This window comes from Zosterops lateralis (genome assembly GCF_965231275.1).
Source record: "Zosterops lateralis genome assembly, chromosome: 3".
In the NCBI taxonomy this organism is placed as follows: Eukaryota; Metazoa; Chordata; class Aves; order Passeriformes; family Zosteropidae; genus Zosterops; species Zosterops lateralis.
Genome location: NC_139764.1, coordinates 41,702,698 through 41,846,876, shown reverse-complemented (window position 1 = coordinate 41,846,876; position 144,179 = coordinate 41,702,698). Strand labels below are relative to the sequence as shown.

Below are 144,179 nucleotides of genomic sequence, written 5' to 3'. Positions count from 1 at the left end.
AATATATGTATCATAAATGCACTTAGCCTCTTCTTGATGCATGTGCAACGAAGTATTTTTGTGATGCGGCTCATTGCCAGTGTTCCTGAGAAAGTCACATATGTGATTCTTCCTCTATAAACTGATAAAACAGTAAAATTAGGTTTTGAAATATTTCTAAACCTCTTTTTTGCAGTACTTAACCCTTATTTATTAAGACAATGAAAAAGCAAACACTCCCCTTATTTCCCTGAATTCCCAAACCAAGAGCTTCTCTCATCCATCACAGTAACAGTGATATGTTAACAAGAAGCAAAAACTGTGCCTCCTCCTCTAAGGGCACTCCTATGCAAAGTGATCCAAGGGTCCATGGTCAGCAAATTTCCTGACTTTGTGGTTTTAATTTCTAATTTTAATGCTATGTTAGAATAAATGTTTTACATCTATTGTTGAAGTCCCTGGATGACTTCTGACCCTACTAGATTAATTCCAACTTTGTATCCCTCGATAGCTGATTTGGATGTAGTAAATTATGTTCTGTCCATTCTGACAGCTGCTCAAGTTATTCAGTAATCCTAGATTGCTGCTAGTCGTGTCCGTCTCTCAAAGAACAAATTAAAATGTAGCTCTCTCATACATCAGTTAAGACGACCCTGCCTTGATTAACGGGATTTCCCTCCCCCTTTGGTGTGCTCACAAAGCCTACTATCAGTAAATCAAAGTCCTTTACCTACAGATCAAGCATAGGAAAGAGAGAACATTATCCTGCCCATCCATCTCTTCCCTGGAGAGGGGCAACATATGAAATTAGAATTGGACATTCTCTGTGTCTTGTTTCATCTTCCACTAAAACTGGACAAAGAACAAATAACTGGCTGTTTCAGGGTCTAAGTGTGACAGAATGAAAATCTGGTCTTAAAAAAATGACAACAAACCAGATTTCAGCAAATTCAGAGAGCGGTTAGGCAGAGTTTCAGGAAGAAATTCTAAGTGAAGATATGCAGAAAGCTGATGGCTATATTACAAGCAAAGCAGTGCAGACAAGCAATAGAATCTACAGTAAACCCTATATAGCTGCATCAGGAGTGTGTCATTACTAGAAATATATTTAAAAAAGGAGTCTGGCAAATACTAAAAAGAAGTCAAGAAAACAACAAAATGGTTCTCCTAAATGTGTGAGAAGCAGGATCGAGGCAAAGGGAATTGTAGCTCCATTACTTAATGGACACAGAGAACAAATAAAGCATGATGAAGAGGTGTTTGAAGTATTTGATGCTTTTTTTGGGTGAATCTTCATCAGAAAAGAAATTGCCATGAAGTCTCATTGAAGTGGTTGAAAAAATGTACTGACTGGTTTGCAATCATCTCTTGTCGAAATGAGAAGGCATTTCAAGTTGGATTCTGCAGAGGAATTTTTTCCTTGGGACTATTTCTGTTCACTCTCTTCATTTTCATGGTGGATGATGGAAGAGACTTCATGTGCAGCAGATACCCAGCTGGGAAGGAGCTATAATGAGATTGGAGGGCATAATAAGAAAAAGACTGATCTCAATGAGCTGGAGAAATGATCTGGACCCTGTGAGATGGAATTATTTTGAGAAAAGTTGGAAGTATTACACATTGAAATCAAATGCATAAAAACAGATTGCACAATAAATGCTGAGAAAGCAGTACAGAAGAACCAGAGCTGGGGTTTTGGCTTACTGCAAACTGAGCAAGCCAATAATATGTTGATGTTTTGAGAAAGGTGAATCTTTGGGTAGGAGGTGTTAGCAGGCAGAGAGTGTGAGAGCTACTTATGCCACTTCACCCAGTGCTGCTGAGATCCCACCTGGTGCAATGTGGCCAGATTTGGATATCATGTCAGAGACAATCTGGGCAAAGCAGCAAAAAAGGAAAAGTTTCAGAAGGCACAAGATAAGTGGGTTTGGTTTTGTCTAGAAAGTAGATAACTGAGGGGAATAACAAAGCTTTCGATACACAGAGAGCTGTTTTTTACTTTCTGGCTTGTCTCCTACAGGCAGCATGAGAAATAATTGGTGTAATATATAGAAACATACCCTAAGATTAGGTGTAATCTCCTGCAATATCCTACAGCCTGTAGGAGAGCTGTAAACCCTGAGCATAGGGAGAAGAAGGATATTGCAGAACTGCCTTTACTGAAAGCCTTCCAGAGCAGGTAGGAGAGTGTATAGAACAGAGTCAAGCACCTCTCAAGATTGCTCTGATCTCCTTCTCAACCAGGCTATGGAACGAGGGAGAGATTTTGGGAGACTATACAGTCAATTCCTCCTCCCCAAAGCACAGTTAACTGCAAAGCATTAATGTGTTTCAGGAAATAGGATAGTGGTGCTTAAAATAACCCCACAAAATAGGAACTAATACCTTTAATTTCTGCTGTACCACAGCAGAGTCCCAAGCTCTGTCTGACCTGGTGGAGGTGGCAGTGGCAGTCTTGTGCTGTGGAGGGGTCTACCCTGCTGTCTGGGTGATGGTGTTGCAGTTTATGTGCAATATGTTTTACAACTATTAGATGTTCAGTAGGTCATCCTTTTTTCCATATTACCCCCGCCAGAGGAGTTAGACCGAAGAGACGGTAGAGGAAGAATCACAATGGGATGAAACTACATCTGAGGTGAAGCTGTTTGCAGGGACAAGGTGGTGTCTTCCCTGGTGTCCCAGCCTCCCTCCCCATAAGGCTGGACACGTAGGCTCTGAGTTTGAAAAGAAGTTGGCCTTGGAATAGAAGAGGATGCAAGTGACTCATCTGCCACAAGAGACAATCCCCCTGGCCGATTGTAACACCAGGGATGATGACTTACACAGGAAAAGCCATCGTGCATTTTGTCAGAGAGGGCCAGAGTTCACTGGCTGAGAGATGTAAAATGGTGGTTCTTGGGGTTAGGGATGGTTCCCCAATCCCTACAGGCCCTGGTGCAACCAGACCTCTGTAACTGGAGCAGCCATGACACTGGACACAGGGAGGCTCAGTGGGATGGTGTGAACACCTCTCCCTGTTCAGAGGATGGGAAACTAGCCCCAGCCCTACCTCTCTGTTGCATTTTTTCCTCAGGGTCTGTGTTTATAAGAAAAATAGACATTTTCTGTGCCAAGTTACTGGAATGTTTGTCTCCCCAGAACCCAATACTCACATAGAACTGGAGCTGCAGAGCTGCTCTCATTGTTTTTTGAGCTCTGTAGGAGAAATGAGTCCCAAGGAAACTTGAGTGTGTTTTTCAATCTTGAAAAAATGAGTTTCTCAGTCCGTCCCCACCTTGCTGGAGTAATTCCCATAAAATAATCATTGCTTTTGAAGCCAGTCCTACTTTTCTCTCATGCTTGAAAAGCTGCTCCCTCCAGTTCTGTGTACAGGAACCGATTGGCTCTTCTCCAAGTAATACTCAGTGAAGAAAAGCCTGCTCGCGTACCTGATGCAACTATTTACATTTCACTCTCTTTGGCAATAAATTAGTTCCACAGAGGTCTGAGCAACAGTTGTTTTGAGCAGGGAGGGAGTTTGGATTCTGCAACTGCGTTTATACAGCCAGCCCTTATCTTCATGAATATAAGAGAGCGGGGAGCTTGTTGATGCAAACTAACACTAAGCGAACTGTGTTTGCCAGCAGAGCAGCTTCCCATGTGAAAACCCTGATTTCCTTCTTCTTGATGAGGCCGTGGCACAGCCAAGTCAAGGACAGAGCCTCTTTTTTTCCAAATCCACTGTTAATGGAATAAGTAATTCTGCAGACCTGTCTTTCACATCTCACTCACTTTATATGCAGTCTAATTAATTCTGTCGGGGAAAATAATTGGCTCGGATCAGGTCGATCCAACTGAAGTTCTAAATAAGTTTGGTTGAGTGGTATTTATATTTCAGCAACCAGTCTTGGGTGAAGCGCTCGCACGCGCAGAATACTAAGGCTGTGCTAACTTGGCACAGAAATAGCGCTGTGGTCCGTCAAGTGGCATTAAGCCCCGTCTATAAAAAGCCGTGCAGCTGCCTCTGAAGTGCGGCTATCTCGGCAGAGGGGGAGGGGAGCACTCCAGCCTGTGTCACTGCTGGACAATGGGCAGCACGGATGCACTGCCAGTCGTGGAGTGACAAGCCTCCCAGCCACAGAATAGTGACTGGAATGATGCTGTGGGGGCACAGGAGTTCCCAAGGAAAGGTTTCAAGGGTGCAGTCATGCCACGAAGGTGCAGAGGCAAGGAACAGTCAGTGTTGGGGAGGGTCCAGGGTTTTGGACAAGGCTGGAAGATCTAGAGTATGGGAGGAGACAAGAACAGAGGGGAATGGGACATCACAGGCAAAGAGAAGGCTGGTATAGCTGTAAGCTGTGGCTGTCCTCACCTGAGGGATGGGCCCAGTGAGGGAGGATGGGCCTGAGTGCTGCCAGGGAGATGTTCTGACAGCTGGACTGCCATGGTCAGTAAGTGAATACCACCCTCTCACTGTAATATAGGGTGGGGTGTTCTCATCTGTGTTTTTTTAAGGCATGAACATCTTGACTTAAGGACACAGATGGAAGGCAGGTGTTACTGTGCTGAAGGTCAGAGCTACATTTAAAAGTACCTTTAGGTTTCTTCATCCTACAGTTTCTCTGTGAACATTTGGGCCAGCACATCTCTCCCCCTCCACCCAACAAATTTTAGATCTGCAGCCAGATCCTCACTCTCCAACTCAGCCTTCATCTCCGCTTGCAACAGCATCAGCCCACTCTCTTGGATCCTAGAAAAGGAAATTCGTCTTTCCATCTGGTCCTCTTCATCTCCTCGTTCAATAGGTAGCATTTGCCTGAGATAGCTCACCCTGTAGTGGAGAACATGTTTTGTGCTGCTCTGCCTGCCACAAAAGGTCTTCTTTCCTAAGCAAATTGTGTAAACTGGCTCTCCTACTGCAAGCCTCCTCTACTAGCCTGTGCTAGCTGCTGGTCTCTCTGAGGGAAGCTTGGGTAAATGAACAAGTGTGAACCACAGCATTTCAGCCTTCTGCACTTCCTTTCTCCCCAGCGCTAAAAATAAGATCTCATTTGTAAATAAGATATCTCCTATTTTTATAGTGCTTTTGAGATGTGCTGGATTAACAAGTCAGCATCCTGACTCCCTCTTCAACCACAGTTTGTGCCCAGCCTGGGCAGTAGCTGTGCTTGCTGTGTCAAATCACAGCATGATGTTGATGTGTTTCCATCCTGCTCTGGTGGCTGCATCCTTGTGAAGGTGGGCAGTTTCCATTCCAGCTGAGTCTTTGATTTCTCCTCCAGGATTACCAACATGACACGCACACTGGCAGTTCTGATCCTGTAATGAGGACACCAATCTGCAAGACCTACCCAAGCTTGTTCACAGGTAGTAACTAAAAGGTGCAGAGCACTCAAGTATCACCATCACACTCACTCCTCTGCTTTGTTTTTAGCCAAAAGCCGCCTGCTGACTGACAGGGCTTGCCAGCACTTCAGGATAATTGCTATTGTTAAAGTCTCATCTCCTTTCCCAGCCCTACGAAGGAGCTCACCAAAGTGAATGTTTCTTTCATCTAACTCTTGTATTGACCCTGACATTAAATTCCTGCAGAAGTCGACAGCCCTGAAATGAACTGGCACACAAAAATATGGGAGTGTTGCTGTGCTTACTGTCTCCAACCCTCCTTCCTGTGTCTGGATGAGGTTGAGCTGTAGAAAATCATGGAGAAAGACTGCTTGAGCAGATAGTTTATCCTTCTCATTGCTGACCTAAAAGACCAAAAGGGGTCAAACTACTCAAGCTACTGGGCTTCAGTTGCAGCCATCACAAGGAGAATGGATCTAGTCTTGATGCAGCTAATTTGTAAACCACTAGCAATAAAATCATGGCAACTCAAAGCCCAAGATGCCGTGTAAAATTGTGCCTGGAAACTCTGTAGTGCTTACGGCAGCCTGAACCATTGCTGTTTCATCCCAAGCTGTATCTGAACCACTCCTGTCAAACCTATCCTGAAAGCATCTAAAGACACTGGTAGTTAGGCTGTCTTCAGCTGGGATGGGGTCTGTAATTTTAACAAAGAAGCAAAGGATTGAAGTTTGTCCAGGTTCCTCTCATAGGGTACTCCAAATGAGGCACTCTAAGTCTTCAGTTAGCTCCCAGTGCCTCCAAACCTAAAAAGGATTCTGGCTGTGCTGAATTCACTGCTCTCGTGATGACACAGAATGGATCCAAGCTGGTGGGACAGTACAGAAGTCTTGTAGCCTACCCCAGGATCCTCCTCATCCCACCATTCAGCTGGAGCAGAGTCTGCCTGTAATAATTTCAGCACTTTCAGACATGGTCCTAAGCAGGACCAGCTGGATGAAATCCTATGACCTGTGTTATAAATGAGATAGGCAACCTTCTGCCTTTATGTCTGCATGTCTGGGAAAATGAACCCAGCATCAAAAATAATACTCTGCCATAGGAAATTTCTATGAGAATGTTACCATTTCTCATTTTACCTTAAAGAATTTCCCCTATCCTTCCCTGCCCCCACTTAAAGATTTATTTGGTCTCCTCTCTCTCCAAGCTCAATCCAATTAAACAAAAAAATTACTTTATTCATGTGAGTGTTGGGTGAACTTTACTCAGGAAAAATGCTGAATATACCAAAAGTAAAGAACATTTTTTATGTGACTAGGCTATTCCTGGGATTTTTTTTTCTTGCTCAGCAAAGCTCTTAAGTAAAGAAATGGCTGAAACCCCACTTCAATATACAGACAAGTCAAACATCAACGAACTGACAAAAACATGGAATGCAATTTTATCTATTTTATTGGTCACTGAATTTCTTTTCCACATTGGGAGCATTTCCATACAAGAGATTAACAAAATAAGACCTTGATCCTCTGAATGTAAGAGGATTTTAAAACAGCAAAATTAAGCTCTTGGAATATAAGAATGGTTAGACTTAGGATTGTCTGGGCAATATTCATTTGATTCCCATTTTCATATGTATTATGATACCATCTTTCATCTTGTACCTACATACTTGCATACTAATTTTTGCCTGGGAACCTCTCCTACATTCACCATCCAAAATAAATTGTGATCTCATGCCATTTCATACTTTTCATCATTTCTCTTCATTATTCAGAGTGCATCTCATGCCTTATTTACAATCTGCGATTCAAACTGTGCTGTGGAGGAAATGGACAGCAATTTCCTGATTAACTTTCCTGCCTAACCTCTTGTGGTACCATCCAAGTGCTTTCCAAGTTTTTCTGAATTTGTCTAGACAGCTTCTGTGTGAGGTCTAATGGGCTGCCTGGAGGCAGGGGTGTTAGAAAAAAATCTCGAAAATGGGATCGATAAGAACAAGCATTTGTAAGGCAGCCTAATAAGGAGAAGTGAGACACAGATTAGCCATGGTGCTGTGTACAGAAGGACAACTAGGAGCCTGAGGGAGGGCAAAAGTGTCTGTGGGGGAGCAGGGACACTGGCACTGGGTGTCCTATGAGGGACTTGGCTGGCCATGGCAGCAGCTCTGTGAGTCTGTTGATGTTGTCACAGATCTCAGCAGCACCAGGTAGCCCTCCTCCCACCTTTCCTATCTCTTCTTTTCTGCTGGAAGGGAACATTTCCAGTGAGCGTTCTTTCTTTGAGTCAGACTGCTGCTAGGGGAGGGCATGCTGGACACGATGGGGTTGTGCTGGACACGATGGGGAAGTTGTATCTCAGTTGTGCTGAGGTAGGTGCCAACTAACATGAGCTGAAAACAGCCACACCAAGGTTACTGATGGGACATTGCATCAAATTCATCACCAGTCCACCACACTCCAGCTCACTGACAGTCCAGGCTAGGAGGCAAGGTCCGTGTCCAACAGAAAAAAATGTTGTCTTCTCAGACATGGGAGCATGAAAATGAGGGGCTTCTCCCCAGGACTAATCACTGGGGGGAAAACAAAGAGCAGGAGTCACTTGCCGGTGATTCCCAAAGAGTGGCTGAAAAGGACAGGTGGAGATTTTTCCCTTGCAGAACAGCAAACACATGGGTGCAGGCATCCTTCATCTCTTCTCCTAGAGTGTCCATCCTTTCTCCCTCTGAACCCATCCATTTTTTTCTGATGTATTCATAGCTGTCTACTCAAGGGCGCCTCAGCTGGGAGGTGCAAGTGTTGTTATACCAATGTGCTCAAAAACGCAGGGATTAACAGGGATTAAGTAGATCCACATTTACACTGCTCATACTGCTAGTGATTGTATTGCATGCTTTGAAACTTCCAAGGGATGTAATTCTGGGTTTGCCATTCCCCAGTGAGACTGTTTCTCAATTAAAAAGCAATCACATTTTTATAAGAGGACGGAGAAAGGCTCTACTCTAAGAAGTATTATTAGCAGAGCCACACAGGTGGATTATGGATATAAATTGAATGTAATTGAATGTTTTGTAAGGGAGGAAAGTTTTGATGTGAATTTATGGGTTAGGAGGTTTTGTTTTCATACTGGGCAAAGGAGGTTTGTATATATGTATATCTGTATTTTAGGTGTGGTATAGGTAGTTAATTCTTTGGACGATAACAGAATGTGATTATTCCTGCTTTTCTGATTTTCTGGCTTTATTACTTTACTGCCTTTCTGGACCTGAAGCTTGCAAATAGGTTAAAGGCTGAATCTTAGCCAGGAAGCTGTCAAACAACTGTATTTCAGCAAAACTTGGTGTCATGCCTGGATGGCTCTGTCCTGAAGCTATGCTCCACACCACCGAAATAGCATGGCAGAAAATAGCATATTGAACCATGCAAAGGTATGGATCAATGAAGTCATTAGCAAAGTGACCTTATGGGTAGGGGAGACAAAGCAGAATGGAAGCTCAAGAGCCCTCCTTAAGAGCAGGCTGTACAGTAATCACTGGTAATGCAGAGAGCAGCAACATATTAAGGAGGCTCTTTACAGCAACACCCCCCTTATAACTGAATTTCCAGGAACAAAAGGACTTCTCTCTTTCTTTCCTGGCAAGCTTTGTTGGATCTGTCACACTGGCAACGTTAAGAGCCTGGTTCAGCACCCTATTGCTGTCCCCGTGGGTGCTGGTCCCCTTTCACAGGCATGGTTGTCCCCTGCCCCTGCTAAGCTCAGGGTGGGCACTGGGTAAGGCCCCCTTAGGGCACAGGCAGAAAAAGACAAACAGCAACTTTCCAGAGAGGACCTGGCACTATGAAGCTGTGAGACTTTATGATTAAGCTGTAAACTGCCCCCTGTAGCATCGCTTGGCTGGCTGATATCTTGCATAATAAATGGAGTGAGCACAGAAAGATTTGAGCATTTCTGTCCCTATTATGAATTCACCAAGTGGAGTGAAGTAGGCACCAAGTCTCCATGAGGCAAAGTAAATAAAATAAAATGAAAATCTAATTTTCTCTAAATTCCTACAAGCCTTTAGGAGGACAAGAGGATTGCAATAGATATTTGTTTTCCTGTAGATTTCCACTCATTCTTTTGTTGCCTTGTATCACCTCTGCATACTCAGTGCCTGTTTATTTCTTTCCCATTCCATAAAATGAGGGAAATAAATTGGGGGAGTCTAATTACTGAAATTTAATTAAAACAATTTAAAAATTACTTAATCAATTTTCTAACAAGAGATCTTTTTGGTAGCAGCTGTAGACAGGCAATTTATTAGTTACTGAAGCCAACCTTGTTTTTTAATATAAACAGACTAATTAATCAGTGGTTAACTCTCATAATGACCAGCTCTAGCATGTAATTATTGCTGCTGTCATGAAGCATAATAGCTTATTTCCCAGGGTTATTATGCAAATTGCCAACATTGACCACTCTGTGTGAAGTTTAAAGCACTTTCCATGATTATCTCTCATTTCCACATTCTCAGGACATTTTTGGAACACATGTTTTTCCTGGTGTGAAAAGTTTTATGCAGCTTTTCAGTTCAGTAGCACATATCTGGGCATGCTGGAGAGAAACATCCCCATTCTTTCAGGTTTTAATTGCTGGAGGGGAACAGAAGAAGAAAAAATGTTTATTTCCCACATTAGAAACCTGCTCTGTGCGCACCATTTAGTATGGGCCTGTGGAAAGAAAGAACCAAGCTCTCTTACAAGCTGAAGTTGGAGGTATTTATTTTAGCATTTAACTAATTTTGTAGGTGAAGTCCTGCACGTCCACTGAGGTGAGGCAGACCCCTGTGGAGGAGAGCCAAGAGCTCTCCACAGTTCAGTAGCAGGCAGAAGTCTAAATGCAGGCACACAGGAATAAAAGCTCAATGTAAGACTAGCAGGAGAAAACATGAAACCTCGTGGAGTACCCAGAGCTCACAGACAGTGGACTAAGAGCTGCTTGGGGTTAGAAGAAGGGGAAAAGAAAATATCACAGAGGTGACCTAGTCCTGACCTTGGCATTCAAAGGCTTTGGGACAATGACCAAGATAAGGGTAATATATGGAATAAGAGCACGTAAAAGGAGGCACAGACATTGAGTAAGGCATAAAAGTCTCTGAGGTGAATATGCGTATCTGGAACATTTATCTGTAGACATGGCAAGTATGCATTGACAGGTAGGTGGAGAGATGTGTGCCAACAGCCAGCCTGCAAATCACCTCCCAGCCCCTCCTTCTGCTCACCCCATGGTAATTGCCCCCAGTACTGACCAGTGCATGCACAGGGACCCTAGGGCTGCCCATTCTGTTTCCCCATCATTACCCAGCCCTGTGCACAGTGCAGAGTTAAAGATTGTTTTTAGCAGATCTAATAAACCTGAAATTTCCAGCAACAGATGCCAAATTTTATCATCTCACTGGAGTTGGCAATAAAGAGGTTCACACAAAGACGGCAGGAAGGAAAGCAGAGTGAGCAGAGGGGCTGTCAGAGAGGAGACAAGTGTGAGGCAGTTGCAGGCAGCAGTCAGTAGGGCAGTAAAAGCTAATAAAACCTTGATGTACAAACCACACTAATCAAAGAACAGGTATTGCATTTGTAGCTCCCGTTTCCTCAGCCTTCACAGAGCAGCTGGTGGCAATAGCGTGCTTGTTTTTGTAGATAAACAGATCCCAAGTGAACTATACCTGAGCATCTCTGTCAGCCCACTGATGTGCAACAACCCTTCAAAATCCCTAAAATGAAGCCATGAACTTTCATGAATTTTCTCACTGCCAGCTCTCCCTAGCCTTGTGGTATAGAAAGGGCTCAGGGCTGGCTTTGAAGGTCTGCGTCAGCACCAGGGCAGGAAAGGAAGGGAGAAGGGAGAGAGGGCAAGAGAGGGAGAGGTGGCCTTTTTCCAGGGCCCATTTCTGGCCTGTTAGACCATCTGTATTAACTTCGGGAATGTGAAGGGACAACTGGAAGAAAGGAGTTGCTGCAGTGGACCTGGACTAGACATGGGTCTAAATTTCTGCCTGCCATGGCCACCCCTGTCCAATTCTTTGGATGAAGGCACCCAATCCCCTTTCCCCATACAAAAATCCTTCAACATCCACAGTCTGCTATGGGGTTGGATCACAACTGGGAAAAAAATGAGACTGTTCCCTTAGAGGCAGCATTACATATGATTGTCGAGGTCATGTCTAGGATTGAACCAATTTTGAAAAATTAAATTTAGCACTCTTCCACCACTGGTGAAGGCAGAATAAGCCCTGGACATTATTTTTGTCAAAGAAATAGTTTCTTTGTGGCTCATCATCCAGAGCTGGGGTCAACCCAGCTGCCACTTAATTCAAACACCAAACCCAGAAAGAAGCAGAAGTGCAGCTTTGTCTGCTGAGAGCACGCTGTGGAGGCAGTTGTTTTTGTCCTGGCTGCTCAGAGCACAGTAAGTTAAAGTATGACCTGACAGCCTGTGCGTTCACTGCCAGTGCTGCAAGATTGCATGGGCTGTAAACAGGCTGCAAACATGCCAGTAAGTGCTTTCCTTGCTGGGAAAGGACAAACAGACCTTTTGTCAGGGTATGTGTCTGCCCTCGTGCTGTCACTGGCGACAACAGGAAGGATTTGGTTGGCAAAAATCAGGAGGCAAAAGCAGGCACACCTGCTTTTACAGGGGTAAAAGCAGCCTCCTTCTGCAAGGACAGAGCCCAGGCTCCAACAGTGATGGGTCAGACACCTGAATGTTGTATGTCCCAAGCACCAGGGAATAGCTGAGATGTGTGCCCTGTGTGCCACTGTGTCTGGAGAGACGAGAAGGCAGCCTGCTTGACTGCAAGGTAGGACAGCAGGAGGTGTGCTCAGCTGGCTGAACATTGCCCTGCATGTGTATTTCTCACTTATCTCAAAGGTTTTATGACTCAGGAGTTTGTCTTCATGGGTTGCAAAAAGGGAAATTATTGCATTATTTTTTGTTTGTGTATCACAGCGTGTGTCCAGGAGCACAGATGCTCTTACAGCTCTTGATACCAACAGAGCAGAGATTAGTTTGGCCCAAACCATCACATTTTTACCAAGCATCAGGGGGTACCACCCCCCAGAGCTGGCAGAAGTGAGCAGCTTGGTAACTGATGTCACATCTCCCAAAAGAAAGTGCATGGAATTAGGGCAGCCATATATTTCCTCCAATTTGGCATTGAACTGGAGGCATAGAACAAGTGTAATTTCCACATCAAGCTGGAGATGTAATAGGAAAGCCATCTAACAGGTGAAAAATGAAATGGCCCCTGACACGGGCAGTTACTCCCTCCTGCCTGTCACAGCTTTCCCCAGTGCTCCCTGAAGTCTCTGTGCAATATGAACTGTGCTCATTTCACAAGCTCACTGCAGGCTAAACAGCTGTTAATCGCCCTTGACTGTGCTGCTGTAATCATCTGCAGGCATTCAGCTCCTGCGAGGAATATCTCCAAACTGCTGCTGGAAGGCAGCACTGGAGTACGTGTTGTACTACCCAGACTGCTGGTAGTCCAGGCTGGGCTGCAAACCCTGATGCTGCAGAAGCACAGACTTCACTGTGAGCTGTCAAAGCCTGCCAGCAGTGTGGGTACCCCCCTGTGCTTTCCTGGCCACGACCACCTCGGCTGTGTCTGAGACAGAAAACACTTGGCATTTGGAGGGGGACCAAGTTTTTGATTCACATTTTGATGACCCAGGAATTTGGTAAGGATGGAGCATCCCCCCCACCACTGCCACGGCCTGGCTTCACTGCCTGGGAGCTGATGCAGTGGGGTCCTGGCTGCAAGATGAGCCTGGGTGTGGGCAGGGTGGAGATGGGTGGTGTGTGTGCTGGATGGGGAGGCAGATGGATAACAAGCACAGGTTGCCAGAGCTTGGTAGTAAAAGCCTTGTTCAATAGGTGCATTGTCTGTCACATGCTCCTGAAAGAACAGCCACTGCTTTGCTTTTGCTGTGTCTCCCCTTTGGGGTCCAGCATTATAGGCATGACTTGATGATTCCCCAGTCCTGGGGAAGTCCTCCTCTTTCTACATTGGACCACTCTCAGATGCACCCCAACACCACCAGGGATGTCTGTCCACGGTCCTAAAACCATTTAAGTGGGTTTCATTAGCAAAAGAGAATCTGCTTTGAAAGGGATGTTTTTCTTTAACACGTTCCTCTTTGTGGTTACCCTATCTCAACACTCCAGTCTTGGTTTTGTAGTATTACACTGAAATCCAAGTGAGTTTTCCCTCCTCTTGTTTTCTCTCCCTGTATGCTATATTTCCTCCCATGGATATCAACCTGCATTGAGTGAATGCAGTCTCTTTTTTTAAAATACCTGATATCTTCAGTATTTGCTGTTTTGATTACATTAGCCCCTATCTAGCTCACTGTATACCTACTGTATAAGCAAGGGTCCAGCAACTTCGTTAATTTTCAAAACAAAACACATCTTTAGGCCTAGGCCTGTATGACTGATGAGCTACACAGTATTGTGACTGTGGCTTGATTAGACCTTAACATTTAAAATAATTGAATTTACTTTAAGTGGTGCTTACACATTTTTTTTCTGCTTACTCCTCAGTCACCATGCGGAGACATAGTGGAGCTTGATGAAAAGAAAAGGATTTCAAAATAATGTTCCTATACATGGGCACCCAAACTGAATTTGAAATGTTTAAATATGCATGTCTGCTTTGCCTTCATGCTAATCAATCACAGATGTGAACTGGCCTATTTTCTGTTAGCTAACCAATTAGGCAACACAGCTTACGTGCTCTAAGTCAAATATTGGGCAAGATAGCTGTCTGTCACATTTGAGAAATAGATTTAAGAGTTAATGGTCTGTCCCCAGAAATGTTAAGAGCAAAAAATTGGCCTAAATGTGTAGAATCAATTATTTACTGTGCACAATTCTCACGAGTTTTTCTCATTCAAAACACAAGGTAGTTAAACACATGCCATTATCTCCACTTTTCTAGATTCATAGATCTTAAGGCCAAGGGGTTAATTAAGATCATTTAGGTTGACCTGTAGCTTAATGCAGGTTAAAAACTCTGTTCTAATTATTTCTGCATGGAGACCATAATTTTTGCTTGAGCAACAGCCCATCTTTTAAAAAGACAGCTAATTATGGTTTGAAAGCATCATGTGTTACAGAATCCGGTACATCCCTTTAAGCTGTTTGGATAATTACCCTGGTTGCTAACATTTTTTTCTTGTTTCTAGTCTTTTAGCTTTCAGCCATGGAATCTTATTATGCCTTTACATCACGAGATTACAGACCCATCTGCCACCAGAAATCCCTTTCATAATGGTTTGTAAGTCAGGATCAAGTCACCTTTTGTCTTCTCTTGAATAAGCTAAAAGCACTAAGCTTTGTTCGTCTTTTACTATAAAGCCTGGTTGTCCCATCTTGGATTATTCTTGCAGCTTCCACCTGAACCTTTTCTGGTTTTAGTTTTTATTAGGCAGGCTTAGAATTTCTTTAGAATTGCCAAAACCCATAGCTGGCAATTCCCTGTCTAGAGGACAGCATTCAGCCTCATATAGCTCTGAATTAGTCATTAACACAGACAGAAGGGTGCATTGGGCACAGAGCTGAAACTTGCTTTATTCTGGAGTGCAGTGATGGTGGCTTGAGTGTCCCTACTACATTTATAGCAGCTAAAATCCAAGTCAGTAACATAGAAAAATTAGTAGTTTAAAAACCCAGTTTCTTGCTGTCAAAAATATTTAAAAGCCAAGTAATCCTATAGAAAGAACTTGCAAGACATCACAGTAGTTTTATTTCCCTACAGCTCAAAATGAGTTAAGAAGAGGTAGAAAAGTTCAGAGAAGTAGTAGAAAAGTTCAGAGCAGGACAAGAAGAATGGTCACAGATATAGTGAAAATACTTTCATTCACCTAGTGATTAAATAGACTAGACTTTGTCAGTTTGGAAAATAGTTGATTGAGGAGGGAAAGGGACAGAATGCCACTGAAAATGAGGCAGAAAAGGTGAGTGGCACTGACTGAGTGCAATAATGAGGGAGGCATTGAATGAAAAGGCAGAGTGAACAAAAAGAGGCTCTTTATCTGTCCTCTCACACACTTGGATGTTTCCTGTCATAAGGCCTGTGTGGCTGGTAAAATTATCTATGTATATTCCAGAAACAACCAGGCAAAGGAAGAGAAGAAAGATCCAGTAAAGGCCTCCAGTGGGAGGACATGTAGGGCCAGCCTGGAGGAGTTGTAGGGGAGGTACAGGAAGGTGAGACCTGTGTTTGTGCTGCTCGGTGGTTTGTACTCCAGGAAAGCTGCTGGAGGGTCACTTTGGAGGGCCTTTGATTACACTCTTTCCAGCTGTTCTCGTGGTCTTAAAATGGGAAGTGTAATTGAGAATTTTATACAGTCGCTCACTGCATGCCCCAAAGCCACGCAGCTGCCCGAGAGAAAAAAATGTTGCATTGGTGAGAAGAACCAGACTGGCTTGAAATAGGCAAATGTAGCTGAATACAAATGCACACACACACAGAGGGAAAGGAGATAGTAAAGAATATAAATTAGAAGGATGGAAAACCAGAAAAAGTCTTAATGAAGTGACAGGACACCAAGAAAAAAACCTAAGGCAAGAGGACCGCTGGCAATAAAAGAAAGGTTTGAGTGTATCTGGCAATGCAAAAAATTCCTAACAATTATTCTAGTCTATAAAAACATGTTTCTAATGTAGAAATGTCAAATAGTTTCAATATATCTTGTTGTTCCAAGCAGTTTGAAAAGTCTGCATGAAGAATTCACAGAGGGTGAAGATGAAATCTGTTACCTTCCAACAGTAACTTGGCATTATGCAGAGCTAATAAGCTGTCTGTTTTTAACCAGTAGGTCTGGATGCAGCAAGAACTTTACAGAGCTGGATGAGAAGATGTGTGGGCTATTAAAGTTGGTTAATCATGGGAATGCTAGAAAGGTTTGCCTGGAGAAAAAGAAGATTCAGATATTGGTAATTATAGACATATCAGCCTGACATAGACAGTGAGCTGGAGCAAAATAGCGCAATCTTGTTAACAACAAGGCAAAAAAAAAAAAAGAACTGCACTTAACAGTAATCAGTTCAGGCTTAAGGGAAACAAATTGTTCAACCCCATCATGGTACCACATCTATTTGTTTGGTGGCAGAGTTGTTGGGAATAATTTATTCATATTTGTCTAAGGTACTTGATATTGCAATTTTTTTAATTGACAATTATTCCAAATAACAAGTCATATTAAAAATATGGGAACATGCCAGGTCTAAAACCTGCTATTGAGTATAGGGCTATATTCAGAAGGAAACTCCTGGCTTTCTCAACCTGTGCTGTCTAACCCTTGGCTGTATGAATGTCTTAACAGCAAATCTACAAATACTATTGAAGGCTAAGGAGAGAGGATAATGCAGACACAACATTGAGCCAAATTACTTCTTACAATGGGGGCCTGCAGATACTGTGTGGTCTCGTATAGCCAAAAGTGAAGTGGTTCTTGTAGGGAGAACATGAGTAGGCTGCATTTCCAGAGAGGAGGATGCTGCTTTGAGTAACAGCAACTCCAGAAGAGACTTGACCACAGCCTTCAGAGCTACACCAAGAATGGAAATCTGATCCTGGAAGGCTCCTTATCCTACAAGATCCAACAGTTTGAGCTGCAGCTACAAAGGTCCATTTTGAGCTAAGATCCACTCTTTTAAATACCAGGACTTTCAAACCATCTATCTGCTTCCTAAGATTTCTTGCAGACTCTTTGTTGCCATAGAAGCATATAAAGCTCTTTTATACAGGAGGTCATTCCAGAAAAGCAATTTTCACTTTATTCAGTAAATGGACTTCTAAAAATTTCCATGTGTCTTTTTTTTTTTGTGCTCTTTTACAGACCTTCCAGAATTAGCCCATGGACCTCAGGAGACCAAACTGGCCCATCATCCCCTTCTGATCACAAACACATTTCCATGAGTCTCTGAAATGGGCAGAGTATTTCTGTGAGAGTTTCACTGGATTTATTCAAAGGATTCCTCTATCTCCTCAGTATTTTCTTATGTCACCCGCATAACCATACCGTTGCATAGGATGTTAAGATGTGTGTGCTCAGACTGATCATCCTCATCCTTTTCTGTGTCCTGCTGTCCAGCTTTTATACATCACTCTGTTCCTTCTTCCTGCAGACACGATCTGGCTCCTACATTATGAAATCCCTGGATTGTCATGTATAAATGAGCTGCCTCCTTTGCTACTTCATACTCCCTTCATTTTAGGCTCAGCCAGAACATTATCATTGATGATTTTAATAATTTATTTCAGGTTACAGTATTAAATGCAGCTAGCTTGCAAACTGATGGTAAGCAGAGATCTTTATTGCCCAGCCTAATTCATCACCATCTACAAAGACTCTTTGACTTTGAAGGGAGATGGATTCAGATTTGACCAAGCAAGTTATGTTAGGATTAGGAAGGTAATTTTGTACTTAGCTTGTTTTTCCTGCTTGGACTGCTAGACAACATGTCTGCCTCAGTTATTTCTATAACAGCAATAAGGGACAAAGCCAGGATTCAATTGAGTCAAAGAATGAAAGGCAGAAGAAATGTTCTTCAGTGGTGCAGGATTGTTTCTTTCTGCAGAAGCACACAAAGTGCCTGTTTGTTGTGTATGCAATTGCCAAGCTGAGAAGTTATAGACAATATTGATTTGGGCTCCCAGCTCTTTGGAAGCAGGCACTGGGTGGAAGCCAAGAAGGCTGAAGTCTAAATGCGAAGCTGTTCGGTCTCAATGAGCCATTCTTTGAGAGAGGGGACCCTTCTTTTCAGTGTTTGCACCTGTGTGTGTTGTGTGTGTGTGTGCATAAGGAGCTAACAGGAGGCAGCATTGTCCTGACACCACAGCAGGGAAACCAAGGAAAGGATACTCCCTACTAGTTCAGGGTTCCAAAACTCTCTTGCTGGGTTGGCAGACAGTCTGTGTGAACTCTTTCCTAGCCTACATTTAAGTGCTCCAAAAACGGGATAACATGATGCATAACATGTTGAGGGTGGTTGGAGAGGTCTAAATGAAAGCAAAAAATAAACAAGTACTACGTTTCATTATGAAATTTCACAAATCCTTTTCCATATCGTTTCATGACTGTGTAAACCACAAACCTTCTTTCATCAGCCATGAGATGAATCGATCCAAATTGATATGGTTTTTATTTTTTCAGGTAAGCCTTACAAAATAACACAATAATTGTTTGATGGTGACTTCACACAAGTAAGAAGAAATATAACTTTACCAGCCTCTCTGAGTGTTTGGACTAGGTGTGAAAGATGAAGTCTCCTTAACTACAGTTTTCTGCCATTTGGAATGTTTCTGTCATGTTCTCTTTCTGATGTGGGCAGCTTGGTGACAGAGAAGGCATTTCTCAATCACAAAACTGGTTGGAAAGTGTGAATTTGAATTGTATTTTCTGCTTTTATAAACAATACCATTTATATGACAACATTTACATGGCTTATGACTCGATCTGGTTTTTATGGCCTGTAAATGTGGAAAACGTGCGCCAAAGGACAAAAGCATTCCCAGAGATCGATATAATACAAACAGCCCTGCACAGCCAGCCTGCAAGAAAAATGTGATGGTTGACAAATTCTTTGCTCCCCACAGTACTCTGGGCTCTTGGCTAACCTCAAGCATACATCAGTTAAAGTCTATGTGGATGGCAAGATTTTGCTCACATTGGCATTGTCTGACCTCTCAATTTCTGCTGCATATCTGTGTCACCTCCTGATTGCTCTCTCTGTAAAATAATCCTCCTTAAATTATTTAGATACATATTCTGCCTTCCCCTTGGCTGCTGTTCTAATTCTGGTGAGTGAAATGACCTCAATTAGAAATTCTTGCTAAAACATACAACATCACTGAGAGGATTGCAGTTTGCCTTGTCCCTTCTTGCTTTTCTTAAAGGCCCATTTTGTATGTGTTTGCTTGTCTGCAACTCATTAGCTCCTGTCATTACTTTCCCTTAAAACAAAACTAACTAGAAGATAATTATTCAGTTTGCAAAAAGGAATTAAAAAATGCCATAATTAAGGTTACAGTTTTCCTTTTATATCCTTGAGGGGATACCATGTTCCCTAATTATATAATCATACAAAACCGAGCGCCATACACACATATGTGTATGTTTTATATCAGCGGGGAGTTTTTATTATTTCATTAGAAATGCTTCCAATTTGTGGCAGCAAAAGCAAGGCTGGTGTGATAGCTGTTAATTTGTATCTCAGAGCCTTTTATTGTTGCTCATGTTACTATACTAATTAAGACATACAGTATTGAATGTCTCTTAACAACTCTGTTTTAGTATCACTTCCAAATATGTTTTGCACATTATTCTTATGTCAAAATCAGTAATACCATGGTTCCAAAAGTAGCTGGTTTTTGACAGAGAGACAACTTCAATTTTTCAATTATTACAAAAAGAATTGTGTTTCACCACAGCATCCACTTACTTATGAATATTTTTTTTCCTTAGAAATGATATGGAACTTGCTCTGAAATTTAATTCTGTAGCCCACCAGAAATTTTATCACATTTTTACTTTTTAATTCACCCATCTGAAACTTCTGTTGCTTCTTCATTACCCATGAGAAAATCAGGACTGATAACATTGAACTCTGACCTCTTCATGAACCAGGGGTCTCCTTCAGGTCAGGCTTTCCAAGGTCACTCCCTGGCTGTCACATCCATGTGATCTGAAGTTTACTGAAAATATGCTTCAATTTCTTTATCTCATCTTTCCAAAGAAAGGTGCTTTGTGGTGAAAACCCACATCTGTCTGACATGATTTGCCTTTCAAAAAACTCTCCTGACTCATGATTAATAAATAATTCTCTCAGAATGTACAGTTTATGGCCCAACTGTTTGATCCCTAATCTCCAATATTAGCTGTGGATTAACTCATACTTGCCTGGTAACTTTTGTCTGTATCCTACATGAGAAGCTCTTTTGCAGTCTTTCATTAATCTCTGGCTTGGACTCAGTATCCATATACATCTCCACAGGTTTGTTGTTAACTAATTCAGTGAAATTATGGAAATTATTAGGAAAACATTCAGTTGGCTTTTTTTAATTTTCTTTTTTTTTTTTCCCTCAAGAGCTTTATTTCTTTAACTTTTTTTTTTTTCAGTTTCATTCCTCCACTATGCTGATGACATTTCCTTTCTTTAATAATGACATTTCCTTTCTATAAATATTTATACACTTTCTTCCTGGTTGCATTTTTCCTCTTTTTCTCGCCATGTTCTGATATTACTCATGTTTCTTCCTATAAACTCTGAAGATTGCTGTGCTGTTATTTTTTTTCAGTACCCACTGTTAGACCATAGTTTCTTTACTGGAATTCTGGAAGTATGGCCAAATTCCACCCTGATAGCATTTGTTGGGTTTGGCAGATGAAAACCAAACAAGCCACATCCGGCAATGGATTCATATGTAGATAGATTGCAAAATCAATCTTATATTTACTTCAAATATTTACTGACGTCAAAAGACACCTTTCCTCTTCCTCCTGCCTCTTCCCCCTCCTTTTCCCCCAACATTTTTTTCTACCATACATCACCATATGCTGTGTCCTGGACAGTGTCATGGGGCAACATCTCCTAGTCACCCTCATGCTCCTAACACCAAACAGCTCTGGCACTCATGTTGAAGGCTGCTGGATGAGCAAGGAGAATTGCTGTCTTCCCCTTGAGCCACTGGGTATGAGCAGGAAAAAGAGAGTAGACTGAACAGAGTGCAATTTTTTTCTGCATCATCTGATATCTCAATCAAAATCTTACAAATGTATAATTTAATGGGAAAAGAGGTTGGTTAAAAAAAGTGCTTGAGGTAAAATCCAGGAAAATGAAAAGTATTTGATAAAAAAAGGAGAAGAGCTTCACTTCAGACTCAGTCAAATGAACATGACTTTGCTCTATTTTGTAAAACACTATTTCTGATTTTTCATAATTTCTAGCAAATATGCAGGAAGGGTGCTGACAGGAGAAGAGATTTATCATGGCAAATTATAGTCTGTGGCCAAAGTAAGGGTAGTCTTTCTCACTGACTACAACCTTGGAAAGACATTTGATATTATATGAACCCAGCTGTCTGCAGCCTGTTGAATATAATAATCGGAGAGGTACATGGTGAGTTTTTTAATTTGTGTGATTTTATTATGTAGGTAAGCGTAGAGACTCCACACCTGGTGGCTGTGTGCACCAGTATTCAGTATTTTGCTGTCCCTGCTGCCAGTTACTGTGGTTATACTTGCTTACTGGCAACAGCACTATCATCCAGTTTTGACCAGCTGTGTGAGAGCAGAAGAGGCAAAATAACCAGGCTGCTTATACCTACTGCCACTTTTGGTTTATTTATCTTTTTATCACTTTGGTTAGCAATAGTGCTTTGATACTCTCACTGTGGACTGAAGTCCCACTGAGCTACATGCTGTGCAAAGACAAAATGAAAAGGAAGTCCTTGCCCTGAACGATTTACTTTTTCAAGATAAAAACCCACCTAGATAGCAGAATGAGATAAAGGAACAATAGTCATCATAGCAATAGTGACACACCAGGATTGTAGGCAAGGGATGTGGGTCTCTGCAGCATTATCCCTACAGAAGGATAATGATTGCTTTAGCCAAGGAAATGGATGTTGCACCAGCAGAGATATGAGATGATGAGGAACAAGGTAAGATTCTTGCTGGGCAATTGCATCATATTATGTAAAATATGTGATTCAGAAAGAAAAGACTATGGAACCAAGTGAAGAGCCTTGAAGCCCCAAAACATGAAGGAAGGGCAGAGAAGACTCCCATCAGAAGGGATAGGAAAGAAATGCAGTGGTTACCTGCACTGAGAGTGATGGACCAGCCAAGATAAAGAATGAGGAGGAATCTGGAGTCTTACAGTCTGATTTAGAACAGTCATTAAGACTTGCCTGTAAATCCCTTGCCAAATCATGTCTCTAATGATATCTGAACAGCAAAAATATATCATTTCCATGTCCTCAATTCCTATGTGTAAAGCAGAAAAGGCTATTCATAGGCAGGAAGAATAAGCAGATACACAGAGAAAGCAGCATCCCTGACTGAGAGCTGTGACTGCTCAGGAAAGAGGAAAAAGAGGGATTAGAGGCTGCTCCCACCTCAGCTGCCTAATGCAGGAAGAATGGAGCTGCAGGGAGCTCTTGTAGAAGCCAAGAGCAGTGTCCACAATTGAAAAAGGAAGCTTGGGGAGTCCAGCAATGATGCTGAGGTAGCCAAAAGCACAAAGAAGAGGAAACATGAGGAAAACAATTGAAATGTCAATAATACAATTGTCAAGAGGGTTGATGAAATCCACCAAGAGATCAAGAGCATCAAGGAGAGAGAGGAAAACAAATAAATATCAAAATCATGCCAACACATCTCTGTGTGTGTATAGACAGTAGCCCTTGTTCCTGTGCTGTGTCCAGCAATACTGCTTCACTGTCTTCTCCAAAGAGGCTGAACAAAGAAGATGGTGAACAAAGATGTTGTCCAGAAACCATGGAGCTGGTATCCAGTGAAAGGGTTGGTTCTGCTATGATCTTATTCCTCTGCACATCAACCACCTCTGCCCCAAAGTGCACACCCAAACCAGGCCATTTTCTAACCATCAGACTTTTTAAAACTCATCCTACATTTTCTGCTCATGGCTTGTGACACAGTCCTGTTTATGTTTGTATTCACTTTGGTTCGTTTCTCTGTTTCTTCATGTTTGGATTTACACCTCTGCTTTGTGGTGTGTGAGATGGGGAGAGCCTTTACATAATATATGGCAGGTGATGTTTATTAAAAAAAAAAAGGAGGGAGAAAACAGAGAAGTGAATGATTTGGTACAGCAACTCAATAAGCTAAAACATATTTTACAAAAAAACCCCACCAGCAATCCTGTAGTATAATATCACACGCTGAGCAAAATTCATGGCTACGCATAAGTTAGTGCAGTGCCTTGGCAGATAAAAAGATTAATGAAATCTTCCCTTTCTGCTCACAGAAAAAACAGTTCTCACAGACTCCCTTAAATCACTCGTCATTGCCAAACTCCCGTTTTCCATGAACTCAAAAGCCAGGGATGAAAAGGCATAGAGAAATTTTGCCAACATCCAGCTTCTTTTTTTTCTGGCATCAACATTTAATTATCTCTGCAGGCATGTGGCAGGCAAGTCTGTTGCCATACATTTTTTATACACAGAGTATGAAATTTTGTGTGGTGACTAGAAGGTGGTACCTGATGTGGGATGAGGAGATTAATTTGCTTTAAAATGATTGTCTGTGTATCAGCAAAATGTGTAGGGCACTTTACATATGAATTTAGAAAATCTATCTCATAGTGAAAACTAAACATCTCAGTCTCTAGCTCTGCATTGATTTACATAGGCACCTAGCTTAACCTGCCCATGCTGCTTCAGGGGACTTGGAAACCACTGGACTTGATCCAGTAAGCCCCATATGGATGTTTAGAGACAATTGAAGTGCCCTTGGATAATGTGCCACTGCTGCAGCTGGTGACCAGGAGTGGACCAGGGCCCCAGGCTCTGCTCCTCCTGCCCGTGTCTTAGGAACTGGAGGAACCCTCTGGCAGCACCAGAGAAAACCTGGTCCCCAGGTGGCTTTGGGAGTCTCTCTGCATTGAGCTCCTGGTGAGGTCAGAGGTTTGAGATGCCCAAGATGTTCAAGGTGCCTGGGCCAGGTGACAGCCAGCAGATACTGAGCTGGGCATTATGGTGAGAATTTTCCCTGGCACTGCTTTCCCTTCCAGGACGCTTTGTTAACACCCAGAACAGTGATGGAGAGGACTGAAAAATGAACTTAACATTCATTGGTTTCTCTCAGACAGGACTGAGATGCAGCCTGGACAGCTCTTCTGTCTGCATTCTTGCTGGTTATATTTTTCTAAGATGCTCATTATTTTAGGTGCTGAGTTGTTCAGACCCTGTCCTCCTTCACAGCTGCCCTTTTAGCAGCTCTATGGATTGCCAATTGATTTTCCTTTACTTTTTACTGTATGTGAGAATAAAAATTGGAGTGTCGAAGGGTTCATTTCCATATTTACAAGACAGATGCATGCTGGCAGAAGGAGTAGTTACACACATTATCCAGTCTTCCTTGTGGACTTTCTATCCCTCTTTCTAGACCCTGCTCATGGTCTCTTCGCTGTCATGCCTTTCACCTGCTGAAAAGGCTCCTCTTGGGGGGCTTGATGTGTCTATCCAGATGAGCTGGCTGATGAGTGAGTCTGTTACCAGCACAGAGTAACATATGTAGTTATTGTGAACGTCACACAGAGACAAATAGTGTACTTTGGCAAAAAAACAACCCTCAAAACACAAGAAGGAACTCTTTAGTATTTTTTGGTTGGTTGTTTTTTTTTTTTAGTTTTGGGTTGTGATTTTAAAAAAAATCATTCTGCTTTATTTGAATGCCCCTCCACTGCTAGTCTTTTTATTTATTTATTTTCATTCTCCCTTTGGAGGGAGTAAGTGTGAAAAAAAGATGTAAAAATGTAAAATGATGGATTTTTCCCTCATGGAACAAACCAGAGCTGAATATTTTTAACCAATTTCCCTAACTCACATGGCTCTTTGCATCAGTAAAGAGTGTAAAAACACTTAACAAGCTCTTGCCTAGAAAAACAGAGAGCAGTGAGCCCAAACTTTCCAGCTTGGTGGGTCATGATGTCATTCCAGTGTCAGGGTGGGCTGGATGTCAGACCCATTTGTCTTCTATCTGACTGGATTTCCTGCCCATGCACCATACAGTCCAGAGCTGTAAATCCCAACCCCTTGTCAGTGCACTGGACAGCACAGGTCATTGGCTGCTGCTTGGGGACAGTGAGCAGTCCTCAACCCTGGCAATCTGCAAGAGCAGATTATACAAACATCTGTCAGGAGGGCTGCAGGTTTAGTGTATAATGAGGCTTGATGGCTCACTGAGTCCCTCCAGCCATATGGTTGTGGATGCTGCTCACGATGGTCTTGTCATTCCTGGGGAGCTCCCAGGAGGTGGCCATCACCTGGGCAATACTGCTGCCTGATCTCCACCACCCTTTTTCTGAGGAATGCCTTCAGAGCAGGCAGACAGAAATGCACTGTCTGCTTTAGCTGCCCTGATGGCTGCTGGGACAACTCCAGCTCAGTCACTCCCAAGAGAAGAGGTACCAGGGGCAGGCTCTGGACCAGGTTAATAGTCCTAGTGGTCTGCATTTCCTCTATATATGAGCTGAGTTTGGTATTCCAGATGTGTATGCCTCAGGACATCTCCAGGTGACACAATAAGGTGCAAGTAAGAGCAATGCAGAAAAATATGAGTGGAAAAGACCCACAAGAGTGAGACATTTGGAGGAAGACCAAACGGAGGACCTTGAGATTTTCATGTTGTTATCCTAAGGAGCTGAAGAGGTAGTGACAAAGCTGCTCAAGAGTCTGGAGGAGACAAGACAGATGGCACCAAATTGGAGTGGGAAGCAGCATCCCAGGGTGCTTCTGGAAAAGCAGCAAGGGAATGCATTGAGGAGGAATGGGCCAGAGGTACAGGGAAAAGCAGAGCCAATGGGAGCCACAAGGAGCTTTGGGATGTGATATAGGAAAGAAAGAAAGGTGGTGCACAAGGATCAGGCCTAGAGAGGAAGGAAAGGAAAGACTGAAAAGCTGGGAAAGGAGTTTATCCATTATATGGGATTATACATATGATGGTTCAGGGAAGGATTATGGTTGCCCTGTGAAATGAGGGTGAAGTTACAGTGATAGCCCAGCAAGTGTGTGGCTCAGTAGGAAATCACAAGCTGTGTCTGGCTTTTAATCACTGAGACACATCTGGCTAGGATTGGTATGCTCATGACCAGAGCAGCTCCATTAGTTGTGCTATCAGGGTGGGTGAGCCAGTGGGCTGGCAGTGGCTGGAATGCAGGGAGATTCAGGATAGACACTGAAGCGAGTAACTTGAAGCAGGGTCCTTGCTCCAAAGCAGTTCTTTGGAGGACCTCTCTGCCCTGCATGAACCACCGGGGCAGACCACGGAGACTCACCTCCTGCCTCCAGCACCCTCTGCCAGCAACAAGTCCCTGGCAGTGGGGAGGGCAGGCAGGTGGGGTGCCCCACACCATCCCTTCCCATCCCACCTGCCTTGGTCATTGGTGCCCTTGCCCCATCAGCACAAGTGACTGAAGCCTTGGTCCTCTCACGGTTTTATTCAGGCACGTGGTTTGCAGAGAAAGGGCAACACAAGTGTCATCAGCAGGTCTGTTGACCTCAGCTTGGTCCAAGCAGTACTCAAACTTGCAGGGTGTTTGGTGAGTGCTGTGATAGCTGTTAAATGGTTCCCATATGTTATTCATGTTCATATTGTTCTGACAGGTGATACCTTTTTTCCATTGAAATGGTATCCCCTTGTTGGCAGGCTGTGTGTCAGCAAGGAGGAGACCTGGCCTGTTCCAGTTAATTCTGTAATTGCCGGCTAACTGCTGATAGAAAGCTTTTGGGAAGCTTCTTAAGCAGCCTAATGATTTTACATTGTGTATACCTAGAGAAGCACTCAGCCTTTCCAGCCTCTTTTGGTGCACTAACATGTCATGTAATGAAACTATTCAGCTGAGATTAGAGGCAAGCTGTAGGGACAGGCAGTGGCAAGTTGGCTGGTCACAACTGTGTCTTCCTGACACTTGTATTGCCAGGGTCACAGAAACGGGGAGAGTGGAGCATGAAATGAGTACATTGCTGAGAGTTTATTAACAAACCAAATTGATATTAAGCTATCTAACAGGGACAGTATGATTTTGCTCTGAAATCCAGCTGTTGCAATGTCACCCTCATATTCCTATAAAGCACTTTCCTCCCTCCAAGATCTTGAAGGATATTTTTATCTGAGCTCAATAAATTTCAGTGTAAAGAGATGGCAATTTCTATTCCACGACAGAAGCTCCCCCAAGCCTTGTTATTAATTGTTTTTAAATGTTGAAGTTAAGTAAGCAAAATTGCAATTGTTCTTCCCCATATCTTCCAGCCAAGGGAGGGATCATTTATACAGATATTGCTCAGAGTACTTGAGAAAATATTTGTTTGTGACTTTAAGTAAATTTCCAGTGGAGACCCCCTGGGTTATTTCATAGTTCTCTGCTTAGGGAACTCAGCAAGGGTAGTGAAGGACAGCCTTCTGCAACCCTCCCAACTGCTTATGGGTGGCTTATGTTCCTGTCAGTAGGTCCCAGAAGATTCAAAGGACTGTTTTGGCAAGCACAACTAAAATTGCTCATGGGTTTCAGAATTTATTCTGGAAAGCATAATAGAGAAAACTCGTCAGAGTGTGGAGTGATTTCTCAGTGCTCCAAACAGAAGAATTAGTATTTTTTTTCCTCTCCTCCATTCTGATTCCTTCATTTCCTTCCTTCTCTTTCTGCCTTCCTATTCTTCCTGGCTTGCTTTCTCTTCCCTCTCTTCCTTCTCCCTTTTCTCTAACACAGATAATTGAAAAACTCATTTTGGAATTCCTTTGTCCCTGCAGAAGGCACTGAATAGTGATTCCAAAATAGTCCAGCCTTTCTTTTAATCCATAATTCATCATCCCAAATTGTTGCTCCTCACTGCAACCCTGAACAAAATGTCAGATGCAGCATAAAGAAAAGAAATCAAGCAAATGAAAAAGGGACAAAAGGAAATGCAGCAAGCCCAGAGGGTATCTGCAAAGAGAAAGAATTTAATCCAAAAAGGCTTCTCAACTCTCATACAGGAGATCTTACTTATGCCACGTGTGCCACCCTGTATTAGGGGAAAGCAGGACTGGTCTTATCTTGAGAGGTGCTGTAGAGCGACTTTTTGGGTGGAATAAAGCAGAGACATGGAAAGACACCAGAAAATAATTTTATCTACCACCTGTACTTTCACAACTAGAACTGCAGTGAGTAGCCAGGCTTGTCTCTGTTGAGGCTTTCTCCACCCCATGTCAGACTCCCACCTGGCTGTGGTTTGCTCAGCTGACACATAGAGCTGTCACTGGCTGAGCCTGATGGCCCTGCCCTGATCCCTGTGAAATATTGTAGTAACCATGGAAAAGCTGTGAGATCCAGACAGTCAAGTGGGATGGGATCTGCTGGGGGTGGTGGTAGTATCTTCAGGTCCCTGAGATCTGTACCCAGTGCAAAACTCCTCATGCCTCTGGCCATGCAGGTTGCCTTGCAGTGATACACATGCCAACCTGATGTCACATTAATATGGAATTTCTTCAAAATGCCTTTAACTGGAAGAAATACAAAGACAGAGTTTTGTGGCATTATAACCTGTAATTGCCAGGTAGGCAACAAAGGATCAGAGGGCTGGAATAATTGGATTAATATGTACTAGTCTTCCTGCTTCTATTGAGGTCAACAGGGGCTCTTACTGAGATCTTCACAGGAAATAGGATCAGGCTCACTTTTGGGAAGAGAAGATCAAAGCTGGGGACAAATGCTTATACATGTGATTGTGTCATGATTTGAATCTTGTTTGTTTTCCTGTGTTATCCATGCCAGGATGTTGGAGAAATTAGATTTAAAAAGATTTTAAGCTCCTCCTGTCAAGAGAAAAAGAATGGAGAAAGCCATGAGGTTAGTGAATGCAATTATTAGCCATTCATTCCCCTTATCTCCTTAAGCTTGTGGCATTCCCATTAGAGTTGTCCTTTATGCACACTGATTTAAGTTAGTCTTGATACTCCTAATAATACCAGGGGAAAAAAAAAAAAGATAAACATATACGAAGCCTTATAAAAACTTGCTCTGCTGTGAAAAAGAGAGGTTGAGTCTTTGATCCAGCAAGGCGCTTTAACATATGCCTTTATTTTAAGCATGTGAGTTGTCCCATTGATTTACACTCAAGAATTCTGCTGAAGAGGGGTCTTTGGCCTGTGCCTTAACAATGCAGCTACACACATGCTTTGCTTTTGGCTTGTGCAGTCCTGTGACTTTCATGAGGAAACTCACATGCTTGGCTGGCTCAGGGCTGAGGGAGAGTCTTCAGGAGGTGGACAGCATCGCAGCACAGCCAGAGTTAGAGGAAAAAATGTCCCAGATCGGTGTCTCTGTCCCAGTCATCACCTCTCTCTCAACTATTTTACTCTGCTCAACTGTTTGTAGCTCTGGGACAAACCATAGTAGTGAGAGAGTTTCTCAGGAAAAAAAAAAAAACCCAAACTTCTACTCAACATTTTGGCCTTTGCAGTTCTGTTCTTTGCCAGACATGGAAAAGAAAAGATGTAGCCAAAATTTTGGAGTGTGGAAGAAGAGGATACTATAAGTTTGGTTTTAATCAGGGAGAGGAGTTTTGGAAGGCAGAGAGGAAACAACAGTTTGGGTCTAATTCTGCTCCTTCTGGCAAAATACCTCACCCCTCTGCATGAGATCATTAGTGTGGCTTTTCTCCAAGCTGATAGCAGAAGTGCCTGGCTCGTGTGCCTTGCTCACATGCTCAGATAAACCTCTTGCCAGTTTTGGGGCTAAAACGGATTTTTCTCCCAGGTCAGCTGCAGTGACTAAGTTTCCCCTTCCTCTGCAGAGAGAGGCACAGTTTGCTCCCCCAGACCACTTGAGGTATGTCAGACCTCCTCCCAGGGAGGAGCTATTCTGTGGGAATAGCTTTCTGTGGGAATAGCTTTCTGTGGGAATAGTTTCCTGCAGGAATAACTTTCAGTCTTTTACTACAAGACTTTAACTTATAATGGGACTCTGAGAAGTATTGTAGTGTGGAGTAGACCATTCCTCTACCCCAGGTCTCACCCCACATTGCCTCCAGTACTGAAGTTTGGGCTCAGCAGCCCCAAAATGGTCCCTTCCCACGCCATGCCCTCTAAAACCCAGCTAGCACATGCACTGTAGGGAGGGAGAGTCATTGCAAGCAGCAGCTGCTGGCAAATAAATACTATCACAGTAAGGGAGTGAGCTGGATCCATACACAGGGCCTGTTTTGTCAATTCATTTTGAGCTGGAATATCTTCTGTCTCGCTATCAATGCACAACCTCCCTGCTATTTTCAAAGCAGAGCAAAACCTCTGTGCCAGGCATGCCCTAAAGCTTTGCTGGGAGCTGAGCAGCCCAGGCAGCTTGAGCGCAGCACACAGAGAAAGATCTGAGCATACTGGGATGTAGGAATGCTGGGGAAAGGATGATGGAGTTGTCTGGGATTCCAGCTTCTTGGGCCTGACTCAAGGCTTTACACTTTGTTTATACAATAGTAATCCCAAGCTCTTCATGTGATAGATCTCTGGTGAAGTATTTTGGGGGGGTTTACACTGATTTACGCTGCTCGAGGCCTTGGCCTCTATTTTCCAAAGAATTTTCCAAAATTTGCTAATGAAAAATACCAGAGTGGTCGGATCAGTGCAGGGTTAGGTTACCTCAATGAGCAGGCTGGAGAATGCAGGGAGCCCCTCTCCCCAGTCTCCTCCAGGGAAACCCTAGGTGAAATCTCTTCCAGCCTGCTGAGAGGTGCAGGATGAGGTCTGTAGGCACTTGAACTCCTGGAGTTCATCTTCTGGCTCTTGCACACTGTGGAATACTGTCTGTAATGCACTCAGCTCCCACTTTCAAAAGCTGTGGGGGACCCCTTGGAAGGCATAGAATTTAAAAGTCTCAACACTGATTAACTCCTTCAGTACCAAAGAGCACCCCAGAAATACCTTTCTCCCATTGCCTCAATTCAAGCTCTGGGAGTGGCAAAAATGAGATGATAGTGCAATAGAGCCTGCAAGATCCCATTCCCCAAGTCAGAGGAAGTGACTGTAGGATCTAGACTTATTCCCCATGTTCCTGCTGCTGTACAGCTCAGAAACAGGCACTGGTTTTGTCAGTACCTGCTGGGGGGAGTCATTTGGCAGGAGGCAGGAAAAAGAGGTCAGGAGCTTCCCTGCAAGGCACTGTGTTCCTTTGAGTATGGAACAGCATGTAGTAAGGAACAAATGTTGGTAACTTCTGAGCATTTCTATCCAGGTAGGAGGAATTTGCTTGTGCTGAGTTTACGGATCAGTGGAGAAAGGGTGTAGGAGGAGAAAAGGGATGATGAGAACTAAATGTGCAATCTAAACCAGAGTGTTTGTCAGGATTTTGAAGCCTGTGTAAACCATATTATTAATATTTAAACAAGGCTTGCTTTTAAATTTTTTTTCTTTCTTTTTCTCCCTCTCTCCTGCCTTCCTGTTACAGGATTGCAAAACTCATTTCCAAAGAGGCTTATTTTTTTGCTGTTACTAATAGCAGCAGAAGTGATTTATATGCACATTGGGAGAATAAGTGCATCTGAAAAGAAAAAAACATTCATCCTTTCTTCCACCTGTATCCAAACTTACTCTCTTTTCTTCACCCTTCCCTCAGGGCTCAAACACACAATGAACTTAGTGTGGTTTCTGGAGCTGCAATGGTAACTTGATAGTGTGTCCAGGCCTAACTTTACCCTGTTGAAATCAAAAGGTCCCCCTTTTAGTTTCAGGAGCTGGGAAAGGCTGAGATGTCGAGTTAAGAATATTGTCTGCCTACAGGCAGTGAGGTTTCCTCTGAAATTCATTGCTCTGGTTAGAATTTGCATTGCAGATTTTCACCTGGAATTAATTTTAATGATTCCATCATGCAAGCTCTGCCAAAGCAAGTTTATAATGGGAACACTGCCTTCACTTTAATGGGAGCACTGAGAGGGCAATATCAATGCCTGTGAATATTTAAGCTTGTTTGGGCTATTTTTGGTATTGGAAATCTGAAGGTCTTCCTGAGGGGCCCCAGCCCAGTATCAGGCTGAAACCTGGTGGCAGGGCTGTGGGTAGCACCTGTCCCTGTGACACAGCTGCTGGACAGGGAGGCACAGACCGTGGCCAAACCAGCCCTGCAGTCGGTAGTCTTGCCTGAATGCTTTCCTGTGCAAGCAGTTTGCAATCAGTATAGAAGAGCTCGGCACCAGCACTGTGTTTACACTGTGGGAGAAGGGACAGACTTAACTGAAAAAGACTTTCTAGGGTGAAACAAGTGGCTGTGGAAGGGTTTTGTCAGGTTGGAACACATGAAGTTAACAGCAAATACTGTACCTGATTTTGGTGGGAGGGTTTTCTCTTTGAGGTTGGCAAAGGTATGTTAATGAGTATCATTAGGATTGCATATCAATGCACTTCTGTGTAGGGTTGCCTGACACTCTTGCTGTGCTTTCAAGCTGAACATATGTTTTCAATTATTAACATGATTAATGGGAATGAGATGACTTGAATCCGAATGAGCTCTATCTTGCCATCATGTGCAAAACCCTTGGTATGGGTATGTTTATGCAGCGTGGAAGTCCGTGATTTCCATCACCAGGAGTGGTCTTTGGAGGTCCAGGTGTCTAACTCTAAACAAATTTATCCACAATCAGATTCACAATCAGAAGCTCTTGCTGTATTCAAGTCCCTGGGCTCCTGTGTCTCCAAAAATATGGGGTATAGAAAGTGCTGTGCAGGGCCAATTCATACTGTTCTGCCCCAGCTTGGCCTGGGTTTTGGTCCTAAGTCTGAGAAGGTTTGGGAAACATGAAATCACCTTCTGCCCATCATCACCTGGAACAACCTCCAGGACACACCAATCTTTGTGTGGGCTCTAAACCTCCCTTTCCATTCTTGGTGGGCAAATTCTGCTAAGTTGTGCATAATTTTCACCCTGCTGTATGTTTTTGGGAAGGGAGCAAAGTTGAGGATCTAGAACAAGAAAACCAGACATTGAAAATTCTTGTAATTTTTAATTTCTCTCCAGCTGCTAGACCCAGAGGTCTTCATTATACTTTGACTCTTCCCCCTACCCCATCATTTAAGTCCTGGTCTAATTCCTTCTGACATAAGCATGTATCACTCACCCAAAATCTGAAACAATATATCTGCAAATGAATAATTCAGAACCTTAACAAACAGAAATTTGTTAAGCAAAGCAGAATTGTACAGAATGAGTGCATTTGACAAAGATCCAATGTGGAAATGGACAGAGGAACACCCTCCTTCAGATCAACAGAAGCAAAGGAGTGCCATGAGCACTGGAACCAATGAAATCAGATTTCTCATTGTTTTGGGTCTGGTTCTTGCATGAAAGTTCTCATTGAATTTTCCTCAGTTTTCTAGACTTTCAGATTTGTTGTCTTGCAGATTCTGTGGGTTAAAGCAAGGGTAAGTTCATACCACAGTCACAATACAGACTGAGGCTTTCTCCTGTGTCTCAATGCATGTTTTTGTTGATTCTGTAAGAAACTAGCCATTTCCAGGTAAGCTTGGAGCTGCCAGAAAGGTTTGAGATTGCAAGGAGAGCAAGCAGGTGGAAGCAGAATGAATTCTTAAACAATTTTTTATCCTTGGGAAATGTGACTAAAAATGCTATACAGTGCAAGTGCAGATGGCTTTCCCAGTACCAGCAGAGTGTGCACATGTGTGTACACAGATAGACATACAGCATGAGTTAGCATCAAGGAGCTGTGTGACTAAATCTCCTTTTTAGTTTTGAGATATTCTATATATATGTGTAAATATGTGGATGTACACATGGGCAAAATTATATCTTCCTGTCTGTCTCTACACATACACACGTGCATTTTTCTGTCTAAGGATTCCATATATATTTAAAGAGCGTACGGCGTTGTTGAATAGGCTGATATATGATTATTTGTCTTACTGCACTTTAGTCATATACTTATTCTTTTCAGATTTACCAAGTCAAACAAACAGGTTGCATATTTGGGCTCTCAAATTCAGCCACAGAAGAGGGGATGTGTGTGTGTGGGGAGAGGTTGTTGGTTTATGTGAGTGTTTGTGTGCAGGAGGTGATGTACAGCTACACAAAGGTTGCATTCACTTGGATGAGAGACAGCTACATATCACAAAAGCAGTAAGGCCACCCCAAACAATGCTATCAGATGGTCCCTAGTCACCTGTTCATGCTCCATCTTTCTGAGAGGAATTTTACTGCTAGCAGATGTGAGAATTCATGTCACAGGAATAATCTGCAAATGGATATAGGTCGTATTTCCCAGTGTGAGTCTAACTGGGATCTGTATGAATAAAAACTTGCCTAGTAACAAACTATAAGTTCCCAGACTGTAAAAGCTTACAATGATCTGCACTCAATTGCTGATTTGTTTGGGTGAGCTACCATGGCAGAGAGGAACATTACCAGTTAACTAATGGCACGCTACTAGAAATTATGGACTCAAGACAATCACTGCTAGAGGTGTACAATCACACAGAAGTTGCTGTCAAACAGCAACAATTTCTGGTAATTGCCAAGCACAGGGTGAGGCAGCAGTGTTCCATATTCCATTATCCACTCTCTCAGACATCCACTTTTGCTGAGGAAGGGATTTTAGAAACAGAACCTATATTTAAGGTCAATTGAAGTCTGAAGAGATTCCAATTTCTTTTAAAGTTGCCATTATTCAGTGTAATGCATCCCTATGAGCATCTGGAAAAGGCAAGTCAGGGGAGGGACCTGCTCTTATGCTCAGAGCTTGAACAAGTGTCTGAAAGCAAAGCAGCTGATTTTTGGTTGGGATAAAGGCCAAACTGTGACCTTAAATGAAAGCAAACTGCAGTTTGTGAGAGATCATGTACCAGACTGCCAGCCACTTTCTTCATGGCACTTCACCTGCATCAGCATCTGCTGGGCTAAAGGGGTTACTTATCACAGATTATGGGATTTCAAATAGGAAGGAGAAACTGCTTTAGCAAAGGATGTTGATGCATGCACCCTTGGCTGCCTCCACTTGGGAGAAAGCCATGTGTGTGCTATGGCAGGACCTGATAAAGAAGACTGACTCCTTCACACTTGTCTTCTCTTTCTATATGTAGTATGAAGTAAATAACACACAACAGCCTGAGGTTTAAGAACAAACCATCTGGGAAATGCCTACAATTAAAGATGAACAGGAGTCCACTGTGCAGCAGTGTTAGCTAGCAGCAAAACAGGTTGCAGCTTTTGTTGCCTTGTTTTTGCTGGCAAACTTTCAAAAGCCAAATCTTTGTATTTTGTTCTCAGCATCAGATTAATCAGTCAGTTGGGCTCTTAGGTGATCCTGCCAGGACCTCAGTTCTTGAAATATCTAAAGAGGATGGAGAAAGGGGGATTTCCAAAGATGGGTCTGGGAACTCATCAACCAGGCCAGGGCCTGGTATGCAGTGGTGTGGGGACTGCTGAGACCTCAAATCATCCTACTCAGGACCTAATGCCCTGAGACGTGGGCTGTGAGCTATGGGGGTGAGGAAGGAGTGGAGCCTTGCTTTATCCCACCCCTCCTTTCCCAGCACTTTGGGTGGGCTAGCAGCAGCCCCTGCCAAATGGCTGAGGGAGAGCTGCAGGAGCACAGCAGCAGCTGTGCCCAAGCCTGCCTTCCCTATGCTTCAGTCACAGCCCTAACTCCCTTCCAGAGTGAATTAAGATAAACTGAATTAGGGGCTCTCTGTTTCTGAATGAGAGTGTTTAATCCACTGCTGATTGTATGTCATCACCTAATCCCCTTCCAAAGATAAATCAGTTTAATTCTTCTAGATGTCCCCATATCAACAAGCCCTGAACACAACTATCTTCCATGCCTAAGGTGGCTGGAGAAATAACCAGCCACCAGACGTTTAAGGACATCTGGAGCAACTGGTGACTGACTGGAGGCAGACATGAGGCATGCCAGTAACCTACTTCTTTAAAATACCATGAAGATTTTCCTGCAAAAACCTCTGTGTCCATGTCAGCAGAGGCATTTGGTGGCTTCAGTAGGGGAGTGAGAGCCAGAAGCCTGCGGGTGCTGGTGTTGGCTCATGCTCAACTCCATCACTTCACACGCCCAGAGCACATTCCTGCAGCTGAAGGCAGCACCATGAACAAACCCACATTCTTCTGCCCACATTGTCTCCAGCTGCAGTAAATTTTAAGCAGAATCAGACCTTGTTTAACAAGGAAAGTTTACTTTTTTTGCTTATTCTTGCAAGTTTCAATTTGTAAATAGTATTTAAACCTATCTATTAGAGTATTTTACCACTATGACATGGCAGACTGTCGGTACAGTGCAGTACTTTGATGGATGCCAGAAGAGACACAGTGATCTGGAAGCATATCAAGACCTGAAATTCAGATCTGAAAGTACTGTGCACGTTTGCCTAAAATGTAGATGTATATGGTATTATTGTAAAACTGAGAATCTTTTATTTTTTTCTTTTGATAGGATGACACTGAGAATTTTGTTACTGCTGTGCTGTAAATAATGGGGTTCAAACCCAGCCAATTCAGGCAGAAGAATCTTCACTGCAGACTGTTAGAAGGCTGGTAAGAACAATGACAGTTTTGCTGTTGGAAACTACATCTAGAACATCACAGCAGGGGACCTGAGTCATATTTTAAGTACTTTTGAATTAATGTTTGTTTGAGAGAGTGATTTGAATGCCACCTCCTGAAAAGTCAGTAAGTGCTCATACAAGACAGAACAGAGAACTATTTGGCAACCATCTCTGTAGCCCCCAGTAAGAATGTGTTATAAGCTTCTATGTGATGCACAGAGGGTAAGAATAGTTGCATGTATGAAGAGGTGCAGCTCTTTGAGGACCAGTACTCATGATTTTGTTTTGTTTAGGAAAATCCTGGGACTATTATTTATTATTATTATTAGTTATGCAACATCATTTGAGATGGAAATGAACTATTTTATTTCAAATAAAACAAAATATTTCATGAAATTTAATTGTGGATGGGATGTTATTAATTTGACAAAATCTCAATTTTTTCCAGTCCATTTTATCTAAACCTGGAGCTGTTTTTCATTTTCTTCCTCCTCAAAATGCACACCAAATTGAAATCCAAGCATCACAAACCCTAGATCCAACTTTCTTTCAGCACTGTGTTTCACCCACACAGTCCTCCTGGACTGGAAGGATGCGTCCATGACACATATCAGGTTTGCCCTCTTTTCCAATCATGGCAAACCCCAGAAAGAGGACTCACCTCTGAGGAGTGGGATATATGAGACACCCTCTCTGCTGATGCCTGGTTTTTGGAAAGAAAAAAGTGCTCATACAGAAGATCCCAGGTTTGTTCTCTCTGCCAGATGTTGGCTGAGAGGCTGCTTTTAACTGATGATGTGGAGTCTCAATTTTTGAGACACGCGTCATCGGGTCCAGATCTATGGCTTTTATGTGAGCAGGATGAATAGGTGAGAAATCACCTGAAGATCAACAGGGGATAAATATTCCTCTCTATGTAGTGATGGAAGAAAAGACTGGATAATGAGTGATTTTCCATCTCAGCAGATGGCTTTGTGGTTTCTTCTTGCTATCTGCTATGCCCAGAATAAACTTCAGTAACTCATTCGTAAAAATACCATTTCATCTTCTTCAAATCTCATGTTGTTTGCGAAGTACTGTTCAACTCTTTTGTGTAAATGTTTATCAGATGCTAATCACATGATTTCAGTATTTCCTAACTGTATCTTCTAAAGAACATAGCTGTGCCCAGAAAACAAGCATCTTAGAATTTCTAATCCTTCTCTTCATTTGTCAATTTCTTCTTTATACGTCTTCTCGCACTTAAATATGATTTAAATGTATTTGATTTTTTTCCCTTGGTGCTTGTATGACAGCATGATTCTTGTCTAGCTATAGTATTAATAACAATCAAACTTGTATTTTCTTAGCATCACAGCAGGGACGACATGATCCTATACTTTCATCCTGCTTCCAACTGAATTCTGTGGGAATTCAGATAATTCCTTATCTACGGCAGAGGCAAGCTCAAGTCCATTATGATTTCAAGTAATCAATATCACCCTTCAGGGTGCATACCAGGGGCTCAGAGGTCCTGCTAGCTCAGGGCAGAGCTCATCTGCCTGGGTGGATTTATGGGGGTGTCTTGTGGTTGGTGCTGTTCTGGTCACAGCTTTGGGGATCCAAAGCTGATCTGGAGGGATGGTCACTCCTCACCTCAATCAGCAATGTTTCTGGTAGCACCAAGTCAGGCAGTGACTCTTGAATGTTTGCCCGAATGGGAATAGCTGAGATACCAATTGACAGCAAGTAGCTTCCAATCCAAAACACTGAACTGCAATTTGAGATGCATTTAATACCAGCTTGAAACAGCTGGTGTTCATCTGCTTGTCCATAGTGCTGAATTATTTACCTGTTGGGCATTGCACAGCATTTTATTGCTGCAGTTTACTCTTTTGTACCCTGTACTCACTCTCAAAAGAATAGTACAGACCCACAGAAAAACCTTGCATGTCAGTATCCAGCAACTAAAAATCTCTTTTTTCGCTGCAGTTGTTCACTTTTGAACAACATGAGACGAAGGACAATTTCTGAGATAGATGTTGTTCCATCAACACACACTTTTGAGCCTTCTGCACTCATCCAGGCTTTTTATTTCCCTCAGACCTCTCTCACAATAAAAAAGTGATGTACCACAGAGAAGTCTGGCAGGTCATCAAGATGCAAAGATTGGACTGCACATTAAGAAATCAGATAGAGTTAACACTTCAGCCATTGTTTCCAAAGCATCATCCTTTTGGTTTATGGGCCTAAATATAATCTGACTGGTCATTTATATACTATTTGACTTACCACACCCACAGATTACTGTTTTTATCATACTGCAATAACTGGTGAAAATAAAAATTACTGTACTCTGAGCTTGCAGTGCAAGTATATTTCCCTGTGCTGAAGGCAATGTGCCATGTCCAAGGGAGTTCCACACACAAGTAATTTCCGGGTATGCTTTTGGTCATGCTGCAGATTTTGTTATCACTGTTTATTTATCAAGCACTGCCAACGAGCTGGGTTTTGTACTCTGTGTGAGAAAAGCACGCAGAGCCTGACTCCCAGCCAAGTTAAACTGGCATGTTGTGCTCTGGCGAGTCTGGCTCTTACTCCCTTATCCTTGGGGCTTACCATCAAAAGCTTTCACACAGGTGCATTAGGTACCAAGCTCATTTCATTTGCTAACTGTACATTCAAACACTGTTGGGGAACCAGCCTTGCTGAGAAACTGGGACTTAAATCAGCTGCAGTGGGAATTCCAGTACCTCATTCCTAAACCACCCCAGTCTGTTTTTCCTTTTATTGTGTTTCTCTTACTTCTTTTATACCACTTCTTGCAAGCAGAAAAAGTATCTTACTGTATCTTACTGGAAGCCAACTCCACAAGGCTTCTCTTACTCCTTTGAACACAAAAGCAAAATTCTCCTGGACATGAATAGCACACAGTCAGAGCATTTGGTGATGTGAGGTGCTGCACAGCTGTAAAGTTAACCTCCATTACCTTCCTCCCTGCTTGGACTCCTAAAGGCTGCTCACTGAGGGGCTACAAAAAGTCCTGCTTGTCTGGGAGAAGGTCATTTCCTTGTGAAGGAAATTTCCTTGTGAGCTCTGCAGGGAGCAGCTGAAATTTGGCATTCCTGGGCATTTGGCAGATTCTGGGCAGAGATGTGCTGAGGTATCATGAGTTGTGAGGAACGGTACATAAAGAAAGGGGGCACAGTTCTCTCCACTGCTATTTCTAGACAGGACCGTGTCTCCTGGAAAAGCCCTGGGAACATCCCCCTTTGAAGCCCAGCAGAGTTTCTGCATTTCTCAGAGCATTCTGCAGCACGAGCTGGGGTAATGTACAGGTGTCTAAAGGCTGTCATGCCTCACAGAGGCTGTGAGCTCCCTGCTGCACCTCTTAGAGCTACTTTGCTATGCAAGAATGGGCTTACACCTCTCTTGGGCCTTGTATTTTTGTCACAGCATTGAGCAGAGCCACAGCTAAGGCTCCATGTATTTATTAAGATCCTAGACAGACTTTATAGTCCATGCTAAACTCTGCATAGCTATAGTCCTACTGTTTTTCACACTGAGCTATTGTAAAAATAGGTGTTCCTTCAGCTGTAATTGTAGTCTGGCTTGTAGTGTACTCATAGCTGGAGGGATAGAGAACGGAAACTTGCCCCACCTCCAGGGAACATGAGTCAAAACTGGGAGCTGATGGGAAATGTGAAAAATGTAAGGGCTTCTGTAAGGACAATAGCCAAAAGCAACAAATATATAAGTAAATAAATCCATAAATAATTGAGGAAACATGTCCTCAGATGTCATACGGAAAGTAAGTGGAAGATGGGATAGAATTAGAGAAAGGACTGAAAGAGAAGGAAAGGAGAAGCAATGAGAAAACCAGAGTTCATTTTTCTTAGGGGAAGTTGGGAGAGGGAGTTGTGGAACAGGAAGAAAGGAAATAGAAACATTAAGATCTGTGAAAGTAAGGAGAAAAGGGAAGATGCCGAAAGATGTAAAAAAATGTTAAATATAACATGTTTAAGTTAGCGATAGGAAAATACAGGCTGTGAAATGAGAAAAAAGCAAGCAGAATCAGACTTTACTGTCATTACACACAACATCTGCTGCTCAGTGTGATTAAACCAGTGAACTCAGAAGGTTGCTCTGCAGAGCAAAGGGCCTGTCTGTGAGAGAGAAGGGATAAGAATCTGGCAAGACGGTGAGGCAGAATTGGGTGGCTGAGAATGTGCAAGAGAAAAAAAAGAAAAATCAATGTTACTGTGGAAAGGCTGATGCCAGAACATTATGGCAACAAATATTAATTTTTCAGTTTCTGCAGAGCATGACTGCTGAGAGGCAGGAGCACTGAGTAGGTTCAGTGGCGGCTGAATTTTGTGCACACAAGCCCCTGCATTTGGGTGCAAGTGCGAATCTACCTCATCAGAAGTCTTCTTGAGATTTTCTTAGGAGTCACCCAAGTGCGTCCATGCAGTGACCTTTTTTGGTGCACAGTGATGTATCAGAAGCCCAACAAGAGCAAGTTAGAATTCCACCAGGAGCCTTCCTTTATTCTGACTTAAAATCTTCTTTGAGAAAAAATAGTATTCTGAAAATAAAGGCATGTCATCAGACTGGAGATCTTCCTTGCATCACCAAGCAGTGTTTTCATTATGGTTAAAAAATATCCTCCCCCTGCTCCAACAGACAACCAAATCTGTATGGAGAGGTAGTAAAGCAAAATGTAGAAGCTTTTATGCAAGTAATTCTCTTCTTGGAAAGTGTAAAAAGGTGCGATTGCCTGAGGCTGCCACTCAGTTGATTGCGTTGCGGTGGGGGTAGGGCTGTGAACAAAAAAAAGCCACAGTGAAACAAGGTAAATCAGCCTGTATGGTGCTCCATCCTCCTGCAGATAAAATGCATCTTGTAATTTGTGAGGTTGTCTCACAGTTGTTGATGCCACACCACTGTCAGCAGCACACAAGAGAGCAGAGACCAAGACAAACATTGCCCACACTGCTCCTCAGCACCAAGACAGGAGCAGCTGAGGTGATGGTGGTTCCTTCCTCTTCTTGCAGCACAGGCATTCCCGGTACTTTAACCTGCAGGGGGTAAACTGGAACAGTGCTGTGGATTCCTCATTTTCTGGGCCCTGGTGGGCAGGGATGCAGGACTCTCAGCAGTTCACACAGCACCTGCACAGCAGCTCACGATTCAGGTTGGAGGGGTTCCAGCATCCCACAACTCAAGCTTTGCCTTTAGCAGGGTTGATCCTGGGGTAGAGATTCAATTCTAAGGGTCTTCACAGACAGCTGAAGCCTGAATAAACCTTCTCTGCCTTCAGTTACAGAGAGGACAATGATTCAGGGTGAAAATATAAAATAGAAAATATTATGGGTAGAGTCCAACATCAGAACAAGATCCAGGAGTGACTGGAAAGGAGGTATGTGTGACCACTAGCATTTAGTCATGCTACGTAGCTGTGAACATACACAATTCATCAGGGAGAGAAAAGGGAATGGAAATTCCTCAGGACTTCCACTGCTGGAAAATCCACATGTGAAAGCAGGGAGCAGAGTTGGATGATGACAATGATCCCTGCTTGTCCAAGAAAAGCACAAGAAAGGAAAGGTGTCTGATCCTGAATTTGTAACTGCCAAAGTGTTGAAGTGTCTGAAAAACACCTGCAGCTCAGCTTCAAGTCTGTGCTGTTGCAACAAGAAGGAACTGGATGGATCTTTTGATAAAATAGGATCGAGAATGTTTACAAGCTGTATGAAACCACTGAGAAAATTTCCCTGCTCCAAGTGGGATAAAATATACTGGTAGCACTGTCAGATCTCTTCCTAAATTTTTCTATGAGTTTTCTATGAGAGTCCCAGGTGTTCCTAAGAATTATTAGCCAGCTCTGAATTTTCCTTCATCACCTAACTGCTATTCTGCCAGATCCACTGGACTCTTTCCTTACTTAAAGGAAGTAAGTGATCGTTGTCCTTTCTTGGACAGTCTTTCATATACTGGCAAACTATTATCAAATCTCCCTGTGAAGCTTCTAGAGTGACCAACCTAATTACAAAAGATGTTTCTGTTAGGCCATATTCTCTAAATGCCTTATGTTTTCATTGCTTTTTTATAAAGAGTTACCCAGAGCTAGATCCAACACACTAGCTGGTGCTTCACCAGTGCATTGAAGAGCTGAATAATTCCCTGTTGTGTTTGATACTCCTGTAATAATGCATCTCATATGGGATTTGTCTTTCAGGAGATTTAACTGCTTTACTCATATTTGCTTTGAGTAATATTCTAGTTCTCACATCCTTTTTTTTCCCCAGCCCTTCCAACTCTTTCATGATTTCTCATTTTGTATTTGTGCATTTGATCTTTCATTTCTCCATGTAGCGCTTCATATGCATTGTTACTAAATTCTGTCTTGGTAGTTTTAGACTATTTCTTCAACATATTGAGATAATTTTGTATTCTCATCCCATCTTCTGAATTACTTCCATCCACTCCCACTTTGGTGTCATCAGCAAATTTTATAAATGCTCTCTCCACTCCATCATCTCTGAGGATGGCAAGAAGATACTAAGCTAGGTAATAAAACAGTATTTTTAAACCTTGCAAAGATAAATAGTGAGCTAAACTATGATAAAGAACACTTCAGGATGAAAAAGGTGGGAATATATCTTAGCTCTAGGATTTCTAATCCCAGTTTGTGTGACTACTTTGCATGTACTATACACTTCAGTGAAGATTGGGAAAATGCAATCCTAATTTTTGTGAGGGGCTTTTCTCCTCTACCAGCCTAACTGTAAATGAAAAAAAATGCTGGTAAACTAAAGTATGAAAAGAGCCAGATTGTCGGGTACAAGATAGCACCAGGAAGAAGTTTAGTATTCAGGGAATGTACAGCACTAAAGTACTTGTCAAAGTTGCAGTATTTTGACATATAAGTGGGACACGTCTGAAGCCTTATCTTTGCCCTCCATTGCCTAGTGCTAAGACTTGGCACAGTGACAGAATTCATCTTGCTCAGGAGTCAAGATATTACAAGAGCCATCTCTAGAAAAAAAAAAAAAAAAAAAAAAGAAAGAAAAGAAATGGCAGCACCTATAGAAGTCTTACACCTCTGGGCTGGCAATTGCGGCATCTATACTCTTGACAAGTTTGGAAGGTTTTGTCTGAACTCAGAATTGCACAATTTGTGAACTTGGTCTCTGAGAAAATGTCAAGAAGCATTGGATGAAGAGGATACTTTCCTTAGCCTTTGGGATGCTGCCAGTTCTCCAAAATTGCTGTCAACCTTGCTACTTCTTCTATGATTTTCCTGTCTGTGTAATCAATTGACAAAACATATCTTTTTGCTTCCAGGCGGTATTCGTCCACCCTTCACTAGAAGTGTTTTGGGTTTTTTTCTCTGTAGGGTTGTTTTCACGCCTGGAGATCTAAATGGAACAATGAACTGAAAGTACAGTAAATCTCAGTTGTATCTGTTCACTTTGGTTGGTTGGTTCTATCAAATTTCATGGCTCTGAATGGCGCTGGACCAACAGCCTCTGTACCAATGTTGCCTTTCTTTTCCATAGAGCAGGAACAGGATCAGTGCTGGCTTTACTAAGGCTCCCTTACTGGTTTGTATCTCAGCCCAGCAGGGCTAAGAACTGTGTGGGCTGTGGTCCCGCCCCACAGGTACCTGTTACCAGTGCAAATGTTGATCACAAGTTGTGCTGTGGACTCTGATCCATCCTGAGTGAACTGAGACGAGACCATTTCACAGACAGCTATTGAACAGCACTGGGAGGGGCTGAGCAGCCACTTCTCTCTGGCAGAGACTGGGAGCTCTGTGTGTGCTCTTCCCAGCTGCCTGGGGCTGCCAGCTCTCTCAGCAGACACATGAAGACCCTGCTTGTGGCAAGACCAGTCTGAATGCTTCTGGGCTTTTCTCAAGGAAGCAGAGGAAAACCTTGGCAGAGAGACTTACATGGGAAGGGAGTAACTGATTACACAAGTAAAAGATTACTTGGCTCAGCTGATTTATTTATTCAAACTTTTCTCAGCTCTAAATAATGTTACTTGCCACGGGGCATGCAGGATAAAAACACTGCTCTAGCAGGGTTTTCTACACTGGAGAGGTTCCTCTCTGAAGACTATTCTTCTTGGAAAGTGAAACCTCTCCACCTGGTAAATTCAGACTGCTTTCATATTTGCAGGTACATGCCCTTAGGTTCTGCATTTCTTAGAATGTCAGAAGCACACTAACTCCTCTCAGCATGTATTAGCTACTGCCTCAAGTTTCCACCAGGACCCTGCTTCCTTCTCTGTGGGGATGGGGTGTGGGAACCCTCTCAGGGTTCTTCTGGCTCTTGGAGGCCCTTTCTTTCAAATCTTTTTTCCTGTGCAGTGACACAGAACAATTTTTCAAGAACTAATAGAATGACATATGCAGAGGGACCCTGAGAGGCCCATGAGATCCAAATCTGTTCAGGTCCTTCAAACACAAAGTCGCCATCTTTCCTCTCCCTCTCTCTCTCCACGAGCAATGACATGAGCTCATGGCTGATCAAATGCAGCCGTTGAAGCACCAGTGGGATTATGAACTGGTTTGGTGTCCTATCAAATTCTTTGATATAACTATAACAGCTCAATATTTTAGTGACTAGGGAAAAAAAAAGCCAACAAAGCAGCTCTTCTGAGTGTATTGCGACTGCTGATGCTTTTTTGGCTTTTAGAACAGAAAAACTAGCTAAAATAATAATCTTATGAACTGCTTCATTTTTCTTGTTTGTTATTGTTACTCAAGCACATGGTATGCCTGGAGATAACCTAGCCAAGAAAGCAGCATTGACAGCAAGGAAACATTGTGGAAAGCCAACACAGAGCATCATGATCTAAGCCAGGGTACCTCCAGCTGCCAGGTTAACTATTATTTACTCGTATGGCAGAAAATATGTGATTAATTAAAGCAAATGCACTGCCCTTTACTGTATTTAAAAGGAGTCTGCCTGCCAGGAAGAAGGACAAAATCCATGAAACTGAAAAACAGAAGTAGGAGCAGGAAAGAGAAAGACAAGCTTACAGTGGTCCTGCAGCAGCTGAGGCTTCCCATTGCATTCAGCCTCTAACAGGGTCCCATCAGAAAGCAGGGAAAACCATGACACTCAAGCACTGAGGATATTGCTTTTGTTCTGTCTGAAATTCTGTGCCAGTGTTTGGACAGAGTCCTGGGGAAGTGTGGGAGCACTGAGAGATATATCTTAAATACTGTGTTTCTCTGTGGTGTGTAGGTGTGTGCCTGTTTAAGGTGTAATGCCATGGCCCTTTTCCTGATGGGATCCTTGCCTTTAGGAGTGCTGGTGTCTGTAGCATCGAGCCACCATCCTCCTTGCCCTCTCCTTGCAAGAACTGTGCACCTCAGCTGCTCCATCACACGTAACATCCAAGATCCTGAAAAGGCAAATGGCTCAGACAAATGATGGTTTAGATGAGGCACTGCCAGGCTTGGCAGGGGTTGTATGGGTTAAAGACAGGATCCTGCTGGTGGACTGCTAGTATATCTGCCTAGGTCAGTACAGTGTATGCATATTTGTCTCACCACTATACCTTTGTATTTGTCATACTATACCTTTGCAGGTACATCTATGTCCCTAGGCAAGTTTTTAGTGAGCTCCTCTGTAACAAGGACACACAGAAAACAGCTGGGAAATGTTTTATATGGGGCAGTACACTCAAGGATATTTGTTCCCGTAAAAGTGCCCTGGGACATCCATCTAGAGGGGATGACTCAGTACAAAAAAAAATGTATACAGTTGAAGTGCTGCTTGCAAAGATATGATACCAGAAACTGTGCTTTTCTTGTTCAGCATCACAGAGTTTTCTATTCCCAGAATCACAGCAGGAAGCATTTCCCCAAATGTGTGAGGTTTCTCTCCTCAACAAGTGATGTGTGAGAGGCTGCAGTGCAAAAGCTTCAGGTCCCTATTGCTGGGCTCCCTGACCAAGCAGTGTATCCCCATATATCACCAAGTGGAGGGCATGTCTTCTCTTTTTCAATTCTCACCTCTTTTCCCTCTCCCTCTCCCTCTCTCTCTCCCTCTCCTTCTCTTTCTTCATCTCCCACTGTCTCTCCCCCTCCCATTCTCCTTCTCCCTCTTCCTCTTTCTATGCCTTCTTTACCCTTGTCACCCCTGCCATACCCCCATCCCTGCACAGAAGCCCTTGTAACAATGGCCCCATGAGCATTTTCATGTACTGCGTTTCCAGTGGTGATACTTTAAAGGAGTGTTTGGAGAGACGTATATACTGAAGTGCAGTACTGAAGTGCTTTTCTTTTCTCCACTGTATGTTACCATTTTTTGGTAAGAGAAGGAGCTCTTTGGGAAACCTGCTTCTTTTTTTCAACTTACATCAATTTAACCTGTTGTAATGACTTGGCCTTCTACCGAGTCACTCCCAATTTGCACCAGTGTGTGTGAGATTACAACTGAACAAAGTATTGTTGTCTTGAACTTGTGGTGAATTCCTGAGGCAAAAAATGTTATTTCCATAGGGAAAGCCTCATTTACACCCCTGTGTGCTGGAAAAATTTAATTTACAAGTAAAAGCAAAATCATTATTTGACCACCTCTCCCAAGGTACAAGTCTCTTAGTTCAGATGTATTTGTGAAGTCTAGAGAAAACAGTGAACAATATCCTGGTAGAATATGAAAAGAAAAGGGATATTAACCTCAGTTGACAAAGTCACAGACCTTCAGCTCACAGGACAAGGACAGAAAGTTCTTTTATTTGATGTTTGACTCTTTGGAAGAAAACAGTTGCTGCTCTAATGGAAACTCTTGAAAGAACAAAGGGGATGGAAAATACATGGTCTCTGCAGGGAAATCCCAGTTTCTCTTTCAAATTATTTTGTGTGATAGGCACTGGGGCCAAAGTCATTGTGGTTCAGTTTTATTATGGAGGGGGTGGATCTAGCTATTTCTGTTGGAAGAGGAAGAGTGTAAAACTAATTTCTCCAGGTTTGTTGTTTCAGGTCCTGTTTTCAGAAACAGTGTCTTTCATGATATTAATGGATGATGATAAAGATTTGAAGCCAAACTGGTCACGAAGGTTACAAATGGGGTCAATTTCCATCTCTTGTGGTAAGTGAGCCTATTTACTATCTGTTCCAAAGTACTGAAAGATTAAACTTTGGAGAAATCAATATATGACTTCTAGAGATTATGTGAACTGATAGAAACATCTCTTTCCCCTCTTATATGAAATATGTTCTTGAGTGTGATAGAGATGACCTGTGTAATTTGTTACAATGATTGTGGGATCCAAACACAAAATTTTGCAAATTGGCAAATATGCAAAAGGAACACAACAAACTAATGTATTTACTGATGATATGTGCTGTGTGAAAATACCACTTTTAATTGCACAGTGAAAAATATTCTTGAGCAATATCTAGGAGTACAATATATAGCGTTGATAAAAATACATCGCTATGATTTATTTGTTATAATGCAAAAAGCAGACGTGGAGCTAAGGCAGGTGTGGAGGGAACGGTGTCCTTCACCTGGTGAAGAGGATTCTTTGAGAATGTACAGCACTGCTAACTGTCAGATTGCACTGTGTCCTGTGGGAATAGGTTGCTATGGGCAGCACACCACTTCTGAGGCATGAACTCCACTATGTGCACCTGAGTGGGAGGCAATAGTATGAAGATGGAAAATTATGCTAAAAAAAAAAAATTAATCAAAGACATCCGAGCTGTATTCAGCCTGTTCATGATGGCATTTCTGATGTGACTCTCCATTGTTAGTGATTAGAATGTTTCTCCAGAGAACTGGAGGCCTGTTTGCCACGTCTCTCTCATGTCTCAGACTGAAAGCACATTCTTTAATTCCTGCTTGAGGGAAGTGGGGAAGAAGTAAGAAGATGCTTTCCACTATCAAGCTGAAAAGAAAATATTGTATAGCAAGGAAAGGTTTTCTCCTCTGCCCTTTTGAATGATACACAATTACTGAAGAGAAATATTTACAACACCTAGACTGAGCACTCATTAAGCATTAGGTTCTCCCTGCCATCTGGGTCTGGTGATCTGTAACACTTATCAATCTTTTCAATTCAGACACTGCAGATGGTGCAGGAGCTTTGGAAGACAGAAGCCTATGTTGCTTCCTTGTACTCTCACCTCCTCTCTTACCATGCCTCCTTCAGTCTTCTTTACATTTTTTTCTTTCTTTTTCCCTTTTTCCATGACATTCCCTGCAGTCAGCTGATGATGGTGCAACTAGCTAAGAAAATCCTTATGTAGAGACATGAGCAAAACCTACTTCTGGTAGAACCCTTTGACTCGGGAAAATCTTTTTCTTGGTCTCCACGAATCTGATTGTAGTGTAATTTAGCTCCATTTTCTATGCTTTGCTGTAGCATTTTTTATGCTTTGCTGTAGCAAAGTTGTATCATAGATAGTCTCAAATTTCTTGGCTGTAGCCTTACTGCTTTGGATTATAAAATAGCATGGACAAAGTACCAGCTGAGATTACAGCACCATTGTTTGATGGGTTCACATTTGTCTGTGTTGCTCAAAAGTAGACTTTTGTATTATGCATTAGCACATGATGTTTACCCCTAGCCTCAAATGACTTACAGTACTACAGCTGCACTCCACTGCTACGTAGTGTTGCTGGAGAGGAAAGGATGGAATTTCCTGCCTTGTCTCAGACCATAGATCATCAGTCTTTATCACTTCTGACAGCTATGACCTTCGGAATTCGGATAATTGCAATGAAAGGGTGTCAAGTTACTTCAATCAAAGGTGAGGTTGTTGTTTCAGCAAGTCTCTCTCCACGGCTGATTCTCTCTTTCATCTATCATCACTCTCCTATGAGAGAGACTTCTGAGCCATATCACATTTTGATATCCAATCAGCAGTCTACAGAATGCTGCAAGAGGTTTGTTTTGTTCTGCTGAAGTTCAGTCCAACATGCAAAATGACTCAGGAAGAATAGCTGGCAGTGGGACTGCAGTTTGTACTGGCTTCTGCCATCTTTAGTAGGAGGCCGAGCAAAGGCTGAGTTGTTCTTTCTTTATCTCCACCACCCATAGGAAAAGAATCTGTTTCCTCTCTTTGTAGAACTGAATTACTCCAAGGAATATTGAGCCTTAAACTTTATTTAATAGAGAGGAAAGGCTTCCAGGTTTGGATAATTTGCCTTGGAGGCATGAGGGCTTAAGCTGATACTTCAAACTCATGTGAGAAAGTGCAGTGTTTACAATATCTGCGTCGGATATTGTAAATGTGTTGTAGTGTGTTGATCAATCTCTAACGTGGAAACTGCATAAAAGCAGTGCTATCAGAGGAAGTAGCTATTATTTCATGCTTTAAAAAAGAAGATACTACCTTCTCAAATTCAGAGTCTAGGATGAGAGAGCTTTAGTTCTGCAACGCCCGAACATATTTGGACCTTGCCTGACAAACCCTGTGGTCAGGCACGGTGACACAGTTTTCACGGTAAAATGTGCATATACAATATTGCTGCTTGGGGTTTTAACAGTTCAAAAAACATTCTTGGAGGGTAACAAGATTTTCTGGAAGTGAGCCACTTTTGAATGCCATTGCCGGCATGTCTGCCTACTCTGGGTAGCATCAGAAACTCTGCTGAAAAATTAAACAAACATAGTTCTTGGCATCTAAACAGATGGGAAAGGACATGTTGACTCCCAAGTCTTTAGCTGAGGAGGTAGTCTGTTTCTCATTGTTACCACTGTGCAGTGAGGAATTGCAAAACACCCACATAGATTTTCAGACCTGCTAGCTGCACTTAACCTTTAATTCTGCAAGTACTCAGCAATAAGCATATAATTTTAAATGTCTGAGTAGTCCAGCTGACTCCAATGGGAATACAAGCTGGATGAAGTTAAACATTTACATAAATGTTTTCAGGATCAGGATCTTTCACTACAAACAGATATGTAGCACTAGAAACACATACTGGGCTTGGGCTGAGTCAAGCTTTCAAGATATTAGTAGACCTATATCCTCTACAGATGTATTTTAAATTTCATGTTAATGTGTGATTTCTGTGCTATAAAACACCCTGCATTAGGCTAATAAGTAACCTTTCTCATGAGAGAGGAGAAATTATTTACTTTGTGACATAACTGCATATGTTTGAGGGAATGCAATATGAACTGGATCACCTATGTTTTAGCTTCCAGGCATCAAAGAGGTTGCGACACCTTGATCAGTTATATTTTTGCCTTTTAAAGTCTTTAAACCTATTTTCTGTGGTTTAGACCTGTTGTGAATATTCCCCTTCCTGTTTTTGCAAGGACAAGATTGCTAGCATGAGTAAGAGATTGACTCACTTACTCCTGAAGGTGAGGACTGCTTTCCATTCACACTGCAGAAGGATTTGTTCACCTTTGACTAGATCATATAACTCTGGAAAAGGATGAGCAACTTTTGTGTTGTCTAAATTAGTCTGTTAATGGTTGTGTACCCTCTCTCATATGGGTTCAGTGATGTTCCCTCTGGTTTACACCCTGGCAAACTAGATATTTTCCTCTCAAATCTAGGTGGTGTCTGCATTGCAGATCAAAGGCAAAGTTTTGATGATTCCTTCTGCAAATTTCACTCCCATTTGTACTCTCACATGCTTGATCTCTCTTTTGTTTAAAGGGTTGTGTTTGATACAGAAGCATTTATATTCTGTGAATCATTCTAGCAATGCTGCTTTTAAAAGATGCTATTTTCATTAGAAATGCACTGGAGAAATAATTAAAAAATATCTTACATTTTTCTTGAATTCCTTCCTTTAATTGAAGTGCATTTTTTCAGTTTTTTCTTTGCTGACTAAACATGTTAGGACTTTTGAGGTAAAGAGAGATCTGTATGCAAATGCATTTTAATAGAACAGGCAGCTTTTCCTACAGTTAAATCAACGTAACATTTTCCATTCTAAACCTCTGTGTTTTCTGTGGTCTCTGAAATATAAATGATTCAGGATGAAATCTGCCGGATTGGGACTTTGTCCAAATGTGAATATTTTGGAAAGACTTTAACAAAACTGGTCCAGCCAGTTCAGAATATCAGGAGAGTGGGGAAAAAAAATAAACTCTTGATCTAAATAGACTCTTACAACCTTTTTTGAGCATTTCTGTAACTTCATCAGCAGAAGGCTGAAAAATGAACTCTGACATGGAAATAGCCTTCCTTGAAGTAGGCATATATTTGCTTGTTTGAGAAGAAATTAGTTTTGATTTGACTGAGTTATAAACCTTTGAGAACTGTGGTTGAGCATGTGCAGTGCATTATTTCGATAAGCTTGTGAAGTGTGCAGCTATGGAAGAATTTTCTGTACATGCTTGGCTGGCTAATTTTGCTGGAAAGGGGAAAATCTATCTAAGCACATTGCTAAAATCAGTGAAAATACCTGCGGCTGCAGGGAGACCTTTGAAGACCATCCCAAGATCTTTAGGACTATGAAAAGGACAAGAAAAGTTCCTGTAGGCTTTGCAGAGTGTTTAAAGACTAAGGGTTCTGCAGGTTTGGTAAAGTTAAATGGGATTATGGCTTCACTTAGTACATGAAAGTGTATGATGTTTTCTGTGGGGACATGTCATGCAAAGCATCCTTTCCCTCAGCAGATCTGCCCTGTGAAGGAAGCCCCTAGCAGCAAGGAAGCTGCTTCTTCACTCATTGAGGACCTCAAGAGGCAGGAGTTTATCAGGATGTTCCCAAGCTTGGGTGTCTGAGTGCTCTGATTTATATAGAAAACCTTGCTAATGGAAATTTAGCTTTGGAGTGAGGTGTGTGTATATGTGTACATGTGTGCATGTGTCTTTTTAGATGCAAGCACAGTCAGTGATTTTGCAGGAACTGCTCTCACTTGCATCAAACACACTCTAGATAAATCAAAAACTCTCATCTAGAACATCTGTGTATCTCCTGGCAGCCCATACTCTCCAGTGTACGTCACTTCAAATAGATGCTAACTATTTGATTCCAAAACCTGTATATTGCCCAAATTAGGTGCCTATCTCCAACTCCTCCAAAACTAAATTCGTAACGGTCAGTTTATTGAAAGATTCATTTGCTCTGAAGAAATTGATCTCTTTGTTTTACACTCCCTGAATGGATACTTACTTGGGATTCCTTCCTTTGTCTTTTTAGCCATGCTATTTCCCCAGCAGAGCTGTGGCAGGTGGGAAGGTATGCAGTTATCCCCTGAAATCACTGCATGACAGACAGCTTCTGCCCAGTGCCAACACTGACACAATTCACCTTCTTGAGACAACTGTCAGTGGAGTGACTGTGCTGGTGAGCAGGTGAGTTTTTGATGCCATTTCTTCTAGCTGCTGGATCTTTTCCTGCTTATGCAGCAGAATTTATGCCAGACCCCCATGCCACATCTTGGCCCAGTGGGGAGCAGTCTGCTACACAGGCTCTGTAGCCACTGGTGTGGCTGGACTGGCAGAGGCCTGACATTGGTATGGGGACAAGGAGAAATGTGGGGTACAGTCAGAACATGTGAGAGTAAAACAGTCTATTGATAAAACACAGTGAGATGACAGAAACAAAAAAAAATCCAAAACTGGGAATGTTCTCCTTTGAGCAGATATTATGCCTCTGAAATAGAGGAGCGTTTTAATTGTTAGAGAATGTGTCTCTTGTTAGTTTTGTGTTCTCATTTCTTGATGTCTCACAGTGGGATGAGATAGCGGCAAATGCTGAACAACAGGAAACTCACTGACGTGGAAAAACAGCAGCATGAGCTGTGCACATGCGAGTCAGTGAACTAGCTGCACTGACGTGTCTGTCCTGGGTGCTCAGAGGTGGAACTGGTTAAGTAGAAAGATCATTTTACCGGGCCATGACCCCATATCAACAGACCAGCCTCTAAGAGCGGACTGTTACGTGGGTCACCCTCCTGGACAGATCCAGGCAGAACCCCCCAGAGATCCCTTTAGGCCTGTGTCAGTGGTGCCCATGCTTCCAGACTGGGAAGTGCAGTAGCAGTGACTTCAGAAGGGGAAGCAGAGCAGGTGTGTGACCTCAGAGGGATGGTGGGGGGTTAGGTCCTCAATGTGCCCCACAGGGCCATGGAGAAATCTCTTCAGTAATGTCATGCAGAGGGCAGTGGACATGCCCTGATATGGCTTTGCTTTCTGACCCTTCAGCCATAATAAAGACCCGCCTCACTCCCTACCTCAAGTGACTTCAGGGGATACCTTAAAGGACATTTTCCATTCTGAAAAGAGTCAAGAGACACAACTTCTGCTGTGGTCAGTCTGGAATTTCTGCGGGCCTGGGAGCCTCTATGTGACTACCCAATATGAGTGTGGGAGCAAGACGGCTCCAGAGAGGTGAGACCCACACACCAGGGCTGCATTACGGTCCCTGGAGGATGCACTGAGGGAGGGCGCGGGCACTACCGAAGGCTGTGAGCCCGGAGCTCCCCTCACGTCCGAGGCTCCGCTGCGGGACCGCGGGCACGGACACTGGGGGCCACGGCAGGCGGGGGCTGCGGGCCAGGGCCGGGGCAGGTCTGGAGTTTTTGTGCCACCGAGAGTCCCTGTGTAACCGGCCAATAGAGCGGGGAGGGAGCGGGACAACTCCGAGGAGAGCCCGGCACAGCCGCGCGGTGTCGCCGCCTCAGGGCGGGAGCGGCCTCTCCCCCCGCCCGCCCGCGAAGCACCCGCGGGGACCCGGTGCGGGCGGGCGGGCGGGCCCGGGGTGCCTGACGGCGGGCGGGGCCGTGCCGTGCCGTGCCGTGCCGTTCCGCGCCGTGCCGTGCCGCGCCGTGCCGTGCCGCGCCGTGCCGTGCCGTGCCGTGCCGCGCCGCGCCGTGCCGTGCCGCGCCGCGCCGCGCCGTGCCGTGCCGCGCCGTGCCGTGCCGCGCCGCGCCGTGCCGTGCCGTGCAGTGCCGTGCCGTGCCGTGCCGTGCAGTGCCGCGCCGTGCCGTGCCGTGCAGTGCCGTGCCGCGCCGTGCAGTGCCGTGCCGTGCCGTGCCGTGCCGTGCAGTGCCGTGCCGTGCCGTGCAGTGCCGTGCCGTGCCGTGCCGTGCCGTGCCGCGCCGTGCCGTGCCGTGCCGTGCCGTGCCGTGCCGTGCCATGCCGTGCCGTGCAGTGCCGTGCCGTGCCGTGCCGTGCAGTGCCGCGCCGTGCCGTGCCGTGCCGTGCCGTGCCGTGCCGTGCCGTGCCGTGCCGTGCCGTGCCGTGCAGTGCCGTGCCCGCCCGCGGGGGGCGCGCAGCCCCCGGCCCGAGGCGGCGGCCCGGCGTGCTGCAACCATGGCGACGGCGGCGGGGCCGGCCCGCCCCCCGCGGGGCCGGGCGGCGCGGGATTGGTCGGGGGGCGGGCGCTCGCCCTCTGCCCCCTGACCCTGCGCGGCGGCGGCGGCGGCGGGAGCGGAGGCGGCGGCTGCCGGCGGCCGTTTCCTGGTGGCCTGGCGGCGGCGCGGGAGGGAGGATGCGGCGCAGGTCTCGGCTGCTGCTCTGCTTCGCCTTCCTCTGGGTGCTGGGCATCGCCTACTACATGTACTCGGGCGGCAGCGCCGCGCTGGCCGGCGGCGGCGGCAGGAGGAAGGTGAGAGCTCAGCCGGGGAAGGCGCGCCCGCTCCTCTCCCTGTCCCGGCGGCGGGGCGGGCGGGCCGGGCCGGGGGCAGGGGCGGCGCCCGGGGGGATCTCCTCACCGCCGCTCGCTTTCCGGCGGCGTGGAGCTGCCCCGGGCTGCTCCTTCCCCCCTCCCCGCCCGCCCGCCCTTCTCAGCCCGCTTCCCGGAGGCAGATGGCTTCTTTGTGGACTTGAGACCGATTTCAGCCCCGTCGCGCCGCTCCTTACCCCGCTGCGGGCGGCCAGTCCCGGGCCGGGGGAAGGCGGTGTGGGGAGGGAGGGCCAGGGCTGTGCCCGGGGCGGGGGGCCCGCCTGGCTCCGCACGGAGCCTCTGCCCCTTCCTGCCTTCCCGGCTCCCTCCGCCGCCTGTTCCCACCTGGAGAACACGCCAGGATCCTGGCTGCCAATGCCTGTTCCCTTTGCGTGCACAGCACTTTCCTTTCTCCCTAGCGCTGTGCCCGAAGGATATACCGTTTTCCGACCGGTTTTGCAATATTCCGGGAAAGCGCCGGATTTGTCATGTTTTGTGTCTGTGGCGTGGAAGGTCTGTCTCTTCCTCCTTTATAGCAGCTCGTGTTACAAGTGTTGCTAATGCTCAAGAAGTTCCCTGCGGACAATGCATGAGCGATTTTTCAGTGTCCTGGCCATCGAGTTATTAAATAGATTTTTCAAGGTGGTGTAGTAATTGATCGATCAGGAGCACAGCTGGAGTTAAGCACATCGCCGTTCACATTTGTGTCCCTCAGAACGGGGTTTTGTGGCGTGATGTGGGAAGCGGCAACTTTGTCGTCTATCTCTGCTCAGACAAATTAAGTGCTTTTTCTTTTGGGGTGTTTCCCCTGCAATAAAGATTAGCAAAATCAAGAGCTTTTAGAGTCTGTTGTTTAAGCCTTCTATTTTGAAATATGAAAGATGTAAAGCATCTTATACTACATAATTTTTTACAAAAAAACACGGAATAGGGCAAGAGGCAGTTAAATGAAGTGCAACACACTTGAACAGTGTTGTTTGCTAATAAATTGCTGCCTCCTGTTAAATGAAAAGTAGTGTTTTGTACATCTAGCTGATGTATAAGAAGAAGAATATTTTTATGTTTCTTTGATGCAGCTTGTTTCATCAGTGTATGTATTCCCTGTAAAAACATGCTGATGACTAGTTCCTGTGTCAGGTTGTGGAAGCAAATACTTGGATTGCTACTTATGTGAGCAAGGGTCTAGAGAATGAGTCACTGCTTGCTGATAATTGCCTCTCTGTCCTGTTTTTTTTTATTCTCTCTGTACCTTAGGAATGAGTTCAACAGCAACTTTTGATGTTAATATATTAAAGTAAGTGTAAGTATGTATTGCCACATGCAAGCTCCTGGTCCTTCAAAGGAGATACAGTAGCAGGAATAGATCAAGCATGTGATAGAAAGTAAGGCAGTAGCCTCAAGCCTTTCTTGAAGAACCACCAGAGTGTATTTAGAAAGTAAATGAAATCTTACACTGCTGCTGTATAATGGGATAAAGAAAAGCTATCAAGGCAAATGTATCTGCAGATAGGGAAATATATTTTTAACTCTTATGGTGCGTTACATTTGGAGTTTCCAGACAGATTTGCAATTCTGTTCAATTAATTTTTACTGCTGGGGAAACTGCAGTGTGGGGGTAGTGATTTGCCCAAGGTCACCTAGAAGACTCGGTGAGAATAAAATAGAAAAGAAACCAGTATTTCTGAGTAGGAGTCTGGTATTTAATCTGCTAGAACCTGTTGCTGTTTATTATTGATATTAGTAGCAGTTTTTATTATGGTTTTAAGAGATCAATGAACCTGTTACTTGCTTTGGCGGTGTGATTTGGTGTCATTCTGCACAAAATTTAGTAAACCTTACTGGTCTGGGTATTTGGGGACGTTTAGTAAGGATAATTTAAAGAAAATGAGGCATTTCATAGACCTGAGCTGAAGCCCAGTGCCGTGTTTAAAAATACAAAAGTTTAAAGTAAGACCATGGCAAGGAAGAAAGTAGGTACTGTGACCACAAGAAAGAAGTGGGGAAATTAACTATTATTTGTGGATTGGTGATTTAGGATTCTATTTTCTGTCAGTGAAGCATAAAATTTAATCCCAGGCTTCAGCGTAGGTTAGCAAGTGTAAGTAGAGGAAGATGTGTGTAGTGTAATAGCTTTTGAATCTCAACAAAGGGCCTATTAACTTAGTGTCAGACACTGGTGTAAAGCAAAAAACCACAAAATGTCTTAAACTTACGAGCAGAAACTCTGCTGTAGTAAATTTCTTGATGTATATGACTTAATGTAGTCCTTGTTACTTGCCCACTATTTCAATATAATGGAAACAGTTGCTTATTAACTTTCAATAAATTGCAGTCTCTGCTGTTTTCAGTCTATAAAATTACAAAAACCAGGAGGGGATAGTTCTTCATTTGTGTAAGTAATTTGCATGTTAATTACAGATCTGGTTTTACAAACAGACAAACAGAATGTGTTTTTCCATGAGGATTATCTTTTTTTTTTTTTTTTTTTTTTTTTTTTTTTCCCACGTCCACAGACCTAATGTCCTGTTCAGACATACTGGACTTGTTTGATATGGCACCCAGTCCTGTGATATGTTGAACAGAACCAATTCTCTTTCCCTTCAGCAGAGTTGAAGGTATTTGCCTTCTGCCAGGATTGCACCTGAGTAAGAGAAGAGTGTGATTCTTTTTTTTTTTTTTTTTGTCTAATTTGTTTTTCTTATTAGAGTAGTGTCAGAGGTAATCTAAGCTCCTGCTTATTTTGGTTCTTCATTTACAACCTTTGTAAGGAGACCTTTGAAGGTGTTTTTGGATGTTGCAGTGTGTGGTACAGCCTTGATGAAGTTTTTGGCCCCTCTCAATGGTGGTGCAATCCGAAGCTCTGTGTGCAGTGTATTGGCCTGGTAGGGTCTGAGCAGCCATGAAAGACACACAAAGCGCAAGATGTCTCATTGGTAAATGTATAAATAATCATAATGGAAAAAAAAGTGTGCAATGCTTCTCATTCTGGACCTAGGCATAAAACTGTACTAGAAAGAAGTGATGTGTTCCACATCTGGAATTTTAGTGTGTGACAACTTTTCTTGTTTTATTTTTAATGTTTTTTAATATCTGCTTGAAAAGAAGAAAAGGGTAGGATCAAAGCCTTTAATTCAAGATGTACTTGAAGGGGACAGAAATGTTTTGGGGTTTTTCCCCTTCTTCCCTCTAGTGAATCTTCAACCAAAATTTTTGTGAACATGAGAGAGCCTTGTCCAGTTGACTCCTTTTCCAGCTGGATCCCTGAGTTGTAGACTGAAAGAGAGAGTCTGATTCACTTATCTAAAGGTTACAGAAATGGTTCCCATTTCTCACAGAGGCTGTGACAGAAGAGAGCAAGTTGCAAGCCTAACAATTGTGAGACTGCAAAAAATGTGGTCTACTTTTATGTTCACTAAATGTGTTTTATATTAAAAAGCCTTTGGAGCAAAGACTGGAGTTTCCCTTCTTTTCTTGGATAAATTTTCTAACCCAGAGCAAAAGCAGTTCATGCTCTCTGTCTCAGACTTGTGTAAAAATGGAGCAGCTTCTGCAAGATGGTTAGAAAGCCAAAGTCATCCTGATGTGATCCACTCCTAAGGCTGGTGTGAATTTGTATATTTGTCACACAGATTTTAAGTTCTTGAACCACTAAGCTCTTGCACAATAGAGTGGCTGGATTGAAATCAAAAAGAAATTAAAAAATGCAATACAACAAAACCCCACACCAAAACCATCCAAAAACTCCAGCTGATTTCTAAAGAACTTGCTCTTCTAGGCATTAAGAAAGTAGCCCCATGTAATTGAGCCCTTCAGGCTGGACAGAGGAATGTCTGCATCTTGTTGAAAGTGCCAAATGCTTTGCTGCTGCCAGGAGTGAAATCCTCAGAGGCATCCCCAGAAGGAGATCTGTGGGCAGAATGGGGATTTACTGATGAAAGCTGGGGCACCCAGAGAGGCCTGCAAGGTTCAGCCGCAGCTAAACCAAGGCTTGTAGCCTTTTGGATTTAGGTGCCAGAGTGCTGACAAGCTTTTGCATTTGTTGCCATGTAACGAATCTCAGTTGTTTTTAGGTGGAACCTCTGTCATCTTCCACCCTATCTAGAGAAGGCTAAAAGCAATATTTTGGTAAGGAGTGATGGATCGCTTTCACAGGTAGTCCCTAAATTTAGAAACATTTTTCTTTTGCATCAACTTCACCCTCCTGAAAACCAAAACCCCAAACTGCCTTGAACTGGAAGGCTGTTACCCTCTTGGCTCACCAGATTTACTGGGTGTAATGGAATGAACTGGAGAAATCTAATTTAGGGCTAGTTGAGCCACAAGGAGGCAGGCTTTTCCTGTGGAACTGGTAATCCTGTACATAGTGATAATTTTTCCCTTCCCTTTTGTTTGTTTTGCTTTTTTTTTCTTTATTTTGGAACAGACTTAAGGTAGCTGACTGTGCTGGAGGTAGCTGAGATGAAATGAAGCTGAAGGTAAAAGATGAAGCTTCATATTGAGTATGTGACTGATTAAGAATGTCTCAATCATTGGGTCAGGCAGGGGAAAAAGAAGTAAGCCTTGTAAGTTCTTGTTCTATATGGATAAAACTTTAAAATCACTCCTTTCAGCATACACAAAGCTTTATTTTCCCTTTTTTTTTTTTTTTTTTTTTTTTTTTTGGAGCCCTTCTACTATTTCAGTTACTGTTAAAGGAGGCTTTTATTGACATTGTACATAATGACACACTTAGCCCTCTTCCTCTCTTTCTGCATAAACTACAGATTTAGTGTACCTAAGCGTTTTTTGATGGTTTAAGTAAGGAGGAAAGGAAATGTGTTAACTCAAGTTCATTAATCTGTTTATGTACAACTTGAGTATTTCTCTTGAGGTATGTGAAACAAGGGGATTAAAAGGAACCACTTAAACTCTGTTGGTTTCTTTCATCACAGCGAGGCATTGCCTGCTTTAATTTTGAAGTACTGTTTACTTTGCATCACTTTTAATGTAACTTTAGTCCCTTATGTGTTGTGACAATGAATGTGATTTCTGATACTTGATCTTGAGACAAGTGAAGATAGCAGAGGTTAAAAAAGTCAAATTCTCATACGTCCTTTTCTATATGCAAGGAGATAGAAAATGATGTTCCTCTCTATAACAGGTAACAGTTGCTGCTAATGGATCTTTCTTTTATATGATTCTGTAATAAATGGGAAAGAGATTAAATGTCCAGGCACTTCAATAATAAATCTGTCCTCTCACTAGAATGTAAATGTCATACATGTATATTTTCTTAATCTAACATATGTCAATTGACAAAATTACTGTCTTGGCAATTTGGGCACTTATTTTTATGGATTACTTCATAAAACTTAACTTTGGGTGCAATGAAAAGCTGGTCTATTGCAAATTCTGTGCAGTCTCTTTAGGTCCACTGCTGTATTGGGCTATTCTCTTTTCCTCTCCTTTTTAAAATGCTTCAGTGAGGGAGTTATTTTGCTTATTGACATTGAGGAATTAGTTCTTTGCTAGAGGACTCCCCTGCAACCTGCTGGGTTAGAAACTGATGACTGATACAGATGCTTTGGCTCTTGGATTACTGTTAGCTGCTTGTTTTGTAAATGCAGAAGTAGAACAGGGCTGTAGATAGAAGGGGTTGGAGAAACAAGAGTGACTTCTTTGGTAGTTTAATACCAAATGGGGTAGTTAACCTCCTTTCCCCATTATTTTTCCCTTTCATGTGGGTGTTTTCTGTGTTTGCAGTAGTTTGCTGTGTTTCTCTGTTATTCCACTGCTGCTGTGGTTTGCTGCTTTCTGGGATCTCTGTGTACAAAGGTTGTAAGTTGTAGTGATGTCCTTTAACAGATACAGTTTAAAAATTGGGTAGTCCACTAACTAATTGTGCATGTGCCTTGCCTATTTTTGTTCCATCACTCTTGTGATTTGAGGTGTATTGCAAATAAATTCCAGTCATTTTTTCCCTGTGTTCTACACACTTCAAAATAAAAAGTAATATAATGGCACTTCTTTTCTTATTTAGAAAAGGTATAATATGACTTCCTGTGAAGTAAAAAAAATAAATTACAAGATTTGTCTCAATGGTGCTACCTCACTTGTTATTCAGACCAACCTAGAATAAAAATATAAACTGTATAAACAAATCTTAGCAAACTTAATCCTTAGTCTTCAAAATTACATGAACATACCACATTTTTTCTTTGGAAATCTTACTATATTTTCCTCTTTTGTTTTGCCTGTCCTTTTCAGTGTGATGCGTTATCCAAGTGCTTGTGTATAACTGGTACTGTTTGGTTCAAATGATGGTATGTCAGATGAGAGAAGTGGTATTGTCTACTAGAAAACTGCTTGCAGTGATCCTCCACTACAGAATAGAAGAAACACCTTTGTAGTAGTGCTGGGTGTCCCAACAGAATGACCCTTGTTGCATGCCTAAAAGCTGTTTAAAAATTATTCCACCAGGCAGCCTAGAAAATGGGTTTGCTTGGCTTTTGATAGCTACAGATAATTTATAAATAATTTTAATATGCAGTACTTCTGATTAAGTAAAATCAGTTTGAAAAGAAAATGTTAGAATACAGTTGGTTCTGTAAAGCTCAGGTGATAAATGTGAACTACTCAAATTAAGTCAGTGCAAATGATTTGTTTTAAGTTGATTTGGTCCACTTACTTTTCTTAAATAACCTACTCTTGATAATAGTTAAGCTACAAAGCAATATATCGCCAGGTGGTGTACAAACAGTTTTTAACTCCCTGCCCAACAGTAAAATTGTTATTAAATGTGATTTTTATTAGGACTTAGGATAAGATGTGTATTGCTAATATGTTGGCAATGCCATGTGTTGGCAAATCATTTGAATTCTAAAAATGAATCTGCAGGAAGCAGTGAGGCATTTGCAATTTTTTCAGGAATATGGGGCTGAATGTCATTGCCCGAATATATCAGGATATTGTGGAAATGGAATATCAGTGTGGGTGTTACAGAAGGAAACGCTCAGCAGGTTGTTAAAATTGCATATTGCCATCCTGTAATGCAAAGTGGTGGTATCTTAAGCTATATAGATTTTAAAACCTGGGTGCAGTCTTTTATGCTGTTTGTTTTGGCATAAGTAAGGTGCCCTCTTCTCTTCTGTTTTTTCCTTTCAAAGCTTTCAAAGGAATAAAGGATAGATTGAGGAAGGAAGATGGGGGGGGAGGGGAAAGTGTCCACATCAAAATGTTTGGTTTGTGTGTTTGGGATTTTGAAGATATGGCGTAAGAGAATCTATCTAACACTAGAAATTGAACCATTTTTTGTTCTCTCTAAGTCCATAAAGTTCTTTCACAGGAATCTTCGTACGATGGAACTTTCCTGATAAGTGGAAGTGAAGATCTGTAAATGTCTGATATTTTTTCTTTTCCTCCATTACTTGGAGGATGAATTTTTTTGCAAACTTGTATTTTACTGACATATCCAGAGTACATGTTTACCTGTCATTCTCCTAAGTGTTCACTTTCCATGGATACTTACCATGAACCAAGCAGGCCTGCACTATTAATTGTGTCACGTGAAATCATTAATGATCAAGAAAGTGAAAAAAATCAGCATCTGTTTTCTTTTCTATAAACTGAATCCCCTGTTGGAATGTAGCATATTTTAAACTAATATTTGGCTTACATATAGGATTTTTTATTGTTTGTGTGTTTTTCGTGGATCTGTCACCTTGAATGTTAAAAGCTGTTCTGCAAAATGAAGGTAACTTTTTAATATGACTGGCTTCCAGTGTAGCCTGCTAAAATTATTATCAAGACTTTTTTTTTCTTTCCTAGTTCGCTTTTCATCTGTCTGAACTGTTTTATTTTTCCCACTATCCCTTTTTTATATACTGGTTTTGCTAATTTCTCAGGGTACCTGTATTTTCGTTTAATCAAGTTAAAATATGCTAGTTCAAATGGCTCCATCAGCTGACAGGAGCACATTTGTGTAAAGGGACTATGCAGACAGATGTTTTGAGCTTCGTTTATGAAAGTCAAATGGAAAAAGAACAGGATAGTAAAATAACAACAAGTTTGAATTTTAGAGCATTCCATATATCTCTGAAATTGCTATGTAGTGCACATCAAAGGCAATAATTTGGATTTCTCTTCTTTATAACTGTGGTCTCATATAGAAAAAAAAAAAAGAGCCTATTGAAAAGGTTGCAAGTTCAGTTGTTAATAACTTTTCTGAAGTTGTAAAATTGTCATAAAACCTGGGCTCTGGTTATTAAGGGAAGCAGAGAATAACCAGAGATTCTGCTGAGTTCAAGCATTATCAAAGTGCAGTGGGCTGCCTGTACTGAGTAACAGATCTGCTTGAACAAAAGAACTTTGGCCAAGGAAAGACTGTGTGAAGAATTGGCACCCAGCTAGTGCTATTGTGTATGAATTCTCAAAGACCTTTGACTTGATGAGCAGAAAATGTTTTCTCCTTGTATTAAGTTTCAGTGTTTAGCCACCCTGGAGATACGAGCACAGCTGAAATTTGTTACTAAAATAAATTTTGTTACTAAAATAAATTTCTGTATCTGTCCTGTTGGTTTACAGATGGTCAGTAAATACATCTGTGTGTATATATAATGGATATATGCTTCGGTGATGTGAAGGTTTTTAAGTTGCTTGGGTTTTCTTTTTTGCTTCTCTTATGTGAAGTGGAAAATTCTGTTCACTTAAGTACACTTTGACTTTCTTGGGACCTTGGTAAGGAAAAGGAAAGTTTTCTTCTCATGAAGTGCTTAATTTGGTAGCAAACTGCTCCTGACTAATGGTGGACCAGCCTAAACACATAGAGGTTGAATTTTTCCAGTATTGGGAAACATCCCTATGGCAAAACCACTGCTGTGGTGGGTGTGCCTACTAAGAGTGTAGGGGTGATGGAATTGCGGTATCTCTCCGCTGGAATGTGTTGCAAAATTAGGTCTGCATATGTTGTCCAGACAGTGAAATAAGTTGTTGTTATGGGTGCAGGCATGGCTCCTGCTACAGTGGAATGCCAAAGTCCTTCTGGTTACTGTGGCAGTCCATCCATCAATTGCAGCCTTGGCATCATTATCTGAATGGAGCAAACAGAGGCTGGTCTTCAGTCCTCTGACTTGTGCTCTCACTACACAATGTGTTGGAATGAAGATGTGCTATGTCATTTAGCCTCAACAGACATCAAACTGATTGTTCCACCATGTGGAATAGTTACAATATATATACACTATGTTAGTGAGTACTTTTAAAAGTTTTAATTAAGTGTTCTTTTTGTCCCACTGACACAGTGATGCCTTTCTTTTGCTGTACTCTGAAAGTGCTGTTGGTGGACAGTAATTGTAGCAAGTACTGTAAGTACCTGGTGAGAAAGTTGGAGTTTGATTCCCAAAAGAGAAGAGAGTCATTCTTAACATCTCTTAAACTGATAGATGTCTATCAAAGACAATGTGTCCCCACCACAAATGCTAAGCTGTGTGCTTTCAGTTAATAAGTACATCCTGAAGATTACAAGTCTTGACAGTTAAATTAAAAGGCATTTGGAATCTGAAAGAAGTATTTAAATGGCAGTGGGCTAGCAAACATCAGTATTTCTTTACAGTCTTAGCTTTTATACTTTATGTTCTAGAAGCCTCCTTGATGATGGAGAGACTTGACTTATTTATACAGCAAAAAGTATGTCTGAAGGCACCTTTTTTTGAGGAAACTTTTTTTCTCTATAGAGATATAAATACAAGTATTATCACAAGACTTAGAAATATGTTAGGGCAAAGTGTACACTGATCAGAGAATAAAAAAATTTTTGAAAAACTTCTCTGCAATGATTATCAGGTTTATGAAAGTGTTGGTAAGAATGCAGTATGTCTTGTTAAGGTACAATTTCTCAGTTATTCCCAATACTTTCTGAATATTCTCTAGTAAAAATAAGCAACAGATTGATTTTGATGTTCACGTTAGCCTAGACCTAAAATACCTGTCTTTATACAAAGCAAAAGCTATTTGCTTAAAAATCCATTTTGGTTACCTACTGAGATAACTAATGTCTCTCGCATCCTGGGAACAATAGAGAGAAAATCAAGGTGTTAAAATCAGCCTGCAATCATTTAATGTTCTCTCTCATGTGCTTGCAATTTTAAGAGCCAGAAACTTGGTCAAAACCTGATTATCCATGACATGGATTATCATGGTATGTGACTTTTCAAAACTTTTTTTTTTTGTTTGTTTTCATTATTCCCTAATGGTTGCAAATGTTTCAGATTTGGTCATTGTTTTTTCTTCTTTTAGTTAAGCATGTAGAAAATATTTTTGACGGTTTCAGAGTGCATTTGCTGGATTGTCTCTTTATAAATAATCCTTTTCTTGATAAACTTAGATATTGTAAACATTGTTCAACTGTATTGGAAAGAGTGGTGAAAAGATACCACCACTTGCTCAGGACACTTCTGAATGTTGTTTGTGTTGTAGCTCTGTTTAGAGTCCTGGTTCTATTGTGACAAAGATTGAATAGTCTTAACAGGTTATTTCTCCACCATGAACTTAGAGAAGGGCTTATTCCCAGTAGGATTTAGATACCTGAGTGTGAATGTTAGCTGTGGTCGTATGGTAGACATTCTCATGTGGTTATCTCCTGCTGTGGCCTTTTGCTCAAAACCAGACCTTTTTTTTTTTTTTTTTTTTTTTTTTTACTCAGGAAACTATAATTAGGTAATTGGCTTTTATGGATTAAGTCTCAGTAATTGAATGGACTTTAAGAAGTTGTCATGTCCCAGGTTATATGTCATATGGGAAAGATGTCTCAAGCTTTCAAGTCTTCAGCATTGAAGTATGATGGGACCTCGTGCTTCTTGCTGAGCTTAGTGGAGTATGGAGCTGATGCAGTAGTCAGGCTATGCAAGGAACCACATCTAGAGCCTAATCTCAGTGTGGTTGATGCTGACCACTTCTGAAACCCTCAGTTCACACATGTTCAGTTTGGTTTAGAACTGTGATATTGTAATGTTTATTTCCAAGAGCAGCTTACAGCTCAGAGGCAGGCAACAGTTTGGAAATGTCATGGTATTTGTTCAAATTAATTGTGATTGTGGCTGTCAGCTCATGATGTTGTTATCCTAGTTTCTGAGAGAAGTTTCCAGTGTAGAAGTATAGAAGGAAAGTGATGTAAAAACTGATTGCTTTCTCAATTGTGCTTTGAAGATTTTTTTTTTTAAGGGAACTTTTACTTGAATGATTTGGTAAAATCTTGTAGAGCTTTTAAAAACCATGTTAAGAAGCGTTGCTTTTAGTACACCCAGTTTGTGATGAAAGGCAGTTTGTAAAGTTGAATAAGCAAGGTGTTGGATGCTGGTGGGTGTAGGTACTTGATAGTTTTCTAAGATATTATCTTTAAAAAAAAATGTGACTGGTAGAGCTTAGAGACCCCCACTGTACTTAAGATGGCAATTTCTTATGAAATATTCCGCAGACATACTGACATTATCTGAGTTTAAGACTCTAAGCACTTGCTTATGTATGCAAAACAAATGCATGTAGTTGGCTTTGATTATTAATACTTTTTTGTTTGAGTCTTATATACCATCTTATTTTGAGTTTACTGCTAGCTATTTATTTGTACAGTTTATCCCCTTAGCTATATGACTATCACTTTCCTCTTGTAGTGTCATAATGCTTTGTCAGAACCTCAGGGCACATGGTGTGTATTTTTTTAAGCATAATGAGTTAAGACTGGTTTTTAGGTAAAGATTCTATTTTATTATACAAATGAAGATAGATGTAGAACTTACTTTGGCAAAATGTGTCTGTGACTTTTATTCTCAGTGGTTTGGTGTTTTTTGTTTAAGACTAAAGACAGTGGCCTTCTGTTGATACTGATTTGTTTGCTGCTGTTTCTCATATAATACTGAGCATATTTCTCATACAGTGTTCTTGTTTGGATGTATGAACTTTGCAGTAACACAGCTTGATATCTGCAGTTTCAAGTGAGTTGAAGATATTTGTCTGCATTTGTGGTCTGTGGGCTAAAGTAATGCACTCCCTATCCTGGAGGAAGGTGATAGAGGGGGAGCACTAAATGATCAGTCTGGAAAACCTGATTTCACATAAGCATTTTATCAGAATAATTTAAAAGCTTTTTGTGATCAGCTAGGGCTTGTGAATATCAACTTTCTAGCACCGAATTCTTTTGTCAGCTGGAGGAAGAAGAGTCTCCAATGGGAGAGTTGTTTTGGAAGTATGTCAGTTGCTGTTCTGGCAACTGCATGATGTTTTCATTTAGACTGTTCTCATGCTCTTACTGGCAGTAGGCTGTAGCAGCTGGGATGGCAGCATGTTTGCTTTCTTGTGACATGGTTTAGGCTTCTTTTTCAGACTTATCAGTTTAAAACAATAATTGTGTAGTAATTTTTCCCCCTGTGTTTGAATGGATTTTGCCATTATACAAACAGCGAAAAGAATGGCAGTGGAATGATAGGAAGTGCTAGTACTGGCTTCCCTTCTGGTTTTGGAGTTAGAGTTGTTGCTGCATGTCTGAATGGTATTATTGCCCCAGTACAATGATCAAGCACTTGATTCTTTTCTTCCACAAAATCACAGAATATCCTGAGTTGGAAGGGAGAAAACAAAACTTTCCCAGGTCTGCCAGTGAACAGAAGTGCTTTCCAGTTACTGCAATGCTATTAGAACAGATAGAACTACTGGTGAGATGGAAATTGTTCCAATTGTACTCTTTGAATAGAAGCATAACGTGGTATGGGCTACATTCCGCCTGTTTCTTTGGGTGCCAGCATGCATAAATGCGTGGTCTTCTTTGTCTGTGTTAACCTGAAGATTAATCCCCTCAGTATTAGGCTAGTATAGTCTATCTCACATGCACCACTGTGTAGTTTTTCAACTGCTAATTTAATTCTGTCTGTTTTTCTGGAAGTGCAGTTCTAGCTCTTATGCCCGTTCAAATAAGAGAGGTGACTTTAATATACCCTGCCCTCTTAGTCCCTTGAGGACTGAATATGTACAGCAGAAACTGTATTGGTTCTGTAGTTTCTGTGCTGCTGGGTTTGTATTTGAATCACTAGAAGCTTTGCTCTTCATATCATAGTTGAAAATTAAGTACTGCGTAGATAAATTGCTTGTTCTTTTTCCGTGCAAGAATGAGAAGCTATTGATACTGACGTGGCATATTCCTGCCATGCAATAAAGAATATAGTGTAAGAAGTATTCTTGGGAAATCTATCATTTAACCAAGAGCTTAAAAAGACAAAAGTTGGATTATTATTTGTTAACTAGAACTCTTATGATCTTAGATTTAAGGATTAAGTGATTGCATGCTGGTAGAATATGAAAAGAAAGCTTAATATTTCAGTAAGTAACTTAAGCTAGGAACTGGCTGCTTCTATTTTTGATGCCCAAACTCAGTGTTTCTGTGAAGGAAGAAGGGCTGCAGGAATCTAGCAATTTTAATAGTATCTGGCACACACTGACATTTTACTTGTGTTCTGCAGCAGAAAAGGGAGAGATAATTATATAGGCTGCTACTTTGTTTTAAAGGCTTAGTAGCTGTTGTACATAATTTTCATCAGTTGCCCACAATGCATCCTGTGTAAGAGAAGGAAGAAATGAGTTGAAGATAAGCTGCAGGTCATAAAAACCAAAAGGGTATTTTAAAGATGTGTAGCCTTTTACTTCCCTTTTGTCTATCTCAGAAAATCATCACAAGCCCTAAGAGAACAAATGTGCTTTTACTAATCTTCTTGTTAGTATTAAACCATGCCTGTACTACCTGCACTCTGCATGAAAGTCAAATCCAGTTGAACTGTAGAAAATCTGGGGAGAATACTACCGAGTTTTTTTTTCTCTTGGTTGATGTTGATTTGTACTAATGGCAGCATATATAATTCTAATTATTCTATTGAATTCTCTTAGCTTTGAGTTTTACAAAGTGACAAATAGTCTCTGTGCTAAGAATAGCAAAGCAGATTCAGACTAAGCTAAATGTATATATATATCAGTGTACATATTGACCAAGTTCGCTTGCAGACAAAAGCAATTATTTTCTATTCAGACCAAACATGACTGGAAAGCTGTTCTCTTCAAGTTTGTTTGGGCTCTTGTATCCCTCTGCTTGACCATTTGATCACTTCTTGACAACACAACTGATTCATTTCTTTTTCAATCACGTTTGGATTTTAGTGATGACAATTGGGTTTTCTCAGACTGTCAGCTGCCTTCAGATTGGCATTAGCAGAGAAGGAGGCTTCTAGAAATGGAAACCATGTCTGTCATGGTACTGGGGTGTCTTTTTGTCAGCTCTGAAGTATGGCATGTATAGGGAGAAATTAAATACATTGTTTATGGGTGTTCAAGTCTAAGCAAAGATATGATAGTCATGGTGCATGATCCTAGGACACCAGGTCATTTTGGTTGTACTCACTTTTGATGGATGCATTTCCAAAAACCTTTCAAGTCACAGTGATCTGTAAAAATCTGGGTTTTGTGTAGCCACAAATCATGTTACAAAGACTGTTAGAAATACTCATCTGGGTGGGAGAACTCATAAATGAAGTTACAGCTTAAACTGTCAAAACTAAGGTATTGAAAATCTCTTAAGAGAAGGGTCAATTTACTCTTAACCACCACTGTGACTCCAGCTATTGAAATACTGGGTTTGAGTTTCTTCAAAGCTAGAATACATGACCCTTTTTTGCATTGATGGCTCTTAGAGAACTCACAGTAACTTTTGGCTGGCAGTGCATCAGATTCTGGAGCATGGATCCCCTCCACTGCATTCAGTGTCTTTGTATGACACAAACCAGTTGGCACTGAGCTTGTTCTTCAGTCTTCCTTTCTGCTTGGGTCATCACTCCTGCTGGTAATGGGCACTGGCTCTAGGAGCATCAATGCCTATCTTAATGTTGCACCTTAGCTTATTTCCAAAGAAATCAGAAGGTGTTTTGAGGGATGATCTGCAATTACAAAAGGGAAGTTAAATTGACAGTGTAGCTTTTTTGGTGGGGTTGGGTACCTACAAATTTTAACTTGTTTGCTATTTTTGCAATGTGGTTTTTCAAACTCTACTTCAGTGGTGTGCTTGGACTGTTGATTGAGAGAAGCTGTTTATTTCACAACAATGTTCATCTGCCAAGGCTTTATTTTGCAGCTGCCTTTTTAGAGATGCACTAATTCTGATTGTGTTACATGTTCAGCATCCCTCTCTGTCCACCTTTGTTTCCTAAATTAAAATCTATCTTGTCACGTTACTGTAAAAGAAATTGGAATGGAGATTTCTACTATTGCAACAAGAAATAACAGGCCCCATTTTTTCAAAATATTTTTACTGTTTGATGTAAGCATGCTATTTTACTTTATAAACTGTCTGCTTGAGTGAAAGTGGAAAGTATTATGTCTTATAAATAAAGACTAATTTAATCTGCTTGTGATATTTTTGCCATTGTACTGTTTACAATTTAAGACTTCCTAGATATGCTGGAGCTTGTTTCTTTTTGGGAATAGCAAAATATCTCATTGCTTTTTTAAAATCACCATTTACTCTGGGCTACAGTTTGAAGCAAAAGTGCTGTTGGAGCCTTCAATTCTCTATGTAAGGCTGCAGAGCAACACCTTGTTTTCTTCATCTTGGGTTATTAGACAGTTGTAGCTGAACATATGTTCCAAACCAGGGAAATGTTGACCTGAAATGTCACAGGGATAAGGACCTTGTAATAATTTCCTCTGTAAAGGACGGAGGAAGTAGAATAAAATCCATGTGTACAGGTCATTTGTGTTTTATTTTTGTCTGTTGGAGGAAATGCACTGTTACTGAACTATCTCATGGCATAATACCATGACCATATGGTCATGATTAATGCATAAGTGGACTTAATTAAAAATGTGACAGTCCTTTCTTTTCTTTTTTTTTTTTTTTTTTTTTTCCCTTTTTGCTCTTCTCAATGTGCAGTGCTAACTAATAGGACTGAAATCTTAATTATACAAAGTTCTTTTCCTTGACAGTTAAAGAAAGTGGTAACCTTTGGGAGATCAAGTAGCTCCAGGTAGCTCTTGATGGAACATGCTGTTCTGTATAACAGAGTCTTCTGCAGAGCCTGAACAGCATCTTCCACATACAGCTGTCACTATAAACAAATTTTGGTGTGTAGGCAAATGCTTGAAATTCAAGTAGAGTTCAGTAGGATTTCTTTCAATCATTATACAGGAGTTGTACCGGGGCTACCAAACTTTAAATTAATGTTTATTTTCGACATGAGACTGAAAAACATTCAGTTCTGTGTTCAGATGATTGGTTTATTCCTGTACCAAGCTGCATCATCGGCTCTGCTCCAGGAAGGGAGATTTGATTAGGTTTATAAAGATTGCTGAGTAGGTTTCCTCCTGTGCTGATTGGCTTTCTTTGCATCAGGTAACTGTGTTGTCTCTTTGACTTCTGTTTTCTCCCTTCCTCCTGACATTGGACTGCTGGAACTAAGGACCTATATAGTTCTTGTTGTAGTTCCCTTTCTTGCTTGTTGATGTTTTTGGCCCCTAGTACAGACTAGTACCCTCTGAGGAGGGAGTTATAAAAGCTTTGTAATTAAACAAGAATAATTTTGATCCTCTTGTTTAGAGTGAATCCTCAAATCAGTGTGAGAGACAGCAGTTCAGAAACAAAGGAAAATAACATGATTATTTTCCTGCTGGTGAGAAGGTGTGGCACAATGCTATGCTGATGGTAACCAGAACCCAAGGAATATAAATGGCCTTAAACCCCCCAGGTTATTCTGTGTGAGAATGTGTGTGTTGGGTGGTAGAGGAGTGGATGGCAGCGCTTTAGTTTGCTGCATCAGGCGACTTGATGTTTCAAACTGATCTTGGGTAGGAAATGTTTTCAAAGATTTTAAATGGAAGTTAACTTAAAGATGGCTTCAGAAGGACATTTTGAGAAAGAGTTTCTGCCAGATCGGGATCTGTTTTCATTGTGGGTTTTCTTTTTCTGAAGAAATCTGCTGCAGTAGCAATCTTGGAGTCTGTGTGTTTGTGTGGCATGGCATATCTCCAAAGGCTTGGGGATTTGTTTTCCAAGAGTGATGATGTAGCTATTTCTTTATTTTAGCTGCATTCAAAATCAACCATCTTTGTTCTGCACATTCTAAGGTATTTGTTCCATGAAATAGATATAACCCTCAATATTTTTCTTTGAAAATTCTCTTGCCTTGGTGACACTGTCAGTTGCTTGGCTTGAAGGACTGAGTTTCAAACCAGTTTATATTTACTGAGAGTGATGTAAAAAGTAACATTTCTGGTTTTCACATCTTGCTCATATTGATGGGTATAGATGACGAGAGTACAATATATGAGCTGCAGGGAAATACACTTTATTGGTGCAGATGATCAACGTGTATGTAGGGGTAGAAATTACAACAATACAGAAACCCCCTCAAGTCCAGCCTTTGAAGCTGCATATAACAGCTAGATTCAGAAGCTGAAACAGTGTTAGAAGTAGTTCAGAGTGGTTTTTTGAATTCAAAATCTGATTTTAACATTTTTAATTGTAAGCTATACATTATTGTATTTTGGCAAAGCCAATGTAAGTATTTTTCTGATATAAGAAAAAAAGCAATCCATTCAGTGGCTTTTTTTCTTTTTAACAGCAACACACAGGAATTCTTGCCTGTCATTGCTCCCTCTGACTACCTGACTGCTCTTAAGGGTTTTTTTGTTACTCTAACTATGTGACTGCTTGTAAGGTTTTGGTATTTTTCAGTCAATTTAGTGTGATTTTTCCAGTGGAAAGGTTATATTTTTCATGCAGTCTTTCTTTCCCTTTGCCGTAATAGCAATTGCCATACTCTTGAGTAGCTTGTTTTCTAATCAGAAAGTGAGTCTTATGAAGTACTGCATGGGCACTTACCTGTTGAATGGATGAATAAGTAGTCTCAATTTGTGCAGAAAGCAAGTGAGCTGTCATTATTTTGTTAAAAGACAGATTTCAAATATTCTTGATTCACTGTAATTGCTGATTGGCCAGATCAGTAATTGGCCACTTCTGTAGATTGTGCATCTGGTAACTTCAGAGTATGGTGGAATGGTTCTTGTCTTGAAGTTTTGGGGAATGGAATACTTCATTGTCAAGCTGGCACCAACTCCAAAAGCAGTAATTCTAGAAATTGTTTCAAGACCCAAAGCTTTCTAATTCTGCACAAACTTTCATAGAAGCTGTTTAAAAGGAGAAAAAGCAGGTTTTCCTTTTCCTGTTTCAGAATTTAATTTCTCAGGAAGAACATTTGTTGAGGGGAATGGAATTCTTGTGTTGAATACAGGTGCTCCTATGTTTAATAAATGAGTGGTTTTGATGGTTTTAACTTTTGTTTTTGTTTTTAATGTGCTTAGAAGAGCTATTTTGATTGAATTGATTTATTTTTAACAGATTTTTAGCTATAAATCTTTGTGGCGTCTTGTGAAGAAGGGGAAACATGAGGAGAAGAGTTTAAAGAGGGGTGTTACTGAATTACAAAGGAAGTCTGGTGTTGGACTTAGGTACTAAGTTTCCCAGTGTGTCTTGCTCAGATAGCTATGCAGGACAGAGTGTATTTATATAAGCAGCTAAGAAGATCTCTTCCTTAAGGGGTGAGAGAGGCTGCATAGTTGTATATACCTTTACTAGCACAATGGTATTTAAGAGTCTTTTTAAAATCCAGTAGTAAATTTTAAAATTGAAAGGCCAAATCTGTCAACTAATAGTGAAGGTTTTTTGGTACTTCGAAAAGTACAATGACTTCCTTGCTAGGAAGTCTAGGCTTCCATCTCCTCTCTGCTTTTGGGGTAGGTGGTGTGATAGATAGATAGCTTCTCATGGTTAATCTGTCTAGTCAGACTCCAAGGAACAAGCCTAAGGACAAGTTGATAAACTTTGTGATTCTGTGTTATGTTGGAAGGTCCATTGCTTTGTGTCTAAATGGGAAGTAGTGAAGAAAAAAACCTCACAGCCAGGCATGCAAATACCCTTTCTCTGGTTTTATGTAATAAAATGTAGCCTATAAAAATTGTTCAGTTGCTTTCTTAGTGCTTACTCTTGGTGAAGATACTTTTTCTTGTAATGTGACAATTTTTGATTCTTGTATCTATGCCAGAATATTGATAGACTCTGAACTCAGAGCTACAAATATCCAAAGAGTGTCATTGAAAAAGGCTGGTGTAAATGGAAGTAAGTCAAAATAATTGCTGTTTGCATGTTGGGCTGTGCTGTCTGTGAGATTTTTTGTCAAAAGGACTGTGGTGTGAATTCACAACTACAGTAGAGTGCAAGCCCATGGAATTGCTGCAGCAGAAACCTGGGAAACACAGCAGTGTGTGTGTGTATCAATGGAGATTAGACCTGCTCTTCCTGGTTATGAATGACTGTGTATTGTCAGCCTTGGCTCTGAGGTGGGTGAGTAGGATATGCTTTGCTGTTCTCCACCACATTAGGGTGGATTACATTATGGTTCTGTGCGTGTGGCTTACACTGTCAGGAAGATTTTGCTCTCTAGACATGATAAGACTGCATTTGTGCAACAGTATTGTATAAAAATACTTTATACCACAGGTTAGAAAGGAGCTTCTGGAAGCACCAGGAGTATTTGATGGCTATTCATTTTCAAGTCAAATGTATGACTGTAGCACTTCATTCAGCTGTGCTCAGCGTGGTGGGTTAACTTTACTGGCCACAAGGTGCCTACCAAGCCACCCTATCACTCCCCATCTTCATCAGGATGGTGAGGAAACAGAATGAAACGTTTGTGGGTTGAAATAAGGATAGGAAGTTCACTGAACAATTGCTATCACTGGCAAAACAAACTCTACTTAGGGAAATTGATTTATTGCCTGATAACAAATTAGGATAGTGAGAATTGAGAACAAAAGCTAAAACCATTTTTCCCCACCCCTCCCTTCTTTTCAGGTTCCACTCTACCCTTGACTCTTCTACCTTCTCCATTTTATCATGTAACAGTACTGTAAAGCTCAGTTGCTGTTTAATTTTCTGCTTGTCCAGCTCTTTAAGTGAGTAGAAACTAATGACGTTACTTAAAACTGTGGAAAAATAGTAAAGCAATAGATTAGTCAACAAATCACTGTTTGTGCACAGTTCATAGGCACATTTACATTGTGAAAAATGCACCAGCTTGTCTTGAACACGGGAGCTATGACTGGGAAAAAGGGTGTGTGTCATTAATAGCGTGACCATGGACCTCTAATGACTTGGTACTATCTGCATTAAAAATGTATGTGCACATGTGTTAGAACCTGTAGGTTATCACTGCTGTTTCATTCAGCAATTGGAGGAACAGTGAGTGTGTGTAAAATCTAAACAGATGTGTACACCCTCACATTTTGAGGAAATAAAAGTGCACAGTGTAGCACCATTGATATAAAACAGTTACTAGTCTTGGTAGAGGTTCAATAAATGTGTGTGAGGCCTTTCATGTAATAACTGGGTTATTAGACAACATGCTAGAGAAGTGGCCATGTCTTCTCTGACTCACTGTTAAGAGTTTGGTTGCCTTTCAATATCACTATATGTCACTAAGCCTTAGGTGCTTTTCTAAGAGTTTTGAGCCAGTGCCCTTTATTTTGGTCTATAAAATCTGGTAAGACACTGCATCATCTGGAAGCGAAGCAGTAGTGATAAGGAAACAATTTTCTGTTTACCTTGTGAATGTCAGTCTAACTTAAAGCAGCCTAGCTCAGGTGTGAATCTGGGCTTTTGCAGGAGCCCCCTCTTTTAAGCATTTTATTAACATTAATTGGTTTATATGATCTCAGTTACTGTGTATCAATACTTAGCAGCAGATAATTTACTGGGCAGTGCTGCTGAGTACTTTGCTAGAGAGTTTGCTCTGGACTCAGCTGTTCTGCAGCCCATAAAGCAAAGAGGTAAGAAAACGGAATTGGGAAAGGGAGCAGGAAAGAAACTAAAAAAAAAAATAACCCCAGAACAAAACAGCAAGGGTTGAAGAAGGGCAGAAGAAGAAAATATGTAAGAATGTATACCAAAGTTTACCAACACAGCACAGTAGGAATAGTTGCTGTGCTTTAGAAGAAAGGAGTTGGCAGAGCACAGGGAGTGGGCACGGTAGAGCCGTAGGAGCAGATGGGTCTTAGCAAAAAGAGGGTAGATCATAGAATGGATTTAAGCTAGTTATTTTTGATCTTGTGCCTTTAAAGTGACAGTGGGTAGACCTAACACCTGTTCTTTATCATCACTTTTTGGGAAATGTAAATAAGATGAAATGTTAATTCACTTCTAAAACTTCACCTCAGCTTACTTCTAAAATATTTGCTGGTGTGTTTGTTCCCTTTGGCATGCTGAATTACTATTGTAAATGCAGCTGGTGTGAGCCACATCTATTACCTCATTGTTAATGCTTTAAATAAGCTGTAATCTGCCTACTGAATGCTTGATTTCATAGAATCACAGCATTATTTAGGTTGGAAAAGACCTTTAAGATCATCAAGTTGAACCATTAACACACCACTGCCAAGTCTACCACTAAACCATAGCCTGAGCACTACAACTCCATGTCTTTAAAATACCTCAATGACTAACAAATTCCCTCAGTGTAGCCCTTGTGTATTGGCTGTGATGGTTTTTCCTGCATTTTTATATTTTTTCATGAGCCATCAGAGTATACAGGAGTATAACCCTAACAAATTTACGTGGAGAAACAAGCATGGCCTACTTTATTTCATGTTTGTTTGTGTCTTCAGAAAGTCCTAGTGCTAAATTGTACAAAATTACAACCCTGAGATTTCTACAAGGTAGTGCCAGTATTAGTCTGCACACCTTGAAGTTGTAATTTTTCTAATCATTCGTGATTACATCTTCATTTCTTGCGTGCCATGGATAATTAAATGTTGACTAATTGTAATGCTTTAGATTTTTGCTGACAAAAACCTGCTTTAGAAAGTGCAAATTCCTGTTCTGGTTATAGTTGTCTTCTTCCAGCCTGTATTTTAAGACACAAAGATATCACTTGAAGGCTGTCTAAGCATAAGTGAAAACAATCTGAATCACAGTGTGATTGGCCTCCTTGAACTTCAGGAGCTGTAGAATCAGCTAACTTGAAATGGTGGCACTTACTGGGCACATCTTCCTGTGCAGTGATTCCTAGAGCTGCCAGCCACTTCTACGCTTCTTTTGCTGATGTCCAGGACAGCAAAGAGTTGTGTTTTCTGCTGGGTCTTTACTAACTGAATTCAGGTACTAGAAAGTTCAGTTACAAAGCACCATACAAAGCTCAAATGTGCAGTGTAAATGAGATCTCTAATTGGGAGTTAGCAAGATAATAACATTGCAATTTATTATAGAGAGCAAATATCTATGGAAATTGCAGGAAACTGAACAATGTCCTAAAACACTAACCATAAATCCAGAAGAGGATGAAATTCTGGTGATGCTCTTCAGCAATTTAGAGTAAGACTTGCTCTTTGGTGTGCCAGCTGGCATAACTGGTTGTGTATCTGAAGTGAGTCCCTAGAGGAATAGAGGGTAAAAATGGATATCACTCTTGACAATATACTTCTGTGATGTTCTATTTGTCAACTTGGCATGGATTTTTTCAAGAATTAAGATATAATTTGCTGAAGATGCATCTCTAGTTCTTCTAAACTCCAAGAAGGTTCTATAGAGATTCAATCATCAGTATTTTATGTGGAGCACAGTGAGTTACCGTACTGGAATCTTTTTTATAAGAAGTACAACTCAGTATCCTATAGCATTTCTGTAACAATTTTTTAAAAAGTATCACGTATAGCCTTGCAGATTTAAAATACTTCTTCTCTTACTGTGAGTATATAGGGTTATAATTTTAGATAAGGCAAAATATTCTTGGCACCTCTTTTGATAATACTACTTTAGTTGACTCAGAAAATAGAGAGATTATAGTGATTTCATGGCAGAGTGACCACAGAAAAATTATTCTTCGTACTGAAGCAGACCTTGGTTCTGGCTTTTTGGTTTTGCTATAAAGCACACTCACAAGCAATTGTGAAAATAAAACTTTGCGTATCCAGCCTGCCTGGTGTGTTAGAGGAGTATTGATTGTTCTTGAAATTGATTTAGAGATGCAGCTTGCTGTGTGCCTCTGTGATGACTATATACAGTCTGTGGGCCTGTTTTAAATGTGGGATTTTTTTTTAGTGTTTCATTATAAGGAGCCCCTTGACAGTGCAATTGGCACTGCTGTGTGTGCTGCCCAGGAAACGGGCACTGCCAGTGTGCCCTCTGAAGCTTTGCTACAACCCTCACACCCCTGTGCAGTTTTTAATGGCCCTATGTTAGATGTGGAAAGCATCTTGCTGGAAGGATGAATAGGTATAATGTTCCTTAATGACTTTTGAAATCGTATCAATGACTTTTTTTTGTCTAATGCACTAGGCAGGTTAGTTTTGCATGGGAGGTTGTATCTTGTTTCTGCAGTTTCAGAACTGCACTTCTGTGTCATCAGCGAACAATCAGTCATATGCAGATCTGCCACTTCCTCAAAATGGTTTTGATGATTCAAATGTGATCTGTCAGTGAAGTCAAATGCGTGTTTTCCCCTCTGCACTAGTCTCCCTTGACTGATGAGTTTTGAAACTTGATTGTCAATTAAAACAAGAGTTGGAGCCTGATAGTCTGGGTGGAACACGCAGCTGAGGTATTTTGGATGGGCCCTCCGAACTTGGTGATTTCTGATGGGAAGGTTACAGTTGGTGCAGCGTGTTGCAACTTCTTTACGTTATTATTCCAACCATTTCCATTCAACTTTTTTGTCTTTCATATCTTACCTCCTTAGCCACTTTATCCATTCACCTCTGTTCTTTTACTGCAGGCAGAAAGTCTGGTAAATAGATACAGAGCACCCTCCCCTTGATTGGTAGGTTGTGTTGTGTAGCACACTGAGTGTACAGGCATCTGTGTTCAGTCAGTTTCCTGATCACTCCCTTCCCAACTCCAGTGAGTTTCACAGTTCTTAATGTTTTTGAAAAGTCTCTTAGTAATCACAATACTAAACAAAGGTTTAGTGGTTCTGATGCTGGTCTGTGTTCTGGGAAGAAATGGGTTTATTGTTACCTTCTGCCTGCTGGGGGTACAAAAGGCTTCCCAGGCAGTGCAGTTCCTCTAGCCTCTGGTAGCAGGTGTAATTCACCCAAGCTTCACCTAAGCCTCAACTCCATCTGAACAAGGGAAGTAAATGTTTTCTTCAGGGGTGCTGCAAAAAGGTCACTAATCTAAAACTGTCACTTGTTTTTATTGCCAGATTTTCATAGGTTGTGTATCTCAGATAAGTAATAATGACATCCTTCAAATAATGAAATTCATATAGTGTTTGGGAAGGTTTTGAACAAGAATATTGGGATTGCAACAGGGATGCTTCACTGTAAATTTGCTTTCTATTAACTCCTGAGGAACTTTGAGAGGTTTAATGTAATGTCTGACAGTCGTGAAAGAAGTTGAAAGACATCTTGACTCTGCCTTCATTTGATGCGATACTCCTGTTACTAGTGGTTTGCTACTATGTTAGAAAGAAGTTGAGAGGAGATACCATCTGATCTGGACAGTATCCCTGGGTGAAAATTAATCTGAAATAGAGATATACTTACCTGTTTACAGGTGCATTGCAACAAATGCATGTTGCTGAAGGCTTGTTCTGTACCTTCTAAATTTCTTTGAAGAATAAGATCTTTAGGAAATAAATTTCTAGAGTCATTTGAATTTCTTTGACAATAATAATGGGGGGGGGGGAATGGTCAACAGTGCAAATTAAGATGAAAATCAGCAGAAATTAATTTTTTTTTCTTTATGTGGGATCATTATTTTGGCTAAAATTCAAATTTTTGTCATCTTTTTTGTGTCATTCTTAGTTTGTCTGAGTACTTGAAAGTTGACACAAATTATATGCCAAAAAAAAATTAACTATCAAAATGCAAGTTCTCGTAACATTTGGTCTTCCTTGTGTTCATTCCCTATGTTGTTACCTTTTCATACTTTATTTCCCACAAATTATATGCAGGTCTTTGTGATCACAGCTTGGTATAAACATACGTTTTTGAACCAGCATGGAAGCCAGTTCCATGATGCTCTAAAGAAGTTAGGGGCATTTTTAAGCTTGCTAGCTGCAAAATTGTGGTTTTGAAAGTGCATTTGGACAGGCTGAATAATGGAAGATGTAACTTTTAATGAACTTCAAATTATCTGGATGGAAAAAAAGCCTTTCAAAAATTGAATATGTGAGAAACATGAGTGTATTCCTACTGTGTAAGTAGTGTTCCAGGCTAAGCAGACCCTGGATATTCAACACAGAGCTTGACAATTCAGGTTATCAGAGAAAAAGATGCACACAGGCTATCAGTTCAGTGAGGGGAGAAATTACTTCTTCCTTTACAGTTGAGTGAAGAAAAATGTTTCCTGTTCCTTGATGTGAAGGTGCTCTATTTGTAATGTTTTTTTTTTTTTTTTTTTTTTTCTTTACTTCACCTATGCCTTCTACTAAAGTGTGGCAATTAATAGTTAATGTCCTTTGATAAATCTGAGACTAAAAGAATTTGGTGCTATACCCTTTTTTCTCTCATTTAAAAACAAAATTTAGGAAAAACTTTCAGGGCACAGGGCAATCTTGCAGCCAGTCCCTTTTTTTGGGTTGACTTTTAAGATTTTCAGTGAAGCGAGATTTCACTTGGAAAAAGCATTGTATCTCATTTCTTGCGGTTCTTCTGTTGCAAGTTGTTAGGTTAAGGATATCTCTTGGAGTTTGTGTCTTGGGAAGCTGTGAAGTCTGCAGTGGTTTGGATTTGTGGTTATAAAAACATTTGTTCAGAGCATGACCGATCAATTAAGACAAGGCTTCCTTCCTTAGTTTAAACAGGAAAGGAGCATGGTTGCTTTTGAAGACTCTGAGGGCCGAGTATAAAATGTTTCTCTGGGAATTCTAGTTAGCTTCTTGCAAAGATGCTTCTTGAATGCATGTAGAGAGGGAAATTGCTTTTCACTTCAACTTTCTTCGCTTGTGCCTGCAAGAGAAAAAGAAGTTGTATTTCAGGAGGTTATTTTTGATCTGTACTGAAACCTATGGCAAGGATTGTAATGCTCCAGTGGCTCTTGAGATTTTCCTTGCAGAAGCATGGTAATGATACATTTAAGGTATTTTGTACCTTTTTAGATGCTGGATGCTTTAAATGTCTTTTTGGAGTTAAAACGGTGTATGAAACTGCTCAGCATTTCTAGGCTGGAGATCTGTGTCTCACTTCAATATGCATGCTTATAAGTATTCATGGTTAATTTGCACAGTGTTTTTACTGAGACTGTGCCTTCCAAAACTCTATGGTATTATCTGATTTTTTTTTTCCTTCTGTTTCTCATAGTCATGAGGATTTTGAATTACTCTGAAGGCACCAGAGAGAGATCAGATTTTCCCAAAGCATCTCTGCAGACCTGAAAGTTATTAGAAGTGTCATAGTACTAATCTCCAATATTGCTTTAGCAATTAGGTGGCTCTTAAGTGCTCAAAATCCCTTTACCAATTAATGGTGACAGACTTTTAACTACATGCATCTCTGAAATGAGTTTTATGTGAAAGATCTGCTTTTACATGATAAATGTAAATCCAATCTGCTTGCAGGGTAGGGTTTGAAATGCCTTTATGTAAAAATTTTGTCTTAAATCTTATAACAAGTAGGCCTAATAGATGGCATACTTGAGAGATTTTTCTTTTTTTCCTCCCTCTAGCTGTCAACGTATCTTTTCTGGTATTGCTGAAGAAAATTCACTCTTTCTTTGTTTGTGTAACGATAAACCAAAGTTTGTGGGTTTTTTGGTGTGTTCTTTTTGTTTTCTTTTTTTTTTCTTTTTTTTTTTTTTTTTTTCCCTCCATTCCCCCCTCCCAGTTATTATCAGTATCAGCTTATTGTTTTAAAGTGGAAGAATTGTTATAGCTCTACCTTTATGGTTGCCTCCTTCCTGAAAGACTTCTCTTCCTCAAGAGCCCTGCTGTAGGACATTTCTTAAGCTTTATTACTTGGCATTTTTATAAAATCACAGTACCTTAATATGCTTTTTTCTATGATAAGGTAAGCCAGATAGTTAATCTTTTCAGGCTCTACTGAAACTTCTTCACTGAATCTCAGTCAAAAAAAAAGTTGATTAAGGCACAGTTTTGTACAGATAAACTGTTTGTGGGGAGGGAAGGAAGGTTTGGGGAAGATGGCTTTTGGGATGGAAGTGTCTCAATTGACTTCTGGTTAACTTTTTGTCTTCACCTATGTAATATTGAGAAGATTCTTAACTGACCTCTAAATTTTTTTCTTTCTCTTATCTGAGGACCTGCCTACTACTATCTTCACTGTGTCTGAGTTCTCTCTTTTCTTAAAATTACCACCTTTACAAGAAATGGAATGGCTTTGAAACAAGTTACCTAAAAATGAGGCTAACCCTTTCCATGTCCTTAAATCATTAGTTATTACAGAGAACTAATAACCATGTGAAACAGGGACTTTCATTTTCTAAAAGTACTATACAGCTGTTAAAGTAGTAAATGAATTATTGTAATGCAGTTTCTTTCTTTCCAGTACCTTTCTCTACATTAGCAGAATCTTAATTCTGTGAACTGTTGGTCAAATAAAGGTTGGCTTCCAAAAAGCCATCCTTAGAGTAACTGGGAAATTCTTTTGTTGTCAGTGTGAACTAATTAGTATCACATTGCTTGGCTTTTAGCACTTGCTAAGTGAAATCAAATTAAATCAAATTGCACATGTCTATTTGTTTCCAAAATAAGGGTTTTGGATTTTTGACAAATGGGCTTTTTGTTATCACACACTTGCTCTGGGATAGTTTCTTCATTTAAAATGAAAATAAGACTGTCTATGACTCTAACCAAAAGATTAATGAGGTAGCTTTGTATTTAAGTATTTGAAGGAGATAGGGCCTAATTATGTCCTTAGGTACTTTAGACTCTAATAATCCAAATTAAGAGAAATTGAATATTTCTTCTTTTACTGCAACACGTTTGGTTTGAAGTAAGAGCCCACGCTGTACAGTGTGAGATGGATGGTGAAACTGGCTGTTAGTCCCTTCTACTTTTTATGCCATTTAATTAGTTACTAATTTGTGTGCCAGAAAGTGAGGCATTCTGCAGGCCATGCAATGTAGGCCATCACCAGGGAAGTGAAGGGTTGCCTGATTTTCAGGCATATTTGTCAGTTTCATTTATTGCAGTTAGTAAGTGTATTTTATCACAAATCATCTATTGCTGATGTGGCTGATGGGCTGATCAGAGATGAAGCTCAAGTTCTATTTGCCATGAATGGCCTCACTGGAAGGGGACTGGATGCACAGCAAGCACAAGTGGGGCAAGCATGTCCAGGCACTTTGGTTTTTTAACAGTTAAATGTCATCAAAGCTGCAGATAATTGATTTGAGCCTGCTAAGTGTAGCAGTGAAGCAAAACCCAATGCTCTTTGTGACTGCAGTAAGTTAATGGTGGAAAATATGTCTGGAGAAGAGTGATGAAGTCTAGTGTGCTTGCTGCTTTTAAAGTTGTTTTTAAGGAATAATTGATTATCAGTTGCTCTTCCCCCCAGATTTTTCTGAATCCACAGAATAATGGATTTCTGGCAGAGCACACGGCTCAGCTGGCAGCTCTGAGCAGGCAGGAGGTGCCAACTCCTGCGTGGTGCAGGGGATGGCCCGGGGCCAACACTGAGCCATGAACTCTGGGTATAGTTCTTCTGCAGGTCATTGTGGAGGCACTGAAGTGAATTCTGCCTTTAACACAGCCTTTTCAATTAAAAGGAAAACTTCCATTTACTCAAGTTCTTCTTTGTGCAGGCAGATTGGCTCAACAATTTAATTCAGTTCTCTTTCTTCAGTTAATGCTTAAGAAAGGTACGAATCATGTTGCAGCACATGGCTGTTGTGCCTTCATTCTGAAGGCTTAAAATTCTCTTACAAACAAATTATGTTAGGAATAGCTGTTCTTCATTTAAAAAAGAATCAGGGAAAACTCAGAATATGATACTAAAGTGTGTGTGTGTGTGTAGACTTCAATGTTGGAAAAATTTCATAAAGAAAATCTTAAATTCTTGATTTAAGCAGGGCTGAGAAAGTGAATGGGCCAGGATACGTTAACTGCATGGAAAAGCTAGCTATAGCTGCTGCTGAATATTTGACTGTTCTGTAATGTTCTATAACCTTTATCTTTTAGACAGTTGGAGTAATGTCTAAAGTACACATTCCTTCGAGGATTTAAAAACAGAAGTTGAAAATCCTTTTCTTTAGTCACCTTCTCAAGATGGGAAAGGAATGTTACTAGGCAATATTTTAGTGTATTAAATTATTGTGTTCTGGCATACTTGCCAGGCTATTTTTTCAGTCACCTGAAAGCAGAGTTGTCTTAGCAAACAATACTTTAATTGGTAGACCAAGACACATATCTAGGGTACTCTTAATAAATATTATCATTCTTAATATTTAAGTATTACTCAGAGCAGGACTGCTATTGACCCACAGATAACCATTCACACAGGGACTTTATGGTTAGCAAGTTTTTTTTTTTTGCATTTTCCCTATCTGATTCTGATAAAGCCCTTTTTCTTCTTGTTTGCTTCTATGTAAATCTTATCAGTGGTAATTTCATTAAAAACTATTTAAAAGATGAAAATTTGTTTGCTTGTATGTGAGTCATTGGAAGACTAATGCAAGAACTTGATAAGATCATGAGTAGGAGGAAGAGAAAGCCACACTTGGTTTTCTTGCACTGCAGTGAAATTTGGCAGCCTGAGGGTTCAAGAATTTAATTTCTTTATTAATACATTTTTCAAGATGGATGACATGCAGTATGTTTTTCTAGGATAAGAGAAGTATTGACTGCCAGAACAGCTATTCCATTTTCTGTTCTCTCCCTTGTAGCTCTCCTCCCTCTGAAAGGAATATGTTTTTGTATAGTTTGCTGGTTGTGCAACAAAAAATCTGTTCATCCAATTTTTTTTTTTTTTTTTTTTTTTTGGCTGGGGACATTTTTATGCTTCTGCTATGGTATTTGGTTGTATTCAAAGTACCGTGAGAGACCAGTGGTAAAGGAGAAATACTTTTTTTGTCATGTTGGTCCATATTGCTGTGTAAGGTGCTGTAAAACAATTAAGAATGATTTCCCATAGCCCGTGTTAGCTGCTGGAAAGGTAGACGTCTGCGGTGAAATCTGTTTTTACTTTTAGAGAGATCATACAATGGAGATCTAGTCTGTTGCAAACGGATTCTTGTTTTGTTACGAAAGTTCACATCTTACTTCTCTTGCAAGTAAGAAAGACCTGTTTGTAACTTTACCTGTAAGAATCAGTGTCATAGAATAGACTTGGTTGGAAGGGTCCTTAAAGATCATGTAGTTCTAACTCCCCTGCCATGGACAGGGACACTTCTACCAGTCCAGGTTGCTCAAAGCAACTGTTGTTCCTGGCCAGGAATAATTCCAGAGGTGGGGCATCCACAGCTTTTCTGGGCAAGCTGAGCCAGTGCCTCATCTCCCTCACAGGAAAGAATATCTTCTTAGTATTGCATCTAAACCTGCCCTTTCCAGTTTTAAAACATTCCCCATTCATATCACTACATGCCCTTAAGCATTAGGTACCTGGAAAATGAATAGGAAAAAATGGCATGTTTCAAAGTTTTGTACCTTTTGTAAGTGTTAAATATATATTGTAGTTTGGGTTTGCTCATCCTTTTAGCTTTTCCTTTTCTTTTTCCTGAAAAGTCTCAGGAAAGGTGTGGATTTTTTTTTCTTTTTGTTTTGGTGGGTTTTTAAAAAAAATTGTTAAATTATATAAGTTATATTCAGGGTAATTTTGGTGTAGAAGTTAACATTGTTGAGAAAATACATTCTTTGGGGTCAGCAGGAATCACAAAAATGCAAGTGAATTTACTACCAGAAAGTTGAGTTTACTTATATACTTTTTAAAATGTCTTGCACATTGTTTTCAGGTCAGCCTGGTAGATCAGATTTAGTAGAACTTCCAACATCTGGAAAGAAAAAGAGCAAAACCTTGCAGGGCACGAAGTCATTTAGTTCTAAGGTCTCTGAGCAGTCAAGGTGGCTATTCAGGTGGCCAAATTCTTCTTTTGATGGCTCAGCCTGGCTTGGTACCTTGGCTGGACCGTGGCCTCCCAGCACATTATCCAGATATTTTTTCCTGTGGTGTGCCCTCAGCTTTGCCAACTCTGAAGAGGATGGACAGGATTAGTGTAATTGGTCTAGCAGGACACCTTTTGTTGAACATCTGGGTTTGCATGTCAGTGCTTGCACGCTCTTGAGCTTCACAGGTTTTGCCTGGGTCATAGCTGACGTAGCAGCATGCCTTGGATTCCAAACTCTAATGTAATGGTTGCCTGGAAATCCTTGAGAGTATCTTCAGTGGAAAAAGAAACCAAAAGCTGAAAAGTGGTGCTCTGTTGGCACTCAGTAAGAGATAATAGGTATCTTGACGGAAGGATGAGAAGCTTCTCTTCAAAGTATTCTCTGATAATTTTGAGTCAGTACTAGAGGAGCTGAACTCTGTCAAAGCAGAGCTCTCCTTTGTGCTCTGTTCTGTAGATCCCTAATGAAGAGCACCTGGACATGTTCTGTGTCCACCTGCTCCTTAGCCTTTATCCTATATGTCTGTAGTTCTTGCTGGCTGAGTTGATTGCTGTTGGAAAAGGCTGATCTTATGGTGGCATTGTGCATGTGATAAAACTGTCTGTGTATTCAGAATTAGATATATAAAACTCATTAGAAATAAGCTTTAGGGGTTTTGGAACAGTTTTTCAGCTGTAACTAAACATATTGTCAATGTGCATATGTAAGAATGTCCTTCTGTGTGCTGAACTGCTGCAGAAAGCGGATTAAGAATGCAAACTGCAAAAAGTCTGGTATGAGAGGAGGGAAAACTAATTTTAATCTAGTCCCTTATTGAAAAGCAGACATGTCTAGTTTATCGATAGCATGGAGGAGGCAAGATGGTATTTTTCTTCCAGTAGATCTCTCATTTGCGTTCCCTGAGCCGTGCTACATACATTGCATTTCATTTCCTGCTTCATACGCTGTATTTTTTTACCCTAGCTACAGAAATTAAGACTAGTGTTTAGCTGGCAATAAAGCCACCTTATCATCAAAAGGGTACAAGATTTCAGTACAGTTTTTAAAAAGCTGGGAGCTCTTAAGGTTATACTGAACTTTGCCAAGAAAATGCGTTGTCATCAGGGATGCAGTCCCACTTTTAAGGGGATGAAAATGTGAGAACTGAGCTAAATAAAAATAGCCAATCTTTTATTTCATCTCAGATGGAATGATTTTAAGAGAACTAATATTTACTTTCTCTCATCTGGAGTATGTATTATTCATAATGTTATATAGCTTGTAGATATTCATGATTCAGATTCATTTTGGACTTCAGAGCAGATTTTTTTTTCTTGATCCTGCTGGTGCAAAGCTCTGTGTTTCTTTTCATTTTGGACAACTGTTCCTTATGATCTCTGCTGCCTTCCAGGAAGTTACGGTAGAAGTAATCCCAAGGTGCTTTTCTTTTCCATGATTTAAACCTGAGTACATGGCTTTTGGTGGTTTTGTTTTTTGGGTTTTTTGGTTTTGTTTTGGTTTTGTTTTTATGTGTGTGAGGTTTTTTGTGTGGGTTTTTGTGGTTTTTTTTTTTTTTTTTCTCCTTAGATGCATGTGTTTGGGTTTTGTGAGTAAACAGTATATTATATTCTTTTCCCCATCTCTTGAGAGTTCCAGATGAGCCTCTTTATTCTGAAAAGTCTCTTGACTGCTTTTGTAAGTTGTGCACGTTCTGCATTTTGTTCCTCAAATTCCTTTATCTTTGCCCTCACTACAAAGTTTCCTGTAATTTAACCTGGATGAATCTAAGTAGATACAAAGGACTAATTGGTTAAAAGGGAGAAGCATTGTATTTTGTTCAGAAGAGAGTCTTTTTAGTTTGACATCTGAGGACTGATAGCTTATATTCTCCAGATGACCTTTTGTATTGATTCCCTTGCCCCATATATTCTCCCTTCTTGATATGGTTGAGATCCTATTGGTTGTGGAGGTAGGTGCTCCCCAAAATTATTCCTAAGAATTGCAATCAAATATTTAAATGGCTTGAGAAATACTGTGTATTTTTTGTTGGGAAGGTGAGCAAAGAGGAAACAGCATATATAGTGAAGTAAGATCTACTGTTGGAACAACCTTCCTCTTTTAAATCATTCTGTATAGAGAAGTGGATTAAAAAAAAAAAATCAATAAACTGTTTTAATCCAGACACACAGTGGAATACAACATGATAGCAAAAATCTATTAATGTGCAGGAAAACTGGACTAAGAAATATAAATTAAACAGGATAGGAAAAATGTACTACTCAAACATTTTCAAGCTGAAAGCAAGAAGATGCAGGCATAGGTTCACCCCTGTATAAAGGGACACTAAGAAATAAAAGATGCTGCTTGCAATCCAAGCTGAAAGTGTGGTTACCAGTGTACTATTTCCAAACACTGTATTCAATAGATAAGTCTTGAATAATAGTTGATAAAACTTTGTATCCTAGGCTTAAAAAGTCCACTCTGCTTTTTACTTACAGTGGTGTCAAGGGTATCTCATCATTCCATAAATTCAGTTTTATAATTAGTTAAAATACTTCTGAAAAGCAATGTCAAAGGATATTTAAAAATCTGAAACTTGAATTGTATTATTTCTCTTCAGTGAGGTCAGCAGCAGTGATTTGTAGTCACTGGAATGAGCTGATAGTTAAGACAGAATCAATATTTTCCATTCAAGTGTGGTGTAAACTTCAGTGCATGAGTTTCTCCGCAAGTTTATCTTTGCCTCAAGCAGGTTGATTTCATAAATGCAAGATCTTCCTGTGTCCAAAAATAATCAATAAACCTGTCTGTGTGCACTGCTTCAGGCTTACTTTAACCAAGAATTGAACCAAGATCATTCTCCAAGTTGTTGTTTGTAGCTGTGCATTTAATAAGATGTTCCTATCACTGTATCTGAAGATAATTTTAACCAATAGCCTGATTAACAAGCAATTTCCTTAAAACTACTTTCCTTGTAAGAAAACCTATGGCTCCCATTTTAGGTTGTGGATTTTAACAAATATTCAATTTATTATTGTTTTTTGGCTACTTAAATATGATTCTAAAATTATAAGCTCCTGCTTATGGCTGATAATTCACCTCTTTCATCTTTAGCAATGGGCCAGTTGTTTTCACTAACTGAGCCAGAAAAGAGAATTCTCTTGGTAGTAGTGAAAGCAGCTGATACAAAAATAAACACAATAATTTTGTGCTACAAGTGTTCCAAACCAATTTATTATATTTGTTTGCCTACAAAGGGAGACATTTGGCCATTTACTTTAATCAGGGGCATTTTTCTCTGTGTAAGAAAGCTTAGACACTGCCTCTATATAATCTCAGCATTATTTATAAATATGTCCCATTGCAACAAATGGTTAGCACTGGATATATAGCTGATAATGTGGTTTTGAGTGTTTTGCCCTAAGCACTGATGGTAAAGGGGTCACAAGTATGAGAGATTGTAAAATCAGTAATATCTCTGTGTGTGGCTCTGGAGCAGTAGCAGAAAAATAGGCAGACAGTGTTTAATAGTATTTTAGAACCAAATACAGCCATCTGGAATTATAATGTATAGATTTTTCATCTAATGCTCATGGTAAGCAACTCCTTTTTATAATGCCAGCAGTTAAAAATGTGTCAGGAAAGGGACAGGATTGGAATAGATTGTGATGTTAGGTTGAGGAAATAGAGTTGGTGACTTTCAAAGGCAGTATCAGAAACAATTGCTGTAACCTACTCCTGTTTGTGTTACAGCTTGATTCAATGGCATCTGATCAGTTTGAGCATCGAGGAATTCTACTCTGGTTTTAAGGACTGATTAATCCTTTTAGAAGGAAAGAGTGTGAGTGCATGAGTGGAAAGGAAAAATAAAGGGAGAAGGCTGTAGACAGCAAGCAATATTGCTTGGGGCAAAAAGGTACCAGATACTTGGCTTTTGGAAAATAGCATTCAGTGACTGGAGAAGTTAACGCGTATCCTCCCCTTCTTAAATTGTTTGTAAATGTTTCTTTATGTGCTTGTGTAAATTTAGGGGATTTTCTCTTTCAAGATTTTCTTTAGCACTTCCTATTTTCAGCTTTAATCTTGACATGTGGATGATATCTATCAAGAGAATAACACACACTGAGAACAGGTGATCTAATCTATGTCTCTGTCTTTATCTGTACTTTCCTGCAAGTGAAAAATAAATGAGATTTCAAGGGATCTATGTGTTCAATAATAAACCTTTTAAAGCTGCTGTTATCTGAAACATATGTATCCAGTGGTGAGAATTAAGTGTCAAAGAGACTGACTTTGAATTTCATAACAATTTCTTCATTTTCTCTAGGAAGTTTGGGGGTTTTTTTCTGGTTTTGCATGTGTGTGTCAGGCTTTTTTTTTTTTTTTTTTTTTTTAGGCCTTCTTCCTGACCCAGAAAACTCTTTTGATAGACTATCCTGTTCTTTTCTTTCTTATTAGTCCTCCTTGTTCTGCTTTTGAATCTGTTGCTCAATTCAAAATAGACTTCAATGTGTCATCTTTGACAAGCTGTTTGAAAGAAAATAGACAATGTAGCAGATAAGGGCAGATCAGATTATGACTTCCCTGAAGGAAAGGCTGTATTGTGAATTTAAATATTTGTAGCTCCTTGTGGGTTAAGGTTGGAAAGTCTAATTTCTCAGGGCCTTGGTTTATAAATTCTTCAGCTTGTGTAGTTCTGTTACCTGCTGTAGTCTTAACTGAAATATTAAATTATGGTAAAGGTGCATTTAGGCTGCAATTCAACTATTAATCTGGGTATGTGAGTAAAATATAAGCAGTTTTGACAGATCATATTTACTCATTAGTCCAGAAATAGCTTTTGAGTTATTAGTCTGTGTGAGAAATGTGTTACACACTACTTCTCTGAAGCTCAGCTTGTAAAGCTCAACTTGTGTGCAATAACTCAATATTTTGGTTCTTCTTTCCCAAAATAGAAGCAAAATGGGGTAAGGCATTAGAGCAATGTGTGGGGTTCTAAACCCTGCTGGCTCTAATTTTTTTGACAGCGTGACTGGTCTAAAAAGTCAAGCCAGTTGACTTTACCCACTTTATTTATCCACACTATTCAAGGCAAGTCATTGAAAAGATAGGACATTCTGACTGATGTAGTTTGAATTCCTCCAAGTTTGATGAACAACTTGTTTCTTATTCCCTAAATATTTTAGGATCACTCTTATCTTTAAGGACTTTTTTAATCCTTATGACAACTTATTCTACCAACTAAAATTGAGAATGCTGCTGTGGCTTGGGTTCAAGATGGTTATTGCTATTGTTTTTCTTAAGTTTTGTGAATTCTTGTTGCTCCTTAAGTTTTGTTGTGGTTGTTCATCTTTTCTTTGTGGTAATGTATCTCTTTATTTTGTTATTTGCCCTTGTGCTGTGATTGTGATTTCAACTCTTCTCTCACTTGCCGGAGACCAATTAATTCTATATTTTTTTTGTTGTTGTTGTTGTTCTATCATCTAGTGGAAGTTTACTTGTTAGGATTTTGTACTTTTGAAAGTGTACTTGGTCTGTTACCCTGTGCCCCCCTGCAATTTTGTAGTACAAAGTAAGTCTGTGATTAACTCTGTGTATGTTTTTGTGTGTGCATATATATGTATATATGCATGCACATCATGCACATGAGTACAAGGAATCTTTCCCCTCAAATCCTTCTATTTTCTCGCCTACTTTGGGATGACTTAAATGTCAGTATATGGTCATATACCGTGAGAAGAGGCGGAGAGCTCAGTGTTAAAAATAGTGGGGTAGTATGTGTTGTGAAAACACTAGATGATAGGAGTGACATTTTGCTCTTGTCTATTATATACCATTCATGGCTTCCAAACTGGATGATGGCTTTGTCCTCATCTATTGGCATTTTTTGACCTTAAGGTTGGTGTTCCACGTATTCAAAGGTATCCTAGAGAATGGTAGCTCATAAAACTCTGCAGAATGTTTTAAATTTTGACTAGCTTGAGTTAGTCTGAAAGTGGAGTCTGGGCTGGAGTAATTTTTCCTCTTGGAGTCTTTTGAGTTGTTGAATTTTGAGACTTGTCCTTATTTTAGTAGGTTTGAGAACAGCACAAAAGGTTTCTACACTGCACTTGGCTCAGCTGTCATGCTTGGATCAGGCTTTAATTCTGGCTCTCCTCCTCTCACGTCAGTTTCTATGATAAGGGCTCTTTGTGGAGGTTGTGTGAGCTCATCACCAAGGGTGCACAGTTGGTGACCTCTCCTCTGAGAGACTGCAGATGAATAGGCCATAACTTCAGCAGACTTGAGCCCCCAGCCTTTTCTTGTTAGGCCTTAGCATCCAGGAAAAGGTTTTCCATCTCTTTGGAACGAGATTAACTCCAGTGTGCCTGCATAGTGTGAAATCACCTTGCTGCTTCCAAGTGTAAAGAATTCCTTGAGTGCCTCATTAAGTTGCCCAGTCTTTTCCAAACTTTTTTTCCACTTGATTTTTTCAATTAATAAGTTTGTGTGTTGTTAACTTCATTTGCTCCCAGGTCTGATAGATATATATATCTGAATACACAGTGTGAATATTGAATGTTCTTCACACAGGACCTAAATTATATCTGAAGGGCTCAGTTTATACTCTTGTTATAAAATTTGCCTAAAATTACTGCTCCCCTCTGAGCCTTATAATCTGCCTTTTCTGAGGCTGAACTAGCAGTATACCAGCTTGAAGGACTACTTTTTCTGAAAGTACAGACAAACTAATTCAGCTGAGACTGGAGGAAAGGCAGTGCTGTGTGTGAGGAGCAGCAAGCCAAAATGCCTGATTTCCTGCCTTGAAGCTCTGAGTCTGCGTGTGGTCGAAATTTTCCTAGTAGAGTGCTCTAACATTAGCTTCCTGTAGTAGCATTAGTTTGAGTGTTAACCTCAGAAGACAAAAAGCCTCCAATCTTTTTCCAGTTGGTGCCTTATTGCAGAATGGCGTCTTTCAAATGCATAACGTTATGCAATTTTGTTTTGTGTTGAGCAAATATAAAGATCTGCATCGCCTGCTTCAGGTAGAAATGCTACTAATAAAGTTTGGCAGAAAATATTTGAAGTAAAAATGTCCCTTATCTCAATAGTGATAAATATTTCTTCCTTCTGATATAGGGGTGTGTCTTCCACACATCTTGTCTTGTTTGTGAAAGGCATTTGTTTCACTATGGGATTGAGTTTTGATTTAGTAGTCCAGACTATTGCAGATGAATGATGCTGTCCGGGTCTGGCAAAAATCAAAGACGTTATTGGCAATCATCTGTGTGAATTTTGTAGTATGGAGCCTTTAATGTTTAATGCATTAATTGATATCATTTTCTGTCAGAATTTTTGAAATAGACTAAAACTTTACACTAACTGTGGACAATATTTATTTTTTTTTTTTTAAGTAAAAGTCTGCAATTAAGCACAGAACCTGAAAAGCGATACTATGTGTGCTGTGTCATGTGCCCAGAGCTGCAGAGACCTGATCATAAATCCTAGTGTTGGGATAGAGGGAAAATATGCAGAGAGTTATTGAATGCAGAAGTCATCTGTCAAGCACAAGCTTTCTCTGAAGGTTATTTAATTAGGGGAGTTACTAAGTAATTTTTCAGTCTCCTGGGACTTATTCCATCTCTTTGTGTTCAAAGATGACCTCCTCGAAAGAGGTATAAGGAAATGGTTTCCTGGTTTTCAGTGCCTTGATCTCTGAATATGAAGATTAACCCTTTGCCATTAAAAAGGTCAAAATTTTAAAAACAATCTTGCTTTTTTTCCCCCTACTGTTTTCTTAGAGACCAACGCAATGCTCTTGCATTCTACAGAAACTTTCTACATTCTACAGAAACAGACTTTAATTCCTTTATCTCAGTCTGTCTTGACTTTGCTTATGTCTGTGGTAGCCTTCCAGTATGGCTGAGAAAATGTAATGTTGTGTTGCTTTATTGCACTGTAGCCCACAGATCTCATCCAGCAAAACATTGAACTTGCTAACTGCTTTTTGGTTTTTTGGTTTTTTTTTTGTCTTTCTTTTTCCTTAATGCAACATAGTTTTCTTAGTTTAACAATTTCTATGCTGTTTTGGTACAATAGTCACCTTTCCCCATTGCTAACAAATATATATGACTGCCACAGCAGTTTTGATTTTAGATATAATTGCATTTATCATATCCTTTTGATCTTGGTTACATTTGCAGGTTTAAATATTTGTAAAATAAAATTAAGTGAAAAGAGTTTCATTCCAATTGCTTTCTGCTTTCTGTGCTTCAAGATGTGTGTACCACTTATGGGAATTTTTTTTCTTCCATTCTTCATTTCTTCTGCATCTGGTTCTTGTATTGCTGGTGAGCAATTTTCTTGTTTCATTCAGCTGTATTTAGGTGGAGACTCGCAAATGTCTGCATTGTTGGAATACTTCAGTATACTTAGTTTATACTTCCGTTTATACTTTAACTTAGTTTATACTTTTATAGTTTTACTTCAGTTTTTTGATGCATTCATGTTCAGTTCTGCTTATTTATTCAGTACTTCACTTTTATTTCAATTAACTTCAGTTCCCTAACTTCCAGAAAATGTCACTTTCTTATATAAGTAAATATTAAAACAAAATTTTGCTTTCTGTGCTTTCATCTTTCTTCCTGTGCAAAAGCTTTTTTTTCTTTTTCCTTTTTCCTTTAGAGTCATTCTTTAGAGAGCTAAGAGCAAGCAGTGATGAGTTTGAATTCAAAGAGGATTAGGGGTAGGACTTTGACATACAGACTAATTCATCAGACACTTCTGATATTGTAGAATTAACAAGAGGTTGCATTAAATCAGGCCTGAGCATTTGTTGAGTAATTGCCTTCTTTCAAGAAGGAAAATTTGTAGTGGTTTTGAGTGATGAGTGGTTTAATGTTGTAACTAAACTTGTAATCCCTTACTTGTAATGAGAGCACCCCTTTCAGCACTTTTCTCTCTGCTATCCTAGGCTGGGAATGCCTCCCTTGCATCCAGTACCTCAGATAATGTAGTGGTTGGTCTTGTGGTTTAAAAAATCCCACCCAGTGAAATGGTACATCCATACCCCTCCCCAGCTCACTGTCAAGTCAGCCAAATGAGTGCCACACCAGTGTCCATAAGGGGAGCAGTGGGGACAGTCCAGCAGTTTGGGATGGGGATGTGGTGAGGTGTGAACAGCCCCTGTCAGCAGCAGCTGGCCTGTACAGCAGCTGCCTTGTCAGAGTAAGCAGCACCAGCTCCACACTCGCTTTGCAAAGCATTGCAGCAGTTTAGGATGATGTTGTCCTTCTGCTTTCTTCCCCTTGCTGGACTAGTTGTTCCATGGGATCTTTCATCCGCTCTAAGTAGAATCAACTGGAATTGTTAAACAGGAGTTCAGTCTAATCTCATTAATTTTTTGAATGGCATGGCTTCTGTATCCCTTGGATCTGAATTGGGGCCTATGTACTTGTATTGAGCTACTTGAATGTTCAGGTTTCACATCTTGGAGGGTGCTTAAGTGAGGAAAGGAATATGCACAATAATTCTCAAACAAGAGCTATGGACTTTGAAAGAAACACAGTGGGCAGATACTGTTCGTGTATCAAGCCATGTCCTGCTTGGAAGCTGTTGCCACTTTTTCTTCATTTCCCGTTCCAGAAACTGATCAATTAAAACAACCCCCCCCCCAAAACAACAACAAAAAAGAAATAATAGAAATAGTACTTCCAAACATTAGAAGTTATGGGATAGGCGTGCTAAAATTATTGCTGCTGCCTAAGTGTGTACTTCAAAACACTTTTTAACTCACATCAGACATGATGACAAAATGTTCCTTGGAGGTGAATATACCAGATGTTTTTAACAAGTTGCAAATAGTAAAGTTTTGTATCTAAACCCTTCTTTTTTTGCTGTTGAACTTTTGGGTTTTTTTTTTCTTTGCATATCTCTAACAGATCAATCAGTTCCTTTCGGTTGATGATGATACATGATTAATATATTCTTGGATTTTTTTCCCCAATCTAGTACAACTAAAAGAGCAACCTAAACATTATTGCTGCGGAGTGTGCATTTACCGTATAAATCACGTTACTTTGTGTGCACTGACAAATACTTTTGGAATAGAAGGCTGTTTTCAACATTATTTAAAAAGACCCCATGAATTAACTTTTCAAAGAGATGTCTTTTGTCACCATCAATCTTTCCTTTTGGAAACTAAAATTGAGCGATAATAGCCTTTGATGTTATCATTAATTCAAATAATCACTGCAAATGTTTTGTGATGTTTTATTTTCACAGTTTGTGGCAGGTAGTGCAGACAAGTGAGGTTTTTTTGAGACATGATAAATTTAACAGGAAATACTGGATCCTGTTTGTGACCCCCTGCCATTCTTAGAGATGCTTTTTCCTTGCTTTCAAAGCTACTGGTGCACTTGAGATTATACCCTTCCATCAGTCCCAGTACCCTTTTACGTTTCTGCTGCTCTTTTTCCTCCCCTCTCTTTGTGCCATCTATCCTTGTACATTTATGCAGCTTCATGAATCATGAGAATTGAATGGTCTTAAAAAAAAAAAAAAGTAAAGCATTTTCATGGCTGTTCTGGGGTGTTTTTGTCTGTTTGTGTTCTGTCTGGTGTATGAGACCTTCCCCTCACTTCTACTGCTTCAGTGGAGAGGTGAAAATCAAGAGAGAGACCTATTTTCTGCTGCTTGGGCATTTCCCAGCAGGTGCTGGTGCTGCTTCTGTCTGTAGTGGCCTCTGTGGAGATCTCAGGTTGGCAGGGCTTCTTTTGGCATGGAACACTTGGATAGAAGTAGCCTCTACCAAGAAATCCTTGTTTTCTTACCTGCACTTTATCTGTGTGGGAGTGTGTGTGCTTGCATTGTCTCTCCTGTCAGCCTGACAATCACTTCAGCTCTAACAGTGTTTTTTCACTGTAGAGCTGAAGGCAATAAAAGGGGTGTTGTAGTTTCTGGGGTTTTTGTTTCCTCTTTCTGGTGGTATATTAGATTGTCAATTTTGTAAGGCAAGCAATGTTTAATTCTCTACTTTTCTGGTAGATTATAAGGTTGTCCCACTTTGTTTTGACATGTATCATTAGAGTGGATGAAGTCTGTAGGTAAAAGGGAACATGGTTTATTAGAGGAGATCACCTGGAGCTGGGTACCTGAATTCTCACCAAGCTGTAAAAGTGTTGTAGGGTGAGGTTTTTTTTATTTTTATTTTTTTTAATTTATTGACAGATCTTACAGAAAAAAAAACTTTTTGTAAAATGCTGAAATACAATCTAAAACTGTATAGCATTTGTGGCCTAATCAGTTAATCTGGTGTATGTTATACCAGTGTGGGTATTTGGGAGGTAAATTATGCTATTATTTTTAGGGAACTAATGAAAATTTGAAGGTAATCTAAAATATACTTGCGTGCAAATCTTTAGTTCTAATAGCTTATTTGTACTTACTTCTTGAATAGCCTGACCTGCTCTACCTGGGGTTTTCTGATGCTCCTTGGCTTTTGTCAGTTGAGTAGGTCTGTTGTGCTCAGAAATGAAGTTGAACCAGAACTTTGAGTTGATCCCAATTGCTGTACAAATGTCTTCACCTGCGATGTTGGATCCAACCTTCCTCAGAGTATATGTATACTTGTTTTCCAGAAACTTCAGATAAAGCATTATTTTTGTTTAATCCATTCTAGGTTTAGAAAATGTCATGCTTTATAGCTGTTTTTGCAATTCAGATAGTGCCTGTAAGCTACAAAATACGTACTTTGCACTAAGTAAAGGTAACATTTACAGAGATGGTAGGACACTAAGGAATTTAATTTTGTCTAGAGAGTACAGCTTATAGTAATTGCCATTTTCAAAATGTTTTGAGTGTATTCACTGAGAGTATATCTAAACACATTTCCTATATATGGAACCATCAAGGTATAATCTTGATGCTTTTCTCTGGTGGTGTTTTTTGAGAATATAAAACCGTCTTCTCGTGAGAGCTGTGTGCATTCCTCCTGCTGGAAGCTTCTATTTTTGTTCTGAGTGCTCAAATATATGAAAGGAATGTGCCTTTGACAGCAATTTACTTACACCGAGTAAAGGAATAAGAATGAAAATTAAATCATCTTTGCTGTAATAATTTTGGACACTAACAGTGATAATTAAATATTGCAAAGTATATAGTTTTTCAGTGTTGTTTTCTATTTATTTATGCTTTACTCCTTGGTGTGCTTGGAAATGTCTGCTTTAGTATGCTAAGCAGGTTGGCAGTCAGAGGAAGTTAGCATTTGTTTATGGGATATTTCTTGCTTGTCTTTTCTGTAAGAAGCAGCATTCCAGGCATTTTCAGAGGATACTTTATCTCTGTTTTGTACAAAATGCTTTTGCTGAGAAGGGAAGTGGGTGCCATGTAATGTAATTACATTAAATTGCTGGAGTGCTTGCCTGGCACACAGGAAAGCTGGATTCATTTACTGCAGCAGGAGAGACTGGAGTTGTGTTTCTGGAGACTCCTTGGAAGGCAGAGTGAGGGCTGGGTCACAAAGCAGGCTGAGCTGGACTCTGCTGAAGGTCCTTCTGCATGGGGAGGAACTGGTGCTTCAGAGCTTACTTAGCTAATGCGATAGCTAAGTAAAAGATTGTAAATGAATTGGGGTGGGGGGAAGGGGATTAAATACAGAGGGAGATACTAAGCACCAGCAAAGACACTTGGGCTTAGGCTTTGTCAGTGTCTTAGTCAGCTGTCTGATTCTCCTTGGCTTTGTGTACTTTTCTTAGAAGGAGCCTTTATGCTTGGTTTAGGGATATAAATTTCAGCAGGCCTTCATTGCAGTGCCAAGTGCTGCTCCACACAACATGGAAGTGGTTCTGTGTGTCTGGTCCCAAGTACATGGTCAGAACAGAGGTGTATGAAGTCCAGAGAGAAGTCATCTTGCAGTGGGAGCACCCTTTCCAAAACCATCAATTGGTTTGACTGATCTGGACTGCTGGATGCAGCACAGCCTTGCATTAGTCTGGCTGGATCAAGTGATTCTCTTTGGAGGTGCTGCCAGTATTCACTTTCCTCTTAGAAAATCACCAGTAGAAGAAAATCTGCTATAGCCCTCACCTAAAATCAAGAGGAACAGATATTAATATAGATATGGAACAGATATTAATCCTTAACATGTATTTTGTCCAACAAAGATATGTTTCCCAATTATTTTCTCTTGGGTGTCTACCTACCCAGGTAGCACATAACTTCCAGCCATCTCTTGTGCCCAAATGTTGCATGCTGTTCAGCATCTAGGCTGCCTGGGAGAGGAATGGCTGTATTGGGAGCACAGTCAGCTCCCACTTGAGATATTTCCAACCTCAAGAGCTTTTCAGAGATCTATGTTGAGTTGCTACTTGCAAGGTCTGTGATATCTTAATGCATCTAAGGATGTTTCATGTTGAGTTGTTCTCTTGATAGGAAGCCGCTGTGGGGTTGAAATCTCTGCTATAATGAGATCTAGTTCATTGCAGTTAAATGTCAAATCCGTGATACTTGAAACTATAATTAAAAGGGGAAAAAAAGTATTGTGAGACAAAAATAAGGAAAACAGTAGTAGTTTTAAGTGTGGTTTTAATTTTTTTATATAGAAGCAATACCTAGGGACTTGAAACAGTTTAAAATTAGTTTTTGTGTCAAATGAAATAACAACTGACAAAAAATTGCTTTGCAATGTTTGTAAGGAATATAATATTCAATGCATACAAATATATCAAAACTAAAGGGAAGTGGTCTGGAAGATTTAAATAATGGTAATGAAACTATCCACTAATGTACATCTGTATAATTACAGCTTTCTAAACTCAAATTGAGTACTCTTAAATTTCTCATGGAATATGATCATGTCTTGTTGTATATGTGCAGAAATGCTATAAAAAATGTTTGAATGCTGCTTTGAATTTGAACTACCTCATCCTTTCCCTGCAGCAGAGCAGCTGCAAGTGTGTAACTAATCATTTCCTGAAACAATTTTTTTGAGTCTAGTTCTCAAAAGTGGAGCTTGATGCTACATCTTCAACATATCTCAAATTCAGTCTTCCAGCTAGTCTTAATGGAGTGAGTGAGTTGAGCAGGAAAAGTGAGCAGTAGCAGCAAGATTTGTCAGTAGATGTGGGCTTTCTGAGGCATGGAGAGGCTTCAGTATCCTGAAAGAAAAAGTTTCTGCAACTCAGTGATTAATCAGCCTAAAAAAACATCCACCCCACCTTCAGTTTAGTCAATTTACCATAACAAATTGTGCAAGGTTATTGCTGCAAGGAATGTTTTAACAAAATGTTAAGTAAATGTACATCCCTTAGTTTCAGAGCTTTGGGAATAGCACAGGTATTTAGAGAATTGAATTATTAAATTAGGTTTATTGTACATTTATTTGTTATGTTAAAAATATTACTGTAGTATCATCGTAATCTTTCCCACTTGGGAATGGACTTGTAAGGTTGCAGTTTTGTTTTTTTGCATGTCTTGTAGTACTGAATCAGGAATTAGTGGGAAGCAGTGACAGGATGTGTAAAATTAAAATATGCCAAATCCCTGCAACACTTGCATTTTAGCTGGTGTGCACTTATTTTCTTGATGATATATATCCTGGCCTAAGAAAATAACTGTCTGAACAATGACCGAAAAGGTTTTATTCTAGTGGTGTTCTATGTATATCCACTGTGCGGTTAATGTCTCTGCTAGTTGGCAGCTACCTTTTTAATATTTCAATAACTTTAAAATGGTTGTCCATGTGCATATACATACTAAGTTGTAGCCTGAAATTGCCAGCTCTTTTAAAAAATGTCAGGAAAATATTATTTTAAAGTATTAGTATTTAAATATCGAAAAATACAATAGCCTTTTCTTTTTAATTTTTATTCATTAAATCTCCCTCTTGTGCTCTCATGATTAAAGACCTGTGCCTCTTCTTAAGCGGTTTAAGTTGCTTTCAATCTTCCCTTAAGCTTAGCTTTGTGTATGAATGAGTTTTGTCAGTGCCAGCATTGTTGTCTTCTACCAAGATTACTCCTCAAAAGCAAGTGGCTTTTTAAGATCACATTAGAAGCTGGGATTTTGTTTCACTCAAGGCAAGCTAAAAAAGCGACTCTGTCTGTGGTGATGGCAACGAGGTAATGCCATTCGACCATCTGGTTGATTTCTACATAGAACCAAGTTACCATGCTGGAGCAATTTGCAATCAAAGATATAAAGAAACTGGTTGTATTTATGCCTGTGGTTTCAGTAACTGCTTTTGTCTCCTTTTGTGTTATCAAGTTCTCGTTAAAGGATATAGTATATTGTTTGCACCTAAAAGGTGGGGCTTTCCCACATATACCTTCCAAATTCTTATTTGGATGAAAGTTAGTGACTACAAAAGAATATCAGTTTTAGGTGAGTTGCTGATTTTAGAGCCACAAAGTCCTAATCTAGAGCACAAAGTTCAAGGTTAATATCCCTTAATGCCCCATACTCTCCCATCTCAATACTGCTTTATAAGGAGTCCTAGGAGGCAAGCTGAACATCAAGCAATATGCAGTGACAACTTCCATCCTGGCAGCTTGGCTCATCTTAAAATGTCTGAAGGGTGTACAAAGTAGTTTCTTGAAAGGATCAAATTTATAAGAATTCAAAATGGCATTTAACCATAAGATTCTGAATCTAACTTTGCCTTTAGAAGTTTATGATTATTTTATAAAAAACAAGACACAAGAGCAAAAAAATCCAAAGTGGAAGAACTTGATAAATAATTATTCTCGATGGCACAAGCACCTCAGCTAGAAGGATTAATGGGAAGGCAGAGTTTTACCCTAAAGACTTAAAGGGAGAGAGACAATGAGGAAGCTCTCAATAGTTTTTGTTTTGTTTAATTGCAGGAGAAACCCTTGCATTATTATTTTGATTGTTTAGCAGATGTTTTGCATTTATTTTTTGACTTACATGTCTTTTAGACTCATTACAGTCATCTGTAATGAATAGCAAAGAACTTCAGCGAGTTTTGCAGCTACAGTTGTTACTTGGACTTCATTGTTTCTGTAGTGTCTTTAAAATGGTGCGTGAAGCCAAATAATGAGTGAAATAAAACTTTCTCAAAACACAGAAAGCATCTGTTTCTCTGTGCTGGTGGGACTCAGTGCACAGTGACATAATTTCCCTCATCAGTGTGAGTCAGAAACATTTTCTTGAAATGTGTTGTGTGGTTCTGGGAGTGTGTTTTTGTGTTGGTGTGGGTTTTCTTTGTTATTTTTATTGTTCTTGTCCTAAATCTTTCTTTAAGCAGAGGTATCAGTTGACCTCCACAAGGCCCAGTAGCCCAAAGCATGTACCAACATGATAATATGTAGGATAGTAACTTGTTAAAATTCCTCCTTTCTGGAATCCCTGATGCACGATGCTATGAAAAGCATGCATTAGTAGTACTCAATTTTTAACTGATTTAGCCGTTTTTCTCAGGGAGGGAAGAAAAGCATCTGTATTTAGTTTTTAATTTCAGTATTTCAGAAATATGTTGCCTTTTTTCAACATATTTCTAAATATTAGGGCCAACTTAGTACTTAAGACACTTAAGCTGAATTTACATTGGAAAGTTCTGAGATGCCTAGGGACAAACAGAAATGGTATCATTTGTGGTTGAAATGTTCCCCAGCATAAGTTTGGCCTATTCCAACTAGTTAGTATTCCATCAAAGAATTCCCAGATGTGGCTTAGGAGCTGGGACAGCATAGACATTTTCCAGTGTGCGCTTCATACACCATCACCCTGCTCTGGAGACTCTGGCAGATTCCTATAAGGAATGAGAACTGTTCTGCACTGCTTGGCTTCAGTGCACTCAGTGATTAGTATAGACACAGTGTTGTATCTTCTCACATGTTGTAGTAAAGGTCTTGCCTTTAGCAGGATAGTGCCAATATAACTGGTTTTATGTGTGCAGATTTAGAAAAGGAAATGGAATTTCTTCTGGCAAGTGTGCAAGAGCAACAGAAGCTGATGGCACTTTAATCAGTTGGCTAAGTGTAGTGTGCAAATTGGCATACAATCCATGCAGTTGCTAGGATTGCTGCTTTTTTTTTTTTTTGTGTTAAAGTTAGTCTCTTCCCCACTTCTTCCAAATGCGTGATAGGGTAATTCCAGCTTCATATTTTGTATTTTTGTGGTAATAAGAATGTGAAAGTGTGGTGGCTGGGGTTTTTTCTTTCCGTGTTGAAATGAAAATGAGATTTACAGGTTGAGAATAAATGCTGGAGATTGGAAGAGGGCATTGATGAAACTATTTGTTATCCCCCCCCTACCCTCTATCTAAATCATCAATATCTCTGCAATCACAAATCCAGCAGAGTTGCCTGTGAAGCCCAGAATAAACTCAATGAAATTAACATATGAAAATATTTCAGAAGTATTTTTCTAATAGTAAGGCTGTCATTCTGGATATAATTGCAAAATAACCCGATTTCCCTTTTCAAATAAAGATGTATTTCTATTTAGGCTGTTCCTTGTTACAGCAGGGCTTTCTTTAGGTCTTGCTTAACTTTTTTGCCTGTGTAGCTCCTTGGATTAAAAAAATAATTCCATCTTTCCTAATAAATTCCCTTTTTTTTTTTTTTCCCCAAGAAGAATTTTTGCATAAATTAATTGCAAAAATCTGACTCAATTCTTGTTCTGTTTTCAAAGTAATGGAGAAAATAATCATTGTTTCTCTTTAAATCCTTGTTTTCTTGGACCACTCTATATGCAAAATCTGGAAAACCTAGTTTGCTTTGAAGACAGAAAACAAAATGAGGATTATTTTAAAGATTATGTACTTTTCTTCAGGAGGACCCGAATGATATCGACCCCAAAAGGAAAGACGTGCGTGGCAGTGATGGAGACGACAGGGCACAAAGTGTGGAGACACTACCTCCAGGTATTGCAGTAAAATTTGTTATGAAAATCCATAGCCATAAAACATTTATCATTGAAAGCCATAAAACATTGCAGTTGTTCTGATTCTAATAATTCTTTGTAGTTTGAAAGTGCTAGGATTATTTTAGCAACATGTACTTCTCTGTTCTTACAGCTTCAGCATGTTTAAATCTTACCTGCTTCACTGCTCCTTTGAGTTTAAAACAATAGGGAGTGTGGTTCTTTGCTGATATATTTGTATTGTCCTTCAATAGGTTTGAGATACTGTAAAAGCCTCTGGTATAAAAGTAGTCCATTTCTCTTGGATGATGCTGGCAGGCAACAGACAAGTCACCTTGGGACTGTTATTTTGACTGAAGATTCAGCCAAGGTTCATACTTTTTTAGATTTTTTCCTAGCTTTTGATTTGGCAGGTTTTCCTAGCTGTGCTGCTGGTGTACTTTATTTTTTCTCATGCTTGCTCAGTATTTGTCACATGCTGGAAAATAACAGAGCAACGTGATTTTTATTTTGTTTGAGTGAAATCCTCATGCCTTGAGGATGAGTTAGGAAAATTAAGTGTTAAGGAATCCTTATTTCATGTGAATACTTCCATAAACTTCTTTTGCTGCTTAACTGTTTCACATCAGTAAGATTTCATGTATCACTACAATTGACATACTAAAGCATACAGAAAAATGAAAATGGAATTTGAATATTTTACACAATTGAAAAAATTTAACCTGTGACAACTACTGATCAGATGGAACCACAGATTTTGCTTCTCTTCTGTTAATCCTCATGTTTTGCTTACAAATGTCTTGAAATACTATGAGTTCTTGCAGAAAGAATTAACCAAGATAAGCTTTCTTTTAAGCAGCTAGGAACTTCCATCCCCAGGAACATGTGAGGTATGATTTTTCTTTTACAGTCATAGGCTCTCCAGGTACAGTATAAGCTCTTTGCTATTTATGCCTTTTTTCTGTATCCTTTGGCCTAGCTAATTTTAGCTACTGTTTGAAAAAGGGGAATAAGACTGGTTATCTATGTATACCTTTTTGGAAAAGCCCTTATTTTGTGTATGTATTGAGAAATAAATCCCCAAACTTGAAGAGCCTGGCTTATTTAACTTGTTTTCTGGTAGATCTTTTCAGGTATTTATTCTGCTTAACAGACCTATCTACAGATTTTGCCTCTTCCAGCTGTTCTTAATTCCCTTTCTCTGAATGTTTATGTATTCTGGACCAAACTTTATGAGCGGTCTTAAGTAGCCTGTTTGAGTATTAAAGGGAGTGGGAAGTGTCGGAGGTTGAAAGGGAGAGCTATCAGAAGCTGGAAGTGTTGCAACTACAAGTAAGGTTAAGTGTAAAGTAGGAGGTCATGGCTTTTTTAATTTCATATGTTGATTAGTAGTGTCTTATGGCCTGATGTAACAGACAGGAGAATTGCTACTGCAAAGTAGCATCAGAGTCTGGAATCAAACATCAAAGGTATCACAGACAGAACTATACACACTTAAATCACTGTTTTCTTTATTTTCAGTTAATATAGCCGAACTTCTGAATCCTTATGGCAATGAAGCTTGGTATTCATATTTCTGCAGATTCTTTGCATTATTTTAAAAAATTGATACTAATTTGCAGGATAGTCTAGGCAAATTTAATATGCAAAAGTGAGTTTTGATGTTACACTTAACAATGTAAAGTACTGTTGAAGTTTAATTACTGAATTGAATATCTCATGAGTTGTGTTTGGATTACTGAATGTTATTCCTTAAATCATGAATATTAAACTGGATATTTTCCTGTTTTTCTGCTGTAGGAAAAGTTCGGTGGCAAGACTTTGATCAAGACGCTTACGTTGGTGCTACCGTGGTGCGATCCGGCCAGGATCCGTATGCACGGAATAAGTTCAACCAGGTGGAAAGTGACAAACTGCGAATGGACCGAAGCATTCCTGACACTAGGCATGATCAGTAAGTGCCAAACTCAGCCATGTTGACTTGGATCAGCCTTGCTGTGTTTATTGCTTTTGGGCTGCTTTTTCTGAAGTTCTGGAGCTCTCCAGCTTTAGAAAGGACAGTAACAGTAAACTCCCTGATCCTTGGGGAGTGGGTTAAAAAACAATAAATCTTACTCAAGTTTTTCTGTTTCCATGGCTTCCATCAATGTGTATTATATGTCCAAACTAGTGCTGTGTTTCAGTCTCTTTGTTCCTGTTTATCTGCTGGCATTTCTTGGTTTCTGCATTTGTAAGTCTCTTTCACAGTGAGGGTGATCAAACAGTGGAGCAGGTTGCCCAGGGAGAGTGTGAAGTCTCCAGGCTTAGGGATATTCAAAGCCCCATGCAGAGCCTGCTGTAGCAGGTACTGCTTTGAGGGAATTTGGGCTCAGAAATCTCCAGGGCCACTTTGGATCTCAGTCACTCTGTGATTCTGTTTGTATGTGATGATTGTCAACTCTAAACCTAAAGGAATCAATTTATTCACACCCTGGTAAACATAGGACAGAATGAGACTTGAGGCTGATTGTGCAGTTTCAGGAGAGAGTACCTTTCACAGTAAGGGAAAATATTTGTAACTGCTTCTAGAATTTCATTTCTTCATTTTAAGATCCTTCATGAATGAATCCTTCATTTTAAAAAGGATTTAATAACTTGCATGAGTCTTGCTTAGAAAAAAGTTGCTCATTAGGGCATCGTAACTTACAAATACAAAACCAGGTTTGGTTTGGTTTTAAAAACTAGGCAAGCCAATCTTGAAACATAAAATTAGCCAACCATAAGTAGTTAATTTGCCTAATTAATTCTACAGTTAGGATGAATGTACATCCACAGATGCATAAATAGAAGAATCCGAGAAAGAGACCAGAAAAGAGAGAAAAGGAAAGTTCATCTATTTCTCCTATAAAGCTCCTAGAAATAGCCTAGTGAAGAAAATTTGAGTTTCTCTGTCATTTTTGAAATCCCTAGTGTAATAGCGTGGGTTTAGGTTTCTTTACGCAAAGTATTTGTAGATGGAGTAAAGCAAGTAATTTGTTGCTAATTGAATGTCAAAGTAGGAAGAATCTGGTGTTTCTCTTGTTGCCAAGAAAGCAGTGAAAAGCATGATGCCAGTGGTGTTGTACTGAGGATTTTAAAATGTCTTTTAATTTTTTTTTTCATAGCATATACTTTTTTTTCCCAGAAGAAATGTATTCTAACTTTTTAGATCAGGTATTACTTTCCATGAAATCAAACTTAACTACCAACTTTTAGAAATTTCTGTGATTCCTATATGCTGAATTTCAAAGTTTTTAGATACCTAATAACCTTGGGGTGGGAGGGGGGGGGCATGTATCTAGCAGGCAAAGGCTGTCCTTTGAGAATAACTTAAATAAGAGAGATGTCTGGAGATAAATTATATTACAATGGCCATTTTTTTTAACTGTTAGTCTTGTGATTATGTGCTGCCTTGCTTAAGTGTTTATACTGAACAGCTGGAAATGAACCCAGAGGGAGAGATGTTACTGGGGAAAGGCTATATTTGAGCTGGGATTAATACTTAGACTTTGCCATGAAGAACATTTAAGTGCCCATCAGTCTGTGAATACTCATCTTTTAAAGAAAAAACAACCAAACAGAAAAACAGACTGAAGCAATCACTCTTATAAACTGTCCTTAATGAGTTCCCTGCCATGTTGCATTTAATTTTCCTTCTATTTTGGCAAGAACTTTCACTGCAAAAGCTGAAAAAGCTGCATGAAATACTTGTTTGGGAACTGTGCAATGGAAAGAACAAAAGCAATAGCCATAGGAAGAATATCTCAGCACCTGACACTTTGAAGCATGTTAATTTCTAATAAAATTGAAGGCAACTGGGTTGAGATTAAGATCTCTTGTGGAGCTGTTGCAATCTTCTTTAAGGAAAGAAGCCTGGGTGAGGAAATATTTTGTTTCTTTTTAAGTAACTTGTTATTAATTGTATTGATGTGTCTAAGAGGCTCTTTGACTTTAAAAAAAGTTACCTAGCAATATTTTTTAATTGCTGATGTTCTCTAGACTGTTTAGAAACAGTTTATCAGGATTCTGCATTAGATATGTAGATGTGGGTGTAACTATGCATCTCTCACTACTGTATTGTTAAGTGTTTTTTTTACATCGTGCAAACTTTTACTAGCTGGAAGACAATATTTCCTCATGCTTTTTGTGAAAGCCTGCCAGTACCAGAAGATACTTTTGATTCACTGATTTTAGCTGCTTGCCTTTGTTCTAAGCAAAAGGAAGAAGGGAGAAACTGGCAGATACAACATAAAGGAAGCTGAAGAGAACTTTGAGCAGGAGCATAGATTGTCACTCCAGCTGATGCTCACAACTACCACTTTCAACAACTCTAAGAAGCCTCTGGGTTTCCATTTATTTGATGGTAGATTTTGGAGGTCCAGAAAGTGACAAGTGGGTGTCACAGTTGTAATGGGAAACATGTAAAGGTGTCGTCCTGTCAGTGTAAAACAGTTTCCCAAGTGGGATGAAGGATTAAATACTCCATGTTTTTTATGGGCCAGTGTTCCCCATGTATGCTTTGGACTAGTGATTTCTGATCACATCTTGTAAATGATGTGTTGTGATGATTTTTAGGAATTACTGTCAAGTATTATAGCTGCACTAAGCTGTGTTTTCTTTGTCATTTGGGACCTGTTGGCACTCAAGTTTTATTCTTAAGTAGAGAAGGCACAAACGTTCCGATGTCTTTAGTACCAGTTGAAGTGAATATTCTCCTTGCACTGGTTAAAATGTATGTTTCTGTCAAAAAATGGTTTCAAACAAATCACAGAGGTTTTGGGAAAAAACGTCCATTAAATGAATGAGTCCAGATCTCTGGGGAAAAGAATGTTCTTTTCATGTTTTAACTGATTTACTGACCTATGCTAAACATTGAAGGACTCGATTGAAGTTTTCAGTTCAAGTTCTATCTTCATTAAATGTGTTTTCTTATTCTGCATGTAAAATTGAAGTGCTGCAGCTTGAGGAGACCAAGTTTAATCTTCATGCCAAAAATAATGACATTGTTTCTTTGGTTTGAATTTTAATTGTGGCCCTATTGACACAGCAGAATAGGAGGAAGACTGATACTGAGTCAGTTAAAGCAGGAATTTTATGAAGAGCTGAAAACAGTAATACTTAGTAAAATATTCCTCCAGTTTTATTTCAAAGTCTACAAGGCTTATTTCTCCCCCAGAAATATACAGTAGTGCTCTTCTCTTGAGTTTTCTTAAAATTGAGAGGCTTCATTGCCTTGAGTAATTCCCCCTAATATGCGATCTGGCTCAAGTGCTCTCTTCTGTGAAGAGATCAATATAAGTTTAATGTGACTTTTTAGTTATTCTAATGCAAGTGGTTCATGTGATAACTATGTGCATGGTAGCCCTGTCCTCTGTGGGTAATTTGAAAGTTAGCAGGATAAAGAATATCTTCTTTGGCACTGCAGAATTTGGAGTAGAATAATTGCACATCTTTTAGCTGTCTAGATTTGCTCACACTAGAGGAGCTGCTCTTTATTTTTCAGGAGCACATAGGCATTTGAGATTAATTCATTCCATGCTGGGCACTAGTGACAAAGCCATCTTGTGTGCCACGACAAAGCCAGAGATGGCCCTGCTAATCTGACACAGCAGTTGTGGGCTTGGCATGGGCTCTGTTTTTGTTCAGAGCCAAGCGAGTTCACTGCAGCATAATAATGTTTTGTTTCATGCGGGCACTAATGTGAGTGAGACTATGGTTGTGTTGTATCAAAAATACCATAGGTTTTTATAAGGTGGGCCAGGGCAAGAAGCACATTGATGCTTGCTCTCTCATTCCAAGAAGTTGGAGGTTGCATTGTTTATGGTGCATGTTGCAGATGTTTAATCGGGTGTGGAGTGAGCTTTTATACAGGCAGAAGCCTAGTTTTACAAGTGTGGGTGGCAAACGTCTCTTAAAAACTGCTCTGATAAATACTGCACAGAGTACAGAAGTTGAATTGCTGAAATAAGTACTGAAATCAATTGCTGAATTTGTTACAGGTGTATTCTAGTTGGGTTCATTCCTTCTGAAGACAACTAGGCCTGTTAAAACCCTTAATTAAAGGATATGGAAGAAATACATTACTGGTGTGTGTCACTGCACAAATGGCAATCAGTATCATGACTTACCACATTGTAATGCTTTTGGCATAAACTCAATATATGTTGTTTTCTAGTACTGTTAGTTTCTAGTACAATGAGCTGAGTATCTTTTTTAGATTTATTTTATTGGATTGAATAGCTTAACTGTATGTAGTCCTGAAGGAAGCATTTTGGGATTTGCTTCTTTTTGCTTATTATATTAAATTCAGGTTTCTAGAGGTAATGAAAAATGAGCTGACATAGAATATTTAATTATCTTTATGGTTTGGAAGGATATGGTGTTTAGTTGGCTCAGCATTGTCACAGCTAGCTCTGTTTTTTAAATTCTGAATGTTATGATCCTTACAAGTTCTCATTAGAACAGAATACTAGTTTTATCTGAGCAAGGCCAGGATGTTACAGGAGCTTTAAAAATAAAAGCAGAAGTGGGCATATGCCATTCTAAAGAAGAAACATGTGGTACCCTGTGAACATGTGCCTTTTCATTGAAAATATGGATATTTCCATAGATATATTGAATGCTTTTATTGTAAAAGAAGGGCTCTGGTTTCATTCTCACCTGCACAAAAGACATTTGACTTAGTGCAATGATGATGGTCTGGAGACTTTCCTGAACCTGCCCATATCTGCCACTGACCTTTTAGTCTTTCGTGTACTAAAACAGCTACCAAAAGTGTCAAAAGACATGTTGATTATAATCTCAGTTCAAAAGAAGCTATTTTGCTCTTCTTAGGCAGCGTGTCTAGAAGTTTAATAGATAAATACTTTGCAATGAGGGCTGTCCGCCAAACCTGGGATGTAAAATTTACATTGAAATGACGATTTTATTTCTTTCAGGTGTCAACGGAAACAATGGCGGATAGACTTGCCAGCCACTAGTGTGGTGATCACCTTTCATAACGAGGCAAGATCTGCTTTGCTTCGAACTGTTGTCAGGTATGCATAAGAGAGCATAATTTTTCTTTAAGGCATTCATTTCTGTCAGCTTAAGAAAGGGAAGTACCCATTATGTTGTTCTGAACTGCTTCCAGAGGAAAAGATAAGTCTGAATATCATTGAGATCTTCAGTTCTTACATCCTGGAATAGTGATGTTAAACAAAATCACTCACCTTGACTAAAAGGCGTGAAAGTATGGGACTGATTACCAGATGGTGTTTGGAGGCTGGCTGTTTCAAGAAAAAGTCAGGGTAGATGGATTCCCAGGTGATACTTGACTCAAAGATATCTGCAAAAGTTCCATGTTGGACATTGTCTAGTGCACGGATTTCTGGAGGCTGGAGTGGTGGGAGTGGTAGGGAGGCATGGAGGAAGGAGCACACAAAATTATACATGTGCCTCTTCTTGCTTTCTGCAAGAACAGGCCAACAGCTGTTGTTGAAAATAACATCCTGGGCTAGGTTCTACTGCACCTTAATAAAGTAACTGCTTTTATGACATTATTATGGAAAATTAACACTGCTGCAATGCTTTTTTGTTTTGGTCTGTTTCAGTGTCCTTAAGAAAAGTCCATCACATCTTATTAAGGAAATCATACTGGTGGATGATTACAGTAATGATCGTAAGTACTTTTACTTTTACCTTACTGTGCTTATTCTGGTAAGATTTCCTGTAGATGCTGATAGATGACTCGGCTGAGAATAGGACATGAGTAGGAGGTTGAAGAGACTTGGCCAAAACCAGGTATTAACTCTTCCATATCTGTCATTGTGGAAGTGTGAAGTTTCTATAAATATTTCCGGTTTATCTTATTATTTCCTGTTAGCTAAGGACAAGAGTGTATCTTTAAAAAGAGCCTTTTCATAGTGTGTTATCTTAAGCAAAAATAAAACTCATGGGGCTTGCAACAAATATTTTTGTAGTGCTGTTTTAAATGAGTCAGTGTCTCAGAAAAAAAATCTTACTGAATCTAAAAATGGTCAATGTCTTATAGGTACTTGGGTATCATGATAGAAGTTTAAACAATTGAAATGAACCTTGGAGTAATACTTCTTAGAAGAAGTTAATGTTTATATTTGCATTAATACTTTTACTAATACTAGCTTAGGTCAGGTTTGTCTTAATGTTGGTTAGAAAGTGAGCTTTCTAATAGGCAATAAAACTGTTTCTTATAGGCAATAAACAATAAAAAAATTATTTAATCCTATGGAAGTTTTTTCTCTCTATGCAATGTAGAAACTGTCTAAAGTAAGCAAAGAGAAAACAGTTAAATAAAATTTTTTCAAGACTATAATATTAAGCTAGCTTTAAATAACATAATGAAGATAGTCATTTCTTAGCCTGATAATTTTTCTTTATTTCTTGTGAAATGAGTAACTAATTATGACTGACCACAAACATTGTCACCTACAAAGGTTTTGCTTTCTTTGAAAATGGCCTCTCTTCTGGCCTACAGTATTGTATATCAAACAGGTTCTCATCACTTGATTTTTTTTTTCTTTTTTTTTTTTAATAATTTTTAAATTTGTTGCTGTTTCATTTTTTCAAGCTGATGATGGTGCTCTCTTGGGAAAAATTGAAAAGGTACGGGTTCTTCGAAATGATCGCCGAGAAGGTAGGCTTAATTTTAAGGAAGTAAGATACAAATTCCACTGTGCTGCCTTATCTGTTAGTTTTCATCAAGTCTTTTAAAGGAACATTCTGCTTTACATTCCTTATTGGGAGAGAGATCTTCACTTTATAAATCTTCTAGTAGAGGGAATAAAGGAAATCTATTTGTGCAGGTAAAAACAGTAATTGTGATTGTTTCCGTATTGTTCTGTGCACAATTGCCCATTGTTGGCTTTTACAGTGAGAGCTTTCTTCAGGAGTTGCATTTAATCTTTAACCTTTTTCTTACTGCACTGAATCAGTCCTAGTTAAGCTGCTTCCATTGTATACAAAGTCTCACTATAAAATGTATCTGTGTTTGAAATGATGCGAATTTAAAATCGCCCTCTTTTTTTGCTGGTTCCCTTATTAGGTATCATTTTATGTATTTAGTTGATGGACAGCCAGACAAACAATTTGCTTTGACTTAACAGGGTTTGAGTAGCCAGGAGAGCTGGGACCAAGTGTGCTGGTTTTGCTGAAGCCATGTGCCCTGTGGCAAATTTGTCTTACATTTGTGTTTTCTTCTGTGTTGCTTTGTAAATGGTAGTCTCACATCACTGAGCCCTTCAGTCAGCAGTTCACTGAGTGGAGTTTAAAGTATTAGATACAGGCAACTGTTATTCTACAGCTGTTTGAAGTAATAACTGAGATTTGACAGTTGAAATAGCTGACTGAATTAGCAGATATGTGCTTGCTAATTTTTATAAGCTGTATCTTCTAGACTGCCAGCCTGGCCTGTGGAAGAGCTGGAATCATTAGATTGTCAGGAACTGGAAATGACATGCGCAAAACCTGTGTTGTCCCATAATTAAAGATATTGCAATAACCGATTGTTCTTAGTGTTTAAATATTCTGTTTGGGATATGCTTGTGAACAAAGGCTTGTTAGAAAAGCAAGTCTTTTATGACTTGCCATGGTTGCCAGGTTCTGAGTAAGTTAATGTCATTTTTCAGTGTATCACTTGAAGATGGAGATAGCAGTAAGGGAAAAAACAGAATGAAGTAACACATTTTTGATATTTGTTTCTTTTAGTAATTTTAAATATTCATTTGCAATGCATACACAGATATTCATGCTTAGGAATGTGGATCAGTATATCTGAAAATGAAATATAATTTGACAAATCTATTATTATGTCAGAAAAGAACAACTGTTTGCAGATAGAAGACACACTGTTAGTTTACTTTGTGAGATTAAGATTAAACATTACATGTACAAATTAAAATTTAAGAATTAGTGAAATTAACCAGTGTGTAGAATGCTAAGAGTAGCTCAGTAGTATGAACAATAGAGGAAAGCAGTGTGTTTAGGTCATCCAGTGAACCAAACAGGAAAAGGGAAGGAAGGAAAGGAGCAGGGTAAAACAGTGAGGGTATCTATGTAATCAAAACATAGAGAAGAACATTTTGGTTTTGTCAGAAGTTTCTGCCTAAAGATATGTATTCAAAACAGACAAACCCCAAACAAACTGCAAAACAAGAGAATTGCTGTAATCACAGAGGAAAGAGAAATGGGTTGGGGTAAGGCTCTCAGATGGGAATTAATGAAGCTTGGTTATTTCTTGAAGAAGTTATTGGAAGAATGTACAGACTCTGGTAAGGACTATGATGGGGGTGGCAAAAAGGTGGGGAGGATAAGTTAAAGATGGTGCTTTCCTCAGTTATATAGTAGAACTCTAGGAGGCATGCTTGTTTTCAGGTCCAATCTTAAGTAAGATTTATCAGTTTAAATACCACTTAGAGTAATGCATACCCATCTGTACTCGTGTATCGCTTGTTTTGAAAAAGTACTTTGCTTTTTCTGCTTAAATCAGATGGAAGCCTGTAGAGTGCAGTAGGTTGGGCACTTGCAGGTTGTTTGGTGTGAAGTCATTTCACTGAATTCTTAACTAGCATCCTATTTTGATAATGGAGCTTGTGTATTTGTCCTGATAATGGAGCTTGTGTATTTGACCTGTCTAAGTAATTTAACTAATTACTAATTTGGAATGCAGTAGTTTCTCACTACTGTTGATTGTTTTCCCCAGGAAGTACTTAAAACTTTTTATCTTTGTTTCTCAGGCCTGATGCGCTCTCGTGTCAGAGGGGCAGATGCAGCACAAGCCAAAGTGTTGACCTTCCTGGATAGTCACTGTGAGTGCAATGAACACTGGCTGGAACCGCTTTTGGAAAGAGTAGCTGAGGTTAGTAAAGAGTTGTAAAGTAATTTCCTGAAGAAGCAGCTTTCAAATTTTAAAGCCATCTGGTTTATACTAGATTAATTTTATTCATTATCCTAAGGAAGCTTTTTCCCTGATACAAGATGATGGAGATGATTGGAGTGTTCTGTGATTAAAACATATTTTTGTTCATTTAATCTGTGAACATGGGAACATAAAATCTGAATATTTATTATTATCTTTGCAAGTAATTCAAATATATGCTTCCTTGGTTCTTGAGGGACTGCCTCAGTAAGCTGAAAATACTTAGAGCAAAGTATGATTCTCCTCCACCAATATCATCTTGGTGTGATTCAGTTTACCTGAATCTTTATGCCTCATTAAGATTCAGTGTGATAATAGGAGAGAGGATGACTTGTGAAACCAAAATTCTCATGGAAACTAGCAGGAACTAGAGGCTCTCAGCATCTATGAAAATGATGCTTAGTCTGTGTTCTGGAAAAGCAATTGAGAGGCTTGAGAGTGGAACTGTACTCTTTTCTCCAGGGGTTGGTTATACTTGTAACTTGCTCTGGAAGAACTCAATTGAAGTGGAAATTGAATGAAGTGTGATTCCAAAAAAGTGCTGAGGAACACTCAAAACAACAGGGTTTTTATTTTTCTTAATTGCATTCCCTTTCTGGAAAGCTAGTCTTCCAGGAAAGGTTTGGTTCCAAAATGTTTCAGATAAAAATGGTTTTGCTAAGCTGCTCTGGTTAATGCCCAGTTCTTCACTTACCCACCTTATGCTTTCCTTTGCATTCCCCCAAAAACAGAAAGGGGGAGAGAGAAGAACGTAAACCCCATATACCCAGTATGCCAATGAAGAAGCTATCAACTGATGACTGATTTCCTTTATTCTGTTTCGTTCAGTGATGCTTTTAGAGTCATAAAATCATATAGGTTGGAAATTACATTTAAGATCATTGAGTCCAACTGTTGCCCAAGCACCTGCCAATCCCATTATTAAACCATGTCTCTTAAGTGCCACAGCTACACCTCTCTTAAATACCTCCAGGGATGGTGACCCCTCCACTTCCCTGGGCAGTCTGTTCCAATGCTTGACCACTCTTTCAGTGAAGAATTTTTTCCTAGTACCCAATAAAACCCCCCTGATGTAACTTGAGGCTATTTTCTCTTTCCTATGCTTATTATTTGTAAAAAGAGACTAATCCCCACCTTGCTACAACTTTCTGTGAAGTAGTTGTACAGAGTCATCAGCTCTCCCTTGAGCCTGCTTTCTCCAGGCTAAACACCCTCAGCTCTTCCTCAAAAGGCTCCAGACCCTTCATGGCTCCCTGTTACTCTTCTCTGGACACACTCCAGCACCTCAGTATCTTGGAGTGAGGAGCCCAGGACTGGACACAAGATTCAGGTTGTGGTCCCAGTGGTGCCAAATACAAAGAAATGATCACTGCCCTGCCCCTGGTGGCCACACTGTTGCTGGTCGAGGCCAGGATGCCATTGACCTTCTTGGCCACCTGGGCACACGCTGGGTCATGTTCAGCTCCTGTCAATCAGCATTCCCAAACCTGGAGCATCGCATGAAATTGTGACCCTAGTGCAGAACCTGGCACTTTGCCTTGTTGAACCAGAAATACTACAAGTTGCCCAAGACACATCAGCAGTTGAAATCCTTCTGCAGTAGAAATAATCAGCTCAAACGTGGACAATGTTTACCTAGAGTCTACAAAGCCCTTGAGCATGAGTACCATAGCACTTCCTCCTGTTTTTGTACCCATCTAAAGTATTGCTGTCTCAGAAGAGTTGAGAGAATTTCTCTGTAATTATTAACTAGAAAAATAAACTTGAGGGCATGAAATATATCTCTGAAAGAAGTGGAGATTGCTTGCAGCTAAAGCACTAATGAATTCTAGGACATGGGAACTGTTTTCAGGCCTTTTGTATAAACTGTTTGAAGTATCGATTTATTCAAGAAATAAGAAAAGTGGTAGTTTTGGTCAGAAAAACCCTGCATTTGGTAAGACAGTTGCTCAATCGTTTTCCTGTTTCTCTTTTGTTTGACTTTTTGCAGGGCATACTCATTTATCTTTCTGAAACTGATATGGAATTTGAAAAAGTGTTACCTTTTCATTGTAACAGAATGTAAAACCTCTTATTAAATTGCTGGCAATTTTGTGAAGATCCAGCATTGTATGGAGTGTATTAGGTTAGAGAAGCTGGTGCATATTTTGCTTTTTGCAGCAGCTACTTTTTAGTAGCATGTGAATTATTAGATCCTTCAAAACTTGCTCCTTCCAATTGTCACCACAATACACACTAATTGTGTGCTACTGAATAGTTTTCAGCTGTATGAATATATTTTTCTATTTTTAAAAGCTTGATGTACTGTTAAATAAATAATGAATATAGAATTCCATTTAACTATCATCTGCAAAGATTCCCAGCCAACAGGTATGGGTATTGAAAAAGCAGCTTTTAAGCTTTCTGGTTGTTCAAATAATTAAGGCCAGGTTATTGTTTCTATATTGTATATGATAGCTCTTTGTTATTTTAAATGGATCAATTCTCCTGACATGGCAGACAGACAGTATGTTAGTTGATGCTAATTATGTTAGTTGATGTTAATTGGCAGCATTTTTTTATGGTTTTAGTGACAAGAAGCTGAATAGACCTGAACTCTTTTCTGCTCTGGCCTCTGGTAACTATTTCCAGGTCAGGGCTCCTGTTCATTAATACTGTGTTTTCTGATATGCTGCTACATCTATTATATGTCTGGTGAAAAGTGTGTTTTGTTCTTCTTTTTTTTTTTTTACTTTTTTTTCCAGAATTGCCCACTTGGCACTTATTTCTGTTGGAGTTTTGGGAGATTAGTTATGTGTGTTACAGTCTAAGAATTTACAGATTCCAAGAAACATTCTCAGTCAAGTCAGTTCTGCATTAGTCTATCTGATGTGCTATAACAACTTCAGAAAGCTGTGCCTCTGACACCTGAGATATCAAGTTTTCCTCCTGAGCTGAAACATGATCCATCCTGCAGTTTTCTTCTATAAGATGGTTTCCTGGTTAGAATATCTTCCTTTTTTCAGGAACCATGTTTGCTTAGCATTTCTGGAGGGGTCTGACTCTGCTAGGGATTTTTCTACAGCAGTTTGAGCAAGAGCTTAATGCAGAAGCAACATAGACACAAGATGACTGCTTTAGAGTTCAGAATGTGTACAGATACTGGTGTAACCTGGAGCTGATGTGTCGTCTTTGCTCCTTCCTGGAGAGTGGTTTTTGCCTTGATTCTTAAGGCTACCTTTTATGCCTTCTAGATTTGTGTGTGTGTGTGATTAAATGAGGAGACAGTGGAGGTTAACTCTTTGATTCCTCAAAAATGTCAGCATAATTGTAAGTATTCACAGTCCTGAAAAGATCTATAACTGTTAGCGATTTCATGGGCACTTGTCTACTTGGCTTTTTCCATTTCAACTTTCTAAACGCTTTGACATTCTGTTCTTAGAACTCGGCAGTTGTATGAGAAAAATAAGTTGAAAGGTTCTGGTGCAGAACTGAACTAATCTGTTTTCATAGCATAGCAGTAAATCCTCAATCACGTTTAGGAAGGTATTTTTAAACAAAGAAGATCATAAAAGGAGGAAATAACTAAGATTAAGAAGTGAGATGAGGTTTGCTTTTTCATGTCTGTCTCAGGATTTTTGACTTTGAGTGAGTCAACTTTTAACTGACACAATGCTAAAAGGACAATTTATTTTCCCTTAAGAGTGTTGTGAAGCTTAATCTTTGAAGTGTCTTGAGACTTTTTAGAAGGAGGAAGCAGTGCATGCAGAATCACGAGGATAATTTCTCATGGTTTATGAGAACAATATATAAAGTCTAACCCTCTAGAGTATTCATGATTTCCTTATAAATTCTCAAGATGAAATAGTTTACTACAAATTTTCAGGTGCTAGAGACTTGCAGTGTTCACAGGCTATTTCTTTTCATTATCTTCACCAAGAAGTACATGGCTTTGCAGTTGTGCCTTCCATTAAAAGGCAAAAGCTTTTCTACATTAAATTATCCTAAAGCAAGGTACTTATTTTATCCATGGTGTGATTAAAGGGAGCTGCTTTTTAGCCTTTTAAATGAGTGAACTCTGTAATTCGGAGACCCACAAGCTCTTTCTTGGCAGTCTCTGCATTAACAACTTTCTAATGCTTGCTCTGCAAAGCATCACCTTAAGAATGTACAAAGCTTTTTTCTGCTTTGCTACTGCGGAAATCTGGTAATTTCAAGTTGCAGAAGGATAGCACATTTCCAGGCAAAGAGTGTGGGGGTTATACATTGGACTGAATGCACATGGCCTGGGTATTTGGCTGTCAGAGAAACAACTGGGAGTTGCTTAAATATGTTAGGTATAGCAAGTGGTGTTTGTCTGTGTCACACTGATATCGATAGAAATAATCACACCAGCAGTAAAAGCCTGAGGAAATCACAGATGTATGGAGACAACATGCTGAAGCCTAAATGAAGCTCTGTCTAATGTGACACCTGATAACTTGGGCAGCTTTTACCGTCAGGTTCAACTTGGCCAAGTAGAACCATTTGAAAAAAACACATTTTCAAAAATGCTTTTAGAGAGGGACATAGATGTATAAGCTGTCTCAATTTCAGCTAAAGGATACATGAGAAAGAAAGAAAGGCTATTTTCATTTTTGTATTTTATGCTCATAGATATACTGTGAATAACTGGACAGGCTTGATATCTTGTCTCATTAGTCATTATATAAGGGAGTTACCTAAAGTAAGGGCATGGGTACATCTAAAGCATTTCAGTGATGTAGGAAGGTTACACACATACACAGAGGACTTTGCAGTGAAGGTGCAGTAAATTGTAATTGCCTCCCAAGTACAACACAGGTAGCGACACTGTGCCTTGCTTGGCATTGCAAACATGGGCTTGGGGCTGCCCCTAGCAGAAACTGGAGCTAAAGATGTGATTGATGGGGGAATATGGCATGTTGGCCTTCTTTTGTTTGTATTTCTAGTTTGCTTTAGATCAATTAATTAAATTAATTAATTCTTAGTAGCAGACCAGATTAGATGTTATATTAAACATCTCTCATAAAAGCAGATTTTTGGCTTGAGTGACATAGCTGCAGTGATAGTAAATGGAATATAAAAAGCAATGTGTCTTCAGCTTTTCGCTTAGTCTTCAGCTTGAATTCTCTTGGGTTTGCTTGAATTCTTCTTTTGGATGACACAGAAATTCATGACCTTTTGCTCACTCAGGTAGGATGGCCTAGTAAATGCCATTTATGTAATTAGGGCTTATTAGAAATCAGCAGAGATTGAATAGTTAAGGTTCAATAAAAGAAAATGGGTGTTAAAGGTTGTTCTTGGATCAAGCAAAGCATTTGTCTAAGTTGCTTTTAAGTCTCTTCTTATGAGCTCAAGCTATTCTCATACTAATTTGGTTCCAATCTGTTCTGTATAATACTGATTAGCAAGGGGAATACATTGCTTGAACCACTGATTAGAATATATGTAGTGTTGTTTCAAGACATACTCATAAAATAAATTCCTAAAATGGAGATATTTAGGTTGTATTTTTTTAACCATGAGAACAGTTTCTCTATAATAGGAGTTACCAAAATATCTCCTGTTTGTTCAAAACACTTTTTTTTATATTCACAGATTTGTGATATGCTGTTTTGAAGTTATCTTTTCTCTGAATGATGTGAAATTGTACAGATTAAAACTTGTGTTTTGAATTCAAGCAATAAGTCATGGAGACAAACTAGCTTAACCATGATACTACATTTCTAACATTAGATGATTCTTATTTTAGAACGTTGAGGTCTTGTGATTCTTCTGGATGATGCACGTGGAGTTGTTGGAAAGATTTTTGTTCTTAAAGTATTTTGGCAAAAACATCAGCTAGAATAATTAACATTGCTCAGAGTAGTATACGAGACCATGGTTGGAGAGAAGACTGTGGTTATCTGTACCACTGGAATCTTGGCTGCTAGAGATTAATAGCATTTATGAGTTTGAAGTGCTTTTTAAGTTCTTTTTCCTATCTGAGTATCTGTTACTGAAGTGTGATTCTTCTACGGTGAAATGGATTGGCATTAACCTAAGACTTTTCTGATTGCAGAAAGGCCAAAGTGTCCCTTAAAGGTTGATATAATAAGACTGTAGTCCACTGCATGGCTTGAGACTTGCTGTGGAAAATATGAATTGCCTGGATGCTTTTCTTTGCAATGGGTTTAAAAGTAAGAATGGAAGGGCTGTTTGCTTGACTGCCTTTAGAACCACAAGTTTGCTGACTTCTTCAAGAGCCAGTCAGAAGAGGGGGATTACTAAAAGTAGCCTAGAATAGAAAGAGGATTTCCAGTCATATCCTATGGTTTCTGCTCTCTGAAGCAGTGCTGTTCACAGCATGGGCTCATGAGAGCTGTAAGTGGAAGTAATGGGAGAGCTGGGGAGACATGCTAATGAAATCCTACTGAACTGTTCAACATCACATCCTGCCTGAATCTTTATATATTGATTTCATTATTTCAATATTACTTTCTAACATTTATTTTAGGACAAGACCAGAGTTGTGTCTCCTATTATTGATGTAATTAATATGGACAACTTCCAGTACGTGGGGGCGTCAGCTGATTTAAAAGGCGGTATGTACCTGTACTGGAATACAGACTTTAAAAAAACCCATCAAGAATCAAAGCTCATAATCACTGCAGTTGTGGAATGGGCAATTAACATACTGTTCTTCCCTTTCATAGATGTAGTTTCAAGTTCTATAGGTCACTTGCTTCTTGGCTTGGATTTTAATTGGCCTTATCATTCTCTGCTTTAAAAGTTCATCTTTATTATACTAATTCTTATAAGTTTATGCTGTCTTTTACCAATATGCAAGACTTGCTCCAAGGTTTGTAGGGTTGTGTAAATGTGTCAGAAAAAGCTATTAGCCAATGCTTATGGTTCTCTTTTTAGATAACACAGGCTTTAATTGCTCACTAGTTTAGAAGCCCATCAACAATGCAGTGTCTATGAGGTTTTTTTCAAGATGCTGGTTTGCTTAAAAAATTAAACTCTTCTGAATAAGCAGAAGGCTTTGGAATGTTTTTAAAAAAATGTTTGTTAGCTATGATCTGTAATTGTGAAAACGTTCACATGTGACCATGAAAATCTGTAGTGTTTATACCTTTGCCATTAAAAAAATCCCCTGTTAAATTGAGAAACTACAATTTCAATATGTCTAGATAGTGTAAAGTATTGACAGCAAATAGCAAAAAGACTTTTGGAGCCCTAAATAAGAATAAAAAAAAATATTCTTCTTTCTCAAAGAGGGAGAGGGCAACTACATGCTAAACTCCTACTTATTACAGATTTTTAAAACTTCTTTCAGTGCTAACAAGAATCTAATATTTAAAATAGCTGTTCTCTACCCCCTTACTCCCCTTTTTAAACTATTATTTGTAAATAATTGTTCCCACAACCCTGGAAACCAAACTGTCTGCATAAAAGGTTTAAGATGAAGTACGATATAAAAATTAGAGTGCTGTTCTCACAGTGTCCCGTCTTTTTCTGAATGGACTTTGAGTGAGGAAGGAAAAAAGTTTCCAATCTATTCTTACAGGTTCTAGTCTCTAACTGGTCACCTAGGTTGTTGCAGTAAGCTAAAATAAAAGCAATATTTGCATAATGTTGAATATGCTGCAAGTTCACCACTGATCTGGAGGTGACAGGTTCTATATCCTTTTAATTAATGTTTTGAAATGACACCTACGGTGCATATATTCACAGTGTGCTAATGTGTAGTTCTGTGCTATTGTGTTCCAGCATTATTAAACATTAAGACCTTTACCCAATCTATTCATTAAATATTAACTACAGAAATCCCTATACCGTTATGTGGCTTTTATTGTTGTCTACAGGAGGAGGAATTCTTTCTTTGAAACCTTAGATTGGTCGCTGCTGGGTTCATGCTAAATTCTTCCCCAGTGAAGTGGGAGAGGATTGAGAGATTGTTTCACTTGCTACTGCCCTTCATGCTTTATCTTTGAATCTACGTTTTCCAATGCATTCATTTATCTATTACTTTTTAGTACTCATTTTTTCCTTTTTTACCCAATAAGAGATTGGGTTTTTCATTTTTTTTTAAGGTGCATGAAGCCTACGTACTTCTGATTGAGGAGTGAGAAACTGTCTTTTTTTAATGTTAACAGAAATCTTGCACGTACTAGTGTGCCAAGCTATTTGAGGGGCAATTGAAAGATAAATAATATAATCCTTGTCAGTTCCCAAAAGACAGATTGCCATGTTAGAGGCACTACTGCATTTGCCACCACAGGACACTTTCACTGGGGCCAAGTCTAAACATGAAAACCGAACTATGCTTTCAACCTTAGGTACAATGTCTGTGTGGCTGAAGCATGGAGAGTTGAAACAGCTGGGGCAGCATTTGTGCCTGGTCTGTCTTGAAAGGACTTAATCACCCAAGATAAGCAACCTAGCAAATGGTACACACTTTTTTTCTAAGTGGACACATCTGCAGTAGTTCTGAAATCTGGCCAAAACTAAATCCATGCACTTCATGTTACAGGGGTGTTGTTTGTGCTTGGTTGTTTGTTCTTGTTTGTTTGTTTTTGTTCTGGTTGTGGTTTTTTTTCAAGGGGGGTTTCTAAGTGTTGATGCCACCTTGAGGAACACTATAATTACTGGAACAAGCTGCTGTTAACGGAGAGCTAATAATTTAGACTATGCATGTGATGCAGTTTACACTGGATAGAGTTTCATACTGGATATACCCTGTATTTAAAAATACTCCTTTTACAGAATTACTGATACTATCTCATTGAGTGCAGATTTTTCCCAGAGTCTGTGAAAATGGAGACGGAAAGCCAGTTTTGAATGGGTAGACTTTATTCGCTTGTTCAGTTTGCGAGAGTGCTGTGTTCCAAAAGAGACCCCTTGTGTTCACTGGAGTACACAGTAACTGTCTCTCGTGCTGCTGCAGCTGCTGCTGCTGGAGAACAGTGAGTTTTTCAACTTCTCCCAGATGCAAGTAATTTTGCTGGCTATCTAGGATGAAATGCAGCTTTTTTAACTGCATGGAAATATTGGAACTCATTTTACCCTTCATGCTGGAGGCTTTTCAGTACTGTGGGCTGTAGCCATTTTTCAGTTTTGCTACTTGGAGTTTTGGAGTAGTTTGACAGTCTTTCACTTTTACAGTGCAATGTTTCATGAAATACTCAAACATGGAGAGAAGGAGCTGCCATGCATGCTGTAAAGACTATTCAGGGTAATTTCTGTATTGTGTGTGATAAGTATCTCGTGAGTTAAAATGAAAATTGCGTTTTTAACTTCCTACATCAGTCATTGCTATGCACCTTTATGGATGCAGACAGGCAGTTTTTAGGGCTGTAACTGTTGTCTGTTTACATGAGATTTTTTCTCCACTTCCTCACAAAGTAATTTTTTATCTTTATACTGGAGAATGAAAACTATTGACATCTGTGCACCAGAAGTCTGGAAATCATTCATTACATGACTTCATAGGATCTAAATGTGTTTGGCAGCAGGCAGAGTGTACAAGACTGATTTGGTAGGTGTACTGGGAGGGGGCTATGGGTCTTGTGCAGTTTTTTAATAGATGCTCATAATTATGGGCAAACCCAGAACAAAAACTGTTATGAAAGTGTTTCCTATAGGAGGTTTGTCCTATGCAAGCTCTGTATCATTGCCTAAAAGAGATAATTTAATGGCTCTAATGTAGAAAGCTGCCATAAGTGACCTATTAGTCTTGTCTGTTATAGTGGTCTTTGTGCTTCTGTGCTTAACTGATGACCGGCCCAGACCAGTTGTTACTGTGTGTTCACACTTACATGTGTATGCATAAGGAAAGTAAGATTTTGGTGACCTAGCATTTGCCTCAGGTTTAAACAACAATGCACTTAAAAACACAATGGGAAAGTATGAAGTTAAATGAATATTGAGAAGATTAAGTGGAACCTGTGTAACTTGTTGTGGCCTTCACAATAGAGCGCTCTTGCTGCTAGAGTACCTCCAAGAGTACTGCATAAAGCCTGTGTAAATGTAAATATGAGATCACTGCTAAAGAGTGGAAATGCAGTTATTCAGTAAAGATTGTTGGGAGCATTTGTAATGGCTGGAAGATCACCATATGATCTTTTCTATTTGATGTAAGGATGCCACTTGGGTTTCCTACTTTGTGAAACAGATGAAGACAAGAGATCTGAAGTTATTTGGTGGCTGAGATTTACTCTTTTTTCTTTACTTTTAATCTGGATTCCTTATTTGTTTTCTAACCAGAATTTTGCAGAAGTTTGAATTTTTAATTTTAATTATAGCTCCTGATGTTTTTAGTGAACATTGTTACTACAAGTTGAATGATAACCACAGTAATTTTAATTTAATTTAATCCTACGTTTTTTCTTGAAGGTTTTGACTGGAACCTTGTATTCAAGTGGGATTACATGACACCAGAGCAAAGAAGAGCACGACAGGGAAATCCAGTTGCTCCCATAAAGTATGTCTGTAGCACCATTTGTCATATAGATTGTAGTTGGCAACTAAGCAAAGTTAGAAATCATCTTCTCTGAGTCTGAAAGAATACCTTTACTATATCTTACATCAATATTGAAATTTCGTTCATGTATATGCAGCATTATGAGACTCTCAGAAATAAATGGCATTTAAAAATGGTTTAAAACACATTAGTGAATTATTTACCCTTAAGAAAAAGTAGATGATACTGTTTAAAGTTGATGTGTTTTGAGGGCTGAAAATACAGCATCAGTTTTAATGTTTTATTGCTGGCACAAATTGCCACCCTTTAAATAAGCGACTTGTGAGCCAAATGGAGATATGGAAACTGCCTCAGAAGGTGGTCATGGCCACAGAAATATGCCATAGAAATGTGTGGAAACAACATTTAAAGTGATAGATGCAAAAGAATTTGCATTCAAAAACATTGCCAGTTTTTTCAAGGATGTATTAGTCATGATGTGCAAGTAATAGTTACACCCATGTTCATGGTTCTGCAAGTATTTAATTTAATTTTTCTTGTTTGTTTAGGACACCCATGATAGCTGGTGGATTATTTGTGATGGACAAATCCTATTTTGAAGAACTGGGGAAGTATGACATGATGATGGATGTTTGGGGTGGAGAAAATCTAGGTATGTGTATTATTTACCTTCTGATCAGCCTTGAAAGAAAGCAGTTTCATAATTTTCTTTCCTGTCAAGGAGTCAATGGTTTTCCTGATTTTGTGCAAAGAGGATTAAAACCAGCATTTAAACTTCATACACATATTGGCAAAATCCAAAATGTTTATTTCAGTGAAAGAATTATAACAAATTAAAAATTATATGGTAAACATGAGGGAATAAAAATACTAGCTCATTAAGCAGTGACTTTTGTTGTAATGGAAGTTGGTTGATAAAAAAATAGCAGGCTCTAGATAGGCAATTAAATATAATAATGTTTAAATGCTGACAGTTGAAGGCATATTTTTAAGATGTTGCTTAATTTAATAATTGAAAGTTGAATACAGGAGAATGAATTTAATGTTATTACATACACCTTAATAAATCAATTAACTTAGCTGACTGAAGAATTATCTGTTTCTTAACTTGGCCAGTAGAATGCTGCCTGGCATCTAAACTTAGTGAATTTTGTAGTTTTATACAAAAAAAAACTTCTCTAGCCCTATGGTTCAGAAGCCATTTTTTCTGTAAGTCTGTATTTTCAGATGTTGACATGAATGAGATTTAGGCAAGAGGGAGGAGGGGCTGAGAGAACTTGTGTTTTAGCAATTCTCCTTTGACTTGGTGGTTAAATCTGGCATTAGTGGGTTTTTTGGCTATTTGCATTAGTCTTATACAAAGGTTTTCTCCAGTTAAGACCAGTATACCTGTGACAAAACAAAAAATATTTGAATGGAACAGAATTCTACACCTCCTGAAGAATTCCAGTTTGTCATTAGTTTAGTTTTTTGGGAGAATGCATCTCAGGCATTCCAAGTAGTGTGTTTTAGGAACACTTCTAAGCATAGAAGCTTCTCTACAGCACATGCTAGCTGCAAAATCCTGAAATACCTTGAACTTGCAAAAACCCATGAGTATTTTGAGTTACTGAAATCTGCATATGCATTAAGCATATGCTTGGCCTACAAGGAGATGTCTGCTGTATGGAGACATGGTAACCAAACGTTTGACGCTGCTGTACTGAGAAGTTGGAAGTGGTGTCCCTGCAGTCCTGTCTGACCATCCTGTGCAGTACTCAAAGAAACTCCATGGATATTTTGAGCAGCTACCTTCCATGTTTTGTTGTCTTGCTATTTTGGCTGTATATTGCTAAATTGTATTAATGTAAACATAGTAATTTTTCATTTTTTAAATGTCTTGGAAAGTCACTGGATAAATTTAATGCAACAATACTCTTATTCACTCTGAAAACCACTTTTGCCACTCGAGCACTTAAATATTTGATTAGTTACAAGTGTGTTCTTGAGCAACTGAATTTTTTCTCAACACTTAGCAACTACTTTTATGCTTTGATAATTGAGGCCTTGATAGCAGGAAAGGGCACAAGGAACAGCTCCTCTCTCAAGGATGCCAAGAGATGTTATGTTGCTCCTGCTGCATTCAGTTCCTCCCCCTCCATGGGAAGAAGATGGAGACTTAGGGGTGCCTGAAAAGCCAGCAGAAGGCAGCTAATGGTTTCTTCCTAGCTGTCAGACTAATTGAAGACGAGTAAAAATCATATGGCATATGATTTAATTGGCAATAGATGACACATGCACCAGATAACTGGAAATCTGTGATGTGCAGTTTAAAATTGAATGTGCACACTTGTCAGGCCTCTTTACTCTCAAGCATAGCTCTACATTAGGGGCTTGGTGTTACATGCAAATAACTTGCTAAATGGACTAGCAAAATAATTCTGCACATCATAGTCATTTATAAAAGCTAGCTTTTTTCCTTCAAGCATGTACAGAGCAGCTATTATATGAGGTTTTGTTCACATGTCAGTATCAATTTGACAAATTTTAAGATGAGCCTGCAGTATTTTCTCTAAATTGCCCAAATTACCATGAAGATAGGTACATTCAGACTGTTGCTAAATGTAACTTATAATGCGTGTGTGTGCTGTACAAAAAGTGAATCAAGGTCTGTTCAGTCTCTTCTCCAACTCAGAAACTCCAATTCTCAGTATGTTTATGATGCTTTTTGATAAGCTTAGGAGAATCATAGTATACCAGAGAACTGGGGGGACCATGAGAAGGTTTGGGTCTAATTTGAAAACCTAGGCTTTTCTTACTAGTTTTCCTAAAATCAGTGAATGAGTAAGACATTCCTTATCTCCTATATTGATGACACACTGTAATGAAAAGAACAAATCTGTTAGAGACATACTTGATTTCATAAAGAATTTTTGATATGCTGCTTGTGCTTTTTCATTTAAAAAATATGTCCATTGACCTTGCTCTGGTAGTAACATTTCTTTTCCTTCTGTTTGAGGAATGAGATGTCTTAAGGGAGTTTGTGAGGTTGTTTTGAGTTTTAGTTGCTGTACATAGTTTTTTCTTTTCCATTGCAGGTTTTAGAAGCCATGTTGCTGCAAATAAGAATTACTTTGCTTCTCCCTATATTCTAGTCCTTTGCTCTCTTTCCCACTGAACTATTTTACATAATGTTCACTTTTTTTGAGATTCTTCACAATCTAAGGTGCTGGAAGGTGTACAAAAATAAAAAAATAGTTTTGTCTGTCATCTCATGTGAATTCAACTGGATAAATTACTGTCAAAGACAATGTTGTCATTCATGTTTTTGGAGTGTCGTCTATCTATAGCTTGAGCTATGTTGACTGTCTAGGATTCATGAATATGGCAATCAGGAAGAAATGCAGTTAATTTGCACTGTCAACAGTTGAAATCACAGCATCTTTTTTTCTTTACTTTTAAAATTTTTAAAATTTTCCCTGGACATGCAATTAAGACAAAATATTTTCTAACTTCTGGTTGTGAGGTTTTATGTTTGTTCTGGTTTCTTCAAATTTAGTTTTTGAAGTATTATTACTATTACTATTATTACTTCTGTGTATCTGGAGGAGGGATTCTGAAGGAAAAAGTCATGCCACTTAGTTTGTCATAAAAGATAGACAGTGAGTTTAATTTAGAGCTGCTTTTTTTTTTTTTTTTCTTTTTTTAAACCTATGGCAAGACACTGGTTATGAAGAGGCTTGAAATTAAGGCTATCTAGTAGCAGCTATTGGACTAAAGGAGGACTCACCAAAATTGAAACAGTGCTGCTGGAAGCACCCTTCTTACTCCATTGAATTGGAATTAATGTAGAAAAGTTCTCTCTTTAGGTGGCTTCTGCTACCAGAGGTCAAAGTTGAGAAAAGTCTAAAAAAATCTAAAGTTTCTAGACCTTCTGGCCATCAGTGGCTGGCTCAGATCATTAGTTTGGCTTAGAAGTGTACTGTCCATAGCCTTCAATTTTCAGAAGTTATGTTTTCATTTGGTCTGTCTTCAAGTAAATATTGACTTGATTGACTTCTTCCACTGTTTGGGAGTGTTGTTTATCTTCTGTAATAAGTTAACAGCTCAAATCTATTGATTATTTTAGTTTGCCTTGATTTCACTGTGTTATTCCATCTTTATAGTGATGCTGACAACACTTCAGCTAAAAAAAATATTATAAACTAGGTGATTAATTCATTTGTTAAATGTACCTACTATTGTGTGTCATTCAGGTAAAGCATATAACTCACTGGCAAACTGCAGCAGGGTTTATGGATTTGAGCAACACTCGTAACTTCAGATAAGAGAAGATACACACTTTGCTTCCAAGATAGTATGTTTATTTCTGCTGAGCTTGCAGAATCATAAATGCATAGATATATGCCTTTGTTTATCCTAGAATTTATTAAAAAAACTCTTGCTTGATCTTTTCAGCAACAATCACTAAAAGCCTTCTCTGTAAACATAATACAAAATAACAGTATTTTCTGATGTTGGTCTTTTACTCCTGTTTTTATTTCAGAGATCTCATTCAGAGTTTGGCAATGTGGTGGGAGCCTAGAAATCATCCCTTGCAGCAGAGTGGGTCATGTATTCCGCAAACAGCATCCTTACACGTTTCCCGGTGGGAGTGGTACTGTGTTTGCAAGGTAAGTGCTGAATAGCAATGGTTTGGATTTCCTCAGATGATCAGCAGGTGGCAGTAATTTCATTTCAGGGATCTTGTCCTTAGAAATATTTGCAGTATTATCTATCATAGTGAAATATTAATTAAAAAGACTAATGACTTTGAGTCAGCTATGTAGATTGAGAGAAGAACCTGAGAGCTGAAAGAGGGAAACTTCTGGTGGACACAGACTGAGAATCTGGAAAATAAGGAAATGCTTAGCTTGGTATTTCATCACGGTTGTGTTTATTTGATTTTAAAGAAGGCTTTTTTTTCCAGAACTGTCATAAAAGTTCATTTTGTAGAAACAGTTTAATTGTTCACTAAAAGCCAGCATACATTAAGTTATGAATATGCTTTGCTTGCTTTTCATTAAGACATGATCAGCATGTGAGATGCAAATGATTAGAGTGATTTCAGTATTTGTGCCAGTCTGTTGGCAACTTGGTTCTCTATATTTGCCTTTCCTGTGCTAGGTTTAAAAATGCATTTTCTATAGACCTAAGAAATTGCAGTTTTAAAGGCTTAGATTAATATACCTGTTAATTTTGCTCTTGATACCCATGCATAGCAATAGCTGAAATACTGAGCTGTCTCCTCAGTTTCTCTTCTATAAAGTGAGAACAGCAGTGCTGATTCATGTTCATGGTGGGTTTGACTTAGTATGGATGAAAGTATTGCATGAATGTACCGAAGGCATTTTGATCAAGGCTGTATCATTTGTAGCTGAAGAATCACTGTAGATTTTGATTTAGAGACTTGAGCTTGATGCTCAGGGGGCTGAAGAAGTACAAGTCTTGGCTAAAGGTTCTGTAGGCTAAGAACTGGAAATAGAATTGTTTATTTACCCTTGAAGGGATGTGGAGCCCAAACTCTGTTTAACATGAAGCAACAGAGAGTGCAGATGTACTGAAATTCGTAAGAATGTTCTAAGCTGCTGATGTTTTTGGAATCACTTTAGTGAAAGTGATTCACTTTAGACTGAGGAATCTCCTTAGGGTGTAGTTTTTCTCTTCCATGCTGGTTATACCATTAAAGTGACTTTAATGAATTTAATATCTGCTAAAATAAAGTCACTGTCCTGTTTCTTTCAGTAGTTATAGTAGGCACTGTAGTATTTTTCTTTTTTTTCCCATTTTGAGATGTATATTTTATGCTGCAGTGAAAAATTAATAATAGTACCTAGGTGAAAACAAAAACTAGCAATGAAATATCCTCAGTACATCACATTTCTCTTCCAACATTTATAGTGTGCATCAGGAGGGTAGAAAGCTTTACCTTTTGAAGTGCATTATGTAAGCTTAGGATGCAACTGGTTTAGTTTAATGAGGTTTTGAAATGCCAGTGTCATAACAAGGAGCATGGTTAATAAAAGTGAATAAATGTATGAATATACTGTGCAATTTTCGCACTCCTGCAGCTTTGCCATCTTTGGGGTGTTTCCAGATACTGCTTTTCTTGTGCTGTAAATAGCTTTCTTGGTTGTCAAACAAATATAATGGGATGCCTTAAAATCAATTTTAGCAATGAGAGAATGAGAAACCTTAGGCACTAGGATATCCCTGTACTACAGGTGTTATAATACAAATGTATAGGGGGCCATGGTGCCAAGAAACTTGGTGCATGGAGTCTGTGCTGGTGGTGCAGTTGGGACGTGTTGGCTTATGCCATTGTCTGTCTCTTTGCTGTAGGCAGCTTGTTCTGGACTCCTCTGTTTTTAGCTGGCTAGTCATATGCACTGCCTTTTGGTAGCCCAAACAGGTTGGTAATTTTGGGTGAGGGACTGGGAGTCCTGTTTTGTGAGAGGGGAGACCACATCACCACATCCTGGCTGTGTGATGTGGGCAGGTACAGTTTGTGTCTGGCAGGATTTGTGTGACCACTGAGCGCTGCCTCAACACAGCACTGCAGACGGGCCAGTGAGCCTTGCAGGCCCCAGTCTGCTCCAAGCAAAGCTGCCTTTCATCTCTCAGTGCTCTGTTTTGTTAACTGGCTCAACATTAAGTGCACCCCATGCTGTGTTCCTCAGCACCCTGAGTTCTTTGGGGCCTCACTAATTTATGCAGATGTCAGCATCTACACAGTGCCTATATTCGTGTCACATGAAGCCTGAGCTATTCTTCATCCCTGAATGGGATACAGGCAGGCATTCTGGCCTTCAAAAGTGCCTTTGGATTCATTAAACCCTGGCAAACTTAGTAGTTCTTCTCTCACCACCAAAATCTCTTTGGCCTGTGGGCAGCCAGGCTGGTTGCTGAGCAGGCAGGAGGGGCTGAGTGACTGGGACTCAGACAGGTCTGAAAGGCTGCAGGTGAGGATACGCTCACTGAGCTTCTAATCTGAATCTAGTAGGATTTTGCTTACAAAACATTAAATGAATCTTTGCAAGAAAAAAAATCAGTCCTCAAACAAAAAAATATTCAGGTCTGTCTTGTGAAATTTTCATTCCTCCATCCTTTTTGTTCAGCAACCTGCAAACCTCCTCACTTAATCCTGAGTATGTTTTGAATTGGAAAATTGTATTAAAGAAATCATTGGCTGACTGAGTTCACTCCAGTTGCTTTAGATTAACTTCCTGCCAAATGTAAAATAAGATTCAGAGAATAGTAGTTACAAGTGAAATAAGACTTAATTTTCAAAGCATAAAATTAAGAACAATAGAAGTAAATGAGTTTTATGTGGGAGCCGGGGGGGGAGGGGGGGGGGGAAGCCATTGGACACTGCTGCAGTCCAAAAGGAAATTTAAAGACACCAATTACATAAATACAGGAATTTTAGTTAGAGTTGTGTTTAATTAGAAGTAAAACATTTGTGTCAGGGTTTGTTTTTTTTTTCACATTTATTACAATAATCAATCTCTCCTAAATTTTAAAACATTTCCTCTTACCTGAGCTACAGAAGACTTGTTTGCTTCATGGCCTTAAGTATTGGGACAGCTATTTAGACAGCTTTTGTCTTTTTAGAACTTTGAATGCTGTACTGGTAGGAATAGGATGAAACGTGAAAATATCTTGCCTGTGTTAGCATATTTGTTTTCAAAGATGTAAAATCCATTTTTAAATATTGCCAGTTGTTGAGATTTTTATGTTTCCAATTAGCTTGCTTTGTCCAGGTGAACACTCACTGAATTTGTCTTCTGTCAAGTTACTCTTATAAAAAATCAACCAAACATCAACCTAATAAATTCCATTAAGATTGCTGAAATAACTGAAACGTGTGTTAAATTCTGGATGAAAACATGAAGCAGTGATGAGTGTGAAAAAGACATAAAATTAATTATAAATGCTTTGATTTCAGTTATGTTACTCTAATGGTTTTCTGTGACTTGAGTCTTTTATAGGGAGTCTTCTGCCGGATTTGAGGCAACTGACTGTGTAGTACTGGAAACAGTTAAAATCAACCTGAGGAAAAATTGCATGGTTTAATTTATCTAGAGAAAATATAACCCATGTGTTTCTTATGATTGTCCCTAGAAATACACGCAGGGCGGCAGAAGTCTGGATGGATGAGTATAAAAATTTCTATTACGCAGCAGTGCCTTCAGCCAGGAATGTACCTTATGGCAAGTAAGTCACAAGTGCTTCTTTGCCCTATTTGTTTATTCTTCATGACATAGCACCTTCTGAGGTGAAATCAGTGCTAAACCTGATGTTGTCTCTTTAAGGTATATTTCTATAGTTCTACTGTTCTTGAGTTTTCTATGTATTCCATAAAATATATGAGGAGAACAGCCTGACTTTGAAAACTCCTTTTTTTTTTTTTCTCCTCTAGTATTCAAAGCCGAATGGAGCTCAGAAAGAGACTTAACTGCAAGCCCTTTAAGTGGTATCTTGAAAATGTTTATCCTGAGTTACGGTGAGTTTTGGCTGAAACAGAGTTCATATGGAGTTTTCTTTTTTGCCCTCCCCAGAAATCAGTGGTTTCTCTTTCTCCATCCTTGGATGTAAAGGATGTGGTTTAGTTTATCTGAGAATGCAATGCCTCATGCAGGTTTATTTGCTTTTTTTATTAGTTCTGTTCCTAAGGAGTATTTTTCCCCTGGTTAGCTGGTTTTTCGACTTAGGGCAACTACAGCATTTTAGAGAACAGTGTCCAAAGGACTGAAGCAGGCATCATAGCAATAGATGCCATCAGGCTTGGGCAGTTAGTTTCCTACACAAGCCATTTGCTCAAAAGCACATATTGTGTATCCTACTGTCGTGCTTTTAAAATTTTTGCCTATGCCTAAGCACATGCCTAGTTAGGTGAGGAGACTGAATCTCATTGCGGTACAGATGATGACAGTCAGCTGACAAGAGGGCCTTGTGTGTTTGGCAGACAAGGTTAGATGCCTAAAACTCTGAGAAGCTGAGTCTCCTAGTCCTTCTTGTCTCCTTTTCTCTTATCACTGAATAATCACTGACTTTTGGGAAGACCTGAGAAGGGGGAAGTGAGGGATGACACTGGTAACAGTTTTTGTAACATGAACACATCCTAACTAATAAAAAAATCCTCAAAGAGAAATACTTTTTGAAAGGATAGAAAGATTTTGGTTAAATAACCCATTAAGTAGTATGTTGGTCAGATCTGAGCCCACTAACTACTCTCACTAGTCTGCCAGCCTAATATTGGTAGTGTAGTGGTGTAAGATATTGTATCTTGTAAGAATACTTAAGATTTTTTTCCTGGGGCCACTTTGTCAGTGATTCCAGGTAATTGCTAGTCACGTACAGGCTTGAGATGCAAAAGCAGCACCAGTTATTACAGCCCCAGTGCAACATGTGCAGAACCATACATACTAACGAGTCCCATAAACCAGGATGATCCTGAAGAAGTAACTTTTCCTTTTTCTCCTAAAAGTGCCAGAGGATATTTGGTTTTGTTTAATCTGTGAGAAAAAATGTCTCTCCTGAAAAATGTGTTGCCATAAGCATTACTTACATGTAACGTTGTCTGGTTCTGTCATCCCTCATGTGCTCATTCTGCTGTGTAGAATTATACTCATAATATAATCTGAAGTTTTTAAAGACTGATATGCCCTTGTTTTACTGTTTGATGTGGACTCATAGGCCCTACTCACAACTTTACTTTGCTGAATGGACTTGCCTAGGTGTTTCCATGCTAGGAGTGTACTTTATGTGCAACCATTACAAAAAAATAGATATCAGAAAAACTTTTTTTTTTTCAAATTCCTAACCCCTATTTTAACATTTCAGTAAAAACAGTCTGAGAAACATGTAGTGTCCTATTTCTGCCACAAGCTATGTTGCCTGAACAGACAAAAGGACTTGATGAGCTAACTGATAACATTAAGCTTTGTAACGTTAAATGATAAGTCATCTTTAATTTGATTTTTGTGCCAAATTTGTATGTTCATCCTCCTCCTCTGATACAAGTCTTCTGGTACTGTGTGTGTGGTAAGCTTGCAAGTTTACTCATGCTTGATCAATTCATGATTAGATAATAAGCCTCCCCTCAAAAGATGATTGAGATTTCCAGATGATAGTCATCACTCATCCTTAACCTATCATCTTAAAAATACTCTGAGTAATTTTACAAATAAGAAGTTTTAAAAAACCTAAGAAAAGCCTCCCAAACGAACCCTGAACTGAATCAAGCAGATATTTCTGGTTTTGTTTTAGGGTACCTGATCATCAAGATATAGCCTTTGGGGCTTTGCAGCAGGGTACCAACTGCCTTGACACTTTGGGCCATTTTGCAGATGGTGTTGTTGGAGTTTATGAATGTCATAATGCCGGGGGAAACCAGGTCTGTATGCCATTAATTTTGTTTTCTACAGTAAGTCCTAAACAAAAGAAAGAAAGTGAAGCTAAACTTTTAAACTCAAGCAGTTAGTTACTGTGTACTGGTGAGAGAAAGATGAATCCAAACCAGCACATCACTTGTTGTAACAGATTGGCTAAAAAAGCTTCTCCCTCAAATATAATTTCAAGATTAGAATCTGAGCCCAGAGATTCATTAATTCATTATCCCCTCCCTTTGTCACTATTAATTTTTTTTTTTTTTTTGCTTTTGCAAAAAATAGCTTTTGCACTAGAGGCCATAGCTTCCTTCCCAGGGGTTTTGTACTTGCATAGGAAGCTTTTTTCCCGATGAAATGGTGTGTTTGATTTTTTGGGGGATGATTTTTACTTAAGAAAATATTTGGGTTGCATTAAGCATATGGCCTAAGGTCAAAAAAATAAAAGAATGCATTGCTGTGCTGCACTACTAGTCATTTACAGTTTTCTATAATGGAGTATAAAAAAAAAATCTGTTATATTTCCCCATTTGGCTCTTTTAGAAAACAGATGCCTAAATGTTCACTTACAGTAAGGGGAGTATTTTAACAATCCTTTCTAATCCTACTCCTAAACTAATTGCAAATGTGTCAGATCTGTAAATGAGAGCATTAATTATTTCAAAGAATCGATTTATGCAGTTGTGACTTAGTTATCATTCATGACATACACACAGAGGTTCTCACTGCTTTGTGTGCTGCTTTGTCACTAAATCCTTGTCAGGTTAAACCTGACTTTAAATCAAATAAAATATTAGTGTGTCAAGTACAGCTGTTAAAATAGAAGGCTGACCAATTAAAAACTACTCTTGAATGAGTGTCAGAAGTTTGCTCTAAATTAAATTAGAAGGGGAAAAGCCTAAAATAAGATGAAGCCTAAAATGAAGTAATTTCCTGGAAGATGTATGGTGACAATTCATTCAAATCAGCATGTGAGAAATGCCTCCTTTCCCTACCATTAAAGAGAATTTATCTGTGGAGGCTTTTTCAATTATCTTTATGAAAGTACGCTCATCTTTTCAGAAACCAGAGTGGGTTTTTCGAGAGAAAGGGTAGATGTGTCACAAATGCCTTGGAGCAGAAATCTTAGAATTTTCTGCTGATGTTGTGTATTCTTTGTAGATGCATGAAGTTATCTTCCTCTTTCAAACTCTTTTCTCCTGAATTTGACCTTCTTCTTTCTGTGTTGTTTCTTCTGTGGCATTGACCTTGACAAGCCACTGTGCACTTGTTATGTACAAATACCCTTGAGAGCACATGCAGGCAGGTTAAGCGACAGAATGGGTCAAACCCAGGTTTTATGTTCAAGTAGAACTCACGCTGGGTTGAAAAGAAAAATAATAGCATGGGAGGAGAGGGATAGGGAACAAACCACAATCTTTAGATCTATAATTTGTGTTTTGTACTGTATTCTTATCAAGAGGTTTTTTGGGGATATTATAGACTGTGGCAATCTTCTCCTATAACTTGAAGAGTGTTCTCTGTCTTATGTTCAAGACAACTTAAAATGCAAAACCTAAGTAAAAATGGGATTTCTGCCCCCCTTTGCCCCTGCTCTCCTCTCCTCCAGCTTGGTAGAACTCTGGTAGTTGTGCACTTCCAGAGGGCTTAATAGCTTGTGGTGTTCTTGACCATATGCAAATATGCAGAGTTGTGATAAGGAGCTAAAGGTAAAACCAAAAGCACTTAGGTTCAAGGGGAAGGTTTCAGGTTAGTTGTATCTACTGACTTTTTATTTCTGATTTGTCACAGATTTTCTCAGATATTCCAATTTTTGCATAAAGCTATCCAATTTCTAGCCTGTGCCCTGAGCATATACACTACTTGCAATTTTCTCCACTCCTCTGTAGTGGAACTTGTTCCATCTTATCTCCATTATAGACATGGTTTACTGATCAGTAGAGGGAAGTATCTATATACACTGTGTCTCATAACATGAAGGGTCATCATGTAGATATTTCCAGCGACACAGCTTGAAGCTTTTATGAAGCAGCTGTACTTTGGCTTTTAAATGTGTTACCTTCTTGCATAATTTTTGTTGTGGCTGGGACTTGTACAGCCTTTTGATGGAAGGCTGAAGATATAAAGGCAATAATTTCAAGGCTCTAACTCTGACTGCAGAGTTCTCAGACGCAAGTTTTACTACATCCCTGGTAGTATTTTCAACTGTCATTTTCCACTATAAATCTTATCAGGGAAGAGTTTGGGGCCATTTGATAAGCTCTGAAAATAACTTGCTTAATTCCTTTACTTGTGGCTAAAAAAGTGGCTATTAATATTTTATTATATATTAATGGTTCTTGTTGACATCTTCCAAACTGGGCAGAACTGAGAAGGCAAGTAATTTTGCTGTCATCTGAGTTTAACATACTGAGAGTAAAAGGAGAACTTATCAGCTTAAGAGTTTGGAAGACAAAGGGATACAGAGATTTGTCTTGGCCTTGCTTTGTTTTCCACAGTTGTCATCATTCTGATACTCACAGAATACAGTACCCATCCAGTGGCTTGGGACCTGTATGATTGTGATTACATGTAATCTCTTAGGTTGCAAGTTCTGACAGTGTTCTGAGCATCTCTTCCCAAAGAGATTTAATAATTGTTAAATCTGATGAGTTTCAAAGTAATTATACATTTATTTTATTTCTGAAACACTGATAATGTGCAAAATAACATTTAAATGTTATGTAACCTACAGGCTTGGCCCTGTATGTTTAAGGTTTTGTATTATACAACTCTAAATCCTCTCTAGTTGCTCGAGAAAAGCTAATCATGCCATTTTAAGTAGTTTATAAGCATGATTTGGCTAATTAGCCTGGCTTTAATCAAGTGGCTTCTTTCCTCAAAGGATAGTTAGACAAATGGAGACCAGTGTGGACCCTGGAGACCAAACTTGAAAGGAGAGAGGCATATGGAGAAGAGTCTGAACATCACTGCAAGATCAGGCTCTGTGTGAAAAGATGCTGAGATCAAACAAGCTGGGCAGCAGTACATACAGAACAGCTTTTCTTTGCTCTCCATTTAAGAGTTGCATATTTAAATACATTTAATGGAGATCCTGTTGTACATTGTGCCTTGGATGGGAGGGAACATTCTCTCTACCCCTTTTGTGTATTGCTTTCTGGTAGTCTTTATTATATTAAGAACTGCTGTTTCCTTGCTGTGGTCCATGTGCTTTGTTCAGTGTGTGGGCAGGGTGGCCAGTGGTGCTGCAGACCAAGGAGTTTTATGTATATAATTATATATATGTATAATTATATATATATATATATATATATATATATATATATTTACAAATGTAGAAATCCTTCCTCACAGAAGACAGGGGAAAGGTGTAACACACACACACATACACATATAAAAATAAGCATCTAACTAAACAAGCATTTGGAGGAATATCTTCCCCAAGACCCTGTGTGATTGCTTGCAGCAGCTGTGTAAAGCCAGTAGAGGGAGCAAACAGCAAGCTCAGCCCTGAGTTGATATGGGGACACTGAAGCAGTTGGATTTACTGTGTTTGAAAAGGACTTTTCATCTCCTGCCCTGTGGGAAGCAACGAACTGTTCCAATGCTCATACATAGCTGTTTGTAGGATTTTTACCTGTGCTTTTTGTGCAGAGGTAGCATGTGTTAACATACACAATTTTGTATATTTTTTGTTTCTTCCTTTTTGTAGGAATGGGCCTTAACAAAGGACAAGTCAGTGAAACACATGGATTTGTGCCTTACTGTTGTGGACAGAGCTCCTGGTTCACTAATAAAACTTCAGGGCTGTAGGGAAAACGACAGCAGACAGGTTAGTATGTCATGATTGTGTTCTGCAAACAGTGGGGAAAACAAGGATAGTGAGTAAACAATGCACTAGTGATCATATCTTCTGTGGGCTCTACTTTTACTGTTGTTTGTGTGTGTGAAGCTAGGATTCATGATGTCATAAAGGCAAATTAATATTTATCCCAACAGGAGCCTCTCATAAAGGTTTCACCCACTGATGTGTAACAGTGTTAAACTGCCACATGTGTCTTCTGAGAGAGTTTGTGTATTCCACAATGTCTTTTTGAAAGATCTCACTCAGTTAAGTTTATTTAGGTGGTTTGGCTTTCCTTCTTTTCAGTTGTGGCCTGTTCATAGCATCACTAGACTCCTTAAATTCATTTTTATCAATGCAGCCTTGTAACTTCATCTATTTCCCATGCCTGAGGAAAATCACATTTGCAGAGTCATGCCATCTTTTTGATCTAGTCATAAAACAACTCATCTCTTTCTGCTCAGTCATCAGTTCTGATCATCTGCCAGCTTCCTTGCTTCTATATCTCTGTTTTTGCAGACAGGTAACTGAAACACTGTTTGTTGATGAAGGAAGGAATATCCTTGCAACTCTTCAGAGAGTGAAACTAAGGAAGCAAGATTTTTTTGAAAAGGTTTACAGGCATAATATGTTAGACACACAAGAGAAATTGCCCTCCTTTTATTTAAATTCTGTATTTGGGATTTATTCTGTCCATGACATCATCTGGGACAAAGAACTTTTGACAGCACAGATTGCTTGTCTTCTGTAAAATTGAAAGGTGTCTGAATTTCTGTATTTCTGTAGTGGTACTTGGATGGATTTTGATTGTCATTTTTTTCTTCAGACCAAAGGTATCACACAGGTAACAGTGTGGGACAGTGTATTTGAGAAGTTCTGAACTAGAGGGAAATGTGTTGGTGTAATCTGTGTCTTGCAGAGTGTTTGCAGAAAGAACAGCTGTTTTGGCAAGACTTGACAGAACTTACATAACTTGTTCTCAAGAATCACCTAAACTGCTCCTATTATTGCAGTTTGTACAGCTTTCCAGGCACAGGCCAGGGAAGCTTATGAAGACTTCAAAGGATGTAGAATTCTTTTTTTTTTCCGCTTTTCCAGATCAATAACTGTATTTTCTCTTCCAGAAATGGGAACAAATTGAAAGCAACTCTAAACTGAGGCACGTTGGCAGCAATCTCTGTCTAGACAGCCGAAATGCCAAAAATGGTGGTCTCACCGTAGAGATCTGCAATCCTTCTTTGTCACAGCAGTGGAAATTCACACTTAATCTGCAGCAGTAGAAGGACTTACAAGCAAAATGCTGTTTCAACTGAAAAACATTGGGCAAAGTTTTGATTGAATTACTGATGTATTTCTTAAAACTTTCCACGGAACTTATATACCTCAGTATTCCACCTTTATCTGAAAGTATAGTGCTGAAGCAGACACCAGGGATCCAGGGGACTCGGAGCACTGCAAAGATGTCACTGAGCATTTTCTTCACAGGAAGAAGGAATTGTGCTGCAGACTTCAACTGTTCCTTTCTGTCTTCAGCTACTACTTGCACAGCAGATAATTAACTCTAGGAACAACTGACGTATTATAAACAAAAGGATCTGAAGAAACATCTGTGGGGAACAGTGTGGGAGGGAGGGTGGGTAAAATTACTAGGAGAAGGTAATTTGAAAACTCCATTGGAATAGAAGTCATTTCCAGAACCAGAAGTGTCATTTTGAAGTTGTTTTTTCTTTTCTCCCGTGTGTACTTGGTAATTTGAATATGAACTTTTCTATGATGGACTCTAAATATAAATATATGAAAGTATATATATTGTCAACTCCCAATGATTTGTATCAGTTTTCATCATCCTATAATTTTCAACAAAGTGATTGACATATGTATAACCAGAAATTGGATTGGAGTGCTAGGAGAGAGAAACTCTTGAGGGTGCGGATTTTGTGCTGCTGGGTATGATGTCCGTGCTAACACTGGATGCTATTGCTTTGCAAACTGGATCTACTTCTTAACACTTCACCCTCGATGGAGATCATGATGCTCTGGAGGAGAAGGAAAATAGCAGAGGAAGTCAGTGTATCTGCCCAGATGATTGCTTGATTGTTTATTCCAGCTCGGGAATTCATCACCTGTGCTCTGGATAATGTTAAACCTGTACTTGGTATTTATGTTGATCATTTCTGTAGTACTTTGTCTTTAAAATATTTCTTCTTTTGTTACAAAATTATAGAAACTGCACAGAGCTTTTGTGCAGCTGTGTTGGTTCAGCAGAGTTTTATTCTGGGCCCTAATGAGGAAAAAAATGTCTTAAACTGCCCTTTTGATTTACAGAAATAAGTTAGAATTGTAACACCACCAACAACAGCACAAGATCTGAATTTTAATTTGCAAGGATGAGCAGCTATGTAATATCTCTGAATTGCACTTACTTAATTTATAGACCTACTACTGGGGAATTTTCTTCCATTTTGTTTCTTTAAATGTAGCTTTTGAATGCATTCAGGCTTGACTCTGGGAATCAGCCTGGATACCTGCATAGCCTATGTGTTTTTAACCATAGAACTTGTGCATTTTGCAGCTTCAGTCCAGCTGATGTCATTTTTATAAAACAATGCTGTCAAAGGTAACTCTAACTTTGACCTGTCCTTTCTTATGTTTGCATAGACTATATACTTTTTTATTAAAAGCAAATGCTTCAATGAGCTTTTAAAATGAGAAGGAAAGTAAATAAGTATTAATAAGTAAGACAGAATTGACAAAAATTAGTGCAGACATGGAGTGCCAGGAAGTGATTTTTGGAAAGACGGTTCTTGGAAAAATATAAGCTTGATCATAAGTAGATGAAAAACATCTGCTGTACTGTAGTATGCTGGTACAGTCCCTCTCGTTCTTTGTCCTGGAAGTAGTTTTTGATTTTCGTTTTCCCTTGGCTGTACCTATGCATCAGATATAGGGATGGTACTCTCATGGGCAAGGTGACTTCACTGTGCCAGTGTGCCCATAAAAACCTTGTGTGTCTGAAGCTATGACCGACCTGCTTACCCATCCATCATCATCTGACTTTTTAATGAATAATTAATACTTTTTCTCTGCTTATTCACAATCCATTTTCTCCAAAGCTTGCCTGTTTTAAAGGCCAGACAGTGGAAAAACTATTTTCAGCTTTTAGTTTCTCCCTGTGGCCTTTTAATCTAGCTGAGAACTTGAAGAACGTGTTTCATAAACAGCAATAGATGCCTTCATGTTTTGGAAAACAAATGCTGAAATATAAGCTCAGCAGCAAACCAGTTGTTTGAAGCTTTGAAAAATAGAATTTAAAAGGAAATCACAAAACCCAACCACTCAGCTTCAACCATGGAGGTATTTCCATTCACAGCTTTGATCTGATTGAGGGTGGTACTAACTGAAATCAGCAGCTGCAACTCTGAATATTGACCTGCCTCATCTCTGAATCAGAATTGCTAGTAAAAAGAAATTTAAAGAAATTCCATCTTTCATCACTTAAGTCTTTAATGACTACAACATTCATAAAGTAGGAATATTTTTTCAGTAATTCCCCATGGATGTTGTGCATAGGGGGTTTTAATATAGGAGCTGTATGCTTTTCTTTGAGAGAACAGACAAGAAGTGGTATCCTTTTGTTATGTTTACATGACAGTGTGCCAAAGTTACTTACTGTGATTTTAGGGGTTTTTAATGCTGAAGAAATTCACCCAATTGAAAGATAAATTAAGAGCCCTTGAAGCAAATTGTGATAGAGTCTCCTGAGAACTTTTCTTACTGTCTTCAGAACAAGAATGGTGATACTGTTTATTTTGCAGATTTTCAAAACATAGTTTGGAAACTGTTTTTTTCAGTTGGTTTGAAAAGTCTGCTGTACAGAGCTTGTACTTGTTCATTTTATAGATGGAAACCATCCTTGAAAATTTGTTTAACTTAAATAAAGAAGAACGCTTTATAGATAAGTGTGTGCTGGTTAATAGAACTGAGTAAAGCCAGTAAAAGTCTTCCTGGAGCTTGTAGATTGAAGTAGTTTTCAAACATTTCATTTCACTTGGTCGCTTCATAAAGTTCCTTTTCTATAAGAGTGTATATGTGGGTGTATATTTGTATTTATAAAAAGAGATTTTGTTTGTGTTTAATACTATAATTTTGAGAAAATTGTCTTATTTCAGAAGCTGTGCTGCACTAAGGAGAGGGCTAATGCTGATTTTATGGTCACCTGAAAATGTATTGGCAAGGCATTCCCCCTCTTGCCCCTCTAGGCCTGAGCTTCTGGAGATTCCTGCTGTGTCTCTCATGTGGTCATGTGGTCTCCCTGCTCTCTTGTGCAGGGTGGGCACTGAGG

At 39.7% G+C, this 144,179-nt stretch overlaps 1 protein-coding gene across 1 annotated transcript; it reads left to right on the top strand.

Moving 5' to 3' along the window:
* The first annotated feature begins 55,017 nt into the window (after positions 1–55,017).
* GALNT2 (polypeptide N-acetylgalactosaminyltransferase 2) lies at positions 55,018–143,837 on the top strand. Its single transcript, XM_083857133.1, has 16 exons — positions 55,018–55,152; positions 104,076–104,166; positions 105,966–106,119; positions 111,122–111,220; positions 111,776–111,843; positions 112,771–112,836; positions 114,935–115,056; positions 121,613–121,700; positions 125,497–125,584; positions 126,133–126,236; positions 130,110–130,236; positions 133,727–133,819; positions 134,025–134,108; positions 135,875–136,001; positions 139,706–139,825; positions 140,962–143,837. The coding sequence occupies exons 1-16, from the start codon at positions 55,036–55,038 to the stop codon at positions 141,115–141,117; spliced, it is 1,704 nt and encodes a 567-aa protein (XP_083713259.1). The 5' UTR covers positions 55,018–55,035; the 3' UTR covers positions 141,118–143,837.
* The last annotated feature ends 342 nt before the right edge of the window (positions 143,838–144,179 follow it).

Excerpts from the sequence above, each read along its gene's own strand:
- GALNT2 (XM_083857133.1), top strand. The coding sequence starts at position 55,036 with ATGCGGCGCAGGTCTCGGCTGCTGCTCTGCTTCGCCTTCCTCTGGGTG. Across the intron at positions 111,844-112,770 it reads GGATGATTACAGTAATGATC|CTGATGATGGTGCTCTCTTG; the intron begins GTAAGTACTTTT and ends CATTTTTTCAAG. Across the intron at positions 130,237-133,726 it reads AGTGGTACTGTGTTTGCAAG|AAATACACGCAGGGCGGCAG; the intron begins GTAAGTGCTGAA and ends GATTGTCCCTAG.